The sequence below is a fragment of the Diabrotica undecimpunctata genome, chromosome 3 (genome assembly GCF_040954645.1).
Source record: "Diabrotica undecimpunctata isolate CICGRU chromosome 3, icDiaUnde3, whole genome shotgun sequence".
NCBI classification, from domain to species: Eukaryota; Metazoa; Arthropoda; class Insecta; order Coleoptera; family Chrysomelidae; genus Diabrotica; species Diabrotica undecimpunctata.
In genome coordinates this window covers 73,358,210-73,502,388 of record NC_092805.1, presented here as the reverse complement: position 1 = coordinate 73,502,388, position 144,179 = coordinate 73,358,210, and the positions used below count along the sequence as shown (strand labels likewise).

At 32.7% G+C, this 144,179-nt stretch overlaps 3 protein-coding genes across 3 annotated transcripts; 2 read left to right on the top strand and 1 right to left on the bottom strand.

Moving 5' to 3' along the window:
- Nucleotides 1–3,369: 3,369 nt before the first annotated feature.
- LOC140435884 (KRAB-A domain-containing protein 2-like) lies at nt 3,370–4,185 on the top strand. The gene has a single exon (XM_072524597.1). It carries the CDS (start codon nt 3,370–3,372, stop codon nt 4,183–4,185), a length of 816 nt encoding a protein of 271 aa, XP_072380698.1.
- Nucleotides 4,186–6,124: 1,939 nt separating this feature from the next.
- On the top strand, nt 6,125–6,556 carry LOC140435883 (uncharacterized). The gene has a single exon (XM_072524596.1). It carries the CDS (start codon nt 6,125–6,127, stop codon nt 6,554–6,556), a length of 432 nt encoding a protein of 143 aa, XP_072380697.1.
- Nucleotides 6,557–62,389: 55,833 nt separating this feature from the next.
- RfC4 (replication factor C subunit RfC4) lies at nt 62,390–142,333 on the bottom strand. Its single transcript, XM_072526061.1, has 6 exons — nt 141,979–142,333; nt 141,811–141,922; nt 141,371–141,579; nt 118,148–118,343; nt 62,719–63,042; nt 62,390–62,565 (listed from the first exon to the last, which is right to left on the bottom strand). The coding sequence occupies exons 1-6, from the start codon at nt 142,074–142,076 to the stop codon at nt 62,455–62,457; spliced, it is 1,050 nt and encodes a 349-aa protein (XP_072382162.1). The 5' UTR covers nt 142,077–142,333; the 3' UTR covers nt 62,390–62,454.
- Between the last annotated feature and the right edge of the window lie 1,846 nt (nt 142,334–144,179).

Sequence of the window (144,179 nt, the reverse complement as noted above, 5' to 3'; positions counted from 1 at the left end):
TATCAGTTATGAGGAGTGGTATTTGTCAATCTAAGCAGCAATTTGCAGCTTACGACACCTTAAATAAGAGGGCATTTTTTCAAAATCTATATGATATCTCCTTAGGTAATAAACTACTTGTTTTACTAGCGTATGCCTACACAACAGAAGATTTTTGGTATTTCTCAATGGTAAGAATAGCAGATGGAGAACACAGAAGAAAGGTCTCCTTTGGGGTAGCGTAATGGCACCTACACTGTATAAAATGTACACAAACCATTAACCCATACCAGTAAATACTAGGACTTTATGTATTACGATACATCTATTATTGCACAACCAAAAACTTTTGTTGCTGAAGTGGAGAAAAATCTAAATCATGCTTTAAACACAATAAAAATAGACTATAAATCATTTTTAAGCCAAACCCCGGAAAAACTCGGGTGTGCTACTTTAATGTCCCCAACACAGACGTTTTCACAAATATGAACATCCAATAGTGTCATGAAATCCTTATACTCTGGACTTGCTATAAATATCTTGAAGATAGTTTGTATTACACTTAGTCATTCAAAGAACTTTGTTTAAAACTAAAAGCCACACTGAGGACCAGAAGTATTATTCTCCGCAAACTTGTCACCTAAAAATGAGAAGCACATCCTTCCACCCTTAAAACGTAAACGCTTGCATTCTATGCCTCCGCTGCCGAACATACCTTGCCAGTATGAATGACACCAACACATACTTAACTCGTAGGTTTAGCTATAAATTAGTCATTTAAATTCAGCGGATATTAAGACTCACATCCATACATAAGCTCTACAATATCGTAGCTACCAAGACACCTAATATTCGAAGATAAGTAGCTAAGGAAAGAAAAGCAAATCTTTTTGGGATTGTTTTTATACTCATCAGCTTTCAAATCTAATGACGAAAATATAAATTCTATATTTGCTACAGATGGCACTGGTAGAGATATATTCAGATGTGTTTTGTCAAAAGATGGATTTGCAATATTTCAATGTTTACGTTTTTATAACCCTCTGGATAGAGAAGAAAGAAAAAAAGATAGATCCAACAGCAGCCATTAGTAACATATTTAATATATTCATATCAAATTGTCAAAAACTGTATTCCGTAGGCACATTTATTTGTATTGATGAAATGTTGGTCGGCTTTAAGGGAAGGTGTAGGTTTAAAATGTATATGCCTAATAAGCCTGTGAAATATGGCATTAAAATAATGTGCCTGACTGATGCACGAACAAGTTACTTATACAATGCCTATATATATGGAGGCAAGGACACTGACGGAACTGGGTTATCTGGGGAAGAAAAGAAGATGAATAAACCAACTCAATCTGTTCTTCGGCTTGCTAAACCTATTTATGGAACTAACCGTAATATCACAGCTGGTAATTGGTTTAGTTCTATAGAATTAGTAAAGCAGTTAAAAGTAAAGAAGTCAACGTATGTGGGAACCCTCAAGAAAAATAAACGAAAATTCTAGCCACACCGATGTAGGCAAGTAAATTCAACTACTTACGGATTTACGAAAAGTTTATCCCTAATTTCCCATGTGCCAAAAAAATCGAGGGCTGTTTTACTTATCTCTTCGATGCACCATTCAATAGGCACGGATCAGATTACTGGAAAACCAGAAATTATAGCTCATTATAATCGTACGAAAGGAGGTGTCGATACTTTAGATGCCAAGTGTGCCAAATATTCTGTAAAACGTCGTTCTCGCCGATGGCAGCATTACTATTTTTTACCGCATCATTGATATAGCTGCTGTTAATTCGCATGTTGTGTACCAATCACTACAAGAAGATAATATGGAAAGGCTAAACTACACAAAGGAGTTGGAGAAGCAATTAGTGTTACCTCATCTACAAAGAAGACTCGAAAATCCCAGAATCCCGAGAGAATTATTATGTGGTATTGAACGAATACTAGGACAAAAACGCCAAAAGAAGCAGATTTTGAAGAAAGGCTTGAGAAAAAGAAGACGTGTTACTTATGCCCAAGTGCATTAAAGCGAAAGACTTTTTATGTGTGCTTTTCTTGTGGAAAACCAGTGTGCTTACAGTGTACAAAGAAAAATTGCGGACCTTGCGCGCAAAATGACTAGTTATTTTATTGTAATTTTTGGTTATTGTCAGAATTTTGTATTTTAGTTTCTCATTAAATTTAAATCATTAGTCTGTTTCTTTTAACATTATTTTACCATTTGTTACTCACAAGTAATCAATTTTTCTTGTAATTTAGTTTATAAACGATTTTGTAGTAACGTCCACCATTTTTTTAAATATTATGCATGCATTCATAATATTTTTGAAAAAGTAAAGTTTATTTTACTTGTAGCAGTACATTATGCTACAGTAATGTGAAGAATCATTCCGTAGTTGATATAAAAAACAAATACAGTGATATAAGATAAATTCATATTAAAAACAAAGGAGAATAGGCAACGGTATGACATACCGCATATCAGAGTCTACGTCCTGAAACATCCACGTCAGTAGTTAAGGGTTAAATATATATATATATATATATATATATATATATATATATATATATATATATATATATATATATATATATATATATATATATATATATATATATATATATATATATATATATATATATATATATATATATATATATATATATATATAGATGTTACGGTAAATATGATTAAATGGGAATTATTAATAATTATACCGGTTACTACAATCCCGTATTCAAACGTCTAAACGGTGTAAACGGTAAACGTGATAAATGTTGAATACCAATAGGTTCTTAGAAGCTTGCGGGGTGGAGGGAAGTAAGTGTATTAGTCACTGCGACATACCAGTGTTAAAATAAGGAGCGCGTATTACCACAGTGATAATAAATCTGTAGTCGGAAGCGGTTCTGTGTCGTTGTAAAACATTTTTGTTTAGTTGAACTTATTTTACAATGAGTGATTTCGAGTCCATGAAAGCACGATTTAGCGATAAAATTGATACGCTTAAATCTGGAAAAGGAAACAATTATCAGTTATTCACCAGAGATGAGTATTATGCATTTTTAATGAAAGTTAAAACAACCAAAGACAAGACTTCTCACAAAACACCTGAAGAATATCAACGATTATCACGGTATGATATTGTAAAAATTGGTAATGTCGAGAAACTCGTTGTGCCAGTAAAAAACGACAAACGATCCTATTGTTTAATATGTATTTATGGAGGAAAATTTCGATATCATTCACGAGACTCATATTTCAATTGGACATGGGGGCCGCAACAGAATGATGAAAGAACTTAAGACGAAATATAAGAACATCACTGTGGAGTTTGTCAAGGTTTACTTAAATCTTTGTGTATCGTGTCAAAAGAAAATGAGTATTCCAAAAAAAGGACTCGTTGTGAAGAGAATTTTAAGTAGTGCATTTAATTTAAGATGTCAAGTCAATCTTATTGACATGCAGTCACAAGCGGATGGTGACTATAAATTTATTATGGTCTATCAAGACCATCTTACAAAATTTGTCCAGCACAGAGCATTAAAAACCAACCGTGCCGAAGAAGTTGCGTACCATTTGTTGGAAGTGTTTACCATATTTGGAGCTCCACACATTTTACACAGTGATAATGGTCGAAAATTCGCAAATAAGATTATTGAAGAAGTCTGTAGTATGTGGGACGAACTGAAAATTGTCCACGGAAAACCCAGACACAGCCAGTCGCAAGGTTTGGTAGAGAGAGCGAACCAAGATATCGAGAAAACGTTGGCCACATGGCTGGAAACAAACAAAACGAGTCAGTGCTGGGAAGGCATAAAGTTCATCCAATTTATGAAAAACAGAGCTTACTATTCCGTCATTAGCTATAGTTCATACGAAGCACTATTCGGTTGTAAGGCTAAAGTAGGATTAAAATCATCCTTAACAGCTGGTATTTTAACTGAAATTAGAAGCGAAGAAGATTTAGAAGCAATATTAGCAGATGAATCCGATGATGCTGATGATGGAGCAAAGCACCGTGGTAATTTGGATGTTAACAGTACAACCGAGGATTCACAATTAGCGAATGTTGAATATCCCGGTAACGCTATCAGACCAATAGAATATAATGCGTATGCAATAGTTGCTGTCAATGAGGAAGACAATGACAATGGGGAAGACAAGACAATTGATAAGACAAGATGGCACTGAAGTTGAGAAAACTTCAAAAAAATTCAAGAGATTTGAGATCTTGCTAAACAGTCACTTATAAAACAAGCTGACAGAATGTTAAAGCATTCTAATAATAGATTCCCTGTTGCAAAATTAGGTGAAAGTGTTAGAGTGCGAATTCCAGAAGTTGATAGAGCTAAGGCCTATAGCCGAAATATTATGCCATTTTTATTTCTGTTAAAGATGAAAGGCTGTATAAGCTAGGTACCAAGCATGGTATTTTAAACCAACTTTATGCAAGAAACCAATTTATCACCTGCAAGGAAACACTTATTTCAGCCAATGATGTGCCTGTTACTAAAATAAGTCTCAGGGAATGCGCCCGTAAAGATTCGAATTTAGGTGGTCAAGGATTCCGTTACTGCAATTTTAGTGGCCAATGCAACTCAAATCACTGCAAATGTACAAAAGCAAGTGTTCTGTGTAATTCTAAGTGCCACAAGTCCTGCAAAAACAAGTAATTATAGTCTGTTAACTTACAGCTAATGCGTATGTACGAGTTTGTTTTTACTTATTGCTTGTCTAGTTGGGATTTTTAATTGATAAATTATGTTTAAATGTTTATATTTATTACCTAATACGAGTCTGTTTTGATTTAATACATGTCTAGTTGGAATCTTTAATTGATAAATTCTGTTTAAGTGTTAACCTTTATTACCAAATACGATTTTATTTTACTTATTACATGTCTAGTTGGAATTTTTGATTAATAAATTAATGTTTAACTTTATTGCCTGATACGAGTCTGTTTTTACTTATTACATGTTCAGTTAGGTTTTTTGATTAATAAGTTCTGTTTAAGTGTTTAACTTAAATAAGATAAGTTCTGTTTGATTGATAAGTGTTTTAGGCTTGGTTGCACCAACAGATCTTAAGCTTAAGACGTGCCTTAAGCTCGGCTTACGAAACATATGCGTTACACCATTGAGTTTTAGATCAATTTTCAGTTTGTCACAATGGATTGCTACGTGCAATGGCTCGATAAAAATTATGGTACAAAGTAAGTAAGACGGCTCTATCTATAAGCTGATCTGGGCTATGCTGGAGCTCAAGATTTGTTGGTGCAACCAGAAATAAATCTATTACATAAATAGGAGTCTGTTTTTACTTATTTCTAGTTGGGATTTTTGTTTGATGAAATTATGTTTAAATATTTTACATACCTGATACGAGTCTGTTTTTACTTATTACATGTCTAGTTAGGTGTTTTGATTGATAAGTTCTGTTTAAGTGTTTTAATTTTATTACCAAATACTAGACTGTTTTTACTTAAAACATGTCCAGTTAGGTTTTTTGATTGACAAGTTCTGTTTAAGTGATTAAATTTATTACCAAAATACGGATCTGTTTTTACTTAATACATGTCTAAAGACAAATTCACGAGAGGATTTCAGTACAGTGCTTATGAGAAGCGACGTTTCCGCCTAGGCCGCTAGGCACGTTCATAGTCTGCAGGTGTGATACAGGACCGCGTTGTCCCTCCTGTACGATAACATTAAATCATGCAATCGTATTAGAAGTAAATGTAACATTATTTACAACTTCAAAATTTTGTAAGTTACACAAAATTTAATAAAACTATTTTCTTTGAAATCTTTTTTACTAAATTATACAGGGTGTAACAACAGAAGGGAGTCTACTAGGGAAACTGCTACAAAAAAAATTCGTAGATCCGTAGTGGCTACAAATTTAAGTTGTTAATTTATATACCGACAGGATATCTACCAACTTGGATCAATTATTACTATTAAGTCTCAACAATTATTACAAAGAAAGGTGTGTATAGACCAAAGAATAAAATTACGCTAAAAAAAGTATAAAAATTTATGTAGCCTAAACGCTACCTAATGAATAAAGATTGGAAGGAGACCCAATCTCTCTTCCCACATTCTTAGACGCATGTGATTGCGCGATTAAAATGTCTTCGGGAGACCAACGTATCTTACTAACGATTCACATTAAAAATAAACTAAGAGGTAAAGCAGCTCAACTAATAAACTCTAGAAAACCAACTTCATATACGGACATCAAAAATTTATTAAACCTTAATTTCGGAGATAGTAGAGATCTCACTTCTTTAATTCATGACCTACAAAGACTTCGACAATTATCAAATGAATCACCCTTAACCTTTTTCAACAGACTACAAGTTCTAAATGCAAACATGCACGCCTCAATCCAAAAATCAGGCCTAACACAAGACCAAAAGACCGCCCAATGCACGTTAATTGATTCTATGGCTTTGAATACTCTTTTAACTGGACTAGAACCCCGCTTAGGACAAATAAATAGGGCTAGTAACCCTAAAGATCTTATTGAAGCCAGTAACCGTATCCGACGTGAACTTTAGTTATCGTATTTCTAATCACAAAAATCAAATAGATAGCCAAAATCATCCAAAACCTTCCCAACCGATGAGAAGAACCTCATCTAATTTTTCAAAATGCACAAGTTGTGGTCGTATTGGCCATTTAAGCAGCGAATGTCGCTCATCACGTTTTCCTTCTTACCAAAATCAATATAACGGTAGACCACAAAACTACCAAAATAACTAAAACCAATACCCTTCAAATCAATATAATGGTAGACCACAAAATTAACCAAGTAATCAAAACCAATACTCTTCCAATCAACAAAATTTAAACCCACAGAGATCGAATTTCCCTTCTCAAAATCAATCGCAGAATCGCCCCTCTGTTATTCAGAGAAATCCAAATTTCCAAAATTTTCAGCAAAGAGCCCATGTCTTTAATGAATACCCCGATGATCTCGTAGAATCTTATGAAGATTATTATACAAAAGATGATCTTCAAACTGACTTTTTACGATTATACCAATGATACATCTGATTATATCAATGATACACCTGATACAGAAAATTATCAGGATTTTCTTCCGCTACCCAACCAGAACCATCCTCCAGTACATACGAATCTTTCAACCCATATTATGAACGTACAACAACAAATCCAAGCCCTCAATTTGGACAATTTCGATCCAAATGTGAATTTCCCCGAACAGAAATTCCTGTAAGGCTGTAAGCCCCTTTCACACAATGAGCTCTAAAAACTTATATTGTATCAATGACGCTACGAATACTTTTAAACTTCTAATTGACACCGGTGCAGGAATTACAGTTTTCAAAGAGAATACTGCACGAAATTATCATAACCGATCCCCAGAAAATGTTACAATTCAAGGCATAACCGACGAAAAACTCTTAATTACAGAATCTCTCCTTATTCCCTTTACCGATGACAACCCTCACAAAGTTTTCATTTTTAATCTAGATATTGACTTTGACGGCACAATTGGCCTAGATTTCCTAGACCATTACGAATGTGTAATAAACTTTAAAACCAGACAACTTCATACAAACTTTAAAACTCTTACCCTGCATAAAGTTGGACAAGACACACATAAACCCACAGAAAATATTCCGGTGACATTTCCTACAAAAATAGTACCGCCAAATAATTTTCAAACATATCCGAAATCAAACACAAACATTACAGCTCAACAAAATAGCAACTCACTTTACGAAAACACTCATGATCAACAACAACATATCCCAAGACCAGAGAAAAAACGAATAAAAGAAAAAATAAACCAAATTTCGATTGGTAGCCGAACAGAACAAATATTCAAATCAAAATGCAACCTATTCAATACAGACGCAATACTGTCATCCCAAGAAATCGAAAAAGTTCGAATTCCTCACGCATTAGTTCATGTAGACGAAAATGGAGACTTTTAACTTCCCTCATTAATGCTAATGCAATGCCAAAAATAATCGAATTTTCGAATATTTCCATCGAACCTATAGAAAACTTGGAGACGATCTTCACCTACGACGAAAATCACTGCGAACATCCAATTATAGACAGAGAACAAATAATTAAAGAGCAACTGAGAATTGACCACTTAAACTCAGAAGAAAAGGAACAAATTCTAATATGTACGGAATTTTCAGATATATTTTACATAGAAGGTGACAAGCTAACATTCATAAATGAAATTAAGCACGCAATTAAAACGAAAAACGCGAAACCGATATACACGAAATCTTACAGATATCCACAGGTTTATAAAAAAGAAGTAAAGACACAAACCAACAAAATGCTAGAGCAAGGAATAATTCGGCATAGCATATCGCCCTGGTCAAGTCCAGTGTGGGTGGTACCCAAAAAACTTGACGCATCTGGCAAACAGAAATGGAGAGTCGTTATTGACTATCGTAAACTTAATGAAGTTACAATAGAAGACCGTTATCCACTTCCACAAATTTCAGAATTGTTGGACCAACTTGGAAAATGTCAGTACTTTACAACATTAGATTTGGCGTTCGGATTCCACCAAATTGAAATCGATCCAAAAGATATCCAAAAAACAGCATTTTCAGTTGACAACGGACATTACGAATTTGTTCGTATGCTTTTCTTTTATTAAGGAATGCTCCTTTTACATTTCAACGAGTAATGGATAACATCCTCTTAGGAATTCAAAACGAGAGATGTTTTGTATATTTGGACGACATAATCATCTATTGAACCACCATTCACGAGCATATGTCACGACTGACAGAAGTATTTAAAAGATTAAGAAAAGCAAATCTAAAGATACAACCGGATAAATGTGAATTCTTAAGAAAAGAAGTCGCATACTTAGGACACCTCGTAACTGAACACGGAGTAAAAACAAATCCTGCCAAGGTATCATGCATAAAAGGTTTCCCAGAACCCAAGACAACTAAAGAAATAAAATCATTTTTAGGCCTAGTAGGTTACTACCGTAGATGTATCCCGAATTTTGCCAAAATTTCCAAACCACTGACTAAATTACTTCAAAAAGATGTCCCTTTTGTTTTTAATGCCGAATGTAAGGAAGTATTCAAAGATCTCAAAAATATTCTAATGACAGACCCAATTCTCATATATCCAAATTTTGAAGAACCCTTGTTACTCACTACTGACGCTAGTGCTTTCGCAATTGGAGCCGTTTTGTCACAAGGCCCATTAGGAAAAGATCTGCCAATCGCTTATGCCTCACGAACATTATGCAGAGCAGAAACCAAATATTCCACAATAGAGAGAGAATTACTAGCTATAGTATGGGCAGTAAAACATTTCAGACCATATCTTTTCGGTCGCAAGTTTACTCTTATCACTGATCATCGACCTCTTACATGGCTATTTTCAATCAAAGACCCAGGAAGCTGCCTAGCACGCTGGCGTCTAAAACTTGAAGAATATAATTACAAAATAGAGCACCGTCCAGGGAAAATCAACAGAAACGCAGATGCACTCTCAAGAATAAAAATAAACCATTTTAAGGACTGTGCAGATTTTCAATCAAAACTTGCCCTGCACGCATCTAATAGAGATGAATCCGAGACAGAAGAAGACGAAGAAGAAAAAGAGGACACAGAAGAAGGAATAGAAAAGATGTCCGAAGAATTCGAAAAATTTCTCGAATTATATAGAACAAAATCCATTATCGATTACTCCAAATAGAAACGTCAAACGCAGAACTGTTAGATAAATCTCACAAGAATATAGTTACTTTTTTCTGGCAGGATAAACTTGAGGACCTGCACGAAAAAATAATGAGTGATATATTCGAAGAAAATATAGAATACAGTAACCGAAGGATCAATATCGTATCTAGTAAAACCGTGAAAGATCGAAAATATTTCATTATCCCATTACCTTTCGATCCACAAAGAGTAATGTCATACTTATTTCTCATACTTTATGCGAACCAAGAACAATTTAACGAATCAAAGACCTATTGCTTAGAAAATAATCTCGAACTTCCCATTCTAGAAATATTTTCCTATATATTTGCAGACAAAGAACTTAAATTAAAAATCTGCCAAAATGTAATTAAACAGGCAAGTGAAGACGAAACCCCACAAATCCTAGAACATTACCATTGTGGCAAAAATAACTTGCACAGAGGAATAAACGAAACCGTTAGACGTATAGAAGAAAAATATAATTGGAAGAACTTAGCAAAAGATGTCGAAAAATATATAAAAGCCTGTGAAGTTCGCCAAAAGGTTAAAATTTACAGAAAAAATCTAAGTGGACCATTAGTTATAACGGAAACACAGAAAACGCCATTTGAAAGAATCAACATAGACATATTTGAATATCCCACTAGAAACTATGCATTAACCATTAGAGACGAACTAACTAAATTCACTCAAGCATACCCTTTAACCGATAAAAAAGCAGTCACCGTAGCGAGTACACTTCTTCTATTTTTCCAACATTACGGAACACCTTTAAGAATACATTGTGACTGTGTAAAAATTATGTAAAATTAAAAATGTAAAATTAAAGATCTATGCAACCTCTATGATATAAAATTAACATTTTCTAGTGTAAAACATCCACAATAGAATGGATATGTAGAAAGATTCCATGCCACACTATCAGAAATGATCCGAGCAAATAAAGCCGAAAATCCCAATGATCGCCCATTCGTGATCCTCCCTTATGCAGTGATATGTTACAATAATACAAAAAACAAGACACACGGTTTTACGCCGTACGAACTAGTCTTTGGACATACTGCAGGACGACCACCAGAAACTTTATATAATCAAAAAAGCCTAATTAGCAAATATGTTAGAGACCTTAATAACCGTATGGAATACTTTTATAACGTAGCCAGAGAGAAAACAGAAAGAGCAAAAGAAAAAGCTAAAGAAAGATTTGATTAAAATATTTCAACACAACGCCCTGATTTTAAAATCGGCGACAAAGTATACGTAAAAGAATCCCAAATAAAATCAAAACCTGAAAATTTATTTAATGGACCTTTTCAAATTCAAGAAATATTTACAAATTCTGCCATTATTCTAAATCCCCAAACAAATCAAACTTCTAAAGTAAATTTTGACAGGCTAAAATCATACTTTGAATAAATGTCTTCTTTACAGATTCTATAAACTATTTTCAGTCGCCTACTCCCAATTTCACCTCTCTCCCATTAACAATACAGTCGGAATCATCTATCACGAAGAAGGTACCATTCGAATATCTAACGATAAATGGACATTACTTGTTTACAAGGAATTGCTCCCTATAAAAACTGCCATATCCAACAACGACAGAATTTTACAAAACTTGCTAGATAGATTTACTAATGCCGATACACCAAGAACACTTGCATTTCAATCCGAAGTACAAACACACATTAGTTTGATAAGACAAATTTCAAATTCCGTAAATTTAAAATATAGAGAAGTAATTGCCGACACACGAGCCTATAATCCACGCCAAAAACGAGAATTAATCAATGGTGTTGGAACCTTGTGGAAATCTATTAGTGGGAATTTAGATGCATCAGACGGTGAATATTTCAATCAATGTATAAATAGGATCACTACAGATGAAAATCAAATAGAAACACTCCTAAAGAACCAAATTTCTGTTACAACTTCTGTCTTCTTTTCTTCTGTCTTGTCATCTTTTAACACTACTATCCAAAAATTACAAATAGACGAAGAAACTTTTAACAAAGACATAAACGATATCGAAACCACTCTTATAGACATTGCTGACGACATATCATTTTACCGCGTACAATTACAAACCTTAAATCTGTGTGAATCGTTAATGGAAAGCTACATATTATTAGAAAATTATCTCAATGACATTTTAAATGCCATCACTTTTTCTCGGTTGCAAATTTTACACAGTTCAATTATTTCGCCCAATGATTTACTAGATTCATTGAAAACTATCTCACAATCATTACAAAATAATGTATTACCATTGCCCATTTATACATCAAATATAGCCCAGTATATCGATATAATAAAACTTCAAGCATATCAACTCGATTCAAAAATTGTATTCGTTTTAGAAATTCCGCTAGTCGACCCCGAAATCTATACCTTATATCATTTATATTCAATACCAATATTAGATAATCAAACTGGTCTTTTTCATACACTTTCTACAATACATAAGTTTATAGCGCGAGATGATGATTCAATTTCATATGTATTACCTCGAAACACAGAAGAATGCAAATCAATTAGTTCAAACCAAAGAATATGCACAGATATTCTTCCCTATCCAATAGACAGCGATACTATATGTGAAGCCCAGTTATTAAAACCAGTTAGCGTTTTACCAAAAACTTGTCAGATGTCAACGTTTTTAGCACAAGATTACAATGTGCAAGAAATTGACAGAAATTTATAGTTATAACAGTATCCGATCCATTACCAGTTACAATGAAGTGTGAAAGAAAAGACATCAGTACCCAGACAATCAAAGTAAACACAATTTTAAGATTACTACCCGAATGTACAGCTTTTATTGGAAGTACTAGAGTCCACGCCAGAGATCAAATCGATAAATATCCAAATATAACCTACAGAAGTCATCCAGTTAATGTTCCATACAGATGTTGTGACCATTTCGAAAGAAGAAACATACCACACATACACATACCAAATTTAAAACCATTACAACTCAATAAGATCAATTCAGACGATTTAAATATTGCACAACATAAGCTGGACCAATATTCAGAAGAACTCGAGAGAATCATGAACCAACCATTCATCGAAGAACATTTGCCTTGGTTCACTATATTGTCTTTATCATTAATTATCATTCTAGTTTTTGTATACATCTTCTGCAAATGTAGACGCAAAAGATTTCCAAGACTTGCCATGAACTATCCGCAGGATTCACCTCCACCTTCACCACATCGCAGCAGTTCCATTAAACAAAAACTTAAAAGATTAACCTTTAAAAGAAGACCAGACGTACGCCCAGAAAATGAAGAAGTATCAGAAACCCCAATTGAACTTTAAAAGTCGAAACAAGTCATCGACTTTTCACTAATGAGGGGAGCTGTTATATGTGAAAATAGTCACCTTGAACCACTCAAGGGTTACCGACACTTTGGTTTCGCAATATCAGTTCCTATTTCATCATACTTTCAGCAAGCGTTCCCATAGAGATAGCTGACCATGCACGGACATCAAACTCTGACCAAAGCTGGCCTTTCGTGGGAAATGCCGACACCACATTTTATAGGAAGATTATAAATTTAGGACTTTAACATTATTGTTCACTCGTCATTTAAGTTTCTTGCTAGTAACATATTTGTATTATAATTTAATTTGCTTGATTTCATCGTAAAACAAAGTGTAATTTTTTAATTGTAAAATAAATCTTTTTAAAAAGTCAATCAAGAAGTTAGTGATTTAACATATATATATATATATATATATATATATATATATATATATATATATATATATATATATATATATATATATATAAATATATATATATATATATATATATATATATATATATATATATATAAATATATATATATATATATATATATATATATATATATATATATATATATATATATATATATATATATATATATATATATATATATATATATATATATATATATATTTAACGTGATTATTTCGGCCAAAAAACAATTTATAAATATGTTGGAAATATCGGGTATGTGGTCTATAGTAAATAAAAAATCTTTGTTTTTTCTAAAGCTCAATATTTCGCCATTTATTTGATGGCTTCATCGGGAGTAACTGTAAAAAACAAACATTTCAAAACACTGACGTACACTTAGATTTACAATACTTACAGAAATTAAAAGATTATACACATAAATAAAATTGAATACTAAAATAACATTATTGTTGATGAAACTGTACATTTAATAAAATGCATGTTAAAATTTAAAATATCTTTGAGCACGTTCGTTAACAATAAATCAGATGGAACAAGTAAAAATTATTTCAAAATGCAAAAAATAACAATGTAAGAAAACATTAGAGGAATAGTATTTCTTTAATTAATCATTAAGGCTAGTTAGTATGATTAATCATTAAGGTGAGTGTAGTTTTAAATTTTGTTTCATATATTGCAATATATGTTGCTTAATTGCCCTGTGTCTGTTTTATAATTTAAAGTTTGTTTATTTTTGTTAATGTGGTACATCTCCAAAAATAACCTACTTTTGTAATTTTCAGTCTGTGCCAAAATACGAGTATTGTTGTAGTCTAACAGATGACCGGTGTTTTTGTAGTGCTCGACAACTGCGCAAGAATTTTTTCCTAAGCGGCAATCACTTTTATGCTGTGTGATACGTTGTTTTAGCCACTGCGATGTATGGCCAATGTAGCTTTTTTCACATACTAGACACGGTATTTCATATACCACATTACTCCTATATAAGGTTGGTACTGGGTCTTTAATTTTAGAAAAAAGTTGTTTGCTATTTATGGTATTGTATTTAGCTATATTAATATTGGAAACATCTTTAAATATGGATACGACAGACTGGGTTAGACCGTTAATAAAGGGGAGTTTTTTGTATTTGATTGACTCATTGTTAGAATCAAGGACAGGACCATCATAGAAATTACTACTGTAAATGAGTTTTTTTAAAATATGTTTAGGATAGCCATTGTTTAGAAAAATTTTGTATAATATGTCCAGATTTTTTTGTAACAAATTATCATCAACAATGGACATTACCCTGTTTTTTATACCCAATACTGTATTGTATTTTTGACGAGTGGTGTGGTTTGAAAAGTAATTCATATACCTTCCCGATGCTGTTGGCTTTTGGTACCAATCCAATGTCAGAATATTGTCATTTGTTCTTATTACCTTTGTGTCTAAAAATGGTATACTAAGATCTGTCTCGGTTTCAATTGTGAACTGAAGATGTTCATTAAATGAATTAAAAATGTTTAATGTGGTATTGATGTGATAAGATGGAACTGCACATATGATGTCATCGACATATTTATATATAAATGGTAATTCGAAAGGTAATTGTGTGATCACATTGTCTAAGAGATGATCAGTTACAATAGTAGCAAGGATGGGACTAATCGGGGAACCCATAGGTGTTCCAAAAATTTGGGAGTAAAATTTTTCATTGAAACTGAAATAAGTGTTATTAAAAATGAACCTGAGAATTAGTAAAAAATTACCTTTAGACAATGTCGTGTAGTCTTTTATAAGGTTCCAATTTGTTTCTATAATGTCCGTGACCATATTTAATGGAATGTTTGTAAATAAAGAAACTACATCCAAAGATATCAAAACATAATCTTTTGGTAACCGCATTCCCCTAACAGCATCGACAAAGGTAAATGTGTCCTTAGAATTATAATTATTGCGATATTCAAAGGCATCATTTAATATATCAGCAAGGAATTTAGAAATGTTGTACGTAGTGGACTTTAAAGAACTTACAATAGGCCTGAGAGGAACGTCCAATTTATGGATTTTAGGCAAACAATAAAGTTTAGGAAAACATGAGTCATAGATTGTTAATTTTTTTGCAACTTGTTCAGTAAGTTGATGTTGGTTTTTTAATGTTTTTATTAAGTCATTATATTTTTTCTGTATCACTGTAGTAGGGTCTTTGTCCAAACGAATATATGTCGATCTGTCGTTTAACAACGTTAATGTTTTGTCGATATAATCCTGTTTGTTCATAGCTACCGTACATCCACCTTTGTCAGATTGTAAAATATATATGTCTGAATGCAACTTCACATATTTTTGAACATATTTAAACGTTTTGTTTAATGTTGTGGGGGGTTTAGATGCTGAATTGTGTAGATAATTAGTTACTACATTTGTTACTTGTGCCCTAAGTAGATCCTTGGATTCAACTATCACCTCATCGATGATATTTTCTACATCTGCTAAAAAAATATCTAACTTAAAATCTGGGGGTGTACCCTCAACACTAAATTTCGGACCAAGAGAAAGAAAATCAGACACTTCTTTTGGAAAGTCAACGCTCGACAAGTTTTTAAACCATTTGTCATTGTTTAAAAATAAGTGGTTAAAAAATAAGTTATTAGTTAGATGTTCAAAAAAAAAAAGTTTGATCTGATTGAAAAAATCTGGACATATTATACAAAATTTTTCGAAACAACGGCTATCCTAAACATATTTTAAAAAAACTCATTTACAGCAGTAATTTCTATGAAGGTCCTGTCCTTGATTCTAACAATGAGTCAATCAAATACAAAAAACTCCCCTTTATTAACGGTCTAACCCAGTCTGTCGTATCCATATTTAAAGATGTTTCCAATATTAATATAGCTAAATACAATACCATAAATAGCAAACAACTTTTTTCTAAAATTAAAGACCCAGTACCAACCTTATATAGGAGTAATGTGGTATATGAAATACCGTGTCTAGTATGTGAAAAAAGCTACATTGGCCATACATCGCAGTGGCTAAAACAACGTATCACACAGCATAAAAGTGATTGCCGCTTAGGAAAAAATTCTTGCGCAGTTGTCGAGCACTACAAAAACACCGGTCATCTGTTAGACTACAACAATACTCGTATTTTGGCACAGACTGAAAATTACAAAAGTAGGTTATTTTTGGAGATGTACCACATTAACAAAAATAAACAAACTTTAAATTATAAAACAGACACGGGGCAATTAAGCAACATATATTGCAATATATTAAACAAAATTTAAAACTACACTCACCTTAATGATTAATCATACTAACTAGCCTTAATGATTAATTAAAGAAATACTATTCCTCTAATGTTTTCTTACATTGTTATTTTTTGCATTTTGAAATAATGTTTACTTGTTCCATCTGATTTATTGTTAACGAACGTGCTCAAAGATATTTTAAATTTTAACATGCATTTTATTAAATGTACAGTTTCATCAACAATAATGTTATTTTAGTATTCAATTTTATTTATGTGTATAATCTTTTAATTTCTGTAAGTATTGTAAATCTAAGTGTACGTCAGTGTTTTGAAATGTTTGTTTTTTACAGTTACTCCCGATGAAGCCATCAAATAAATGGCGAAATATTGAGCTTTAGAAAAAACAAAGATTTTTTATTTACTATAGACCACATACCCGATATTTCCAACATATTTATAAATTGTTTTTTGGTCGAAATAATCACGTTAAATATATATATATATATATATATATATATATATATATATATATATATATATATATATATATATATATATATATATATATAATATGTTAAATCACTAACTTCTTGATTGACTTTTTAAAAAGATTTATTTTACAATTAAAAAATTACACTTTGTTTTACGATGAAATCAAGCAAATAAAATTATAATACAAATATGTTACTAGCAAGAAACTTAAATGACGATACTTATATCTTATTTATCGATACTTATTATTTAATAAGAAACATATTTTCAAATTTTTCTTATTAAATATTTAAAACATATAAACATATAAATAATAAATTTAAATAAAATAAAAAACAAAGAAATATTTCTTACTTATATTAACTTAAACTATGTAACTTTTAACATAGTCACTAGTTGCATATTCACATATATTTATTAACATATAAAATAATTTTAATATAAAATAGAATACAAGAAATATTTCTTACTTATATTAACTTACACGTATGCAACTTGCATTACTGTTGACCTAGTCTCGTGTTGCATATACAGTTTTGTATTAGCTATTTTTAATTAAATAGTTCAATACAATAATATAATTGATGTGATTCATAGAATCCTTTTTGTTTCATTTGCAGCTCCAAGTTATGAACAACGTTGACGATATATATATATATATATATATATATATATATATATATATATATATATATATATATATATATATATATATATATATATATATATATATATATATATGAGTTTTTGGTTTGACCTCACTTGTTTTGTTTGTTTTTTCTTAGCCGATCAATGGGGGAAATTTGGTGTTATTAACCACCTTTCCTTTTCATTTATTGGTTCCTTACAAACATTAACAAAAATAAACCGCTCTATCATTAGGGTTGGGATTTCACCTTGCTCTTCTGTCATAATTAATGACCTCAAGGTTTTGACTGTCTTTTACGTTGATGGCGTGATTGTCTTAATTGAACTCCATTTTACCGGCAGCATTCAAGAAGCCAGGAGTGGTAATTTCATTATACATTAAATTATTCAATTTCAATATTAATTAATACAATAATGCTACCTAAAGTAAAAATTAAATCATAACTATTGCTATATTGTTGGAAGTGCTTCTTTGATTTTCTTAGTTCTTCATTCTCTTTTTTGGTGTTTTTTTAAATTATACATTTATATAAAAAAACAAAACCACATGTTCTTTTTGCTGTGCTTAGTTTGAACAAATTGTTAACTTATCTAGTTCAATTTATTGTTTATACATCATAATCGTATAATGTCCATTTACTTAAGTGTCTTTACAACTTTGTTATCACTGACTACTACATATCTTTTTAAGGTAACACATGTAACAACTTTTCCATTCTTGTGTGTTTTTTTTATATTGTTCTTTTTAGATGAACTGATGATGCTTTCTGATTAAGAAAGAGAAACGTCTTCAATAAATAGATGAAGTAGCCATCAACTTTATCTTTTTTCTCCACCTTTTGACCGAAAAAAACCCACCACTCTTGTGAGTGATCCTTAATTTATATATATATATATATATATATATATATATATATATATATATATATATATATATATATATATATATATATATATATATATATATTATGTTATTAATTTTTTTACTTGATTAATTGAGCAAATCAAAAACATAACTTAATGGTTCTCAGGGTAAAAAATCTCCTTATATTAACCTATGTTGTGTGGGTCCACTCCGGTTCTTCTCCTGATGTCTTCGTTGGAGAAGAACCGGAGTGACTGACATCATCGAGAAGATAGCCAGACTAAAATGGAGATGGGCAGGACACATAGCCAGAATGACAGATGGGCGATGGACAAAGAGGTTATTGGAATGGAGGCCAAGGGAAGACAAGAGAAGCGTCGGTCGACCACCTACAAGATGGACTGACGATTTAAGAAGACTCAATAAAAACTGGATGAGAGCGGCGCAAGATAGACGGGGTTGGAAACATGAGGAAGAGGCCTATGTTCAGCAGTGGACTTTTGAGGCTGGATGATGTGTGGGTCCAAAGATTTCCTAGTTGTCCGTTATCGTGATAGAGAAAAAAGGATAATAATAAAAATAGTATGTTACAAAAAATTGGTATTCTTTATTTTATTTAAAGAAGAATAAAACAATTATCATATTTTGCCGTTATCTTATCAATCAGCGTAAATGAATACAATAAAATTTACACAAAAAGAATATTTTAGGTCTTCTTAAAGTCAAAACCAATTTAAAGCCAATTTCAATGATTATCGTTAAAACTTTTTATCTTTCTGATTTTTCAATATTTACTTTATTGCAAAAAGAAAACTTTAAAACATTTTACAAATGAAGTCTACTCTTGAGTTAAAATGGTAGCGACAATGATGTCAACAAACTTCATTCACAGTTAAAACATTTTCAATTCTGAACAGAAAATCACAGACCTTCCTTCGTAGATTGTATTTGGACCATACCCAGAATCGTCCACGCTCCACAGCAATGTGATCTGCCACTCTTCGCCTAGGCTTTTTTCTTTTCGTATCTGCGATCCTCCTGCATCGACTGTACGAAACAGCTGACTCAATTCTCCAACAATTTACACTTTAAATATAATTCTCCAAAACACTCAGCTACTTCTCAATGACACAAGGACCTCTTTCTGTCCACTTGGTGCCGCCAAACTATTTCCTACGTATTCCAGAAACTGCCAAATTTAGATCCAAGGATATCTTTTCATCGACTTGTAATCTCCTTCCACAATTCTGCTAACTTCCTTTCACAATGCCGGTATCCAAACTCAAGAACACACCCTCTATCGAGACGCGACCTTTCCTTTTGATGATCAAATGACAACTGCCTTTTCTTTTATACATCGACTATCAATTCTCCCATTCAAAAAAAAACTGTCCAATCAAAAAGCTTTATTTTGTTTGCAATTATTAAGAAAAAACCCTATTACTGTTTCCAGAGAAACTAAAATTTTTGTTTTAAAACTGGCTTTCCCTTTGGTTAAAAATACATAATTCATTCCTATAACAAAAAGGTTAATTACAATATCTTAATCTTAGGTCATATACACACAATGAAAAGATTATAATGAATATGGGCTTTCTAATTCTATATAAAAAAATTTTACCTGCGAGTGTTTAAAAATCAGTTGTTGACAAGTAAAACTTTCTGTTAATATAATCTTATCTTAATCTAATACATAAATTTTGTTTACCAGAATGTCTTGAAAATTTATTTAAATAGTCTATTTATTAATTTTTATTTTTCTCTTTGGCTGATAAAATGAATGAATGAATGAATAAAATAATAATAATGGCGAGAACTGAAATGGCAGACTAATTACCTCGTTATAAGCCGATCTCGTTATATCAGACAACAATAATACTGTGCATACATATGAATATGTAGTTTTCTAAAACATTAACTTCCTATAGTGAAACCATTCGGAGGAATATAAGATGCTAATAAATATTGTTTGAAAGGCGTTTTTGAAACAAAGTTGTTTACTTTTATTGTCAATGAAATACATTAAAACAAAAGAGTTTTTTTTATTGTCAATGATATAGGTTCAAACAAAAAATCTGTACTTGCATTTTTTCCAACTACATAATATATAAAGCCCATTTTCAAGGATAACATAAACAATTGCTTCTGCAATTGGAAGAATTCTCTCATTTTTGACTGCTTTAAATTGTTCAGTATTATTCTATCATATTTTCTAAATATGTGAAACAGTTGTATTTATTGTAAAGAAGTTTATTGCGGGCGGCAGTTATATTTATTGCGGGGCCGTTTAAAAAGGTATTTATTTATAGCCACGTCCGGGCCAAAAACGTAAAAAACACGTTTTTCAATTTTATTTTCTCTCGTTATAACCAAATATATATATATATATATATATATATATATATATATATATATATATATATATATATATATATATATATATATATATATATTGTTATGATGTGTTTTTTGTTTGAATGATGAGCAATGAGTATTTTTAATAATATAATATATAGGGTTTTTATCGCGGTTCTCAAAGAATTAGCTTGTAAGTACTTTTTTAAATTATCTTTATTATAACTATTATGAAACACACATATATATCTAACCTAGCCAATGTAAACTTAAAATAAACTATCTTTAAATTGATATTCTTATAAAACTAATTAAATTCTATAGACAATGTAAAATTTAAACAAACTATCTTCAAAATTGAAATTGTTATGACACTAACTAAATTATATTAACAAAATTTTGTACCTTTCTTTCACTGAATGCCTAAATGAACTGTTTTCCACTATATAGATTCTAATCATCACTGAATGTCTTCGTACTTCGGTTATCCTTGTTTTTGTGAAATTACTTTTTCCAATTATCAGCTTCTACCAATTTAAGATATAGTTTTCTTCACCAGCATTTATACACCACCAAGCAAACCAGCAAACACCATTTATATTTATTCTTCTTTTCAATATGCCAATATCCAATTATTATAAGTTGATTTATACTAATCTCCAATCATAATATAATTTTAATTCCTTCCAATGTCCATCCAATATTCTTCTAATATACTTTTATAATCTTCAATAATTATTTGTGTATAATTATAAATGTGCATTAAATATATGCATAATTTTTAATCTTCATTTAACTCACTATATTAAACAATTTGACTATTTGTAACTGATTCACTGACTCCAATTAACTTTCATATTTCTTACTAAACTTTTCTGACTGACTTCTTGAAAATTCTGAACAATTTACTTCACTAACTAAATGTGTCTACTAACTTTCATAATAAACTGGCCTGACTTCTGACTAAAAACTTCCATTTTGAATCCAAATCACGGGTATTTATATCTTTTTGGATATTCTAGAACCATCTGGTAAGAGATCATGTTCCAATTTGTTCTATTAAATACATGTCTGAATTTTCTGGAACAAACCATTTCGCAAACATGGCCATCTCCGGTGATCCAGAGAATTCCATTCTTTTCTATTAATAATTTTGTTTACATTTAGGCTTTTCAGATCAGAATAAACATTTAAATCATTAAATATATATAAATTAAACATTTTAAACTAACATTATTATTATAACCCCACTTATATTCGTATTATGATTAATTTCTATCTGTCAATTTACTGTATAGTTGGTTGCCTATGCACATGGCTCACTTAAATATATTTACAACATTAAAATACAACTTTTTACACTTATTATATGCTAATTTATTAAAAATGCCCTCACATAAATATATTTTTATTAAATTCTCTAGTATATAACTTCTTAAAATAACCAAATACTTGTTATATCTAAAATTATCTAGTATATAACTTACAAATTAATTTTTTAAACAATACCTTTCTTTCTCCTATATCATATCAATACCCCAAAATAATATTTAAAATAAATAATTTTCTTATTATTTTTTTAAATATTAATTTTCTCATACCTTATTAAATTTAATAAATCAATTTTTTTTTTTTTTTTTAAATGTGTTAAATACATTCCTGTTCGCTGTCTATGTCAAACTGTCATGTCAAATGGAAGCAATTGAAAATGGAGGCTATCAGAAAATAAAATATAACCTTAATTAAAAATATAATCGATATGGTGTTCTGTTTATTTATAGACAAAATCCAGGAATTATTTCCATTCAAAATAACTTTCATCAATATAAATTGGTAAGTTTTTTCACTTTATTATATTAGAAAGACATTTTTATAGCAATTATAGTATCAATTTTGTGTCTAACCCCAAATTATGATTTTTAGGGTACAAATTAATTTCCATATATACAAAATTCAACAAGTATGATGTCAAATTGATTCAAAATAATGAAATCTACCATCTACCATTTAACAAATCAAGTGTATTGAATAAAATGGATATATCAGTAAGTTATTAGTGTTATTATATTTGTGTTAAAGGTATAGAAAATATTATTCAATCTCTTCATGATATTGAAAAATGTCGTTGATATTAAACATGCCTCTTAGTCTGTTCTCTGCATCTATTAACACATAACTATTTAGTCCATTCTGATTTTCAATTATGTATGGACCTTCAAACATTGGTTGAAATTTCTTACAACGATTTTCTTTAACATTACTTTTTCTAAGTGAACGAATTAACACTAGGTCTCCTTTTTGAAATGTGATTGGTTTTTTTATATTTCGATTTTGTCTTCTGATATATTTTTCAGCTTTCCTCCTAATTCGGTTATTCACTTTCTGCATTACTTGTTCTAACATATCCTGATTATATTCACTAATCCACTTTCTGTTTCCTATATGGCCAAACATTAAATATTCTGGTACTTCCTCTGTATTCAAATTATGTGTATTATTTAAAAAATACTCTACTTGTGGTATATGTTGCTGCCAAGTTTCGTGTTGATTTTGGCACAGTATCCTTAAATATTTTATAACTTCTTTAATATATCTTTCTGCAGGATTTGCCTGAGGATGTCTGATACTTGTAAAATGAATGTTGATTCACTTTTTCTCACAAAATGTCCGAAATTTTTGGTTGTTAAAATATGTAGCATTATCTATTATGCAATTTCTAAATGGTCCTATTTCTTCGAAAAATTGATTAATATATAATTTTAATGTTTTAACATTTGTTCTAGAGTAGGGATATAGTTTAATAAATTTTGTATATAAATCAACTATCACTAGTATATGCTTTTTTCCTGTTGGACTGAGAACTAAATTTGAAATAAAATCCATGGAAACTGTATTTAGTTTTTCATATACAACATTAGATTTATATGTGTTCTGGTTTTTGAAATTCTTTTCTTTGTTTAGTTGACATATTGGGCATTGGGTAGTAATTTCTTTTGCTATACTTATGCCATTCTTTGCAAAATAATTGTCCCTAAATAGCATCCATAGCTTTCTTGAACCAATATGCATATAATTGTTATGTAAATTTTTCAATATTTTCTTTGCTAAAGTTCTAGTTATTACATATACTTCTATGCCATTTATTATTTTATAATATACCCCATCTTTCCTAAGGACTTTTTGTTTTTCACTCAAATTGATCTGATCTCTTATAATTTCTTCTTTAGAATATAATCCAGTACTTTCTACTAATTGATTTAATCCAATTTTTATTGTTCGCTGCCCTTTTTGTGGTGTATTTTCTAACCTTGATAAAGCATCTGCCACTATATTGGATTTTCCAGAAATGTATTTGATTTCAAAGCAGTATTCACTAAGTATTAGACTCCACCGATGTATTCTACTGTTTCCATATTTGTTATTTAATATAGACATTAAAGCTTGGTGATCTGTTTCTATTGTAAATTCATTACCCAACAAATAAAATCTTAATTTTGTGACACAGTGTATTATACTTGCTAGTTCTAATTCTGAAACTGAGTAACCCTTTTCATGTGGCTTTGTAATTCTTGAAATGAATTGTATTGGGTATTCGACCCCATCATGTATTTGTAATAATACCCCTGATAATCTCTCTATTGATGCATCTGTTCTTAATATGAATGGCTGTGTGTAGTCAGGATAGTATATTTTCAAATTTGACAGAAAAATGTTTTTAATTTCTTGGAATGCTAGTTCTCTTCTCTGATCCCATCTCCATTTTACACCTTTTCCCAGTAGTTCAAGTAATGGAATTTCTTTTATACTTAGATCTGGTATCATCCTCTTATAATAATTAATTATTCCAATAAATCCTCTTAAAGTTCTTAAATTGTGTGGTGTTTTATATTCCTGAATGACTTGTGTCCGTTCTGGATCCATTTCGATTCCCTTAGTGTTAAGTTTATAACCTAGATATATGACTTCTTTTTGAAAAAATGTACATTTTTCTTGATTTATTTTTAGTCCAACTTTGTCTAATCTATTTATTATAATTTTTAGGTGTTTCTCATGATCTTCAGCCGTTTTAGAAAAAATTAATATATCATCAATGTAGTGAATTACAAAATGTTCATATTGATCCAAAATATCATGAAGACATCTACATAGAGCACTGCAAGATGATTGAAGTCCAAATGGTACTACTTTGAATTGATATACTACTCCATCTATCTGAAATCCTGTATACTGTCTACTTTTTCTTTCTAGAGGTATTAACCAGAAACTATGCTGTAAATCGATTTTAGTGAAAAATGACATTCCTGTAATTCTTCCTAATATTCCATCTATACTCATTGGTGCTTCAAATTGCTTTTCAGTAATCTTGTTAATATTCCTTGCATCCAAACATAACCTGATTTCACCTGATCTTTTTCGTACTACTACTATGGGGTTAATAAAACGTGTGTCTGCCTTCTCAATGATCCCATCTTCTAACATATTATTAATTGTTTTGTTTACTTCTTCTCTGTATTTATATGGTATTGGGTATGATTTTGTTTTAAAATCTTTTTCTTCTTTAACTTTTATACTATGGATATAATTTTGTGCAATTCTATTTTCTTTATTGACAAGTCCCTTGTGTTGCTGCAATATGGAAATGACTATTGATTTATATTCTTCAGGGCAATTTAAAACTTTCATCATATCTTCTTCTTTACAAATAAAATTATTCTTCATTATGTACTCATTATTCCTTGCTTCCAATTTTACGCACTCCACCTCGTAGGCATCCATCTGCTTAAAATTTCCATTCCTTAAATATTCACTACAATAATTATTCTTTACATTCTTTTGGGACATTTCCCTATCATCAAAATACATTTCTTCTTCATAAACATCATTATTTTCTTTTAATAATATCCTATCAACTCTTATTCCTTCTTCTACCTCATCTTTCTGCATAAATTTAATTATTTGCCCTTCCAAAGTTACCATTTTTTCTTCAAAATCTATCTTTACTTTCTTCTTTTCCAATTCATCATTTCCCATTAATATATCAACACATAAATCCTTGACAATAAATCCTTGCATATTAATTTCTTTATTAAGAATATTAATTTTAAAATTGGCTAGTTTATCAATTTCACCCAACTTCTTATTATTTGCACCAACAATTTTAATTTTTGGAATCTTTATTATATCTGATAGTTTTAATGTATTAAAAATAAAATTCTCCGAGACTAAAGTACTTTCTGAACCAGTATCTATCATAATTTTAATCATTTTATTTTTGGCCAAAGCATTTATATAAATTAAATTAATAGATTCAATAATTTTATCTTCATCGAAAGAAATAAATTCAGAAGGTTTTTCATAATAGCAATGGCCTAACTTGTAATTCAGAAAGTTTACTGCACAAAATTTTGATTATTAGAATTGTCAGATTGTATCTGACCACTTGGATCTGATGTCCTATGTCTTTCCCTACTATGACTTCTACTCACATTTTCTTGCCTTGTACTATTTCGTTCCCTGTCTTCGCAGCTCCTATTCCTTTGTACACAATTTACCTGTCTGTTATAGTTAGGTCGCTCTATATTTCTTCGATTATTAAAATCTTGTCTATTATTATTAGTACTGTTATTAAAATGTTGTCTATTATAATTACTGTTATTATTATTAAAATTTTGTAAATTATTACCATATCTATAATTATTATATGATTGTCTATATTGTTGATTATCATTTTTATTATATTGAAAGTTATTATTGTTTTTTCTGTTGTTATTATTACTTGTCATATTGCCTCTTTGTATTCTTTGAATAAAATTAATAAAACTATCTATTGTTTGAATATTTTGTACAGTTACGGTTTGCACAACATCAGCATCAAAATGTCTAGATACATTTAAGACTGTTTCATCCTCTCTAAGTGGTGGTTCTAAATATTTTGCAACTGTTATCAGTTTCAATGCATAATCTACCATATTTGATTTTAAATTTTAATTATACTTTCCAAAATATAGAATTTCTCTAAACTTGGCTTGGTCTAGTTCACCCCAATAATAATTTAAAAATTTATTTTCAAATGTTTGAAAATTATCTAAATCATTCTCAATACTAGCAAACCAAGTTGCTGCATTGTCATTTAATGTCATTCTAATATAATCTTTAATATCATTAATATTATTCACAAATCTTAATTTATGTTTTAAACTATTTATGTATACTCTAGGATGCAAATTTTTTATATTACCAGAGAATTTAATCCCAGTCTCATTTGTTAAATTTAAGTAAGGTCTCCCTATGTCTCTCATTTGTGAAATATCATCTATTCTCTGTTCCACATTTCTTATTTGATTACTATTTATTTGGATATTTTGTTGTATATAGTCTAATTTTTCTTCTGTGTTTCTCCTGTCTTCGTTAATTTTTATTTCTAAGTTACATTTCTGTAACTCTATTTTCTGTTCTATATCTATCTTATTATCTTGAATAATCCTCTTTACTTCTGTCCTCTCATTGTCTATCCTTTTCTTGTAGTCATTCCGTATACTTTTTATTTCATTTGCTACTTTTTTCTCTGCAGTTTCAAGTTTTTTATCCATTTGTTTTTCTATTTGCTTTACAATTTTATTATTATTATCTTCTATTTTCTTTTCTAATTTTCTATAATTCTCTTCCAATTTCTGTTCCATTTTTTTCATGTCCTCTTTGACTTCTTTTGAATTCTCTTCCATTTTTTTCGTATTCTCTTCCATTTTTTTCGTATTCTCTTCCATTGTCTTGTTCATCTGCATCATTAATGACATCAAAGCTGCCATATTGACATTTTCCTCTCTTTCTGGATTCATTTCTGCAGTATCTTGTGGAACTTGAACTAAACTCTCCTCTTGTATAGGTTGTGTTTCTACTTCCACATCTTCTTCATTCTTTTTGCTTCTTGTACCTTTCTTTCCTTGAGACATTTTGAGACTTTACTTGTTCAAATATAATTAAAAATAAAATCTATAATTTTTTCTTTCTACTGATAATTAATTTAATTATATGAGAGCACTTATCTTCCCAAACTAATTCTTTTAAATAGAGAGCCCCACGTTGGGCGCCAAAATTGTTATGATGTGTTTTTTGTTTGAATGATGAGCAATGAGTATTTTTAATAATATAATATATAGGGTTTTTATCGCGGTTCTCAAAGAATTAGCTTGTAAGTACTTTTTTAAATTATCTTTATTATAACTATTATGAAACACACATATATATCTAACCTAGCCAATGTAAACTTAAAATAAACTATCTTTAAATTGATATTCTTATAAAACTAATTAAATTCTATAGACAATGTAAAATTTAAACAAACTATCTTCAAAATTGAAATTGTTATGACACTAACTAAATTATATTAACAAAATTTTGTACCTTTCTTTCACTGAATGCCTAAATGAACTGTTTTCCACTATATAGATTCTAATCATCACTGAATGTCTTCGTACTTCGGTTATCCTTGTTTTTGTGAAATTACTTTTTCCAATTATCAGCTTCTACCAATTTAAGATATAGTTTTCTTCACCAGCATTTATACACCACCAAGCAAACCAGCAAACACCATTTATATTTATTCTTCTTTTCAATATGCCAATATCCAATTATTATAAGTTGATTTATACTAATCTCCAATCATAATATAATTTTAATTCCTTCCAATGTCCATCCAATATTCTTCTAATATACTTTTATAATCTTCAATAATTATTTGTGTATAATTATAAATGTGCATTAAATATATGCATAATTTTTAATCTTCATTTAACTCACTATATTAAACAATTTGACTATTTGTAACTGATTCACTGACTCCAATTAACTTTCATATTTCTTACTAAACTTTTCTGACTGACTTCTTGAAAATTCTGAACAATTTACTTCACTAACTAAATGTGTCTACTAACTTTCATAATAAACTGGCCTGACTTCTGACTAAAAACTTCCATCTTGAATCCAAATCACGGGTATTTATATCTTTTTGGATATTCTAGAACCATCTGGTAAGAGATCATGTTCCAATTTGTTCTATTAAATACATGTCTGAATTTTCTGGAACAAACCATTTCGCAAACATGGCCATCTCCGGTGATCCAGAGAATTCCATTCTTTTCTATTAATAATTTTGTTTACATTTAGGCTTTTCAGATCAGAATAAACATTTAAATCATTAAATATATATAAATTAAACATTTTAAACTAACATTATTATTATAACCCCACTTATATTCGTATTATGATTAATTTCTATCTGTCAATTTACTGTATAGTTGGTTGCCTATGCACATGGCTCACTTAAATATATTTACAACATTAAAATACAACTTTTTACACTTATTATATGCTAATTTATTAAAAATGCCCTCACATAAATATATTTTTATTAAATTCTCTAGTATATAACTTCTTAAAATAACCAAATACTTGTTATATCTAAAATTATCTAGTATATAACTTACAAATTAATTTTTTAAACAATACCTTTCTTTCTCCTATATCATATCAATATATATATATATATATATATATATATATATATATATATATATATTTATTAATTATTTAATTGTCACAGTGTAAACAAAGATAGTTAGTGTCCGCTATTTATAGATCACTGCTGAAAATTGTATTTTTTTTTCAACTCTTAAAATGTGGTTAAATTTAAAGAAAAATTTTCTATAGATAATTAGGCTGTATTAAACTAAATTATAATATTTGTTGTATTGTATCTCCAATATTCTTTCAATAAAAATATAAACTATGCTGCGCTTGTTTAGATTTACACATTTATAATAAAAGTTCCATATCGGCCGTTTTTTATCGTTTACTGGATTATTCTTGTTGAATCATGTTTATTATAAAATAAATTCATGAAAAAATTTCAGAAATATAAATTGCTGAATCATTATTATACATTTTATTTTACTAATCTATAAATAGGACACTGGTACTTTGCGTTATCAAAATGTAAAACATCTTAGTATTCAGTATCATTATTATACATTTTATTTTACTAATCTATAAATAGGACACTGGTACTTTGCGTTATCAAAATGTAAAACATCTTAGTATTCAGTTGATTGTGAATCTGGGCACAAGTCGTTTTTTTTTATTTTCCATTTGTTTATTGCGATTTTCATAAAAAAATTTATATTTCATCATATTTATGAGAAAGTATTCCGCAATACCTTTAAATATTTATTTTAGTCTAAGGAACTTTATGATAATATTATTAATAGTTTTTGTGTTGAAGCTTGTGTGAAATATTTAGCGGTAAACTCACATTCTGCTCTTAAAATCGGGTAATTAGTACTGTAAAAAGGGTATTCATTAAGTTTACAATTAAATATTATATTATGATTTGAGTCTGCGGTAGAGTTGTTATCACATGAACAAAGAGAGTTGATACGCATTACGATTTTAGCTAAATGTGCAGGAAAGTCGTCATGGTTTAACCTTAAACGGCTTAGGGATTATGAGTAGAATCGACTAACGTGGCATGACATTTTACCCAAGTAAAGACCAAGTCATTCCTATTATATTTAAATTGAGCGATTAACTTCTTAATATGGCATAATAATCCATAGTGATGTTTTTTGGTTATTGGTTGTGATATTGACTCAAGAGCGGATAAAGAATCTGATAGTAAAAGTTATATAACCGTGTCTCCAAAGTTCTGCGAAAGTTCGAGCTTTTTCAATGGCATAAAGTTCGGCAGTGAAGATAGATGTAAAGTTTGTTAGGTTAAACGAATTACCATTCTTTATATTAGCTACGTAATAAGCACTACAGTACACTATTACATAATATTACACAGATAATAAATACAAAAATAAATTAAATAAAATTATTATAAACATAAAGATTATCCGATTCCACTTTTGATATCCGATACCAAGCTTTGGGATTTTTGTGGTAAGTAGTGGATACTGTTGTAATTTTAACGTTTATACTCGTATATATACTTTTATACCCTATACCTACTTTTATACAACGGCAAAAATATTTTAACTTAGGATCAAAAGTAGTATTTGATATGTTAGATTGCATTTATGAACCTGCAGGCTACTGGGTATTCTTTAACAATTAATTTACCAGCAACGATTTATTATTTCATTTACAAAAATGTGAATACACAACAACAAAAACCTTGCGGGAAAATAGATTAGCGAAGTGTCCTATATAAGATACAAAAACTCTTGGTAAATGGTGGATCACATGATTTCTAATTTCATGTAAATTGAAAAATATTTTTTGTAAAATGGAACGACATTCAGTGTGTTACTATGGTATCTAATTTTGATAATATAAAACCTCCCGCACCAGCTAGGAAATGGAACCACAACCTCAAAGGAAAACGTTTATTTCTTGACCGCAAGTATATACTACATTTATAGGGGGCATGTATCAACACTACTGGTTTGTTAAAAAATACACAACAACTAAAATTAAAGCTAAGAAGTAATATTGGGCAATATTCACACGACTGATGGATATGGCACTAGTAAATTTATGGTCTCTCTATAAACTAATCAATAAGTCAAATATTACTTTATTACAGTTTTGTCGAGCTGCAGTAGTTCCCTACCTAAAACTGTCTCTTAGTACAAGAAGCCTAGCAGGAAAATCAAGAACATCAACATCTAAAGTTTTTAGAACATAAATATCGATGGCAAAGAATGGAGAAACTTCATGGAGAAACGTAAAGAGCAGAGACGACGTCCTGGAGAAAAGTGTAATGCCAAACCACTAACATATCGTAGAAAATATGTACATACTTGCACTTATGATAACACTAACGTTTAGTGATTTATTTGTAGGATAGGTCGAAATTCAAAAATTAGAATATATTAAACAATTTCATGAAGATTTCCATATGAACAACAATATTACTGAAAATTATGTGTAAATAAAATTTTGAAATTTGAAAAAAAGATTCTTTAGCGTTAACGGGTTTCAAGTCGAATTTTTTTTGAAGTCGGTACATCATCCGTAACTACATTAAAATTATCCTCGTTTTCCAAATATTCGTTTTGAGTCAATTCATCTAAATTCATTTCTAAACTATCTAATACATATATCTAAACTATCTACTACATTCCCAATTTCGCACGTCTCCTCAGTACATTCGGCACATTTTTATGTAAAGCAACGTATTGAGTTAAAATTACTAATAAATCGATGTCCTGGCCAATAATATAAGTATCGACTACAGAATTCCAGATGGCATGTTGAAGTGCAGTACTTACAATTAAAGTGTCAGCATCTTCTTCAGCTATTTTTACTAAAAATTCAGAATTTTCTAAAGCCTTTTTTAACAAAGCAATCAGTTGTTTGTTGTTTAACTCACTTTGCATAAAATCTTTTTTTGAAATACTTATTTTTGTATTGTTGTTAGTTATATCAATACTAATTGCTGTCCCTGTATTCGTTTGTTTTCTGCGAGAACGTTCAATTGATTTTGTTGAACTTGATACATCGTCTGGGTAACCATAGAATACAAAGATACTTTTTTTTACATAATGTTTTTTAGCACTTAATACATATCTTCCAATAATATCTTCTACGCTTTCGAACTTGTTCCATAAAACACGATGTAAAAAACCCTCCGTCAACAACATAGATTTTTCTACCGAAATAGGCTCTTTATGAGCCTATTTCGGCAGAAAAAATTCATTATATAATGCTGACTTGTTAGTTTTTTTAAACCTCCTTCCGTGAAGAGTGAAAGAAAAGACAGTACGAGCTCATAATGTAAAAATTGTTTAAAATCGTTCGGCTCAAAGATATTTAAAGAAATTCGCTGAAAAATCAAGAGTGGATCTATAGCTACTTCTTCGTTTTTGTTATTTTTTACAGTCATCCTGGTCGACTTTATTTTGCTATTTTTTTTTAAGTAAATTTTCCTACAGTTTGGTGACTTTTTTGCTAATTGCAAGCTAATGCCAATCTCCTGCACTTTATAACAATTTATAGATGTATCTCCTACTACACCAGAATAGATTGATCTTATATCTTCAGTTATGGGAAATGGGTTAAATTCCTCGAAAAAATTTGCCATGCCTGACCAAATTCCAAACCAATATTTATCTGATCGCCTTATTGTAAAATATCCTTTCGATTTTAAATTATTGAATACCCTTGGATCTATATTTTGCTTAAGCTTTCGCATATCCTGTAAAAAATATGCATGCTCTTCGCAAATAAATTATGGCCAGACGCATGAAAAAAGGGCTGCATTAATTCAAGACAATGGAGGTTAGGATCCCAGTTTCCGCAACGTTGTGAATTAATAAAGAGGAGCATAATTGTGACCATTCTAAAATATTACACCCTCAGCTTGCTTGTGGACCACGTTCTTCTATATTTGTTACAGTCAATTCAAATTTATCTATGATATTAGACCATGTACTGTCATTCAAACTATCCACGGGAATAATACCTAAATTTTTTCGAGCTTCTTCCAGAACTTTATTCTCGGCATCTGTAAATTCGACATTTTCAAAAATAATATTGGCTAAAGCGAGATATAAAAGAACATGTGCGCGAACTGCTCTTGCGTATGCATGGCCTGTTAGTGCTTTCTCAGCTGAACCTTCGGCATAAATTGTCGAAATAGCTTCTTTTATTCCGCTTCGTTCCATAATAAAACCGATATTTTCTAAATAGGACATAAGGGCATGACACCCGCCTATTACAAGTATTATCGATTTTAAATTGTGTGGGTCATTATCATCTGTAATCGAAGCAAGAATATTTCGCGCTTTCCAATACAAAAGTTGATCAAACGTTACACATACATGTTTTTGATTATGTGTTTTAGCTTTATTTGCAGCTTCGATTAAAACTGTAAATATTGTACTGTAATCGCTTGGAGCAGCATTTACAAACGGTAGCGGAATTATTTTAGAAATTTCGTAAGTATCTTTAAATTCATAGTATTTCTCCATGAATCCAAACCAGCCCGGAGTATTTTTATCTGTTTTTTTTTTTAGTGAAATACCATAACAACTCAGTAGATTTGATTCGTAATTTTTCAAGGGCGTTTTTTCGTATTTCTTCAATTTTTTTTGACGCTTATGATTCAAAATTATTATTTTTTTTACCATTTTATCTAATGCAGTACTTTTATGTATATAACATTGTTTTATAGGAATAAAACTAAATTTATCATTTGCTACATTTAATGAAGTCTTTTTTATTTTTGCTATTTTTTTCTCGGATGTAACTGACTCTCTCCGGGAGTAACACACATTATACCACCCATTGCATGGAATGTATTATGTCCATCAACTGTAGCAGTATTATGGTTTGCGTTGTCGAAAACAAATTGTAAATATGCATCAGGTAAAATATTAAAAACTTCGGTGTCGTGAAGGACAGAATTTTCAAATAGTTCTACATCCTTATACGAAGCACATAAACCAATATTGCTGAGCAGATTAATGAGTTCTTTGATACCATATTTACGATGAATTCAACCTGATAAACCTAACTTAATATTAGACTTGAAGCATTTTGGTCTCGCAGCAGATACAAGTAAATGCGAAAAAGTAAGTACTTAATTGTCTAATTTCATCTCTTTTATTTCATTTAGGTTTTTATGAGTTTTTACAATAATGTCTACAAGTTTCTTCAATGTTTTCGGAACGTTATCAATGTCATCTAAAAAGTTGCTTGGAGATTTATATTCATCCATGTCAAGTTGTTGATGCGTTCTGATATCTTGCAGTATAATATGACCTGCCATTTCCACAATCCTCTCGCGATCTTTTATGTTGTCTTTTTCGCGTGCTGCATACCACGAATCTTCTAAAACTCTTCCTAAAGTATCGCGGTAGCAAATAAAATAATCGCGGGAATTTTCTGCTATATGAACCATAATTTCATCCCCAAAATGATTTTCTAATTGATATACTATACGATCTATCCTAGGTTGTTCAGAATTAACAATATTTGTCTGAGCTTTAAACTTATTAATATCTTTTAAAGAAAATTGCGAAATACTTTCGTTGTCCAAAATATAGTTAATAGCGAATTCCAAAATAGCATTCATATTATCACTCAAATTATTGTCTATCATAACATATAGGTTTAAAATGATAAAATTCATTCTGACACGATTTATGATATACATTATTTTCTAAAAAATATTGATATAAGTTTATTCTCTTCTAAAATTTGTTTAAAATGCTTCAATTTTTGCTGATGGACGAAAAAAGCAAAAATTTTCCGTTTTTTGACCTTAATTTGTTAATAACTAATTAAGTTAAAAAAATTGACTGCAGGAAACATATAGTTTTTTGTTACATAGGTCCATACTACTCAAAACAACTGTCGTTTGCCTGGCCGGACGAGTGTCAAAAACAGGGTACTTAGATTAGATTAGATTATGTGAGGTCGTTAAGGCCATGCGGCCTCACCGCACTTCGACCTATAGAGATCTTTTGTGTATACCTTAATCTAGTTAAACTCTAGAATGCCAATTCTTCTGATGAAGTTGATTAGCTTCCTAGGTGACTTGTTTCCTATGTCAGAGGACGCCAGACTGACCTCTTCTAGAAATTTTAGTCTTTTGCAGAACAGTGCTACGCAGTTGCATAGTATATGTTCTGCCGTTTCTTTTTCATTGTGACAGAAACGACAGTTCTCACTATCTGATTTGCCCATCTTCTTGAGTTGATATCTCAGAGGGCAGTGACCAGTGAGAAGGCCAGTGACCATTTTGATATCTTTTTTACTCATTTCGAGAAGGCGGTTTGTTGCAGTAGGCGACACTTTTATGAGCCTTTTTGCTTGCCTTTGTCCTGGTGTATTAGACCAATATGATCTTAGTTGATTGAGTTCCCAGGTACGGAGTTCCTCTCTGATGAACAGGGTAAACTCCATTCGCTTAGCTCGGGCACATTTTGACAGATTCATTGTCGGAAACCTACAACACAACAATTCCTACTTCTCAGTATTAATAGCTCAAGTATGCTACTATTGCAGACTTCTTTCTTTAAAAAAAAGAAGAATTATTCTAAATAGTGGAAGTGTATACCAAACCCATTAAATTTTGGGTAGTATATATTTAAAAAATATACTTTAGTTGTTATAATTTAACATAACTATTTATTATATGGTGCAGATAAATAAATATTGATTGTCGGTAATTCGCAAAGTTCTATTTTATTTACTATTTAGTTTGTTTACTATTAATATTGGCTATGAGTACCTTTGCTTGGTTGTATAGTAATTTCCAGCCACTTTTAGTCTGTCAAAAAGTAACTAACTTCGCAAAAAAATAATTACTAAATTCACTAGACAGTTCGGACTGGGAATAGCGAACCGAGTTTACTTACTTTTTTTACTTATTTCCCTATTTGCCTATTTAAACAATTTTTCCACTCGCGTAACTGTCAAAAAATTTGAAGTATTCCCGTGTCAGTTGCGTACAATTGTCCAATATAGTTAATTAAAATAATGGTAGCATTGTTGAGAAGATTTCGCTGGACGCAAATATTGATGCACCTCCACTAGCTCTGAAGCAGTTCGTCCTAATGAAGTGGTATCCTTCAAAGGATTTAAGATGAGGAATATTAGTTGTATTAAAATTAGTCTCTTGGAGACAAAGAAAATCTGGATGGTAAATTGATATAAGATATTGAATGTGTTCAAGGCGCGGATAGTATCCGTCGCAGTTCCATTGTAAAATAGTGAATTTAAAATCTTATTTAGTTAGTAGAAAGAATATACCTTGTATTAATAACGTAATTTTAGAAAAAATCCATATCATTGCAGTTAGAGTCACATGAATTATTGGACGTAAGGCTGGTATGTTCGTCAGCTTCTATAGGATTTAATGTGCGTTTTAGCTTTTTTGTTATTCTTGTTATGCGATTTTTAAGTGATCTATTGGATACAGTTTGGTATATTTGTGTAAGATCTTCGAGGAGAGAATGAATGTTCGTGGTGAAATTATGAGCTTCTTTGAGAGGATCACTACTCCCAAAGGAATTTTCTAGGAAGGCAATTATTTGTAATGCTGATAACGAAATTTTTTCTGGATTAGCACAAATTAATTTTTCAATACTTGAATGGGCAGATGGATTAATTTTACCAATTTCTTTGTCATCAGTTTTTGTTTTCTTTTTAGGAGCTGATTTAGGAGTTGCGAAGGTTGTCGTGTTTGGTGTGTTATTAGAGTTTAAGTTTGGTGGGCTAGCGGTAACCAGTAAAGAAGGTGATTCAAGACTTGTGTCAGTGGAATGAGTTCTTTTTATGCCAGAGTTAGAAGGGACAGATAATGGTGTTATAGACTGTTCATTTGGGTTTGTTATGTCTGTTGCAGTTTCGCAACTGTTAATAAACATTTATTAAATATTAAGACTTTATGGTAGTTTTGATTCTCCCCGTATATCAAGATTTCATGTATAAGGGTGCATCTGGGTTAAAAACTACATGCTACGAGACGGGCAATCTGCAAAATGACACAGATGTGTATTTGAGATAAGCGATGCATCTACACAATCAGAGTCGAGTTTTATCTCTCAAACCACACACATGTGTGTGCGTTTGGGTTAAGAGTACCTTACGACACTTAGCATCGGTCCTTTGACCGAGGAAGTCGTTTTGATGCAGAAAAGTTACATTAGGAATTGTGTGGTTCCTGTTATTCGTCGGTGAAGACATATTTTTTGCGGTGGCCGGAGTGCCATCTTCTCATTGGGTAAGGAACAATACCATAATTTTGTTGCTGCATGGGCTAAGTACGTTTATTTGGTGCCCAATTATTACATATTGTGTCGCGATTTTGAACTTTTGAACTTTATTCAGAACATTAAACGTTGTCAATTGGACATTTTGCTTTTGTTTTGTGTAGTATTTACTCTATTCTTATTTTTTGTGATATGTCATTCCCGATTATAATTTGAATTGAGTTTAAATATTTGTATTTGAATATATAATTTGAGTTGAGTTTGATATAATTCTAATTCATATATGATATGTTTGATTGCATTTTGTGTAACTGTATTAACAAGGTTTATTCATTTTATTACGAATTAAGTATATTATAATATGTGCGTATATTTTTCACTCTTTCACGTTTAATATCAATTTTTTTATATGACATATATATTCATATTTTTATTTCTTTTTTGTATAATATTATTTCTATCTATGGTTTGTTTATGGTTCTCTTTTTGTGTGTCGTTACGTATTGATTAATATTTAAGTTTGTACTACATATATTCTTCTTCTTTTAAGTAATATATTCTTCCTTATTTATAGTTGTATATTGGGTTATGTGTATTTATGTTTAATTTCACTTCTTTTTAAAAATAGAATTTTATACAGTCCACTGGTTTTCATTTCTTTTCTTTATTTGAATATACATACCCAATCCGAAAGGGGGAAACCAGCGAGTTCTAGATTGAACAGAATATCTTCTCTCCCCCTTCAGGATGACCAAAATTGTTATATTGAGGTCATCGTATGTGCAGAACGCAACATAATGGTCCTTCGAGCCGGATTTTCTTCTTCTTTTTCTGTTTCTTTGTTTGTTTAGGGTTCTCTGATAGTAGATACCTTTTTTCAATGTTTTTTTTTTCATGTGTAGTTGCGGTTTCCTTATGGTAGGAGCCTTGTCGGTTATGATAACTAGTTAATATGTCGTTGTTTACGGTTTCCTTATGGTAGGGACCTTATCAATTATGATAACCATTTTATTTGTCTTGCTCACGGGTTCCTTATGGTAAGAGCCTAGTTGGTTGTGATAACTATTTGTTGGGGTATTTCTTTTATCTGAAAAGATACCCAGTCGTCTGCCGAAAGACGATACCTAGTCTGCCGAAAGACTATTTCTTTATCGAGGTTCTCTTATGGTAGAGATCTTATTGCGGTTATCACAACCATAGGGTATTTCTTTTAGCTGGAAAAGATACCCAGTCGTCTGCCGAAAGACGATACCTAGTCTGCCGAAAGACTATTTTGTTGTCGAGGTTCTCTTATGCTAGAGACCTTATTGCGGTTATCACAACCATATTATAGTCGGGTTTTCTTTTATCTGAAAAGTTGCCCAGTCTGCCGAAAGACATTTTACTTTTTACGTTGTACAAGGTTTATTTACTGTATACCTTTTTGCGGATATCATAACTATATAGTCGGGTATTTCTTTTATGTAAAAAGATACCTAATCGTCTGCCGAAAGACGATATCTAGTCTGTCGTAAGACTATTTCTTCTTTACATTCTTTGTTCCAGGTGCTCTTCTGACAGAGACCTTCTTTTCGTGGTTGTTATAACCATTTATTGTATATATAATTCTTTTCTACTAAAAGATACCTAGTCTGCCGAAAGACTATTTCTTTTTTTTACATTGCTTTTTCGAGGTTCTCTTCTAGCAGAGGCCTTTTTTGCGGTTGTTATACCCATTTTACATTACGGTATATCTTTTATACTAAAAGATATCCAGTTGTCTGCAAAAAGACGATTTTGTACTTTACATTAATTAATTTTCAAGGTGCTCTTTTTACAGAGACCTTTTTAAGGTTTTTATAACCATCTTACATTGAGACTTCTTTTATACTATAAGATAACTAGTCTGTCGAAAGACTATTTTTTTTTATATACTTTATTTAAAGGTGCTCTTATGACAGAGACCTTTTTCGGGTTTCTATACCCATTTCTTGCTGATTTTTTCATAGTGCTTTTAGTGGAGTATTTCTTTGTCTAAGCATATACTCAGTCTGCCGAAAGACATTCTTACTTTTACTTTTTCAGGGTTTTCTTATGCTAGAGACCTTTTTGCGGTTAGTATAACCATTTACATTGGGGTATTTATTTTGTGAAAAAAGATACCCAGTCTGTAGAGACATTTCTTCTTTTGTGTTCGTTAGTGTTTGTGAGGTTGGAAAAAGTATTTTTGGTTATTGCAACCATTTTTTTTTGTTTAATTTTTCCTGATTGTGGGGACATTAGTAACAGATTGTAATCATTTTATGTTGGGATATATCTTTTCCTTGATAAGATACCTGGTCTGTGGAGACTGTTCTTTTTTTATTTTGTTTGTGGTTGTCTTATTGTAGAAACCTGTTTCGACTAATACAAGTATCTCTTTGGTTTGTTTCTGTAAAAAATCCAGGGATTTACAATTACTCTTACTCATTCACAATCTTTTTCTTGTTTGTCTTGTGAGTTTTAAATATAAGCTGCTCCATTTTTGTCTAAACAATGGACACTTTCAAATTCAAGAGACGGTCTGCAAAGAATGCAATTATTCGTCACTGTAATTGGATTGCAGAAAATGTTTCATTGGTCGATATTGATTATCTTTTGAAAGTTCGTCGTGAGTATTTACAGGTTGAGTATGATAAATATGAATGCGCACAGGATGCAATCGAGAATTTATTGGTAGATTCCGCTGAAGATAGCGAGGATCGAAACATTGTAGATGATTTGTTTTGTAAGGCAATGGGACTTATAATATGGGAGCCCGTCCTCTCACCCTTTACGTATTATAAAGTAGGTAGTGCATCCCAATGTTCTTCTAGGTTACATGTGGGGGAAAGACCTCCCATACTTATTTCAGATTTATGCCATCTACTCAATGTAGTTAAATCTTCTCAAAATCATATGTCAAAAGACTCATCTTTTTCAAAACCTCAACCTTCTTTCGAGACATCCACGTCTCAAATACCTCGTGTGATGGCGCCTAGTTCGTCAGGTCAGCTATCATCGACTTTAGATCATGTAGATACTGTCCCTAAGGCGTTACCTACTGGCCTTAGCAGTATTGCATATTTCCTTCCACCTGTTGCAGTGGTAAATGATAGTGAGTCCTATAAGACTCGTGACGCTCATACAAACGCGAGTTCTTCTACGGGGCTATCCTTTAATGATTTACATCTCTCTGGGCCTCAGGCCCATTCTAATATTCAATCCTTGCCCAAGGATTTTTCTTTGCATGATTTTCATGATGGGGTGTCTGATGATGACGCTGCCGATACAGCTTCGCGGGGAGCTAACCCCGATACACTAGCTCGATCGAAATCTTGGCATTGTGAGCCAAAATTCTTATCGTCTCGAGACAGAGACAAAATTAAAGAATCTAATAACTTAGATACTGAGACCATAATTGGGTCAAAAGTTCCTAGAGTGGTACTACACCCATCTCTAGATTTAACATTCGGAGTACATATGTTTAAAACGTACTCCTATCTTTCTCGTTTACGCCGAGTAAAGTCATTTGTGTTTTGTTTCATCAGAAACGTTCGTAAAAAGCAAGCTGAATTGCTTATTGTTCAAGACTTAAAAAGTCTCTCGTTTCCTCGTATATTTGAATCGTTGCCATCCGGTATTGCCAATCCGGATAATCAGTTGGATATTCCGAATTTATTTCCAGAGGAAATTATTCAGCGTGCGAAAGTTAGCGGTGTATTGAGGAATACTACCATTCCTTATGCTCAAAAGCATCATTTTCTTCTTTCTTCGAACAATCTAGTTGTTTTAAAGATGTTCGAAACACACGTATGGTTGGGACAAGTAAGGCCCCAAGGTACGTCCAATTGTAGAGATCATTTCGGACTTAGTTGTTGCACATTTTATAATGTTGAGAGTCCCATCCATGCTTGCGTAGCTTTATTTGTTCATGTATTTGCGCCACGTTATATTAAAATAACGGTTTTAACGTTTGGAGAGTTAAGACATTTTCGATTGACATTGTACGAATTCTTTAAGGTACAAAGAATTCTTAGGAGTCGCACCATTTTTGTTTTTTGTTCGTTTCAAAATTGCCTTATTATGTATAAAAAGCCTTGTTTATTGAATAGTATAATGTTCGTATTTTATCTATTCTTTATTTCTTTATTTATCGTAATTTTGATTTAATATAATTGACTAAGTCTACTCCTAGCTTAGAATTAGTCGCCGCTTTTTTATCTTTTTTATCGAGATGGAGCTGAGTCTCAACCTGAGATATAATTTGCTTATTGCTTTTCAAATTATCATAATTATTTTATGGATAAAGCTTATGGAAGAATATAGTTTCTTCAATTTACATTTTCGTCGTGATTATATCTGTCCAGGTAGATTGCTAATATCTAGGGACAGTGTTACAATTCATGCGTTATTTTCTTTTGTCTTTGCTGCTTATTCGTTTCGAATATTGTAGTGGCCATTCGGGCTACAATTATTCTGTTTATTGTCCTTAACTTGGATGTAGTTGCGGAGAACCATTTCCTTGGGTTTGTTAACCAGGATATTTGTCTTCTCCCATTTCCTTGCTTTTCGAGAACTATTAGAAGGTTATTTGTAGTATTTATATTGAGTGCCGTCTCTCATAGGTGTCCGAGACATCCTGATTGGTGCCTTCTAACGATATACATCACTTTTCTTTCTTTCCTCGTTCTTTTTCATACGGTCCCGTTGGTTAACTGGTCCGTCCATGATATCCTGAGGATTCGCTTGAGTAGTCACATCTCGATGGCGTCAAGTTCATGTATTGTATCCTAGGATAATAGAGGAATGCACTTCCTATAAGAGAGGAAATCCGTTTTACGTATAGTGCTGAGAATTGTATAATTGTAGTGATGTATATTTAGTATGTAGTTATGTATTTGTAACCTATTATCGTTTGTTGTATAAGTTTATTGTTGTATGTATAAGTTATTGTTCTTTGTGCTCTTTTGTAAATGTATAGCTTTGTAGGATTGTAAGTGTGGCGTTCGTTTCGTAACCGAAGAAGTGTTTACGGTTTCCTAATTTGTACAGTGCGTCGGGAGTACAAAGTACAGTTATGTTTTATTGGCACGTATGCCAACGCGGGGAGACTGTTGCAGTTTCGCAACTGTTAATAAACATTTATTAAATATTAAGACTTTATGGTAGTTTTGATTCTCCCCGTATATCAAGATTTCATGTATAAGGGTGCATCTGGGTTAAAAACTACATGCTACGAGACGGGCAATCTGCAAAATGACACAGATGTGTATTTGAGATAAGCGATGCATCTACACAATCAGAGTCGAGTTTTATCTCTCAAACCACACACATGTGTGTGCGTTTGGGTTAAGAGTACCTTACGACACTTAGCATCGGTCCTTTGACCGAGGAAGTCGTTTTGATGCAGAAAAGTTACATTAGGAATTGTGTGGTTCCTGTTATTCGTCGGTGAAGACATATTTTTTGCGGTGGCCGGAGTGCCATCTTCTCATTGGGTAAGGAACAATACGATAATTTTGTTGCTGCATGGGCTAAGTACGTTTATTTGGTGCCCAATTATTACATATTGTGTCGCGATTTTGAACTTTTGAACTTTATTCAGAACATTAAACGTTGTCAATTGGACATTTTGCTTTTGTTTTGTGTAGTATTTACTCTATTCTTATTTTTTGTGATATGTCATTCCCGATTATAATTTGAATTGAGTTTAAATATTTGTATTTGAATATATAATTTGAGTTGAGTTTGATATAATTCTAATTCATATATGATATGTTTGATTGCATTTTGTGTAACTGTATTAACAAGGTTTATTCATTTTATTACGAATTAAGTATATTATAATATGTGCGTATATTTTTCACTCTTTCACGTTTAATATCAATTTTTTTATATGACATATATATTCATATTTTTATTTCTTTTTTGTATAATATTATTTCTATCTATGGTTTGTTTATGGTTCTCTTTTTGTGTGTCGTTACGTATTGATTAATATTTAAGTTTGTACTACATATATTCTTCTTCTTTTAAGTAATATATTCTTCCTTATTTATAGTTGTATATTGGGTTATGTGTATTTATGTTTAATTTCACTTCTTTTTAAAAATAGAATTTTATACAGTCCACTGGTTTTCATTTCTTTGCTTTATTTGAATATACATACCCAATCCGAAAGGGGGAAACCAGCGAGTTCTAGATTGAACAGAATATCTTCTCTCCCCCTTCAGGATGACCAAAATTGTTATATTGAGGTCATCGTATGTGCAGAACGCAACAATGTCAGTAGGTAGGTTATTTGAATAGATTTCTTTTTTTGAGGAGGGTAAAAGAGGAGATATACTAGAAGGAGGATCAATTGGCATTTGGCTAGAAGTTGTATTTGGAGAGGGATTGCTAGATATTTCTTGAGGGTTAGGGCAGGAGTCTGCAGTGTGTCCAGATTGCTTACATAAAAAGCATTCTAGTTTGTCCGAAGTAATAAAGATCCTATAATTTGTATTTTCATATGAAATTACAATTGAAGTATTTAACTCAAAGTATTCTTTATCTGGTATCACAAAGACTGAGCGTCGAAAACTAAAGATGTGAGCATATTCGTCTTCCGGTGAACTACAACGGATAAGCGAGATAGAGGAAGCAAGTTGTAATCCAATTTCATTTTTAAGTGCTTGCTCTATGAGTGCATTCGGGATCGAAGGGCACACGTTAGAAAGTAGTAGCCTCTTTGCAGGTGTGATAAGTCTGCGAATAGATATTATTTGATTTCTAACAGAAATAGTCGGATTATTTTTTAGAAGATTATCTACTACGGTTACGGAAGAAAGATAGATGCATATACGCTGGTTAGAAATACGTGAAGCAAAGGTTATTTCTTTAGGGGTAACGATTTCGCCGATTGCCTTTATGTAATCAAAAAGCACTACATCTGGGATAGCGTTCATAACAATGGCTTGAGTTCTACTGGGACATGATGTTGCTGTTATAGATTTTTTATATTTTGGATACCAAAATATTAAGTATGGCCAGAAACGACTGGCCTAATTTTATTTGTCGAAAGTATTTAAGTGATATCGACTTACCAATATTTATTTGATAAACAATCACATTAAACTAACAAGTTTTTATTAAAAATACTATTAGTAGAAGCCTGTTGTTCACTCGTTGGCTTCTTCAAAAAAAAAAAGTGATTTAAAAGCATTATAAGCAACGATATTCTCCTTGAAAATATGCCAAATTCTACAGGATGTTTAATAACCACGTGGTAAAGCAAACAAAATTTTAAATAAAAATTTCTCGATATTTTTTCATATTTAGATTTCTGTCATAATCCCTTTTTATTACAATATGGGGTGCTATGCTACTATATACAGGGTATATAATGAGTTATGACCATTTTTATTTCGAAATCGCTATGAAATAAATACACTGTATATTATGAAAACGTACTAAATTACCAACCAATGTCACACTAAAAACTCACCCTGTACATACAGGTAAGCAGTTTCCCATACAGGTAAGCAGTCATTAGTATCTATTGTAAAGTCAGTTATTTTTGAATGATTACATACTTTTACTCATTATTATTTCAGATCACGAAATTCACCAAAGTCCAGTAGAACGTTGAGGTTGTTTGAATTGTGTCAGTCTACCGACACTGCATCTGCACCGAATAAGCCATATTCACCAGATATAATTAACACCGAACGAGCAAAAGAAACAATTCTCCTAATGTGCATAAATATAACTTTACCGGAGCAATATCAACATGTGCAAACCAGTGGCGGCTGGTGTGGTAAAATTTTGGGTAGGCCAAGCCAGCAAATTACATAAAGCTATGTGTATTCAGAGAGGGAGGTGTCACGGGGTCATGACCCCCCCCTTAAAAATATTTGGAAGCCCACTTATCCTATTGGTGGTAAGACTACAAGTGACCTTGCATCAGAGAAAAGTAATCACCGTCAAGATCCATGACCTCCCCAAAAAAAATTCTGTAGCCGCCAGTGTGTGTAATACATTTTTTTTGTGTGAGAGTGGGAATCTTTTTTTTTTTCGAATTTTACGATTTTTTTTTTTAATTTATTTGGGCAACCGTGCACTTGTTTGCAATTGTGTTGTTTGTTTAAAAATATGTTACAATTATAGATTATGTTACATATTTTTTTATCATAATTTAAAAGATAATTTATATTACAATTCGATAATTACGTTAGAAGTGACAACGATGGTCGACGTAGGCCCGATCGTCTGGTGCCTAAACAGCAAGCATAAAAACGACAATATAAATTGTTGTCCGGCAAGCTGCTTAACTTCAAACGCTTATTGTACGGGGATCTTATGTGAACTCGGTCGGCCAGTTCCGATCGGGCCTATTAATGATATTTAAAATGCGTGAATACGATTCGATGTTTTCTGTGGGAATATAATAACATAGTTGTTTTAACGGACGCAATGTATTGAGTGATTTAGTACATTTAAAAGTTATTTACATGCATTAACATAATTTTTGAATATGTGTTTAAAGCTATTAAAATTATTGGGTAGGCCCGGCCTATCCTGCCTACCCCCACAAGCCGCCACTGGTGCAAACATAGAGCGACCATGTGCAAGACTACCAAAGAGAATTGAAATACTATTATAAAATAATGCCTCAATCAACTATGGGAGCTTATCGTCTATGCTTCGCCTAGCTTAGTCTCTCAATTGTGAATCCGTCTTGTCTTCAACTATGAATTAAACAATAAAAATTCAGTTGCTTTACAATGCACAAATTTAAAATTGATACTGTAGCGAGATTAAATAAAACGAGCGGTTCGAATTTATATAAATATATTTATTTATAAGTTTACAGTTCGGTAACATCTTATCAACTAAACTCCACTCCTAGAAGGTATTCGCTTATATATAAAAGTCACTATGTACTAGAACATTCTGGAGTAGCCCACCTCTAATTCGCCTATTTGACGGGTTGATCTCTCTTGCGCTCGATACATCGCCGGAAACTTTTAGTCGCTTTCGAGATGCAACCGTTACACGGGCCACACCGAATGCATGTTCGTACCAATACTTATGGCTTCATGAGGTTGACAGGGTAAATTGTTGATGGCTCATGATGGTGGTTTGATGGATTGTCACTAAATGAGCAGATTTCAAGTTAATGAAACGTGTTGTAGTTCTAAGCAGAATTCATTGATATAAATTTTATCTCCGTAGACATCGTTCCGGCTTACTACACTAGTAGCAATAAATTATTCCATAAACTAGAATATAACACAGGGTGTATTAGCGAGACATCAAAGCGGGTTAACTTCCTTGCCAATTATTTTACAAAATCACAATTAAACAAATAGCAGATGGCAAGGATAAAGTGAAATAGAATTATTATTAAAATTAATTAAGTTTTGTAAGATTCATACATGCATAAAATCGAAAACGTAGCTTTGAAAGAAGTGAGGTTATGAATATTGAAAATACTATCAGAATTATAAAATGTAGGTTACAATAAAAGTATTCACCCCAAGAGATTTCAGCAGACCATAAAATGAACCTTATAATAATTTTTACCTTCTTTTATAAATTTTAACTACATACAAAAAAAGAATATCCCACCACGTTAGAAAAGCTGATTGACTGAAATAAGTGGGAGACAAAAGTTGTGACTACAATGAAGTATAGCACAGATGCCATTGAACATAATATAGAACATATGTCTATTATGGAATTAGCTCTTCTGTGAACATAGAACAGAATATTTAGTCTACCGGACAGAAAGAGAGAGGGCATCAACTATTTTTGAAGAAAAAATAGTAAAAAAGAAACTGAAGGTTAAGGAATTAATAAATTAATAAAGAAATTAAAATAAAATAATTATTTAAATATCAATTAATAAGGATGTGATGTTTATAATGTTACACACTCCTACCACCCATCAGAAAAATTTCGAACACAACTGAGAAATTTTTCTCAAAGAAAACAAGAACACAATGTTCTACCTAGGAATAAGTATATACAGTAGTAATCCGTAGGAACAAATCAAAAATAAATACTTATAATAAAGCAATCAAGTTAATGAATATAATAACAAAATGTTGATCATAAAAAATTTAGAGTATTACTCAGGAAAATTGAATACTTTCCAACGAATTTTAGTATCCGTCAGACTAAAATTTCTTATATTTTAAAAAACATATAACAAAATAATTTTCAGATGTTATTTTGCGGAAAATAAAAAAAAATTACCCAATGAATTGTAATATTCATCACACTGAAATTATTAATTTACTATTAATAAATTACTACAGAGAATATCTCTGGAAAAATAAAAAATTACTCAATGAATTTTAGTATTCATTAAACTGAAATTAAATAAGGCAGGGGAGAGGTGGGATGGTTGATCCCTGTTTTAGTGTTTAAAGATTATTTCAGGCCATAATATTTATTTTCTTAATTTCATTAAACAGGTTCATAATGTGGTTAATTCCCTCCACTGGGTGTTCACATAGAATCTCTTACTTGTAGAACAAATAAGGTAGATCAGTTCTTGTAAAACACTAGTGCAGTTCAAGAACCCCTGTCCATAAGGGATACTTGATCCCCGTGAGAGGGCTACTTGATCCCTGAGATAAAGTATCCCACTTATGATGCATAGCATAAGTAATTATTGCCAATTATGAAAGGTAATTAAACAATGAAACAAATTAAACTACCTACTTTATTAAATAAAAACATAAAATACAAAAATAACTTGAGCCAAAAATGAACAATTATTTAGAAAACATTAGCATCAAATCTATGGTTAAATTTTATAATGTCAGCAGTCCTGGTCGTTCTGCTGACGGACGGCTGCGGCAGCTTTTGTACGTCTATCCGGTCCACTTCGCTGACGTCCTCTACTGTTGAAAAAGTTTTCTTCTAGTCCCTTCCGCCTTAAGAATTTAACTTCCAATGTCTTTTCTTTCAGGCACAAAACTTTTCCAACATAAAACTTCATTGTTTTTTTAGTACAAAACTTGACTAAAACGTAGTCGTCTGGCTCAGGATCCACGTCATCAATAAGCTCATCATCTAAAAGGAAATCAGAACCACCGCTGCTATCTGGAAGGCTAGGAAGATCATCCTCCTTTTCATCAGTCGAATCGAAAAGTTCAGTGTTTCTAAGTGTTGGAAGCTTTTCTGCTCTTTTTTTTTTACTGATTGCGGCTTTCTTAATAACAAGTTCTTTAACTTCCGCTTTTTCAGGGGTATCAATTAGGATGCGAGAGCGCCCCCGTTTTCTACCTCGAGAAGATTGGGCGCGAGGTGCTGCGTTGGGATAGGGCATAATGTCTTGTGGAGAAAAATGTTTCACAGACATTATGTCCGATGTTGGAGTGCAAGGTTTTAGGGCCCCAGACAACGTTGGTTCTATAGAAATTGATGTACTAGCACTAGGCGTTGGCTGTATTGGATCCAGAACTGATTCCTGAATCAAAGTTGGGTCTGGACAGTCCGTGACAGCGCTGGTTATAAATTCGTCGTCAGTAAATATGTTTGGATTTATCGGCCATATTCCAGATACTTTGAACCCACTTATTATATTTGAAGGAGCCATGACTCGAAGGAACGCATCTCCAAGCAGTTCTGCAATGTCGTAAATGGTAATAGTTTTCCCGGAAAATTTGAGCATAAAAGTAGAAGTTGCTTGGGAGTGGTAAGTCTTTAGTGGACCAAAAACCGCGCGGCTGCAACTTATGAGAGGTGTGCGGCGGAATTGTAAGAAATACAATGCCGTTGTCTCTCGCATAATTTACAGCCTCCAATGAGCAGTGGCTCTCATGGTTTTATATAACAAATAAATGATTCCGATCTAGGCTTGGCTGAGCGAAACGAACAAAGTGTTCCAAAAACTTCAGAAAAATAGAGCAAGCCATCCATCCACTGGGATATCTTGTTGCATTGCTGCCAGAAGGTGCATGGCTTAGAAACCTGTCCTGCCAGTTTTTTCTGGGAAATATCATGTAAGTAGGCATGCGAGAATTGATGCCAGCACACACCGTAACCAGTTCGCTTCGTTCTGCAGATGTAATTTTGCCCACCTGCTTCGAGCTTTTCACAGCAATTATTTTAGCAGGTTTGTATACTGTAGTGAGGTTCGTTTCGTCAATATTCCATATACGTTCAGGAGGAAACTGGTACCGTGTATAAACATTTGTTAATTGATTAAAGAATGTACCAACCGTGTGACGATTAAAAGCTGAGCTTCGATCCAAGCTTGTGACTTCTGGTATCCTTAATGACAGCGTAGGGTTTCTATCAAGAAAACCTCGGTACTAGCCGCGGCCAGCGTGCTTTGTTTTATCCCAGGCAGGGAGATATGATATCCTGTTTTCTGCAGCATAGGAGTATGCCAATTTGCGCAATTGCACCACGGTAAGACCGTAATACATCATGGACATATCTTTCGAAAACATATCAAGTTCTTTTTCCTGTTCAAGTGAAAAAACCTTGCTCACCTTGTAGCCTGGGAGAGATATCATGTTTTTTCTGCACAACCTCTTCAATGTCATGACACTTATTCTAAACTGTTTAGTGGATGCTTTATAGCTTCCTCCATTTTTTACAGCATTTACAGCCGGTTTAACATTTTCTGCATCAGGTGGAACTCTTTTCGTGGCTCCTATTTTAGTTGAGTACTTACGTGGCATCGGAAAAAATAAACATGAATAAAATTAATTACATTAAACACGAGATTAAAAGAAACACAAAGTGGGATACTTGATCCTGGGATCAAGTATCCCCCATTTAATAGGATCAACTATCCCTGCAATGTCATTTTTCTAACAAGTGCAAGTTTTAGGTTAAAACAGTTACAATTTAAATACCAATGTTTTAGAATTTAGTGGATCAAAGTACAAATGTTTCAACTATTTGGGCAGTATAATTATAAACTAAACGAATTAAAGTTGTTATAACTTATCTCGCACGCGTAAAATAATCTTTCAATGTCACAAAATAGAAAAATCTTGATTAAAATGTGAAGCGTGTTCTGAAGTAGCAGCCATTTGTCAAAACAAAGTAAACAGTATGGCCTCTACCCAAGTGGGTCAACAGAACAGTAATAGGATATCATTGGGCGACAAATTTAAATGGGGATCAAGTATCCCACCTCTTACCTACTGTTATAAAGTAACCAGTAAAATGGTGTAGCTTAAAAGTAAAATTTAATAATTGAAGGGCTTAGAATAAAAGGGATCCAAGTGTAATTTTTTTAATATCGAGTTAAATACAGATTTGAATACCTAAAGTATAGTTTTATTAATTTTAAAATGAATCTAAGTGATTTTATACATAGACTGCCATCTAAGGGGCTTTGAAAAAAGTTTGATACATAAAAATATAGAAACCTTTAGTTTAAAATGGATCCAAGCACCGTTTCAGATCCCTTATATTCCAGCTTCCAACTTGAATTCAGTCAGTATACTACTACCAAAGAATATACACGCATACTATATTCTTTGCTACTACTTATAGAAAGTAACGTATATTATCACCTTCGATATTTATGGCTTACATTGTGTATAAAACATAGAAATAGTTTTAAAAAAATAATTTAAAATGCATTATAGCAGAAAAGTCGGCCAAATTCCCAAAATATATGTCATTATTCAAGGAATTCAAATTTGAACACAAGATACTTGGCTTCGGATTTGAATTTAAACAAAATATACTAGTTATATGTTCAACAATGTAAGGAACTACATGAGATCCAGCAGAAATCTCAGTTTTGATCTCCAGCAAACCCTTCCCACTCCCTTAATAACTACTTCCAAAGCGTTTTATTTGCGACAGCTTTGGACGTTTAATTTTTGTGTTCACAATGTAACTACAGAAAGATCAGAAATGCACATCTGGGATGAATCCATTTCAAGCAGGGGATCTCAAGAAATTGGTTAGTGCCTCATTCATTTAAAAAAAAAATACTCTCTAAAGGTGTTACCAAGATCATCGCATATAGCGATTGCTGCGGTGGGCAGAACAAATATAAAAACGTTGTAAAGCTGTTTATGTTCTTGTTAAATCTACTCATATTCAAGAGATTCACCACAAGTTTTTGGAACCAGCCCATACATTTATGGAGTGCGATAGTAATTTTGATAAAATGGAAAAAGTGAAGCGTAAGAATCCACAGGTATTTATTCCAAAGCACTGGGCACAGCTAATTCAATCAGCTTGCAAAAAATTTAATGTAAACTGAATGAATCAAGAAAACATTTTTGTTTTCTTTTAAGGAACCATTAAATGAAGAGTTTTTATTTTTTACATGTATATGTATACAAAACAGAGCTGAACGTCCTACTGTTACCATGGAAATGGGACAATATTCAAAAACTTCTTACTTTTGTTCCACCGGCTTAGCACGAGTTCTACAACAACCTTCCCAATGAACACAAGAAAAAATCAAAAACTAATACCGTTAACGTATTCAGACGTGTCTGAAGTGAAGTGTCTGAAGAAGCATTTCAAGGAAATACTAAAACTTTGGAGTCGGCATCGCAGCAAACTCAGTTTGACGAAGACATGAAAGATATAACAGTGCTGGACTCTGATTATAAGTGAAACTTGCTTAGTGTCCAGATATTTTTTTTATTTTAGCGTTTCATATTATAATTAAATAAATTACCCAATAAAGTTCAAACAATCATTTATCAAAATTCACCTTTTTCCTGCAAAGATTCTACGGATACATTTTAATCCAGATAATAATTGGTTGACCGTTCAGAATAAGAAGGGTCCAAGTGCTTTATTTCAAAATAAAGATGAATTGGTTGTTTTTTTTTAATTTGTGTAGGTATAATAATTTTCTGATCCTATAATAATATAATACTATGTACGATAGTAGCTAATGTACAAGGAATTTTAATTATTCAAACAACTTTAACCTTAAATATCTCAAAACTAGCAAAATTGCACTTGGATCCCTTTTATTCTAAGCCCCTCAATTATAATATATACAGTTTTTGAGGGAAACGCTCAGGGGAATATAAATGCATATTACCCAATGAATTTTAGTATTCATCAGACTAAAAGTGAGGGGAGAAAATTAATTTAAATTAATCTGGTATCTGCAGACTTTGGACCCTACCAAAGGATCAATTAAAACCATGTTGGTATGAACGCAGTAGCCCATAGTCCATGGTTAAACCACGACAGCGCTCCTCGGAGACGACAGCCCTATGTGCCATGAACCCCCCGACGCCATACCTTGGAGACAACCCACCATTTAAGGAAGATCCAGTGGTACGAATGTACATCTGCATCAAAGCTCAGGTCCACAATAACAAAAAAATAATAATAAAAAATAATGATATATTCAGATATACATTGTTGAAGAATTCTGTCTTCAGAAATTCTTCATCGGAAGTACAACGACTTCTTTTGCAAGATAGCATAATATACATATATAAGATAGTATGAAGTCTAGTTAATAATTAAAGTCAAATCGGGTAAGTATATAAAAATAAAGGCAAATAAGCAAAGTCAGGTAAATATATAATAGAGAGATCATATGTTACAGAAATGAATAGCTAATTGACGCTGCTAATGAATAAATCTCAAAAAATAAATTAGTACTCGGGATGACTGAGTACCTAAAGTAAGATAACAATATCAAAATTATAATATTAGTAAAAGCATGTAGACATTGATATGCAAATGTAATTATTGATAAACAACTCAAAAATACATATAAACTTTACTTGATACGTCAAATAAGACAAAGTTCTACACAAAAGTGATATAGTAACTGCATAAAACAAGTCCTAGAAGAGTAAGTTAATAGTTAATAATGAAAATAAGATAATGATACATACGAAATGTTATTCTTACTAACTATAAACCAGGGATCTTCTGCACAAAATAATTAAGCACTGCATATATATATATATATATATATATATATATATATATATATATATATATATAGTTTACAAAAGATAGAAGAAAACAAGTGAAAGTAGGTATACTACAATAAAACTTCAAAGCGCCATAATTCTAGACCAGATTTCTAAAAGTAGATATGCAGAGAATTATTTTAACTCCAAAAGAAATAAGAAAAAAAAATCGGTTGCCTGTAAAGTCGGTTTTACGGGCGAAGATTTTACGTGACAACGTCTTTTTCTCGGTAGAATATTTATTGATATGAATATTATTAAATTGCACAATAGGAACAAGGAATTGAATGAAAATAAGAATTGCATTACCGATTTATTAGGTATTTTATATATTATTTATATTTTATATATTATATTTTTATATATTATTTTATATATTATTTATTTTATATTATATTATTGATCTTATTATTTTCTACAAAATTTATTTGAAAATTTTTTCGATATATCAATTAGTTGCGGAGATATCGATCATTGAAGTTATTGTTTGCTACCAGTATTTTATATATTTATTTTTTTCAGTTATAAAAAATTACTATTTCCAATTGTGTCTACCAAGTATGGTCACATGTATTTGCCTACATATTAAATAATAATAAGTACAGATAATGTTATGTGACGTTCACTTCTGATTATATATATTTTAATATTTTTAATTTTAAAGAATCAATTTGAAAATCAAAACACTTATTCAGATCGAAGGTTCAAATTTTTGCTAAATAAATTTGAAATTAATTAAAATTTGTAAATGTAAAAGGTAAAGTTGAAAATTAAAACATTTACTAAAATTGGAACTTGAAATTCTTGCTAAACACAGTTAAATTCTAACTCCGCGCGTGGTGATTGGTCGGTTTAGTTCGTTTGTTTGGTCGCCCTGTTTTGACAGGTTAGAAGTTATAATTTGTTATTTTAAATGTTTGACTAGCAATACGCGCTGTTTCTTCTCAATCGACTGAATTACGATTGATTGCAGAGTGATTTAAACTAATAATTTACTTAACACTATCAACATTTGTCAATAGTATGACATAACCTATAAACTCAGTTTCTCAACTTTTGTGTCAATCTAACAATTAATCAATCAATCATAGTTTACGATAATGAAATATTAGTGTACAATTATTTACCTTTATTGTTGTAGTTGTTGTAAATGACGAATCTAAGCACTCCATTTCACTACAGACACAGCTGACGATACTTTCAACGATTTTCAACTTTAGCGATTCAACGCGCCTAATTCTCTAATGCCGCGCGCAGCGGACCGATCATGTTTGAGTGGGAGAGAGACGCAAGGCATTCGCCGGTCCGGCGGGCCTCTCTCTCGTTCGGCGACTCACTGTAACAGACGTGAGCGGGCGTTACACTTTTTCTTAAATGACTCCGAGCCACAACCTAATTTAAGACGTTGTCACGTCAAAACACGTTATCCACAAAATTTATATATACCTACGGTATATTAATTGTCTCTAAAAGACCAAAAAGGAACACAGATTCATATAATCTGGCCCAAAATCTCCTTAGGATATATGTATCCTAGGAAAACTAAAACACCATGTATGTATGCAACAAAACATGTTGTCATACATAAAGTACTGGATGAGGCTTTTAATTGTATCAAAAACAATTACCCAAAGTAAAATAATAGAAATATATAAACAGTAGGATATTGTCAAATAAATAAGATTAATATGTTAATCATAATTAGACAAATATCAAAATATAAAGTAATAAAAGATAATGCTTTACCATATTATACAAAATTATTGAGACTTATCATCACTAGAATCAGTAACATCTAACTTAATATCTTGCACATGAAAATACCAAGGTCTTTACCATCTAGATCCTTAAGATTATATACCAAAGGAGATAAAACTTTATGAACAATACACGGAATAAATTTGGGAGCTAATTTAGCAGAAAAATCATCCACAGCTTTTGAAAGGATGTTATTTTTCCTCCAGACTATCTACATGAAATTTTACATTACGTCTAAACTCTAATTTCACTATTTGGGAGAGTAATTCATCGTTTGAAGGCGTAGAAGTGGGGAAAGACGTATGAAAATCCAGTGGCGCACACTCACTTTTATAGACGTATGAAAATCCAGTGGCGTACACTCACTTTTATTTGAACGTTAATTATATTATATTGTTTAAATATTATTGTTCAAAATAGGCCACAATATATTTATCTGCAGGTTTTTACTGAAGTTTCCATCTCTATATCCAAAGACCGTTTTCAAAGATATAAATTATAGTTATATTTATTTTATTTGTTTATTATTATATATTTATATAATCTTATATTATTTATTTTCTTTTTTTTCTTAACTTTAAAAACGGTCTCTGGAATAGAGATCGAAACGTCAGTAAAATAAACATGTAAATAGATGTATTGTGGCTTATTTCCAACATTCTCCCTAAAAATATGGAATGCCACAAGCAAAAAGCAACAGAAAAATAAATATTGCTATCATTTGTATATTTGAAAACGATCTCCTTATATAGAGATCGAAACGTCAGTAAATTAAACATTTCAATTAAATATATTGTTACTTATTCCCAACATTATTTCTAAATATACAGAACGGCAAGCAAAAAGCCATAGAAAAATAAATATTACTATCACTTGTATATTTGAAAACGATCTCTTTATATAGAGATCGAAACATCAGTAAATTAAACCTATAAATAAATATTTTGTGGCTTATTCCATACAGTCTCCTAAAAATACAGAATGCCACAAACAAAAAGCTATAAAAAACAAGTAATATAAATGCTTCGCGTTTACGTTTGACATTTAAACCTTGCCAAACTTTTCCAACTGTATGACCTTCGTTAATCAAGGTTTCATCCAAATAATATATTTTGCGTCCAGTGCTGCGAATTTTTCGTATTTCTTCTAAATATTTTCTTCTCCACAGAATAATTTCATTTTTTTCTAATAGCATACTTTTTCTGTTGCGTTTTACATATCGAAAGTTCATTTCGCGCATGGTCCTGATTAAGACTCTACGAGATGTCTTGGGTAGTCATCGTTTTCGAGCTCTTGAGAATTTTTTTTCAGTGTTGGAATTTCACTCCGAAAATAAAATGAATGAATTTTTCGACGTATAATATTCCTTGTCTCGTCATCCAAAACAATGCTTTTCCTACCTCTAGTTTTACCTTTTTCTTGCTTTTTATTTTCCGATGTATTTTTAAGTACACGATAAATACAGCTAACGGATACTTTTGTTAAACTGCTACAAATATCGACCGCTTGGCTAACATTTAATGCCATTTTTCTGCCGACAATTCCTTCATAAACGTTTCGTATCATTACCTTCTCTTCGGACGTTAACATTTTCCGTCTCTTTTGGAATCAACATCAGAGTTTTGCTGTCTTCTCTTGGAACAACTTATCACATAAAATATACTTACAAAATGCAGCACATGCACTACCCATAGAAACGCCAATGTAAATCAACCATCGTTAATGTCTGGATCGACATTTCTTTGGCGAAAAAATAATAAAAACTAGTTTTACAACTGTCTGGGTCCGAACTTTTGTAAAACGGAGTTTCCTCGTTAATTCCAAAGTTGCCAAACGATTGAAAAATAATGTTTTAAAATATCGATTTTTATTTTATAAATTTAAATATGTAACGAAACGGAACATATAAATAAAATTTATTTCATTACAATTTTGTGCTTGATTTTTACTATTGAAAAAATCATGTTTTTTTGTATTTTTATGACGGTAATAATCGCTGCGTGGAAGAATACAGGTTTTGGATGACCATAATTACTACTTGTGAACAAGAATTGGCTACACTGTACGACAACTTCTGGTCAAGTCTACTATAGAGAAGCACAAATAAATATACTACTTTATATATTCTGTAATTTCTTATGAGGAAACGCAAATTGCAATTGAGAAAACAGGCAGTTTTCGAGGGCCGCTGTGTACATTTAAATTTGAGGATATTCGGCGTTTAAACTATGAAATCACTCTTCTAAATTGAGGATTTCTACTATACGTAAATTGTAGCGTTTAGTGTTGGTATTGTAAGAGTGACGTATTCTCTTCTGAACTTCATTAAATATAGGAGAAATATTCTCTAAAGGTTTGTTATCAAACAATTTTTTTAATATTAACAATATTATTAGATGTTTCTTTACTAGCACCAAAGAATGAACCATCAACAGGAACATTTCTAGCAAACGTTAAAAATGAAGGAGAAAATTGTGTCACTTCATGTTTAGCTAGACGAATAGATTGGACTAGAGGAAGAAGAAGAAAACCCGGAAGACGAAAGCTGCGAGGTAAGCCGAGCAGACGAGAGGGAGGATGATCCACCAACGATCCTGGAAGTTAAAGACGCTGTAAACAAACTAGCCAGAAACAAATCACCCGGAATAGATAATCTCCCAGCGGAATTATATAAAGAAGGTGGCCACGATATCATAATAGCGCTACAGCAGCTTATAAAAGAAATATGGATACAAAAGTCCCTTCCCAATGATTGGAATACTTTGCACCATACACAAAAAGGGAGATATCTTTGAATGCTCTAACCATCGAGGAATTACGCTCCTAAATGCAGCGTATAAAATATTCTCCAATATACTATGCCATCGTATGGCACCATATGCAGAGCGAATAATAGGACAATACCAGGCTGGTTTCAGAGGTGGTAAATCAACAATTCATCAGATTTCAACCCTAAGACAAATTCTAGAGAAAACACTGGAATACGGTGTAGACACGCACCACATATTTATAGACTACAAGGCAGCCTACGACTCCGTAAATAGAAGATAATTGTTTAGAGCAATGATAGACCTAGGAGTACCAAATCAGTTGGTAAGTTTAACCAAACTAACCCTTGAAAAAGTTGAATGCAGAGTACGAATCCAGGGGGAACTCTCTGAACCTTTTAAAACAAATAACGGGCTACGTCAGGGAGACCCACTCTCCTGTATACTATTCAATCTAGCTCTGGAAAAAGTAATACGTACGTCACAAATCACAACTACCGGTTCAATATATAACTTCTTCTTCTTCAAGTGCCATCTTCGTTCCGAAGGTTGGCGATCATCAGGGCTATACGTATTTTCGAAACTGCTGACCGAAACAATTCGTTGCTGCTACAGCAATATATAACAAATCTGTGCAAATCTTAGCATATGCTGATGATATCAATATTGTTGGGAGAACGGAAAACGCAGCACGAGAGGCGTACGTAGCATTAAAGGAAGCGGCTACAAAAATGGGTTTAATAATAAACACCAATAAAACAAAATACATGAAAATAGGTACGCAACCACAAACACTACGGCCACTTGTTATAGAAAATGACGTCATCGAAGCAGTTAACGAATTTGTATACCTGGGAACGCTCGTCAATACTGAAAATGACACTACCGCAGAGATAAACCGCAGAATTTGCACGGCTAATAGATGCTATTTTGGGCTTAATCTCCTTTTTAAATATACAGTTATATCAAGAAATACAAAAGTAAAACTCTACAAAACAATAATACGCCCAGTCCTAACATATGGTTCAGAAACCTGGACTTTAACAAAAAGCAATGAAAACATGTTAGGATGTTTCGAAAGAAAAATACTAAGGCGCATCTATGGAGCGGTAAATGAAAATGGTGTCTGGAGAAGACGATACAACTTCGAACTCTATAGGATATACCAGGAACCAGATATCGTAAAACACATAAAGATAGGACGTCTGAGGTGGGTAGGCCATGTAATGCGGATGGAGCAAACCGACCCAGCTAGAAAAACGCTCCTTGATAGACCTATTGGTCAAAGAAGGAGAGGAAGACCCAGAACAAGATTCCTAGATAACATCGATGAAGACATAAGAAATATGGAAATACGTGCTTGGCGGAGGAAGGCGATGGATAGGGACGACTGGAGAAAAATTCTTGGGGAGACTAGGACCCACACAGGGTTGTAAAGCCAAAATTATGATAGATTGGACTATTTTAAAAATCTCCCTGTCCCAATCTTTATGATTGTCCCGAATAAAAGACCTAATTGCAGTAACAATCGTCTTATCAACTCGTTCAGTAGGAGATTGATCTGAGGGAAGTACTTAGTATTGTACCAAATTTTTTGGACCTTGTATTTTTTCATCAAAGTTTTAAAATCTTTGGAAACAAATTGTTTTTCATAATCAACTGCAAAGATCTGTGGTACACCGAAAATTAGAAATTCTTGATTTTCAATCAACTTGACAATAGCTTTAGAAGTAGCATTAGCCGAAAAATGTACAAACATGAACTTTGTAAACCATTCAACAGCAACTAAAAGATAACAATTTCCATTTTTAGATCTAGGATATGGACCAAGTAAATCAGCAGATAGAAACTGAAAAGGAAAATTAATATCACGATATTATCCCATAAGACCAGCTGGAGGTAAGTTATTAGGCTTGCAAGAAGCACAAACTTTACATTTATGAACGTAGTTCACAACAAAAGATCTCATTTTAGGCCAGTAATAAAATTCCGAAATCCTAGAAAGGGTTTTAAAGACACCTAAATGAGCAGCTGTAGGATCATCATGATACATTTGCAAAATTTCCTTCCTATGTGGAGAAGAAACAAAAATTTTCCATTCTGGCAGGATATGTTGGGATTATCTGTAACTTTTGCTATTATATTCCTGTTGTGTATTTAGGCCAGTAAAACACAGATTTACACTAAAAGACAATTATTTATTATAGACTTGAACATAAGGCATCTTTTTGATATGGATGTCTCATGACATAAGTAAGACATACAACATACACAACATTTCTCCCCCTTTACAATAAGGTATACATTATTCACTTATAAGTCTAACCTGGATGCTGGTTTGGACACTCTACCAAAACGAGTTGTAATCCCTGACGTGAAAGCAACACAGCATCTTTAACAGGATAGTTATCGCTTACGGTTAACTCTACTGGTACCTTCACGACCTCTGTGAGTTTTGCTTTATCCAGACCAGAATGAGATATAACTTTATCATTTAAATCAGAAACAGGAGGAATCTGTACTGTGGGAGAAGCTATATTTACGAGAAGCACTTTCTGTTGATGAAATATAAGGTGCTTCTGCACAAGGAATCTGCATGAACATGACTAATTTTAACCCTATTTGTACCAAATAAGTGCAATGACTCAAAACTTTAATGATTTTTCCTTTTATCCACAGTTTAGTAGAAGTCTTCTTAACAAAGACTAGTTGGTTCATTTTAAACAATTTTGTCCGATTTGGAGCTAATGAGTCAAACCTGGTTTTAGTTATATTGTACTGAGATGGCTTCAGAAAGTCATAACGTGTCCTTGGTCTTTGCTTTAATAATGCTTGGGCTGGTGATACACCTGTGACGGTAGATGGGGTATTTCTGTATGTGAACAAAATAGTAGTAAGTTTATTTAGTATAATGATCTTATTTATTCCCTGATTATCTAAAAATAGTGCTTTCTTTAAACCCTTTTTTACAGTTTGTACCCCTCTTTCAGCCATTCCGTTACTCTGTGGGTGGTACGGAGATGATTTAATCGGTTTTATACCATTTACTTGACAAAATGATATATATAAAATGACAAAAAGCCCACTGACTAGAACAAACAACAAGAAAGAAAAGAGAACAAAAGAAGTAAGTAGTCCATATCTTGTACAAGAATACAACCATCATATGGTCGGTGTTGATTTGTTGGATAGCAACATGAGACAGAATAAAATTATTCTAAGGAGTAAAAATGGCATTTTAGAATATTTTACCATCTACTAGATCTAAACCGCTGCTAACAGTTCTTCACAAGAATTCAGCTGAACATAGAACTGGCGCGAAGCCTAAAGTCACACACGTTCAGTTTAGAACACAACTGGCAGAAGCATTATGCAGGACAGGAGAGCGATTCACCCTTGCAAGACTGCTTCACTGCTGAAGACCTTCAGCAAGTGAAACGGAGGAGGAGCTACAAATAAAGAAGAGAAAAGGCCCAGCACAGGTTATGCCAGTAAAGGATGTTCGAATGGATGGAATTCACCATTGGTCTGTATGGTCCGAAAAACAAATAAGGTGCAAATTTCCACAATGCAATGGCTATACACATATGTTGTGCGAAAAGTGTGGTGTAGCACTTTGCTTCAATAAAACGAAAAAATGTTTTAAAAATTTTCATTTTTCCTAAATATTGTTTTAAGTATATCCTTATTTGCATAATATTCATGAACAACACTTATATTTTTCCAAAATAGTTCAGAATCTTTTTTATTATTTTTTCCCGTAAAAATAACGAAAATCCAGTCTGCAATCTTTTTTGTAACGAAAAATAAAAAATCATGCAGTGGAGGGTTAAGCTGATTCTAATTCATACCGAATAGTCCACCTAATGTCTCAACTTTCGGTGGTTCGAGCACAGAGGTACCACCTGCTTTGGTGGCAAAGAACTAAACAATTAAATAGTTTTCTGTTCTCTGGGCTGTCAAAATGTGAAAATAAAAGTAGCTTAAGCCTGCTATTGCTCTGATGAAATAAAAACCATATATTATGGCATTGGAGCACAAATTAGACACACTTTTCACGTTTTATTTCTTCTATTTTGTGTTTATTACTATTTTACACTTTTGCCCATCCAATAAGAAAACTTCAAACACAATATGAAAATATTTATTAAAAAATGTTTAATAACTATTGGGTGAAAAAGTGGTTGAAATGGCTACATCCTGGTGTCCCCTTTAGCGGCTTTACATAACCTTGCCAATAATCCAGACATTTGCATTAGTGAACATAGACCATCCACTATTCTTTGATGAGTCAGGCCAATTTCCTACAAAATATATTTATTATAAAAGTTACTTATGTATTTAGAGTCTGTACAGTGCTTGATAATAATTTACTGTAATTTTATTTATAAAATTAGTTTTAATAAAGCATCAGTTAAATTTTAATAAAGTACAGAAAAGAAATAATAATTTCTCACCTTTATAAATTCTAATTTTAACCCCTCTTCCATATCCATATTTTTGCAGACCTTGAAGATATTCTTTATTATATCCTCTGCTGCATAACCCAAATTCCATAAATGCTCTGTTACTTTATAGGCCTTTCTGATGTCACCTTTTGAACAATTTTTCAACATGTCTTTTATCAACATAGGGTGAGGCTCATCACATACTTTAAACACTGACTGAGAATTTACTTCACCAAAACCATTGTGAGTGGATTGCAAATTGTTTAAGGCCTGTCTCATGTCACCTTGAGCTGTAAAAACTATAGCTTCAAGACCATCTTCAGTATATTTTACCTAAGACAAAAAACTGTATTATAAGAACCTCCTCCGAAACAGTACTAAAACAAAATAATAAAATACCAATAAGAAAAAACTTCAGAGCAATACCTGAACAACTTATAAATCTGGAAAAGTGCATTCATCTTTATTTAAATTTGTTGCTATGTATTGACATGAATGTCATAATGTTATAAATGGACCCAGTTCTGCAGAAAGCGACCAACTCACATTATAGCAAAAATTGAGCTAATGTCATTTTTCGACTGCTTTCAACCCATTCTTCATTTTGCAGAAGACGACCAATTGCTGTCCTAGCATTTTATAGGAGAAAACGATCATCAATGTTTATGTTTATTTTATATTCACGAATTATTTATTTACAGAAAACATTCAAACCACATGGTCCACAAGTAACATGTTCTTATATCTATTAACTTATTGCAGAACGCCTCCAACCCACATGGTCGCCTGTCGCTATTCGTTTACCTTTTGACCAAGTGGTTTGGATGCATTCTGCAAAACAGAAATCTACCAGCTAACCTCAAAATCTAGTGAATAATCATTTCCTCTCGCCTACTACTTAATCGCATTTTTGTTGAAATAAGGGATATTTGTTTATATTTGTTCTTTTAAAGTATTTGTTGCAAATTGTCTCCTTTCTACAACACAAGAAGCGGGCCAGACAATGGAACTGGCTAAGGACGAGTAGTTGGACTTGGATTAAATAATTTTTTCGTTGAGATTTGTGTGTTAGGTGGTGAGAGTAGATAATCTTTCTTTTAGAGGCGATAATCACTAAAATAGATAGGGGTACCAAATTATGTTGAGTCGTATTATTAGAGCGTACCAAATTATGTTGTGAGTTTAAGTCCTTCTTGAGCAAAATTCGTAGACGTTTCATTCATCACATGAAAATCTAGAATTGTATTAGCCATAAGGCCATAAATGAGCGATAAAATGTATTTTACTTAGAGAGAAAAATATTTTTAAAATAAATTCTAATTCCGGTTGTGTATTGTAGAGACGAATAGGTGCATAAAAAAGGACGAAATGTATATGTTATTTTTGAGATTTGTTGATAGGTTGGTTTTATATGGCTCAGTAGGAAACCAGTTAAAAAGTGAAATGATATATTCAAGTTCAGAGCGTAGAGGTCATAGACTATGACTAGTTTTTCGAGACATATTTGTTAATTTGTTATAAAGGGCTTGTGTCGAGTTTTAGCGACGGGAACTGGTTTACTAAAATGAAACGACGTGATCATCGAGTATGAGGTAGATAGCGAGAATAAGAATTTGATTTTGTAAAGTGGGCGTTTTGAGTTTGAATAAATAGCGAACTGTTTTCTTTGGAGTGGATATTTCTTGGAACTTAACCTCCTATTATCCATCCAAAGAGAGTATTAAAGGGACTAGAGAAATTGTGGCCTAATTTTATAAGACCTGGTTGAAGAAGTTCATAATAATAGCTCCTATTAAGATTTCGATGTTTGATTTTTGATAAAAATATTTGTCAGCTTGATCGAGATTTTTGGGTATATTAAGTACATCGGGATTGATGTCGAATTGTGGGAGCGGAGAAATTATCCTTGGAACGACTGCACAATTAAAATTAAAGTTACATTTGTAACCGGGTGTACAGAGTATAGTCTTCACTTTTGATTGCGAAGTAAAAATGTCTTGAGAAATTACATGAATCCGTAAAATATTGCGAGAAATTTCAGTGTTTAATTTACCAGAGAGATTTTGGGTTATGAAGGAAGTTTGACATACGGCATCGAGTACAGCTTTAGTTAAAATGGGATTTCCTGCTTTGTCCATTAAAATGACTTGGACAGTGGCTAAAATAATGAGCGTGTGGTTCGTTTGTAGCGTTTAGGGAGACGTTAGAGTGGCTGTCGTCATCTTCCAGAGAGTTATTTGGAAAGGATGGTCGGGCATTATTTGCCTGAGGTAAATCATTAGCGTTTGGACTGTTTTTATGCTGGTATGAAGGATCGGGAGAATTTGCTCTTTGAGATTGAGCGTTTCCATTATTAGAGGAGCAATGAGAATTGTAACGTTTAATTCTGTTACTATTTTGTTGAGAGGGCTGTTTAAAATGATTAGAGTTAGCAGTGCGATAATTATTTGGATGAGAAGTGTAAGTAGCTCGAGATTGATTCGTGTTCTCTGCATAAGAATTTTGATGCAGGAGAGTGTGATGCTTTCTTGAGCATATCGAACAGCTGCGAGAGGGGCAATCAGCATGGTTGTGTTTTGTACCCAAACAATTGGAACACATGTGATTTGATCTCACAAAATCGAATTTTTCAGCGTGAGAGAGCAGAAAATTGTCTGCACGAATAAATTTTATGAGCCGATTCATTGCAGTAGTTGCATTTACGGAGAAAATTTTGATCAAATGCAAAGTATTTCAATTTTTTTATTTTTAGCCCTATTTTGATGATTTTTTTAGCACACTGTGTATAAATTTATAAATTTGAATTTGGTATAGTCAGTTTTTTGATAAAATTTTATATTTGATTGATTGTACTGGGTTAATTAAAACGTGGTATTATTATCCTAACTTGAAACATCCTGTATAATAATTCCGTTTGCGAATTTTGGTAAAATCTTATTTTTCGGTTGCAACCATGTCTTCTAAGCATTGCGTTTTTGTTTCATGCCAAAATATGCCTTGGTTAATTTTTTAGAGCAAAATTAATTTGCCACCCACAATTTAGGACTTTTTTAATTATGATTATCTTTGAGTTATTTTTGTAATACGACCAGGTGGCTTCGGTGACTGTTATCATTATGTCATATTGACACTTATAGTTTGTTTACCTATGATCGATCATGGTTCTTAGTGTCGAAGATTGTGCGAAAGCCTTTGTTCTGGTTGAAGATGGGCGAAATTATGAATATGTGGCTAGAGTACTACACAGGCATCGCTCTACCATCCAAAGGGTAGTGGAACGTTTTATACGAGCTGGAACAAACAAGCATAAAGCAGGAAGTGGCAGGAAGCGCAATTCTACCACTTTAGATGATCGTTTTATAAGAGTCAACGCTTTGCGAGATCGTCATTTAACAGCGGCGCAAACAAGAAATCAACTTTAAGAGGTTCGAGGCAATAATTTAAGTGTACAGTTCGTCGAAGATTACATGAATTTGGTTTGCAAAGTTGCAGACCAGCAACTGGGCCCCAAGTATTTCCACGGCACAGAGTGGTTAGACTACAATATTTAGAGGAAGTTGGTATTAATAAAATGAACTGGCCAGCGTTTTCGCCAATTGGTAGAATTATTAGAGGTCGCGAAGTCGCACCGACCTGCGCTTGGCTCTAGAAGAGGAATGGCAAAACATCCAGTAAGATTATATTCGCAACCTTATAGACAGCATGAGCCGACGTGTACAGGCAGTTATAGAGGCTAGGGGAGGCAATACAAAGTATTAATTTATTTTTTAGTAGTTTTTCTTTGTTATTTGCGTACTTAGGTTAAGTTTCATTTAACTTGTTTTTTTTTTAATGTTTTCTTATTGTTATCATTGTTCATTAAAACCAAGATCATGTCATTGCTTTTAATCATTATATAAATACAGTGCTTCTGGGATGTCGATATATGACATTCCTTAGATATCAGTCACCAAAGCCCCCATCGTCGTATTACGAATTAATACAAAAGATAATGGTAATAATAGGAAAAGTCGTAAATTGTGGGTGGCAAAGTCATTTCGCTTTTAAAAATGAACCAATCCATATTTTCACATGAAACAAAAAACTTAATACTTAGAAGACATGGTTGCAACCGAAAAACAAGGTTTTACGAAAATCCGCTGACGGAATTATTCCACAGGATGTTTCAAAGTTAGGAAAAAAACCACCTTTCGATTAACCCGGTATAAGTCAAATACAAAATTTTATTAAAAAACTCACTATACTAAATTAATACAAAATTTTATTAAAAAACTCATTATACTAAATTAAAATTTATTTCTACCCAGTGTGCTAAAAAAATCATCAAAATAGGACTAAAAATAAAAAAACTGAAATACTTTGAATTTGACCAAATTTTCTCCGTTGCGTTTTTGTCTGCATCTGAGTGTATATAATTGCGAGATTGGGCGATAGCAGACATTCGAGTCGAGAGAGAGGAGGTATTAAATTTAAATTTTGATTTGTCCCTTTTTGATTTAGGGATATTTGTCAAGTCTGCGAGAATGTTGCAGCGTTAGTTTAAGATTTCAAATAATTCAACTATTGAGGGAGTACAATTTCGATCTCTTCTTTCTCCGTAGTGTCGTTTGGTCGAAAAACCGAGTTTTCGAATTATTAAATTTATTAGGAGATAATCCCAAGATTTTACTGGAACTTGTAAAATGTTTAAGGAGTTAATGTGTCTTTTTAATTCATTTAGGGTGTGATAATTGCTTCTTGATAGTATTGTGAGATCTAGTATAGAATTAATATGCGAATTGATTATTGCGAGATTATTGTCATATTTCTTTTCGAGCATGTCAATTGCGAGGTGAAAGTTTTCACGTCGTGTACATTATTTATATGAAAAGGGAATATCACTGGATTTAGTAAAAACCATTGAGAATATATATATATATATATATATATATATATATATATATATATATATATATATATATATATATATATATATATATATATATATATATATATGTTCGGATAAATTTCCGTCAGATGAATGAAAATTACTTAGTTCTCGGGAAGAACCGCGTTGAGAATTTATTACTCGACGTTTCGGCACCCATTTTGGAGCCATTATCAAGAGTGATACGGTTCGGTTCGAGGTCTCAATCTGCCTACTCCCCTCACCCGAGACGTACCAGTATCGTGTTCTGTATTGCAAGAACTGTCTCTCGGCACTGAGGTCTCAATCTGCCTACTCCTCAGTGTCGAGTGACAACCGGTCTTACCCTGTGTGGCTGCTTTTATACTCGCTGTATGCGCGGGAACGGTATGCGCTGACGTGGCCTGAGCGGTGTGGGCGGGAGGTCGCTGAAGCAGGGTCGCCATGTTGCCGGCAATCGTTTCGCGTCATCGCGCGTGTTCAAGCTGTTAGGCCATTTTTCGATTTCGATAGCTTCACGAATGATTCTCGATTTTAAGGAGCGGATGGGGGCGATAGTTTTTGCTTTTTCGAAATCTATTATCGCTTATTGTTAGACAAAGATATATAAGTTTATTTGCATTATGTTTATTTTAATTTTGTCCAAAGCTTATTAAGAATATATGACAAGATGTTTATATGCTGTTTCATAATTTAGTAGTCTAGAGTTGGTGAATTTGATGTAGCTTACAATTCCAATGAAATTTGATTTGACTAGGACATATTACCCAATTCAACACCAAATCCCAGTCAGCTTTCATTCGTCGTGGTAGTTAGACGTGCGTAAGAAAGAAGCTTGTTTTTAAAACCGGTGTTTATAAATTAGCTATATAAATAAATATTTCGTGAACTTTAAAAGTAAATTAATTACACCAAATAAAAAAGCGAAATTCGGAAAGACATTAAAAACTTATGAGTGCAGTTAGCGGAGGCGATGCCTCCGATAACAATGTTTTAGAAACCCAAATGGATACAGAACATGCATCATCTTCAAACGAGGAGCTGTTAGGATTTCAAAATCTGGTTCCGGTTATACAGATAAGTACCACAAAACTTGTAAATAATAAACCCATTATCGATAATGACTTTGCTAATGTACACACTTCAATAACAAATACCATAAACAAAGAAGTAGGAACAAAAAGGGAGGAATTTCTTTACCGACAAAACGACTTGGGACCTCATTACGTGTATTTGGAAAATAATTCACCCGATTTTAAAGGCAGGTTAAACGCTTTAAGGATAGGTGACATTATTATCACAAATTTTAAAGAAATTGATGAAAAAATTGTGAGCATTGACGCAGTAGGGAGAAATAAAATACGTATAAAATTTAAAGATTATAAATCGGCCAACTATATCATATCTAAAAAAAATGAAGCAATATTTACAAAAAATAATTTAGACATATACATTCCTAAGTTTCTTGTAGTTAGACAGGGCGTAATAAGAGATATTTCCACAGAATTTTCAGTAGAGTATGTTAAAGACAGAATCAAAATGTACGATTTACACTGTAAATTTGAAGTCATTCAAGTCAAAAGATTAAATAGGAGGCAAGTAGATGAAAAAGGTACCCAATATATTCCAACAAAAACATGTGTAGTTAGTTTTAGGTCACAGGTACTACCAAAATATGTAACAATCAACAAGGTACTAAAGGAAGTCGAGCCATATAAACAGAAGGTGCTATTATGCTTTAATTGTCTAAGATTTGGACATACAGGGGGACAATGTAAGAGCAGAGCTAGGTGCAAAAAATGTCAGGAATCACACAACACAAAAGAGTGTAAAACGACCGATATAACTCCAAAATGTTTTAGTTGTTCGGGGAATCATTTTACTACAAATTTGAGCGCGTGTCAGGAATTTCAACGTCAAAAACTTGTAAAAGACGCTATGTCTTCCAGTAATATTAGTTATCAAGACGCCAACAGACAGTTTCCCAGGAACTCCTATGCAAAAGCAACAACCATTAATACGGAACAAACTACAAACATTTCCTGCCTCAAAACTTTCCCTCCATTAAATCCCAATAATTATACACCCACCCAGCTCCCATCAAATTCAATTAACCAAATGTCAACAAATAACATATTTTACAATAATTCAAATAATACAAATTCTAGAACATTTAAAAGACAGAGACCAAATAGTCCAGATCCAACATTAATTTTGCATAATGAAATTATAGCTTCCCCTAGATCTCAATTACCTAAGGGAGGAATATAAGACAGTATTAACTATAAAGGAAATATTAATAATAATTCAGTTGCATCTCCTTCAGACCTAAGCATGATAAATTCAATATTAGAATTAGTTATAGAAATTGTCACAAAAGTTTTAGTAACAAAAAGTATAAATATAAATAAGGAAGAACTCGAAAACTTAGTCAAATTAACTATAAATGGAAACACGTCATCACATTCTCAGACCTCAACCATTCAATAAATATTCTTCAATGGAACTGCCGTTCAGCAGTTTCTAATAAAACTAACCTAGAATATCTACTAGATAGGGGCAACTACTCCGTTGCACTTCTATCGGAAACATGGTTTAAAGCAGGAAAATATTATAATTTTAAAGGCCTCAACAATATTCGCTGTGACCGGGACGACGGGTACGGCGGCTCAGCCATTTTATTAAAATCAGACTTAATATACCAAGAAGTCTCAATTCCAACTACAATAAACTTTGAGCATACTTGTATCTCGGTTAATTTTCCATTTATACAAAAAAAAATTTACTTCGTTTCAGTATACTTTAAACCGAGAACTAGAATATCATTACAACAGTGGATCAACTTTTTGGAACAAATTCCAAAACCATTCATAATTGGGGGCGACTTTAACGCACATAGTTTGGCTTGGAATGATGGATATGACGATATCTATGGCAAGACTCTTTTGGAAGCTATCGAACAATGCAACCTAGTAATTTTGAACGACGGATCACCTACATTAGCAAACAATAAGAAGTCAGCTGTAGACTTGACCCTCTGTACACAGGATCTGACGCACCTAATTACGTGGTCTACTTTAGAAGAACCTTATGGCTCTAACCACTTACCAATACACATACAATTTGGAAGGAATAGCCCGCTTGCGCAAATTAAACAGACAAAACATAACATATGGAGACTCAAGGCTGCTAATTGGGATGTATACACCGCTACACTTGAAGCTACAGAACCAAAATCATCACTAATGGGCATTATCGACAATATTAACAAAGCTGCCAACAAAGCAATTCCCTTACAAAAATCAAACACACAAAATAGAAATCATTGTTCGAAGGACTGGTGGAATGAAACCTGTAACATAGCTGCTAAAGCAAGAAAACAAGCTTACTTAACCTACACACATGCTCCAAATCTTAATAATCTAACAGAATATAAAAGACTTGATGCAGTAGCTAAAAAAACTTTCAAAGAAACTAAGAAAAAAAGCTGGATTAATTATTGCCAAAATCTAAATCAAAATACACCAATTAAAGAAGTGTGGAACAAAGTAAACCGATATAAAAACCGAAAACAAGTAAATAAACCCCCAATAAACCCCAAAGAAGACTGGATAAATGAATTCCACACAAAAATCTCACCCCCATGGGTTGAAAACAACATTACTCAAGAAATAGCTACTGTAAATAGAAACACTTCTTTTCTACAATCACTATTTCAATTATGGGAACTCGAACAATGCATTAAATCAACAAATAATAAATCTCCCGGGGCGGATAACATTTCTTACAATATGTTGTATAAAATGCCCTTAGGCCATAAGAAAGCCCTGTTAGAATTGTTCAATTCGATTTGGATAAAAAAGATTCCTTTTCCACCAATGTGGAAAGAATACATCGTAGTACCTATCAAAAAACCTGGAAAACAGAACGGAAATGCAGATTCATATAGACCCATAGCTTTATCATCGTGTATATTTAAAACCATGGAAAGAATGATAAAGAACAGGCTTGAATATTGGCTAGAAAATGAAAAAATATTACCTGACTCACAATATGCTTTTAGAATGGGAAGATCTTCCTTAGAACCCCTAACGATACTAGTAAATGACATCTATCTAGGATTCACACACAAATACAACACTTTGGCTACATTTTTGGATATCACCTCAGCATATGATAATGTTCAAATAAATATACTAGAAGAGAAACTTATCAATATTGGTCTACCAACCTCCTTTGCCAACTTCATAAAATCAGCTTACTCTAGTCGATCAGTTTCCTTAAAGATAAATAAAGAAGTTTCGGAATCAAGAATATGTAGATCTGGATTACCACAAGGTAGTATCTTGAGCCCAATCCTCTACAGCCTGTACACAATGGACATAGAAAATGTTATATCACGTAAGTCCAAAATTATTCAATACGCCGATGATGTTGTTATTTACACCAGTAACAAATCAGAGGACAAATGTATAGAAAATATCAACACTGAATTTATAGAAATCCAAAAATGCCTAGACAACATGGGACTTTCCATATCCGAGTCCAAAACCAATATATGTATTTTCTCTAGAAATAGAAACAACTATCAAAGACCATTAACAATAGGAAAATATAAACTCCGTATTAGCAACTCTGTAAAATATCTTGGCCTACATCTAGATAGAAAACTATTATGGAAGGACTGTATCCACCAAATCATCAAAAAAACAAGTAATTCTATAAATATTTTAAGAGCGTTTTGTAGGGCAAAGTGGGGAGCAGATCCAAATACGGCTTTACTTTTCTACAAAACAATGGTACGATCAATAATGGATTATGGAAGTCAACTCTATGGAACAGCAGCAGATACACATCTAAATAAAATCAGATACAACAAAATAAATGCTTAAGAGTTTGCCTGGGATATCTTAAGTCAACACCCATAAATATTATGCAAGCTGAAGCTGTGGAACCTCCTCTTAAACTAAGAAGACAACTATTGAGCAGAAAATTTGTGATAAAAACCATTTCCAAAAAAACTTCTTACCTCAATAGTATACAATCACTAACAGTTCAAGTTTTGACCCATAGATACTGGCACTTCAAGAAAACCCCCCTCATAGTAGAAACTTTCTCAGAAATACTTGACATTACAGATATACTTTATTCCAACCAACTCCCCCCGGTTCTAATTTACTCGCCAGAACAAATTTTTTCACGGGAAATTAGAACCTACTATTTTGAAAGTCAAGAAGTAGCAAGTTTCAATCAATCAAAGTTTAACGAAACAAAAAACAAATACTGGCCAAACTATGATTCTATATTCACTGATGGATCAAAGTCAAAAGAATATACCAGCTGTGCCTTTTACCATGTGGAAGAAAATACTGACAAAAAATTTATTCTGCCAAAGGAAGCTTCCATATACACTGCAGAATTAACAGCAATTGTGCAAGCTATGAAATACATACTCGGCTCTAACCACGACAAATTCATAATATGTACGGACAGCAAAAGTGCAGTAGATAAACTTAAAAAAGTAAACATAAATAGATCAGTTAACCATATTGAAGCAAATATCCTGTATTTACATAATGAGATACACATCAAGAATAAAGTCGTCATATATCTATGGGTAAAGGGACACGCGGGTATAACAGGTAATGAAATAGTAGATACCTTAGCAAAAACAGCCCCAACATCAGGAGAAGAACTAAATCTTAAACTACCCCCGTCCGACCTATTCTTAAACCAAAGAAACAAAATAAATGAGATGTGGCAAAACCTACACAACGCTTCAACAACCGGAACAAACTTTTGTAAACACCAACAAAGAATTCCCAGAAAACCATGGTTTCACAAAATACCAAACAGAAACTTTGTTGCCACAATAAATCGAGTACGTGCTAATCATGCACTAACACCTTATTATAAGCACAAAATGAAAATTACAGACGATCCACTGTGTAGTTGTGGTAAAATGGGTACATTAGTACATGTTTTACTTGAATGTCCAATAAATAATGTAAACATTAATCAACTATACAAAAACTTAATTCACTACAAGATAAACCTTCCAATAGACCTAAATTGTATTATTTTTTCAGGAAATAATGATATCCTTTATGTACTTCATCAACACATCATAAACTGTAAACTAAAACTGTAAAATTACTAACCAATTTTGTATACAATTCTGCGAAAGAAACTAATCGTAAAGCACACAAAGAGGGCTGAAACCTCCGAGGGGATGAACCGGGTTGACGCCCTAGCGCGGAAAAAAAAAATTAAAAAAAAAAATATAAAAAAAATAAAAAAAAAAATATAAAAAAAATAAAAAAAAAAAATATATATATATATATATAAACACCTTACACATTTTATATATTACTAACAAAACAAATGAATACATCATGCTCAGGTCTGATACTATGAAACATTTTACACAAATTAATGATTCAATTTAACATAGTCTGGCTAATTGGTTCTCGCCAAAGCCATAAATTCCACGAAAAAAAAAAAAAAAAAAAAAAAAAAAAAACACCAAATCCATCCACTTCCAAAGATACCCCCACTGGTAAAAGAAAAGCATCATGTTTAGAAGGTAAGTCAATGCAACACAATGAGTGTACTTTGTAAAGATATGGCATAACATAAACAAGCTACAATATATTTATTTGCGTATTTATTCACTGACGTTTTGATCTCTATAGACAGAAACATACATACATAAGAAGGTATATTTATTTTGAGAAGAAATGTAGAAAATTAAAAGTGTGTAGGGTACCAACTTACCAAGCTTACTTCATGCCTATGACTTACCTATTTATAAAAGTCACATTTTTTTGTAATATTTTTTAATGTCAAAAATATATTGTTTTATTATTAGAGTCTAAATCTATTATTTTTTTTTAGAAACTCCACGAAAGAAGAAATTTAGAAGACAAATCCAAATACTTTCTGCTAAGAATATATTTAAAACTAAACTAGTGCGGAGATTACAAAAAAGGGTTTGGGCTCAGCGGAAAAGAATTTTTAAGTAGAGTAGTATCGTAAAAGAGCTATAAAAAAAATGTATTTAATGAAGACCAAGTCCATACAATTATGGAACAATTTGGACCAAATGAACAATTAATTAATCGTTTGTTTAATAAAACTACAAAACAAACAGTATCTAGGGAATATTCTCCTGAAATTAAAAAGTTTGCTCTTACTTTACATTTTTATTCTGCCGCTGCATATCAATACCTAAGGAAACGGTTTTTAAATTGTTTACCACATGTAAAAACTTTATCAAAATGGTATAGTTCACTGAATGCTGAACCAGGATTTACTACAGAGGTTTTGAATTTGTTAAAATGTAAAGTCCACTCTTACTTAACATTCACGATTAACAAGCTAAGATCTGTTCCGAAGGAAATCAATTTTGCATCTTCCAAAATAACATATTTTTCTTTGTTTGAGTCTCATCTTCGATATGGCCTTCCTTTTTGGGGTTCTAGTACAGTTGGCCAATCTGATGTTATTTTTAAATTACAAAAAGAGCAATACGGTATCTTTTTGGCCTCAGTAGAAAAACACATTGCAGAGGCTACTTAAAAACTCACGGGATTTTAACTCTTCCCTCTTTATATATTCCAGAAACTGTTTGCTTAATTTGTAAACAACTACATGTTTTTCCAGCAAGACCTAACTTCCTTCTACTCCACCAGAAATTCAAACTTTGATGTGTATTTACCGATCCCGTCCACTGAGTTAGTAAATAAATCTATATTATATTCGGCAAAAAAAATTATACAACCATCTCCCTTTACAACTTGAATCTACAACTTCTTTCCTTAAGTGCCATATATTGACAAAAGCATATCTATCAGTGGAAGAGTTTCTTAACGACTAACTAAGGAATTACAGTATGTTTAGGTACAAGCAACTAAAGTATTTTTATATATATTTGGGTATCACATGCAGCAACTGAAACTTATTCATAAACTAGTTCGTAAGGTTTTATTATGCAATTTGCTTTTTAGTTAAATTTTGAAAATTGATTGTATATTTTATTATCTTTTATTTTGTGATATTGATGATTTATGTAATTTTAGTAATTTTTAATTGTTATTGATATTTTTTTTAACTGTTTGCAAGCTTTGCCAATAAATTTGTACAATTTTCAGTGGCAATAAAGCTTATTTCTATTATATTCTAAAATAAATCGTTTGCACAATAAACTTTGTTTTATTTATAACACTCTATTTATAATCTCTTATTTTTTTCTCTATAATACCATTCTTCCTATTAGAGTATTATGTGTCATTTCGTTTCTAGACTAGTGATGTAATATGCTGACTGGCTAGGTTGGTGCATCTTTTGTCTTGATTATGCTCCAGCTAATATTTGTACAAGTTTTCTCCATTCTTTTATATTTCTTTTTGACAATTTTTTCACTAATTTCAAATTATTTATGGATCTGTTATTAGATGTTACCTTCAACACTCCAATGGCTGGGTTTATAATCACGAAAAAGAAGCAGAGTTAAAAAATTTAAATTTCATTTGATTTTAAGGTGTTTTACAATCGCAATTTTTTATCAAGATCATTTTTTACTAAAATTAACAATAATTGTCGTCTAAGTCACATTCTGAAAAATATTTTATAGCTACTGTTATGACCTTATAAAAAACATCAAATATTTTCCTAATTAAAACAATCATTATATTAAAATTTTCAAACTTTGTACTATTAGATAAATTCGACCCCCTAAATAAATACATATAATGTAAAATAAATAAATAGATAAAATATAAAATATTATATAATATAAAATACCAACCAACCTTGCACAATAAATGGGCACATTTTAGAACAGGTCAATAGATTTAAGTACCTGGGATGTTGGTTCGATAGCAGCCTAAATCCTGATCTAGAAATAAGATCGAGAATAGAACAGGCCAGAAAATCTTTCGAAAAAATAAAAAAACTGCTTTGTGATTCTCGAATAAAACTCGAAATTCGACTAGGTTTATCAAAATGCTACGTCTGGTCGACTCTTCTATATGCAGTTGAAACGTGGACCCTTAAAACATCAACCGTAAATAAATTGGAGGCCTTTGAAATGTGGATCTACCGGAGAATACTCAAAATTTCATGGACATCGCATACCTCAAACGAAGAAGTGCTGCATAGAATAGGCAAGGAAAGAGAACTTTTTAACACAGTAAAAGTTAGAAAAACATCATACCTAGGCCACATACTGAGAAATAATAAGTACCAATATGCCCAACTTATCATCATCATCATTGGTGCTACAGCCCTATAAAAGAGCCTCGACCTTCCCAAGTCTATTACGCCAGTCAGTTATATCCATTGCCAACTGTTACCAGTTTGCTGCGCCTATTTGTCTACCATCCTCATCTACACCATCCCTCCATCTGAGTTTTGGTCTACCCCTATTTCTACTTCCCACAGGTTGTGACATAAGGATTCTTCTAGGAGGGTTGTTCTGCTGTGATCTTGCCAGATGTCCTGCCCATCTTAGTCTTCCTATTTTTATAAAGGATACTACGTCTTTACCACGAAATATATGTTTATATCTGTGATATATCTCGTAGTTGTACCTCCTTCTCCAAACACCATTTTCACAGATGCCACCAAATATTCTTCTCAGGATCCTTCGTTCAAATATAAGCAGGAGATTTTCATCTGCCTTGGAAATGGTCCATGTCTCCGACCCATATGTCAACACTGGTTGTATAAGGGTTTTGTATATGGTTATTTTTGTTTTTTGGCTTAAGTTTCAGCTTCTCATATGTCTACTCAGTCCAAAATAGCATTTGTTTGCTAGGATTATTCTTCGCTTGATTTCTTCCGTCATGACGTTCTCCTTGGTGATCAGGGAGCCTAAGTATGTGAATTTGTCCACCACTTCAAAGGTAGAATTATCAACCGTGAATTGGTGGCCGATGTTTCTGGCTCTATTATTGGGTGTTGATGCCACTATCTTAGTTTTATTTTCATTTACTTGCTGGCCCATATTTTTTGAGGCGTTTGACAAGGTGGTATACATTTCTTCTAGCTTGCGTGTTGTGCGGGCAACTAGATCAACATCATCTGCATATGCCAAAATTTGGGATGATTTATTAAAAATGTTTCCTCTGCTGTGTATTTGGGCATCCCTGACCGCCTTTTCCAAAGCTATGTTGAAAAGGAGACACGCCAGCGCATCTCCCTGTCGCAGCCCAACATGCGTTTCAAATGCCTGTGATTTTTCGCCCTGTATTTCGACTTTGCAAACAACTTTACGCATTGTAGCCTTAACCAATCTTATCAGTTTATCGGGGATGTGGAATTCATCCATGGCTTCATACAATTTATTTCTTAGGACACTATCATAGGCCGATTTAAAATCTACGAAAAGATGGTATGTGTCGATATTGAATTCATTGGTTTTTTCCAGTATTTGCCTTAGCACAAAGATCTGGTCTGTTGTTGATCGACCAGGCCTAAAACCACTTTGATATTCGCCAAGAAGCTTCTCTGAATATTCACTCAGGCGACCATATAAAATACTCGAAAATATTTTGTATGCTGTATTAAGGAGGGTTATTCCCCTATAGTTTCTACATTCTAATTCATCGCCCTTTTTGTGTAGCGGGCAAACGATCCCAATACACCATTCTTCTGGGATTTGTTCCTCATTCCAGGCTCTCAGTATGATTTTATATATATGATTAGTCAGAGTAGCACCTCCACATTTAATAAGTTCCGCGGGTATACCATCACTTCCTGGAGATTTATTATTTTTTAATTGTTTTATTGCATCCCGTACTTCCTGAATTGATGGAGGCTCCAATGGTGTATTGTTCTTTGCTCCTGGGGGTGATTGATTTGGATCTCCTACTTCGATAGCAAGCAGTTCTTTATAGTGTTCCACCCACCTTTTCAATACTTCTTCTTTTGTATTGAGTATATGCCCCTCCTTATCCTTACATAGTCCGATCCTTGGTTTAAATTCTTTTCTTGCTTTATTTAGATTTTTATAGAATTTTCTTGTTTGATTTCCCTTTTTTAATGCCTCAAGTTCTTCCAATATTCTATTTTCATAAGTTCGCTTTTTTCTTCGATGGATGTACTTCTCTTCTCTTCTGAGATCTTTATATTTTTGTTCTTTTTCTCGGGTTCTTCTTTGCTGCATCAGTTTATATGCATTGTTCTTTCTTCTTGTAATGTCCTCGCACTCAGCATCGAACCACTCATTGCGTGGTGGTGGTCTTTGCGGCCCTAGAATGTTATTTGCTGCGTCTTTAATGTAATTTTTACACGTTTCTCATTGTTCACTAATTGTTAGATTCTCTTTAGTTATGTATTTAGTTTCGATATAGTTTTGAAACCTTTCTACCGTTTGTGGGTTTTTGAGGAGTTCAATATTAAGGCGCCTTGTTTGGGTACTTCTCTCCTTCGCATTTGAGATTCTAGCCCGAATTCTTGTGCCAACTAGAAAATGATCTGAATCAATATTGGCGCCTCGATAGGTGCGGACATCCATAAGGTTGGAGAAGTGTCTAGCATCTATGATCACATGATCAATTTGGTTGTTCGTCAATCCATCAGGCGAGGTCCAAGTCCCCATATGTATTTTTTTGTGTAGAAAACATGTGCTTCCTACGATCATGTTCTTTGAGGCTGCGAAGGTGACTGCTCGGTGTCCATTCGAATTAGTATTATTATGGAGACTATATTTACCAATGTGCGGTAGATATATTTCTTCCCTTGCGATTTTTGCGTTCAGATCACCGATTACTATTTTAATGTCATTTCTGGGACAATTGTCATATGTTCTTTCTAATTCATCATAGAAATTGTCTTTTTCTTCGTCTTGCTTGTCCTCTGTTGGGGCATGTACATTAATAAGGCTAATATTAAAAAACTTGCCCCTGATCCTTAAGCGGCTCATTCGCGGATTTATCGGCTTAAAATCTATAACCAAGTGCTTGACTTTATTATTGACTATAAAGGCTGTCCCAAATTCATGTCTGGTTGTATGGCAACTATAGTATATATCGTAGTTTGCTTTTTGGATTATGCCATGGCCTGTCCATCGTACTTCTTGTATTGCAGTAATATCAGCATTATATTGTGCTAATATGTCACACAGTTTGCGGATGTTTCCAGGTTCGTTAAGTGTGCGAACGTTCCAGGTAAATATATTAAGATCATTATTTCCATTTTTCAGGTCCTTATTTCGTTGCATAGGTCGTCGTCGAGATTTCCGTCCGGCATTTTTGACTTTCGATTTCGTAACTATAGGGTTTTACCGGGTTGGGTAGTTAACACAACGCCAAACCCCCTTTTCGGAGGGCCATTTCACCCACTCTCATCAGTTCCCGACCCAACTTTCCACCCGGGTTGGATACCAGATCTCCAGCTGGGTTGCTCAGTTAACGGAGACACCAGCGTGAAGGTGAGAGTTGGATTTGAGTAGAAGAGGCTAGTTGGAGTAAACTGGAATCAACTCCATGTATTCGTATTCTACCCCTTTATCCCCCATGCCCAACTTATAGTGAAAGGAAAAATCGAGGGAAAGAGAGGCCTAGGAAGGAAAAGACTATCGTGGCTCAGAAACATCCGACAATGGACAGGGCTAAATTTTGAACAGCTAATAAGAACAGCTGAAGATAGAGAAGAGTCTAAAATTGTAGTAGCCAACCTCCATTGAGAAGAGGGCACTTTAAGAAGAAGAAATATAAAATATTATGTAATATAAAATAAATATATAACAATATAACAAGCGAGTCTTCTACAGCTGGCGCCGCTTCTCGCATCCTAATTTCCAGCGTTTTCTGTCGAAGCAATCTTCAGTTGTTAAATCTCTGGCGGTCATTGCATCGTCGACATCGTCTCTCCAGGATCGTCTTGGTCTACCTCGTTTTCTTCTAGTTGGCGGAGTCCATTCTTCTATTTTTTTGGCCATCTATTTTCAGGAATTCTCTGAAGGTCTCCATACCAGTTAAGTCTTTTGGCTTCGATTGTGTCTATTATGTCTAGATCGATTTCCATTTCTCTCCTAATATCTTCGTTTCTCACCCTATCAAGTCTAGTGAGCTGGCAACATCGTCTCCAGTAGTTCATTTCCATGGCCTTAATTTTTTATTTGTTTCTTTGGTTTAATTCCCAGAGTTCGGCGCCGTACAGCCCAATACTTTCTATTATTGTTTTATAGATTCTTCTTTTATTTTCTTTTGTTATTTTTTTATTCCATAATAGTCCGTGTAGCTGTCTGGTGGCTGATCTTGCTTGGCCAATCCTGGAGTGTATTTCTTCGCTACTTCCTGCTTTTGATGTTATTTGGACTCCCAAGTATACTTTCAATCTACTCATTGGAGCATGCCCATTTGGATATATGAGCGATTTGTGTGCGTCGAAGTAAAATCATATTATATCGCGCTTTGAATGAAATGCGACCAATAAGAACATAAGGTTATTCTGCATCATTTCAAGGAAATATAATTATTAAAGATCTAAAACTTATTTTACCCGAAATAAATTAAGTATTATAATAATATTCAATATAAAATAAAGAAATAAGGATTCCCGAATAGTTACTGTTACAAAAAATTAACTCAGACCCCAATACGGAGGAATGGATACCCAACCACCAATTTGGCTTTCGAAAAAAACACTCGATAATACAGCAGGTTTATAGAATAGTACACACCATAAATTCTACACTGGAAAGCAAAATATTTACCCATCACGTACCTGAAACTGTTAAAATCCTATCTGAGTGGGAGAGAATTCCGAACAAGAGTGAATGAAAGTAATTCCAATAATTTTCCTATAAAATCTGGTGTTCCACGAGCAGCGTTTTTGGAACAATATTATATGTGCTATACACAGCAGATCTACCCTCCACTAATGAAACCATCACTGGCACGTTTGCAGATGATGCTATCATCCTTGCAGCCGACGAAAATCCAATTATAGCATCTAACATTCTACAGGTACAACTGAATGAAATCGAGACATGGTCTTACAAGCGGAGAATTAAAATGAATGAAACAAAATCAGTCCAAGTGACTTTTACCTTGAGAAGAGACCCGTGTCTCCCAGTTTCACTTAACAATATCCAACTTCCCCAATCCTCTAGCACTAAATACCTAGGAATACATCTTGACTCAAAACTCACCTGGAAAGAACATATTCTTATGAAGCGGAAACAAATTGACCTAAGAATGAAAGATCTAAACTGGTTAGTAGGCAGGAAATCGAAACTGAGCCTTGAAAACAAAATCCTTGTATACAAAACCGTCATAAAACCTATCTGGACGTATGGAATCCAACTCTGGGGATGTGCGAGCAAGTCAAACACAGCCATAATTCAAAGATGCCAATCAAAAATACTCCGAACAATAGCTGATGCACCTTGGTATGTGTCAAACCCATCGAGCAAAAAGACAAAAGAGGAAATCTAATTGTTATGAAAAGGAGACCAAAAAAGTGGCCTCTGATGGCGGACATATCCGGAAATGCGAATGCGCCCAATTTAAATTTCATGACACTTCACAATAATCATACAGTGGTGTCGGGGTTCTAATTTATCTATTTATTTATTTTACAGCTGAAGACGAGAGTGATGTAGGCTACATGCTTAGAAAACTGGAAGATGAGTATACCAAATGGGGCCTCACAATTAATATACAAAAAACTGAGTACTTAGTTGTAGGAGAAAAACCAGAAAGCCTACAAATCGAAACGGGAACTATAAAACCAAAAGACAATTTTAAATACTTGGGAGTCCAAATAACATCAAAAGCAGGAAGTAGAGAAGCAGGAAATTAATTTGAGTCGTGATTAATACTTGGGAGTCCAAATAACATCAAAAGCAGGAAGTATAGAAGCAGGAAATTAATTTGAGTCTTCTTACAAACTCTCTCTGATGACGGGTAGACCCAGAAACACGTGTTAGGGAGTGGTAGGAGACTTAAATTATAAATCGAAACGTAACCGTCTTCGTATATTTATCGTCCTTACTCGACGCAATGAGTACAAGAATGATGGTAATTTATATGGGTAAATTGTTGATGCATAGTGGAATATAAATATTCCCAGCATCGCTCTGAATGGCTTGATTAAGCTTGGGTATACAATTTACTTTTAATTGCTATCGATACATTTAACTTCATATATATATATATATATATATATATATATATATATATATATATATATATATATATATATATATATATATATATTGTTATGATGTGTTGTTTGTTTGAATGATGAGCAATGAGTATTTTTAATAATATAATATATAGGGTTTTTATCGCGGTTCTCAAAGAATTAGTTTGTAAGTACTTTTTTAAATTATCTTTATTATAACTATTACGAAACACACATATATATCTAACCTAGCCAATGTAAATTTAAAATAAACTATCTTTAAATTGATGTTCTTATAAAACTAATTAAATTCTATAGACAATGTTAAATTTAAACAAACTATCTTCAAAATTGAAATTGTTATAACACTAACTAAATTATATTAACAAAATTTTGTACCTTTCTTTCACTGAATGCCTAAATGAACTGTTTTCCACTATATATATTCTAATCACTACTGAATGTCTTCGTACTTCGGTTATCCTTGTTTTTGTGAAATTTCTTTTTCCAATTATCAGCTTCTACCAATTTAAGATATATTTTTCTTCACCAGCATTTATACACCACCAAGCAAACCAGCAAACACCATTTATATTTATTCTTCTTTTCAATATACCAATATCCAATTATTATAAGTTGATTTATACTAATCTCCAATCATAATATAATTTTAATTCCTTCCAATGTCCATCCAATATTCTTCTAATATACTTTTATAATCTTCAATAATTATTTGTGTATAATTATAAATGTGCATTAAATATATGCATAATTTTTAATCTTCATTTAACTCACTATATTAAACAATTGGACTATTTGTAAGTGATTCACTGACTCCAACTAACTTTCATATTTCTTACTAAATTTTTCTGACTGACTTCTTGAAAATTCTGAACAATTTACTTCACTAACTAAATGTGTCTACTAACTTTCATAATAAACTGGCCTGACTTCTGACTAAAAACTGCCATCTTGAATCCAAATCACGGTATTTATATCTTTTTGGATATTCTAGAACCATCTGGTAAGAGATCATGTTCCAATTTGTTCTATTAAATACATGTCTGAATTTTCTGGAACAAACCATTTCGCAAACATGGCCATCTCCGGTGATCCAGAGAATTCCATTCTTTTCTATTAATAATTTTGTTGACATTTAGGCTTTTCAGATCAGAATAAACATTTAAATCATTAAATATATATAAATTAAACATTTTAAACTAACATTATTATTATAACCCCACTTATATTCGTATTATGATTAATTTCTATCTGTCAATTTACTGTATAGTTGGTTGCCTATGCACATGGCTCACTTAAATATATTTACAACATTAAAATACAACTTTTTACACTTATTATATGCTAATTTATTAAAAATGCCCTCACATAAATATATTTTTATAAAATTCTCTAGTATATAACTTATTTAAAACAACCAAATATCTAATATTATGTAGTATATAACTTATAAATTATTTTCTATAAACCCTAATCGTATCAATATATATATATATATATATATATATATATATATATATATATATATATATATATATATATATATATATATATATATATATATATATTCATATTTGTATATATATATATATATATATATATATATATATATATATATATATATATATATATATATACGAATACTCTTATTAATTGTCATATATCTCTTGAAACAACCAACGACATGCAATTAAGAAAATTTTGGGAGCTTGAGGAGATTTCCAAATCATTACCTTTGTCCCCTGAAGATAAAAAATGTGAAGAAATATATAAGTCTTTAACTGTCAGAGATTCTACAGGTCGATTTTTTGTCCCGTTACCGTTTCGTCAAGAAAAACCTAAATTTCTTGATACTTATTCTCACGCCTATCGATGTTTTTCGATGCTTGAAAATCGGTTTAGAAAAATTCCGGATTTACGCACAAAATATTGTGATTTTATGCAAGATTATTTAGATAAGGGTTACATGTCTCTCATTCCTACAGAGCATAACCATTCTCTTTCGACCTATTATATAGCCCATCATGCTATATTTAAGGAACAAATTTCCGAATCCGAGATTGTATCTAAAATAAGGGTAGTCTTTGATGCAAGTTGGCGTGACATAAACGGTGTATCTCTAATTACACCTTACTTGTAGGTCCAAAGCTTCAGAAAGACATTGCTAGTCTTTTACTTAGATTTCAATTTTATGCTTATGTCTTTGTTTGCGACATTAAGCAAATGTACAGGCAAATTAATGTGATTTCCGACTATTGGAATTATCAACGTATTTTATGGCGTTTATCCCTTTCTGAACCTCTTCAGGAGTATCATTTACGCACTGTGACATATGGTATATCTGCTTCACCATATTTGGCACTACGTAGCTTGTATGAACTCGCAGCTTCAGAAGAACATAATTTTCCTCGTGTAGCTAAAGCAGTAAGAACTCAATTTTATATGGACGATGGTTTACTGGGGCCTAATGATATAAACTCAGCTTTGACTCTTCAATCTTAATTAATCGCAGTTATGAAAAGAGGAGGTTTAGAACTTGGAAAATGGGCTAGAAATCACTAGTTTCACCCTGTCTTCTGCTTGCAAAACGTCTGCTACAAAGATTGTGGGAGCTCAAGGTCCCTTGGGATGAAATATTATCCGACGAGATTACCGAAATTTGGACAAAATTTAAAACTGAGTTACCAAATCTCGCTGATATTAAAATTGCTCGTTATTTGGGCTGGAAAGATATATCTTGCATCGAGTTACATGGTTTTTGTGATGCCTCTCAAGTAGGTTATGCGTGTTGTTTACTTTCGAATAGAAGAAACCACGGGTAATATCAAAACCTTTTTGGTTAGGGCTAAGTGCAAGGTTGCTCCATTAAAGACTCAGTCTATTGCTCGTTTGGAGCTTCTGGCAGCAGTTCTTCCGGCTAACTTAATTAATTTTGTTCAAAAGAGTTATGAGGGCTTAATAATGTTTGACGCTGTATACGCATGGTCAGATTCGATGATAACTTTGGCTTGGTTGTCTTCATCACCAAGTCGATGGAAAACTTTTATAGCTAACAGGGTGAGTCACATTCAAGAAACTGTCCCTAGTACTAGTTGGCATCATATGGTGTCTTCACAGAATCCTGCCGATTATGCAAGTCGTGGTCAAAGTCCGCTTCAGCTTTTAAATACTTCTATGTGGTGGTCAGGCTCGCCTTTTCTTTTTCTGCCTAGAACCACTTGGCCTTGTCAACCTACAACTGAACCTTATTCTGATTTATCAATGGAGGTCCAAAAAGAGGAAAAACAAGTTGTTCTTACAATTACAGTCACTAATGACAATTTTCTATTGAATTTACTCCACCGATGGTCTTCTTTGCCTAAAATTCAAAGAATTTTAGCTTATGTGTTAAGGTTTATAAACAACTCTAGGTCTAAACAAAGACTCAACGAAAACAGAATCCTTACTCCACAAGAAATAAATTCTTCACTTATACCGATTATTCGATATGTTCAGCTAGATGTTTTTGCTGATATTTTCCTTAAGATTGATCAAAATCAGTTACTGCCAAAACCTTTTCGTAAATTAGCACCATTTGTGGATCCAGATAATTTACTTAGAGTTGGGGGTCGCCTTAAAAGATCTTCTTTTAGTTATGATATTAAACATCCTATTCTTTTACCGAAAAACCACAGACTTACAGAATTGATAATAGAATCAGTTCACAACTCACATTTTCATCCTGGTTTAAAAACCTTGCAATACTTGTTACTTCAACAATAATGGATCTTATCCCCTAAAACAGCAATTTATAAATGCTTGTCAAAATGTGTTACAAGTTTTCGTTCTAAACCCAAGTCCTATAATCCGTATATGGCCGATTTACCCCCGTTCCGCGTTTCTCAGTTAAGCGCATTCTCATCAGTTTGCATTGATTTCGCTGGTCCATTTTCGCTTTTGATGAGCAAACATAGAGGAGCGAAAACCTTTAAAGGTTATGTCTGTTTATTCGTTTGTACCGCTACTAAGGCTATTCATCTGGAGGTCACATCTGATCTTAGTTCAGAGTCCTTCTTAGCAGCTTTTAGGCGCTTCATTGCTCGAAGGGGCAGGTGCAATCATATTGTTAGTGATCAGAGTACTAATTTTAAGGGTGCTAATAAAGAATTGATAGAACTTGCTCAAAATACCGCACAAAAATTAGTAATTTCTTGAAATTTTAAAGCTCCCGCTTCTCTTCATTTGAATGGATTGGCCGAGGCTGGCTTCAAGTCATTTAAATCATATTTTTACCGAGTTATAGGAAATCAAATCCTAACATTTGAAGAATTCTATACAGTTTTAACACAAATCGAGGCTATCCTTAATTCTCGTCCCTTGTGTCCCATTAGCACAGATCCGAATGATCTGCAGCCACTTACGTCTGGACATTTTTTGGTTTTCGAGTCGTTAAATAATCCGATTCCTGAACCCAATTCAGATCATTTTAAGCCTTAACAAATTAAGTCGTTGGCAGCTAGTGCAACGTATCCAAAGCGATTTCTGGAAACGTTAGTCTTTAGAGTATATTAACACTCTTCAACAAAGACACAAGTGGACAAAACAGTCTCCTCCGGTTTCTAAAGAGGATCTGGTAATTATTAAGAATGATCAGCAAGCTCCTTTGCAATGGGAACTTGGTCGCATAGTTAACGTCTTCCCGGGAAAGGATGATGTAATTCGCGTTGTCGAAGTCAAAACTTCTCGCGGCACGATGAAAAGACCGGTGATTAAGATTTGTCCTCTTCCCGGCAATTAGGGTAACCAACTTTTTTTTAAATTAGGTTTAAGTTTTGTTTTGTTTTATTTTTTTTTCTTTTTCTTTTACTTTGAAAACATTCGTTTTGGCGGGGTGAATGTTCGGAAATCCTTATTTCTTTATTTTATATTGAATATTATTATAATACTTAATTTATTTCGGGTAGAATAAGTTTTAGATCTTTAATAATTATATTTCCTTGAAATATGCAGAATAACCTTATGTGCTTATTGGTAGCATTTCATTCAAAGCGCAATATAATATGATTTTACTTCGACGCACACAAATCGCTCATATATCCAAATGGGCATGCTCGAATGAGTAGATTTTAACCGACAAGGTACGACTTCGCTTCCAACCTTCAACGAAAAAGGTTAAGAATTCGGAAAGTTATGTATCGGGCGGTACCGTCTTGCGTCCAACAAAAATTTCATGGAAGGAATCCATTAAAGGGATTGAGCAGTGATGAATTGAGTAGTCACCTTTGGGTCTGCATATATCCTAATTTAGCACCAAATCCTAAAGAACACCAATTTAAGGTAAGCGATTTTGTGCATAACTTGTAGAACCATATTATTTGAAATTCAATTTTAAATTTACCAATTCGTTTTCATACTTCCTACAATTAGTATTCAGTAACCTTTCAAGTATTTTGGATACGACTGGCAGTAGGCTTATTGGCCTATATGATGAAACCTCGTTTGGATTATTTCCTGCTTTTGGGATTAGTATTATTTCAGCGGTTTTAAAGAGCTTTGGCCAGTAGTTTAATCGTAGAATAGCATTGAAGATGAGAGTAATCAGTATGATTCCTTTATCTGGTAGTTCCTTCATCATCTTGGGTGTTATTTTGTCCAGCCCAGGAGCTTTTCTAATGTTTAAATATTGGATTTCTTGTTGAACTTCATTTTTGGTTAGTGGTCTGATTACTGATATGTTCTCTGGAATGTTATTTATGTCCATTTCAATATCTGGAGAGTCGTTGTTGGGAGTAAATACTTGAGCTAGATGCTCGGCAAATAGCGTTGTTTTTTCTTCATCATTTCGGGCCCACTGTAGTGTTGGTCCCTGTTCGTTTCTAATTGGAGGTACCGGAGTCTTGGGTTTTTTGGAGTTTTTGATCGGTTTCCATATTGAGTTATCGTACCGGTTTAGATTTGTTATGTAGTTTGTAAATAACAGTTCTTGTGCCTCTTTAAGTTTGGATTTTAGTTGATTGCTTAACCTGTTTAATGTAGTCTTGTCTGCTGGGGCATGGGTTTGGTGCCATTTGGTCCTAGCTTTCCTTTTTTGAGCTACCAACTTTTAAATTTCAGCTGGGATGTATTGTTTGCAGGTGTAACATTTTGTACAGCCTCTATAAGAGTGTTGTTTAAAGCCGTTAATGTTTCGTCTATCTCTCTTGTTGTTTTGAGGCTTACTTGTAGACTAATATCTTCTAATTTACTGCGGTATTTTTCCCAGTTAGTTCTCCCCGTGTGTAGCCGTTTTGTAGACTATAAAGCTTCTGATGGTTGCTATAATTGGGGAGTGGTCAGATGAGAGATCATAGTTCGACATGACCTCCATGTAACCAAGAGAGATGTCCTGAGTGATAAATAGATCCAGCAGATCAGGTGTTTTATTTGGATCCGTTGGCCAGTATGTAGGAGAGCCTGTTGACAAAGGGTGGTAGTTGTTATCATGTATTAAGCTTAATAGTTCTCTGCCTTTAGTTGTTGTGAGACGGGATCCAAATAATAACTGTTTGCTGTTGAAGTCTCCCCTGCAATAAATTTATGTCCTAGAGTTTCGAAGAAATTTTTGAAGTCTTCTTTCTTTAAGTTGTATCGGGGTGGACAGTAGACTGCTGCGACTGTTAGTTCGTAAGACCTCATACTGACTTTGATAACTGTAGCTTGCAAGCAATTTTCAGCATACTTTGGTAGTTCTGCATGTTTAATAGTATTTTTTATCAGAATAGTTGATCCAGCGTGGGCTGTATTGTCTGTGTGGTTTGAGAAATATGTTGTGTAGTGAGATATCTTAAAGTAAGTTTGACTTGTGAAACGGCTTTCACTTATTAACAGAATGCCAATTTCGTTGTGTAGTAGAAATAACTCAAGCTCATTTTTGTGCTTTGGAAGTCCATTGGCATTCCACTATGCTATTTTAATGAAGCTATTGAATTTTAGATATAAGCATTGTCAGCATGTTTAGGACCATGCTGTTTTTGGTAGTAATTGTTGGAACATGTTTTTGAATTCCTCTAAGAATTTGTTCATCATGTCTAATGTTTAATGTTTGATTGTTGTTCAGTACCATTTCTTACTGCATTAGCCTTGTAGATTGTAGGTCTAGTTGTTGCATTGTTAGCGTTTTGTTGAATATTCATACGATTGTTGGCATTGTTGGTCTGGAGTAAGTTATGATAGAATTGGCATCCTTTGTAGTTGGCAGGATGGGCACCATTACATAAAGCACACCTAGCAGGGGTATCTTTACTTTTTTTGCAGGTTGACGTATTGTGTTCTCCACCATATTTGACGCACACAAATGGTCTATTGCAGTATGATCTTGAGTGGCCATATTGCTGACATCTCATGCATTGGGTGATCCCTTTTGTTATTTTTGGAGGTTCCACTTGTATAGCTCTATTTTGAAGATTTGTCAGTTTGTAAATGTCTTTGTTGTTTTCTGCTGGTTCAAAGTCGACTATGTATTTTATTATTTTCCTATATGTGTCTGGTGTGTCGCAACTTATCTTTACCGTGTTGTCTGCTAAGGATTTTGTGATGTATTGTGTGCTTTCTGCTATTAGATCTATTTGTTTTATCATTTCATTGTATTTAATTACTCCGTAGACGTATATTGGAGGTGGTTTTAATGTTTTATTTGCGTTTTCGTTAGTTTTAGTGGATTCTTCTTCCTCTTGGTCTGGGAATGTTAGAGAACTATATTTGTTATTTGTTACTGTCTCTGTTGGTCTATTGGTAACATCTACTTTTCTTCTTTTCAAGGATTTTTGTGTTGACTATTTGTCAAGGATTTTCTTTATTTTGCTCGCTCTCATAGTAGTTTTCAGAGAGAGTAGTTTTCAATGATGAGAGAATAGTTGATAAAATGAGAGCCATTTATTGTATTCACCATTAAAATTTGGAACAGAGATGGGCGGCAGTTTTACATTAGAGTCGTTGCTGTTTTCGGGATGAGATAATATTGGATGCGGGGATTGAGCTTTAGCCAACTGATCTAATTTATCGTCTATTCGTGACATAGCAGAAAAATATTTATACTCAACTTCAATCTCTATTCTCGGTGTATAAATCGACGTCATCGCCGGATTCTATTTGGTCACAAATGTCGTTATAATTTTTGAAAGCACTGATTAAATGAGTTTTTCTGTGAGATAATTCGAAAGCATTGGTTTGAGTATCGAGAAACTTGTTTAACCACTTTAGAATCCTTGTGATTGCCGATTTCCGTATGCCACGGTTTCTTTTTAATGTATCCATATTATTTTCTTGTTGTGAGTAAAAATTATATAAAGAGATAAATCTAAATTTAGCATATGTCTAGAGAGAGAAATTACTTGTTCTATGACAATCATTTTTGAGAGTCTTTGCAAAGACATTTATTGAGTTATAATATATATATATATATATATATATATATATATATATATATATATATATATATATATATATATATTGTTATGGATTAGAAACAGATCAATAGATAGTTTGTAATTAAAATTAAATTTAGAGTATAGGAGTTTGTTGGGAAAGATAATTGCCCACAAAAAGTTATTTATTAACATTCATCGTATTGCTTATTGAAAATAAATAATAATTTGCGTGCATATTTATGTTGTTTTAATGTTAGTTCCGTTTCCTGTTCTATCCCGATTATGAGCAACTAGGAGATACTGAACCCACTAGAAGAGATATATAAAGTAAACTGATTAAAGTAAAATTAAAAAGGCACCCTGAGAATTTTTAATAGTAATTGAATTGTATGACTCTGCATAAATTAGTGAATTAATTAATTAAATAATTGGATTAATTAAATTAGTGTTAATTAATAATAAAACATCATAAAGCAGATCACAACAACATGGCGAGCCAACGTGGGGCTTAAAAGTATCTCTAGTTGTGAATTTGAAGGATCAGAAAAGGAAAACAGGTGATTGAGAGAATTTATTTGCCGTCGGAAAGAATTTGATATATTTATTTGAAAATTTATGAAATATTATTTGAGTTATTTTATCTAGGTACAATTTTACGTTTATTCTATTTTTGATTGATTTAATTTTTTGATGAATTTAAAATTTATGTGATAAATTGATAATATTTGGGGAAAGAAAAATTTGTGTATATACAGCAGACCGGGTATTTTCGAATTTTATATCAGCCGGGGATAAATAATCTAACGAACATGTCGACCACAAGGAGTCAAAGCAAAATGCAAGAAAGAAAGGAGGATAACAGATTAGAAGAAACAATTGTTGAAGAAGGATCGGATAATGAAGGAAATGCTACAATAATAGAGGAAAGAAAAGAAACAGGGATGCTGGAAAAATTATTAGCAATGATGCAAATACAGACACAACAAATACAAGAATCATCACTAAAAATGGATGAAACAAAACAAACAATAGAACTAAATAACAGGAATATAGAGCAGCGTCTGGAAAACTATGAACAGGAAATTAAAGGATGTGTTGAGGGGATAAAGAAAGAACTGATACAACAGATAGAAGAAATAACCCTAAAGAATGCAAAACAAGAGACAGAGATTAAAGATATCCAAGATACAATGAAGGAGATACGAAATTTCCAGAAAAAGGAAATAGAACAGTTGGAAGAAAAATTTGAAATGGCGCTACAAGAAGACAAGAAAGAAATAGAAAAACAAATTGAGGATATCAGAAAACAACGAGAGATGGGAGACAGGAGAGAAGTACTCATCCAAAGTCCGGGTGACATAAAAATACAGTTTGGCGGGGACGTAAAAAAATTACACCCAGTAATTTTCATCAACAATTTAAAAAAGAAAGTACGACATATCGGTAATTTCGAAACAGCAAAGGAAACGATAAGGAACCATCTTAAAGATAAGGCAAGTTTATGGTTTGATAGCAAAGAAGAAGAATTGCAAAATTGGCAAACATTTGAACAAAAATTTCTGGGGGAAAATACAACAGATAGAGATAAACAAGGAATTACAAAATGGGAGATACCAGGATAGTATAGGTATATCAGAAAAAACATATGCCCTACAACTATACAACAATGCAAGACACTTACATTACAACTATTCGTCCGAACAGCTAGTGGAACTAATAGCCAGACATTTTGAAGATACCTTAGAAGATCACATAACTCTACAAAACTACAAAGATATTGACAGTTTATGTCAATTCTTACAAATACGAGAAGCAAAATTAAGAGAAAGAAAAATGAGGAGAACGCAAGAAAATTATAGACAACGAGAAAATCAAGACTATAGAGATAGAGGACAAAACTTTAGGAGAGAGTACACAAGAAGAGAATTTGTCTCGAGGAGGGAAAACGAAAGTAGAGACAACGGAAGAGTAAACTATGAACAAAGAAATCGGCAATGGAACGAAAACAGATATCGAGAGAACCAGAATAGAAACAACACTCGCACATATCAGGAAAACCGAAATAATAATAGAACGAATGAACCGGAAAATCGCGGAAACCGATACGGGTCCGAGAGAACAAGAGAAAATAGAAGAGCGGTCAACAACACAAGAAACAAACAGGAATTTTTTGTCACCCGAAGGAATTTATTAAATTGGCAGAAAATAAGGACAAAATAAGTGGAGCAAATCTGAAATTGGTAGATGGTTTTATCAACGAGACACCGATTAAAATTATGATTGATACTGTATCGGAAATTACACTGATCAACAGAAAACTAATAGAGGAAGTTAATTTAACGAATTTGATTTACAAAATTCCCAAGGTAAATTTAGTGGGCGCAAATAAACGGACTTTGGCAACGATAAATGAAGGAATACGAATAAAAGTACGATTGGATAAGAAATTTTATGCATTACAATGTGTTGTGATGCCAAACATGTCGCATGATATGATCGTAGGAGTGGATGAATTGGCAGAAAAACATGTGGTGATAGATTTCAAAAATAACACGATGAAAATCACAGAGGAAAAAGAAGAAGAACAGGACAGTAAGGAAATGGAAAAGGAAAATGAGAAACGAAAAAATGATTTAGACAAAGAACAAACGGTGGAAATGAATTTGGCAATGAAGCAAGGACAGAGAAGAAAGAGGAGATTTTCAAAAGAAAGTGAAAAGTGGGTTTCCTCAAAAGAAGAGATGAGCCCAGAAGAAGAAAAAGAAGAAAGATTAACAAAAGAAGACGAAAAAGGTACAATTGAAACAGTGGTATTTGAAGAAGTATGCGAAATGGAGGAGGCAGAATACAAAATAAATATGTGTAAACAAATTGAGGAAAAAGAAAGAAAATTGATATGTGGAGAAGAAAAGGGAAAGGAACTATACGTGATAACACAGACATTGGCAGAAAGGATCATACAGAAAATACACGAGGATAATGGACATATCGGCAGCAGGAAGGTTTGGCTGGTTTTTCGCGAAAACTATATATGCCGAAAAGATTACCGGATTGCAAAAGAAGTTACCCAAAGATGTGAAACATGTCAAAAATATAAAAGCAGAAATTTCCGGAATGAAAATGTGGCTAAAAATATTGTATCCCACCAAAAATTAGACATTGTAGCAATAGATATGTTAAGTGATCTAATAATGACCACGCAGAGGAACAAACATATTTTGGTGATGGTAGATATTTTTTCGAAATATGTAAAGCTATACACATGCCGTACGACAAAGGGGGAAGAAATTATGAGAAAGATAGACAATTTTATAGCCACCGTAGGAACACCAAGGAAAATTCTTTTAGACAATGCTACATATTTCCGGAGTGACCGATTCAAGAGACAGTTGCAAGACAGGGGAATAAGGACAAATTTTGTCAGTATCCGACATCCTAAAAGTAATCCGTCAGAACGTTTTATACAAGAGACGACAAAATTCCTCCGCATTGCTGCCATTGGACAACATCGACGATGGGATAGGAAAGTGGCAGAAATCGAAAACTACTTGAACACCACTCCAAGTACGGTGACAAAAGAAACGCCGGAATATGTCATGAAGGGAATTATGCCAGTACAGCCATGGGAAGAACCGGGGCAGAGAGAGTATCAAATAGTATTGGAAACTGTTCGAAGGAGGCTGCAGCGCAGTAATGAAAAATATCTCCAAAGGCAAATTCAGAATAGAAAACGAAGACCAGTGACTTTCCAGAAGGGAGAAAAGGTGCTTGTAAGGGCGTTACGAGTATCAAATCTCACGGGAGACGTGTGTGCAAAGCTAATGCCTATTTTCGAGGGTCCATACATCATACAAAATGAAAATGGAATACACAGCTATGTTCTTAGACATGTAGAATCAGAAAAGATACGAGGAGTTTACAATATCCAGGGTGTGTACAAATACCATGAATAAAAATAAGAGTATAAATTTTAAGATGGAGTAATAAAAATTTAGGATAGGATAAAATGACTACAAAAGAAAAATATTGTGTTGAGAGAAAATAATATTTTTTTTTTGGTTACACTTAAAAAAAAAAAAAGAAAATTTGTATCTCAAAACAAGGCGGGGATTTGTTATGGATTAGTGTATCGATCAGAAATAGAATAAAGAGTTTTTTATTATTTTAATATACCGCGGGCATATAAGTTAAAATACAACCCTGTACTTATTTGTAATAGACCATAAGAGAAAACATTGTTCCGTGAAAGACTGAGTGAATAGTGAAAGGACAATGGGACCCGTATAATTATAGATTTAAGGAATAAACTTTGTAATTGTATTTTGCGTTGGGCATTTTTCGAAAGTAAATAAGAATTAGATTTAGATATGAGATAACAAGAATTTGGAAACTTATTTCTGTTGAAAAAGGGAAAATTGTTAATGGTTTCTGAAAAGTAATTTGAGTGAAAGTAGTTTATTTGTTTTAAATATCATGTTGGAAATTTTCTAAATCGAAAATAAGTGGGAAAGATGAATGCTTATGATTGGTTAAAAAGGAATGGTGGGAATGAAAGAGTTGAGAAGGTTGTCTGGGGAGATTGAAAGAATTATTATGTTACCGGCAGACCAGAAGAGAAGACGTGTTTTCGTGTAGTCAATCTGAGTACCAGTGTTTTCGTTTGTTAGTGAAAAAGGTGGAAGCTGAGAGCAGATCAAAATTGAGAAGATTAATACCTCTTTTGAGTCTGCATAGTCCACCAGATATAATTGAGAAAGAAAGGAGAATTTGTGAATAAAGAATACCGGTCAAAAGAAGCTTGGGCTTGTGTTTTCGGAGGAGTAGTTTGCTGGTATGCGGTTTGGATCGATGCTGAGAACGGGAAAGATTTGATGGTAGCCGGACATAATCAATCAAGAAGGAACTGTGGTTTTGATCGAGAGGAGACATCATTGGTGTAAAAAATTAAAGGTCAGTCAAATAATTTGAATGAAAGAAAATTTTAAGATATTCTAAAAATAAAATCAAATATAAGCATACGAACTAAGATTCTAAGTTTCAAAGAGTTATTTTTTTTTTTGTGAATAAATTATATTTTTATATGGTCAATTTTTTTTAGTAGATATTATTATAAAACAGATCAGTAGATAGTTTGTAATTAAAATTAAATTTAGAGTATAGGAGTTTGTTGGGAAAGATAATTGCCCACAAAAAGTTATTTATTAACATTCATCGTATTGCTTATTGAAAATAAATAATAATTTGTGTGCATATTTATGTTGTTTTAATGTTAGTTCCGTTTCCTGTTCTATCCCGATTATGAGCAACTAGAAGATACTGAACCCACTAGAAGAGATATATAAAGTAAACTGATTAAAGTAAAATTAAAAAGGCACCCTGAGAATTTTTAATAGTAATTGAATTGTATGACTCTGCATAAATTAGTGAATTAATTAATTAAATAATTGGATTAATTAAATTAGTGTTAATTAATAATAAAACATCATAAAGCAGATCACAACAATATATATATATATATATATATATATATATATATATATATATATATATATATATATATATATATATATAAAGAGATAAAAATTATTGGTTCCGTGACGGTAATTCTTTAAGAGTTTTTGCAAAAATATTTATTGTGTAAGATATATATAAAGACATAAAAAATTACTTGTTCTATGACAATCATTCTTGAGAGTCTTTGCAACGATGTTTATTGATGAAAAAAGAAATCATGGTTGAATGTATGAAATATGTGATAACGGGAGCAAATGTTTACATATATAAATAAAGAATAATTTTTTTTTTATTATGACACAATCTTTAGCAATCAAAACACAAATAAAGTTCTATAACCTAATTTGCTGGCTGTGGAGCAAGGGGCTCCTGTTGGCGTGGTGAGGTTTTCTCCAGTGACAAGACCACTTTAACCGGTTTTCAGGTCAGCTGGCCAGTTCCTTTTGAGTCTCCTATTGGCTTGGTGTTCTAGCAGAGGTTGGAGTAAGGGGTTACTATGCGATTCCAGTGCTTCATGGTGCTTCGTGCTGTATTTAGTGATTACATCCTGTACGAACAGGATTTTTAGGTCTTCATGAAGTGTTAGGTTTGACACATACCAAGGTGCATCAGCTATCGTTCGGAGTATTTTGATTGGCATCTTTGAATTATGGCTGTGTTTGACTTGCTCGCACATCCCCAGAGTTGGATTCCATACGTCCAGATAGGTTTTATGACGGTTTTGTATACAAGGATTTTGTTTTCAAGGCTCAGTTTCGATTTCCTGCCTACTAACCAGTTTAGATCTTTCATTCTTAAATCAATTTGTTTCCGCTTCTTAAGAATATGTTCTTTCCAGGTGAGTTTTGAGTCAAGATGTATTCCTAGGTATTTAGTGCTAGTGGATTGGGGAAGTTGGATATTGTTAGAAACTGGGGGACACTTGTTCGGAATTCTCTCTCACTCAGATAGGATTTTAACAGTTTCAGGTACGTGATGGGTAAATATTTCTTGATTTTGAAAATCATGTCTGTGTGCCAAACATTATCAAAGGCTTGACTAACATCTAGAAAAGCAGCTGTGCAGTAGTGTTTGCTTTCCATTGCAGAATTTATGGTGTGTACTATTCTATGAACCTGCTGTATTGTCGAGTGTTTTTTTCGAAAGCCAAATTGGTGGTTGGGTATCCATTCCTCCGTATTGATCACTCCGATCGGAGTGCATCGGCCAGCTTCGATGACGTCGGCCACTCCGATCGTAGTGAATGGTATCTCTTGACAGTACACTTTATTATTGCATTGGCGTTGGTTTATAGCCGCATTCCAGTCCCAGGCGTCCGAGATAAGACTTTGTTTTTACACGTGCATTTGTTGGCTTCGCAGTTTCGTTTGTGGTTCGGTGATAATTTGAGGTTAAAAATGAACAGTAAAGCTGGACCTTCTGATGTTAATAATAAAAGACTTAATATTTACAAAAGAACCATTAACAAAAAACAAAAGTTAGGTGAAGAAGAATTATGGTATTTGGAAAATGACGACAGTAGTAATGAATTTAATCCGAATAAGGATGACGGTGAGTTCAGTTCAAGCTCCGAGACTGACGAGGAAAATAGCAATATTTCTAATAATATTACTAATCAAGAAGTACCAAGTTCTAATATTAAACAATGGAGTAATACGGGTAAGCTAAAGCAACTTGTGTTTAAGGAAACTCAAAATTTACTGGTGCCAGTACCAGGAGATGGTACACCACTCGATTTTTTTCAAATGATCTTTGACGACACATTCCTGCAAGCTGTGGTAGATAATACAAATTCTTATGCAGTTGAGGTATTTTTACGCCCAGAAACATCTGCCGAATCTCGAATTACAGCTTGGAAACAGTTGTGGATGAATTAAAAATATTTTTGGGTCTGTTGCTCCACCCGGGAACAATTCATTTGAGTCGTCTAAACGACTACTGGAAAACTGACTTTTTATTTGACATACCAGTTTTTTAGTACAAAGAGTTACTAATGTTGAGGTACTTCGTCGCATGTGTAAACAAAAATAATTACTAAGAATAATCAAATAGAGGAAAATGCAATACTTGGATCATGTGTTGAGTGGCGAAAGATATGAATTACTTCAAGTTATACTGGAAGGAAAAGTACAGGGCAAAAGATCAGTAGGAAGACGCCAGAACTCGTGGCTGAAAGACCTGAGGAGATGGTTCGACCGCTCATCCACAGAGATCTTTCGCGCAGCAGTTTCCAAAACTACAATTGCCATTTGGATCGCCAACCTTCGAAAGGAGACGGCGCAATGAGAAGAGAAGACCAGTTTTAAGAAAACATATGGCACGAAATAGATTCCTTCTAATATTAAGGTGTTTGCATTTTACGACTCCAGAAACACCTGCAACTGATCGTCTTGGAAAGATAAGATCTGTAGTAGATTTTTTCAATAAAAAAATGAATGAGATTTATTACCCAGGAAGAGAGCTACCGTTGAATGAAGCTATGGTGCTGTGGAGGGGCCGTCTACAATTTAAGCACTATATTTAAAACGAGCGCCATAAGTATGGCATTAAATTATACATGCTTACAGAACCAAATGGCCTAATTTTGAAATTTTTATTTACGAGGGATCTTCAAATGTATTGTTACGAACATGCTTTCGGCATGGACCATGTAACGGTTGCATCTCGAAAAAGGCATCAAGAACATTCACGATGTATCGAGTGCGAGAGAGAACAACACGTCACGTAGGCGAATTAGAGGTGGGAAGAAGATTCGAGGATAATACTTTTTGGTATATATATATATATATATATATATATATATATATATATATATATATATATATATCTAACGATGTTATGAGTGAGTTTAATTGTTAAGATAATATCGAACTGTAAACTTATAAATTTATATAAATTCGAACCGCTCGTTTTATTTAAAAACGCTACAGTTGGTGTCCGGTGTGAGATTTAGAAATAAATTCAGCAGTGACTTTTGAAAAGGACTTGTTGAACTTTTGAAAAGTATTGTTCGTCGGGAACATCAGCGTAGTTCGGTAGTGATCTTTGTAAGAAAGAACATTTAAAAAAAGTACGTGTGTGCCTGACCAAAGATGCTGCTAGTACAACTTTCAGTAAAATAGTTGCGTGAGCAACTAGAAGAACGCGATAAAGACTGCAGCGGGTCTAAGAAGATCCTCCAAGAACGACTAAAGAATGTTCTTAACAAGAATAGAGATAGCCCAGAGACATTCCATTTTCAATCAGCAGAAGAAGCAGTTTTAATGAAGATCGAAGAGAGTTCCAGAAAAAATTATAAGGAAATTTGAAAACGTCTCTCAAATTATTGAAGAAACTTCTAAAAAAATGATGATAAATTAGAGAACGTTTCCAAAAGATTCGATGAAACACTCGAAAAGGTTTCTAGAAGATTCGACGAAGTATGTAATCAAAACAATGAGAAATTTGAAGAAGTCTCAAGAACATTCGATAAGATACAGAAAAACGTAAACGACAAGATAGAAAACGTGTAGAAGAGAAGATCAAACAATTAGGACCATGACAACTAACACAAAAGTGCTACCACCAGTTAATACAATAGCCTTAGATCCGGTAGTGAAAGAAGAATCACCTAGAGACGAAACGACACATATGAGATTCAAATTGCCACCATTTGATGGAGAGTCTTCTTGGTCCATATACCTTAGACAATTTGAAGCAATTGCGACCGCCAATCATTGGACAGAACAAGAAAAAGCTGTTTCCTTGACTGCTGCTTTATGAGGTGATGCTACAGATATCCTAAGATCGATTCCTAAGGGTCAAGAAAAATGTTACCAGACCTTGTTCACTCGACTAGACAAACGTTACGGAGATGCCCATCTACAACAAGTCTAGAAGAAAAGAAAGTGAATTACAGAAAGCTTCAGAAAGAGCTCGCTATTGCTTTGGAACATGAAACAGCTAGTCAAACTTCACGGAGCCATCGAGTAAGAACCGTCGAAGAAGGCGACGAACCAAACGATGAACGTCTGGAAGAAATGGTACGAAAAGTAGTTCGTAACACGATGCCAAAGAGACGAGAGATCAGATGGAATTGTGGTGACGTAGGTCACATTCGCCGTAAATGCAAGAAAATTATACAACAGTCAGAAAACTAGAATGGGTCGACACCAAGGGGCAACTGCCGACCTCGAGAAATACAGCCCCCATAGTAACTGTGAACATTACGTCCTTCGGTTGAATTCATAGCTTGTACATCGAGGGTCGTATCAATAATAAATGTAGATCGTTTTTGGTAGATACAGGTGCAACAAAAACTATTGCACGGCCAGAAGTATTACGAGGCCATCTTAAATTATCGCCTGCAACAGTAAAGCTTATAACAGCAACTGGTGAGATAATTAATACATATGGCGAGGCTAATATGTCAGTATCCATTGGCCAGACCACAGTGAAACATAGAGTATTAATTGCAGAGATCTCCGACGAGTTCATATTGGGGATGGATTTACTAAGGAGAGTTGGGGCTGTATTGAATGTCAAAGATGGAGTTCTCTAGATCAGTGGTGAAGAGTTGCCGTTCCATGAAGACAAAGAAGATGTTATCAGCTTAATAACTACTTGTGACGTAACGATACCCGGTAATAGTGAGAAAATTTTGATGACCAGACCTGATGGTTACTGCCGAGAGGGAAGTTTAAGGATGGTCGAAGATGTGAATAATGCCGAGTTCCTAACGGCAAAAGCTTTGGTGACAATTCGAGATGTCGTTCCTGTAAGAGTTATGAATTTAAAGGGAACTGCTATTAAGTTAAGTAAAAGAACTTTGATCGGACAGTGTGTTCCCGTGGCTTCGATTTGTTCCATGAATACTAATGTGAAGTCTATGCTGATAGAATTTCAAGATGTTTTTGCCATTGATAAGAAGGATAATGGTAAAACAAGCATAGTAAAGCATAAAATTAATACCGGAGACGCTCAGCCGATCAGACAACCTAGACGACTTCCATTTGCGAAAAGAGATAAAGCCGAAGAAATCATCAAAGATATGAACAAACAAGGGGTAATTGAACCATCAAACAGTCCATGGACATCACCAGTAGTGCTAGTAAAGAAGAAAGATGGTTCAACACGTTTTTGTATTGACTACCGACAGCTCAATGCGATAACTAAAAAAGATAGTTATCCTTTGCCCAGAATAGACGATACTTTGGATACACTTTCGGTTCTCGTTGGTTCTCCACACTCGATAGAAAAAAGGGTACATATTGGCAAGTAGACATGGAGCCAGCTGATCGTGAAAAAACCGCATTCTCGATAGGATCAGGGCTTTGACAGTTCACAGTTATGTCCTTTAGTTTATGTAATGCCCCGGCCACATTTGAAAGATAGATTAATGGAGGCAGTTTTAAGAGGTCTAACATGGAAAACATGCCTGGTTTATTTGGATGATGTAATTGTAGTTGGAAGATCCTTCGATGAACATGCCAATAATCTGACAGAAGTCTTTCAACGATTGCAGGCAGCGAATTTAAAGTGGAGTCCGAAGAAATGTCACTTGTTTCGACGAGAAGAAGTACTTGGGACATATTGTAGCAAGTAATGGTGTAACAGCTGATCCTGAAAAACTTGCAGCAATTAAGGATTGGCCAGTACCAAGAGATAAACACGAAATTAGAAGTTTTCTTGGCCTATGTACATACTACCGACGTTTTGTCAAAGGATTTGCCAACATCTCCAAGCCATTAACAAAGTCGACAGAAGAAGGCAAAGAATATACATGGAGTGAAGAGTGTCAAAGAGCTTTTGAACACTTACAAATGGCTCTGATCAGCGCACCGATTTTAAGCTACCCTAGACAGGCAGGAAAATTTGTGTTGTGACACCGATGCAAGCAACAGTGCAATAGGAGCTGTTCTTTCCCAAATCCAAGATGGGCAGGAGAAAGTCATCGCTTACTTTAGCAAAGTCTTGTCGAAACCAGAAAGAATCTATTGCGTTACCAGGAGAGAATTGCTAGGCGTAGTGAAGGCTTGCGAGCATTTCCATAAATACGTGTATGGCAGTACATCTGTGATCACGCTGCTCTACAATGGCTCCTACAAATTTCGTAATCCGGAGGGCCAGATGGTAAGATGGTTAGAACGATTACAAGAATATGATTACGGTCATTAATGATCAATGGCAGCCACAACAGCTACAAGACGCTCAAGCAGATGATCCATGTATAAAAAGAGTATTGGATTGGATGCGTCGAAGTGAAAGGCCTTCTTAGCAAGACATTAGTGCATGTAGTCCTGAAGTCAAGTGTTACTGGAGCCAATGGAATTGCTTAGTGCTAAAAGATGATCTTCTTTATAGAACCTTTGAGAACGATGATGGTACAGAATCTAAGCTTCAGTTGACTGTACCTAAAAGTAAAGTGTCAGAAGTATTGCGTCAGTTACATGACGGTGCATTAGGTGGACACTTTGGTATTACGAAGACTCTGCAAAAGGTTCGAGAACGGTTCTATTGGGTGAACTATAAAGATGATGTAAGAAGATGGTGCCCGAAATGTGAACTGTGTGCAACCAGTAATGGCCCAGTTGGTAAAAAAAGGGCACCCATGAAACAGTACAATGTTGGTAGTCCTATGGAAAGAGTAGCAATTGACATTGCAGGTCCACTTCCAGAGACGAATGATGGAAATAAATATATCCTGGTAGCTATGGATTATTTTACGAAATGGACTGAGGCCTACGCGATACCAAATCAAGAAGCTGCTACCGTTGCAGAGGTACTTGTTAAAGAATTCTTCAACCGATTTGGTGTTCCTTTGGAGATCCACTCCGACCAAGGGCGAAACTTCGAGTCAACCCTTTTTCAAAACGTTTGTAAATTGATTGGTGTCAATAAGACCAGAATGACACCTCTGCATCCTCAATCAGATGGAATGGTCGAGAGGATGAACCGAACGATGGGTAAACACCTGTCCAAAGTTGTATCAGAACATCAAAGAGATTGGGACCAGCACATTCATTTATGCCTAATGGCCTACTGCTCGGCCGTGAATGAAACTGTACAGGCCAGACTCCAACCGGCCTGATGTTAAATCGTGAAGTTCGTTTGCCCTGCGACCTTCCGAAGAACATGTTGCAAGCGAAGATTATGTCGACCGCATGAAGTTAAGAATGAACAACATTCATGAACTTGCCCGACAACACATCCAGTTAACCAGTGACAGAATGAAAGATCAATACGATTCTCGATGCAAGAATGAAAGCTATGAAGTAGGTGATCTTGTTTGGCTTTATAATCCACAACGTCGTCGTGGCTTGTCTCCTAAACTACAAAGACAATGGGAGGGTCCGTATGAAATTAAAAAGAGAATAAATGACGTAATATACCGAATTAAGAAGTTGCCGAAAGGTAAACCAAAAGTAGTTCACATAAATCGCCTTGCAACTTATGCTGGATCAAATGAAACAGAAGAAGCCCGCACCCTTCAACATGAGATCAAAGATGACCGGCGACCAAGCTTTAATGAGTTTATGTCAAATTACACAGAGAGAAAGAGTGCTTGATTCGGCGTGACGTCAGAAGTTCAGCAGGATCTTTTTAGTGTTCCGCATAACGTCTCTCTAGCCCACTGTGTTGCCCAAGATCTTAAGATGACTAAAGGAATCTCATCTGTATTTTATAAGAAGTTCGGTGGTTTAGACGAGTTAAAAAATCAACAGCCTAAAGTCGGAAGAGTACTGAGATTAGAAGATGGCACTCGATCTTTGCTGTATATGGTGACCAGGAAGTCGTATACAGACAGGGCAAGCTACGAGGATATATGGCGTGCTCTAACTCATTTGAAGAAAATCGTTACAATTATGACATCAAGAATTTGGCCTTACCCAAGATAGACCATGCACTAGATAATCTGGATTGGAAGATTGTCAGAAGCATGCTTGAAGTGATCTTCCGAGAAACCGGCCTAATAATATGTATTGCATTAATCCGAAGAGATCGTGTCCTTCAAAGACAGTGGACTGTTATTTTTTTCTGAGGGGTTCATGCAGAGCTGGAGAGTCCTGTAGATTCCGCCATCCTGGGCCTACATATAGAGTTGCTGATCGGGACGCTCATATTTAAGAGGGGAGCAATGTTACGAACATGCTTTCGGCATGGCCCATGTAACAGTTGCATCTCGAAAAAGGCATCAAGAACACTCGCGATGTATCGAGTGCGAGAGAGAACAACACGTCACGTAGGCGAATTAGAGGTGGCACTACCCCAGAAGATTCGAGAATAATACTTTTTGGTATATACATGTACCGATGTTATGAGTAAGTTTATTTGGTAAGATACTATTGAACTGTAAACTTATAAATAAATATATTTATATAAATTCGAACCGCTCGTTTTATTTAAAAACGCTACAGTATATAGTGGAATCTGACACACAGAAAAAATAGTGTTACATTTACTTGAAGAGAAACTTGGTAAGGGACATGCCGTATATCTAGATAATTTTTATAATAGTGTTGAGTTGGCGTCTAAGTTACTACAGAAAAATACATACTGTACTGGAACTCTAAGAATAGATAGAAAAGTCAATCCAAAAGAGCATTTTCTGATGGAGTACATGTTGGAAAATGGCGTGACAAACGTAATGTGGCATACATTAGTAAAGAGTTTGGCAGTGAAATGGGTGTTTTTAGAAACAAACGAGGACAGGAATCAGAAAAACCCGAGTCTATAATTGGGTACAATGCGTTTATGTCCGGAATAGACAGGCAAGACCAAATGATGGCTTATTATCCATGTGATTGTAAAACCATCCGTTGGTACAAAAAAATATTTGTACATGTGCTGCAAATGAGCCTTGTAAATGCACATTTCTTATTCAATAAGTATTCTCAGTCCGATAATTTACGTTTGTACGATTTTCGGTTACACATAATTAGGAGTTTTCCAGTCGGGCGCGATATTGTATATTTACCTACAGTTTCTTCTCATACAGCGAAATTGCTCATACTATTAGCAAAATAGAAGAAACGACAAAGGAGACAAAGGGAACTAAATAATCTAAAAGGATGAAAAGAAAAGAATACAAAACATGCAGATTGAGGAAAATCCGGAAGCAAACAGTCCATGAATGTAAAATATGTCCTGGAAAACCTAGTTTTTGTCTCCAATGTTTTTATGAATATCACAGAACTGTATAAAAATTTATATTAAATTTGTTTTTGAAATGCACCATGTATTTTGTTGTTTTTAACACAATATACATGTACACTCCGATCGGAGTATTCGGTACCTAATAAAGATTTTCATACGCCACTCCGACCACCCCGATCGGAGTGAGTTTTTTTCTTCCGTTTTGTACAAAAAATCAACTCTTAAATCTTTTATGACCTACTTTTTATTTTATATTTTTCAAAACAAATTGTAAATGTAGCAAATAAAATGTTTGGCGTCAGCCGTGATCTTCCAATATAGATCGGCAGTCAACCTGTTAATCGCCTTTTTGTTGAAATAAGGGATATTTGTTCTTTTAAAGTATTTGTTGTAAATTGTCTCCTTTCTACAACACAAGAAGCGGTCCAGACGTTGGAAATGGCTAAGTTGTTGGACTTGGACTAAATAATCCTTCGTCAAAAAACAATTTCTACGTCGAACTGGTAATAATAATGCTTTGTTGTATTTGATGGCACTTTATTTTACGTTGCACTCTAGTTTACAAAGATTGTAGTTTACAAAAGTATTTAATATACACAAACTCGTTATTTTTCTGCTATGCGTGCGAAGGTAAGGTTTACGTAGAGCGCGTGTGAGCTAACCTACTTGGGGATCGAGAAGTCTGAGAGAAGAATTGGTGCATAACTAATGGCACGATGGCCGCGAACGAAGAGTGAGATGTGAACTGTTTGACACGAGGGCCGAGCAAAGAAGTCTTGATGTGAACTATTTGGCACTAGGGCCGAGCACGAAGTCTGAGAGTGAGAAACGAGAGAGAAGTCTTGAATGTGAATATTGTTTGCTACGAGGGCCCAGCACAAAAGTCTGTGAATGTTGACCCAGTTCTAGGTAGATAAAAAACTTGTTTCTTGTAACGAATTAGCGAGGCGGTTGAAGGAGCAAAAAGCATTTATGACTAGTGGTGGTCGGAAAAATGATAAGTTTTTTATATTAAAAGGGGAGATTTGGCGCTAATATATAATCACAGTGTGTCGAATATTAGAATAAGCAACCTGTTTCAGCGAGAGTCGGACGAGACCAAAAACTCGTTTTATTGTAATAGAAATATATCGACAATAGGAGAATATATCTTTGTTTTCTTAATCATGATTGTAACAGAATAATGAGGAATTATTGGAAATATGTTAAGACTTTAACAGTATTACTAACGAGTAAGGAAGTGTTAAGACTCCCAAACAAGTTAAGAAATCGTGGTGCTAAAATATTGGAATTAGTCAAGAAGCAACAAGGTAAGTAATTAATTTCTGACGACTCAAAATTTACTGTAGTTCAAACAAAAATAATATTGGGTATTACACGATGTATTGGACTTTATTATTCTAAATACATCAATTTTGTTACAAAGTTTCCATTTGCAATGATTTCTGTTTTGCTTTAAATGACAGAAAAAAAGATAATGCTTATTTTAAAATAATTGGGTGTTTCTATATTCGACCGACAACATTCTATCACAGAGAGCTCTCGCTAATTAATGAATTTTGATATGGGAACACGAACGCTTAAAGTGCTTAGTTTCTGAGATACAGGATGTTAAAAATTTGAAATCAAAATAAAAAATTTGCCATAAATTAAAAATACCTTCAAATTTGGTGGCCAATCTGCTTTTTCTTTCCAAAGTCTTTCTAAAGTCCTTAATATTTTGACATACAATTTTTAAAACGTTTATCCGGTGGCGCGCTATCTAGTTAGTTGACAAGTTTTATCCCCCCCATTTTTTACGCCGCTGGAGGAAACATTTTTTTACTTATTTTAAATTCTCTGTTTAGTTTTAGTTATAAAAATAATAACCTTTTATATAGCTGAACTGAACAATGTTGTTGTGGACATTTGCTTCTAAACAAAAGTTGTCATTTTATTTTGTATATATATATATATATATATATATATATATATTTATATATATCATATATATATGATAATATATATATATATATATATATATATATATATATATATATATATATATATATATATATATATATATATATATATATATATATATTTATTTACGGTAACAATTGACTTCCCACATGTAAAATTGTAGGTTCAATTGGCTTCCGCTGGTCAATTGGCATCCGGTATTCGGATGCCAATTGACCTCTTCAAAATAATATCAGAAACGCATAGTGGATGATATTATAAGGCTCTTTACGCGATATGAACCCGGAATCCAATTGGACCGTTTTTTGATTCGTAAATAAATCGTAGTTCGAGGCAAAAAATAAGCAGCGCCACCATCGATTTGTGTATATTGAGTTAAAGCGATATTCATGTCGTTACAGCTTAGCGGTTCAATTGGCATCTACAGGATGTGATACGATTTTGGAAGCCAGTTAGTCACTTAGATTGTCTTAGATTCCAGGTTTATAAAGGTTCGAGTAACATCTGGTCGATTCGCGTTTGAGTTTAATTCTTAGAATGGATATTTTTTGTTTAGTTTTTGGATTTACAATATATTATTGGTTTTATCTTACTTTCTTGTTATCTGCAGTCTTTTATTCTTTTTGAAAGGTTTTATAACCTTATTTCTCAGCGCCATGTGTATAATTTTTTGAAGCACATTGCTAAAACGTTGTGTATTAAAAAGCATTTAATGTTAGGGGTTGTAAATGCATTAAAAATGTTGTGAATTTTGAAAATGTGGTTTGGCGCTGTGTTAATAAGATTCTTTCGTTAAGATGCTTAGTTTTTATCTTTTTCTGGTTATGCTTTGTCTTTTTTTCTGTGAAAATATTAACTAATATTATAAATGTGAGTGTAAGGTGTTTGTCGGCTTGTTTTTTTTTCGCATTCCCTGTTTAACTTTTTAACCGATCATATTGATTATTTTTGCAATTTTGACAGGGACACAAATAAGCACAGATGATACATTTTATTAAAAAAAGTTGTATTTTCAAGGGATACTTCTCGGCAGAAGACGCCATCACAATCGAATCGAGGATAAAAGCTAGTATTTTATATGTAAATGAGAATGCAATCCACTCTTAACTGATCAACGTTTAATATGTCATCACAGGTGTTCCGTGTGCAATGCTGCCAGGTCACCCATATACAGCTTGGAACAACAAGAGCCATTTGCTGATCGGTTTAGGTCACCGAAACCCAACCAATTATGATTGGATCAACAGAAACAACTACTCCCCGTGGGCTAATACCCCTACCGGCATTGAATTATACTATTGATCCAATGGTCGCAGAACAACACAACCCATCAAGTGTGAAACGCCAAACAGCTGTTTCGGTCCGCCAGACCTTATCAGTGACGCTTGGCTTCTCCATTGGAAAGTTGTCCGTTCTGCTTAAGGGGACAAGGTCCTCTGAATCTCAAATGTAAATGAGAATGCAATCCACTCTTAACTGGTCAACATTTAATATGTCATCACAGGTGTTCCGTGTGCAATGCTGCCAGGTCATCCATGTACAGCTTGGAACAACAAGAGCCATTTGCTGATCGGTTTAGGCCGCCGAAACCCAATTAATTATGTTTAGATCAACAGAAACAACTACTCCGAGGGCTAATACCCCTACCGGCATTGAATTATACTATTGATCCAATGGTCGCAGCACAACACAACCCATCAAGTGTGAAACGCCAAACAGTTGTTGCGGTCCGCCAGACCTCATCAGTGACGCTTGGCTTCTCCATTGGAAAGTTGTCCGTTCTGCTTAAGGGGACAAGGTCCTCTGCATCTCAAATGTAAATGAGAATGCAATCCATTCTTAACTGATCAACATTTAATATGTCATCACCGGTGTTCCGTGTGCAATGCTGCCAGGTCACCCATGTACAACTTGGAACAACAAGAGCCCTTTGCTGATCGGTTTAGGTCACCGAAACCCAACCAATTATGTTTGGATCAACAAAAACCACTACTCCGAGGGGTAATACACCTACTGGCATTGAATTATACTATTGATCCAATGGTCGCAGATCAACACAACCCATCAAGTGTGAAACGCCAAACAGCAGTTTCGGTCCGCCAGACCTCATCAGTGACGCTTGGCTTCTCCATTGGAAAGTTGTCCGTTCTGCTTAAGGGGACAAGGTCCTCTGAATCTCAAATGTAAATGAGAATGCAATCCACTCTTAACTGATCACATAGGTGACCTAGCAGCATTGCACACGGAACACCTGTGATGACATATTAAATGTTGATCAGTTAAGAGTGGATTGCATTCTCATTTACATTTGAGATTCAGAGGACCTTGTCCCCTTAAGCAGAACGGACAACTTTCCAATGGAGAAGCCAAGCGTCACAGATAAGGTCTGGCGGACCGAAACAGCTGTTTGGTGTTTCACACTTGATGGGTTGTGTTTTTCTGCGACCATTGGATCAATAGTATAATTCAATGCCGGTAGGGGTATTAGCCCACGGAGTAGTTGTTTCTGTTGATCCAATCATAATTGGTTGGGTTTCGGTGACCTAAACCGATCAGCAAATGGCTCTTGTTGTTCCAAGCTGTACATGGGTGACCTGGCAGCATTGCACACGGAACACCTGTGATGACATATTAAATGTTGATCAGTTAAGAGTGGATTGCATTCTCATTTACATTTGAGATTCAGAGGACCTTGTCCCCTTAAGCAGAACGAACACTTTTCAATGGAGAAGCCAAGCGTCACTGATCAGGTCTGGCGGACCGAAACAGCTGTTTGGCGTTTCACACTTGATGGGTTGTGTTGTTCTGCGACTATAGGATCAATAGTATAATTTAATGCCGGTAGGGGTATTAGCCCTCTGAGTAGTTGTTTCTGTTGATCTAAATATAATTAATTGGGTTTCGGTGACCTAAACCGATCAGCAAATGGCTCTTGTTGTTCCAAGCTGTACATGGGTGACCTGGCGGCATTGCACACGGAACACCTGTGATGACATATTAAATGTTGATCAGTTAAGTGTGGATTGCATTCTCATTTACATTTGAGATTCAGAGGACCTTTTACCCTTAAGCAGAACGAACAACTTTCCAATGGAGAAGCCAAGCGTCACTGATGAGGTCTGGCGGACCGAAACAGCTGTTTGGCGTTTCACACTTGATGGGTTGTGTTGTTCTGCGACTATAGGATCAATAGTATAATTCAATGCCGGTAGGGGTATTAGCCCTCGGAGTAGTTGTTTCTGTTGATCCAAACATAACTAGTATTTTATAGTATAGCAAAGTAATACATTTTCGGGTAGATCAGATATGTAGGATTTAGTGCTCGCTCTTCTACCTATATTTTATTAAAGTGTCTTATTCTGGATCATTTTTTGTCTTTAACTGGGATATTATTACTCTCCTGCCTTCTACTATTCTTTGCTTTTCTCACCACTCCTGCTGATATCTCTATATTTGTGTTTCGTTTATTTATCCGTTCATAGTTTGTTATTAATTTTGCCTCACACATGTTTGCGTCTTAATAATTTTAATAATATAGAAATCTTATTACCTGAATAAAGGAATCATGTTTTGTTCAAATAAATTTAATAAATTAAAACCATTTCTACATACCATTTTGAAGATAATCATAACAACTTGAAAACACTACAACAAATGAAATGGAATAAGCAGTTGTTCCACATCTCTAACGTAAGGATATGAAGAAAAATTGATTCTTAATATCGTGTGTATTTTTCACCAGCGCGAATTAGTGCTTGAAATCTACGTGGCATGCTGCGTATAAGCCTGTCGATATCTTGTTGAGGTACCTATATTTTCCCATTCTTCGATTAGAGTTTCTTTTAGTTGTTGAAGGATTTGAGGTGGATGTGGGCGCCTCGGGACACATCTATCTAACATATCCCAAAGATGTTCAATTAGTATAAGCGAATAAATGCAATACACTCTTAACTGCTCAACACATCAAGGTGTTATAGCAGGTGTTCCGCGTGCAATGCTGCCATGTTCACTATTGGAGTCACTGGAGTAGTTGTTGCTATTGATCCAAAAAGTGAAGCTTTGCTTGGGTTTTCGGTAACCTTAACCGACAGCAAATGACTCTTGTTTTCCACGCTGTACATGTGAACATGGCAGCATTGCACGCGGAACACCTGCTATAACACCTTGATATGTTGAGCAGTTAAGAGTGTATTGCAATTTTTCGCTTATATTTTATAGTCAGAGGACACAGTCCCCAAAGCAGAACGGACAACTTTCCAATGGTGAACCCAAACGTCACTAATGATAGTCTGGGTGGACCGAAACAGCTGTCTAGTGTTTCACACTTGGTGAGTTGTGTTGTTCTGCAACCATTTGGATCAATAGTGTAATTCAATACCGGGAGAGGCATTAGCCATCGGAGTAGTTGTTGCTATTGATCCAAAAAGTTAAGCTATGTTCAATCAGATTTAGATCGAGACTCAGGGGTGGCCAATCCATGGTTTGAATCCCGTGCTGCTGAAGGAAGTTCTTGGGTTTGATTTCCTTTTACGACCCTGTCCAATGCGTCTTTTATATCGACCGGTTTCTACATATCGATTCCAAGCATGATGGATGACGGAAGAACTGACGATAAAATTCCTTGCCACCTGTCGAATACTGGTACCATTTTCATTAGTAATAACAAGAACGATTTCTTGCTTATTTGTATATCATTCTGTCATCTCTCATTTTGAAAAACTAGTGTGAAACTTAACAATTTATGATGAAATGTAAAATTTCTAGAATAAAACAACTGAAAACTTTTGTTTTCTGTACTTCCACAAAATTTATTTAGTAATTGTCACTACAGCTGTTTCGGCAACTTGCCTTTCTTAAGTGATGGTTAACCTACTGTGCGTTCAGGTTATATAGTTTCACTGAACAGGTTGAGGAGGGGGGGAGTTGTTAGTCTCAAGTTCGTCATTCAGAATTGGTGTCTTTTAATTTTCATAGATTCTAATAAAGATAGCTTAAGGCTTTTATTTTGGACGTGAAGAATTTGAAATTGGTCGTTAAAAGAATGATTATGATCTAGAAGGTGAAGTGCATATGTGGATTCTGTTTTCCTATTATTGAAAGCCCTTTTATGTTCTGTTATACGTTTGTTGAAGGCTCTACCTGTTTGACCGATGTAAGCTTTTGGACAGTCTCCACAGGTGAGTTTATAAACCCCAGTGTGTAAGTGCATGTTTTTCGTTTGGCTCTTGTTGTTCTTAATATATTTAAATGCTGGTGTTATTCTTTTCTTTTGATCTGTCTGGCTATTTTAGTTAATATATTACCTGTATATGACGTGATCGAGCAATATATTGTATTGGGCTTTTTCTCTTGTGGTGGGAAGATTGATTTAAGGGCTTTCTTGAGTAGTTTTTGCTGTAACATTTTGTTTATTATGTATTCGTTGTATCCAATATTTATTGCTATAAGTTTAATGATATTCAATTCTACTTCGAAGTTATTATTTGACATTGGGATTTCTGTCAATCTGTGGAACATACTATAGTAGGCTGCTAATTTATGTTGTGCAGGATGGGATGAAGTACTGTGTATGGTTGTGTCAGTATGTATAGGTTTATGAAATACAGAGAACTCGTGTTTGTTTTCAATTCTTATAATTTTTAAGTCTAGAAAATTTATTGACTGGTTTTGTTTTATTTCTCTTGTAAATTTAATATTACTATGGATTGAATTAACGTATGATAAGATTTGGCCAAATTCATGACACATAAAATAATGCAATGTCAAAACATGTAGCATGTTATTAATTATTCATACTTTATAGTACATTCTTAACTTTTGTTAAAGGTCCTAAATTACTCCTAAAACTTTGTTTACGTTGAAAGCTATGTATCGCCATTTTAAAAAGAGAGACCAAGAAATTTTGTAAATTATATGTTTGCAACTGTGTTTCTTACAAAAACCTTTTGTATGTATATAACTTCTGTATTATTCACTTCTAATGAAGTTAAGAGATAAAATACTGATTCTGAATTTTGTTTAAAAGAAGTGTACCTTTAAACATTTGATTTTCAACTTCTTCAAAGTTACAGTAATTTCAACATCTTTTCAATTCTTGAGTACTTCAATTCCCAAGAGATTTCAGTAATTTTATTTTATTTTTTTCTACGTAGGGCAAACACAACCATGAGATATAATCGAGACTCCATATATTTCAAACTAGGTTGATTTTGATAAAATTGGTTTTTGTTAGGTACAGATAATAATTACCTATGTAGTGCCTTCATAACAGGTAATTCTTATTTTTATGTTACAGCCTTAAAATAAAACATACATTATGTCGAATAAATTTTGATATATTATTTATTAACAAACGGTTAAAGAAAAACAAATATGTGTTAAAATACGACTCTTTTTTAATTATTGCTTTTCATAGTATATGGACATAATATTTTATCTCTTTTTAATGTAAAAGAATCTGGTTCGTTTTGATTGTGCATCTATTATTATATAATACCACATCAAACCAGATTCAGTGACGTACGAGAAGTATGGGCAGAGGAAAGAAAAATACACACAGTTGTAAGAAGTCAGATACCAAAAAATAAAGGAGAAAGTTATGTGCACTTTGCGTTCGGCAATAATGTGCCTGTTGTCTTAAACATCTTCACTTGCAAAAATATTCACAGTGAGTGTTATCAAATGGTCGTATACTCTTATAAGTACTTTTGTTTGCTTTCTAAGTATTTTTCATGGACTTTGAATTTGCTAAAATATTGGAAAGTGTCATCGAAAATGCAAATCGAAGAGAAATACGAACAAGAACGAGAAAATACAGCCCATATAGCCCATAATGCGACGTAACAGCCCAAGACATGAAGTTACAATCATTGTAACATTTAATTTTAACATTTAATCCTACTATACCAGAATTTCTTTAGTAATACCAAATAATTCATTACAACAGAGCTCTTTTACTCAGGGAATAATCAGACTAGAAGTTGTTAAAAGACGATAAAACATTTTTAAATTACTGAGCTTAAAAAATGTAAAATAAAAGTATTTAGCAAATTAAATCAAATTTGAAGCTGTCATAATTTTAAAAGAAAAATATTCAATCTCGAAAAAAGCAATAACTACCTGCCTACAATTTAAAGATAAAGAGTAATATACTCTAACAAGTTAAATTTTTAAACATCCGTTTCGACAACAAAATATTACAATGACTGAACAGATGAATTGACTCAGGTAGAATTCCACCGAAACCTTTAGGTATTATTGTCGACTTGAGTCATAAACCAATGGATGCTAAAGGTCCAAAGCCAATCGATGCCAAAGAAACCGCAACAGCGATTGATGCCAATTGGTACCGCAACAGAATTCGCTGTATATTGTGGCCCGTGAATATTCACGGATGCCAAATGGGAATACTTTTCGTCCAGAAGTCAATTGGTACTACAAAGAAATATATATATATATATATATATATATATATATATATATATATATATATATATATATATATATATATATATCATTTAGATGAAGATACCGTAATATATCCTCAAATCGACGTCTTTGCATTGCTTCTGCAACTATAGCTACCTTGCAGTCAGGTTCATTTTGCCAATACATCCGCTTACTCGGCAGTTGGTGGTAACCAGATAATAAGATTATTCCCAAGAAGACAGAAATTTCATCATAACTTACATTTAAACTATGCACTCCCTTTTGTCCGGCATAAAGATTAGTTTTTGTAATGATATGTTCAATTAGAGTATCAGTAAAAAAGCATTTGAAAGCTTGAAGTGGAGAATTTACTGAGTTTTTCAAAAATTCCATAGTCGATGGTCCAGAGGGTATAGTAACGGCAGGTAAATTCCAACTGTTTTCTTTATTTTGAGACCAAACACTGTTTGAAGGTGCAATTACTTTTCGTTTTTTATTTCCAATAGGTTTTGAAGTACCTGGCTGTGACAAATCAATATTTTTCTCATCCAAACAGATATTTACTGTACTGTTTGAATGATTCTCAACAATTTCCTCATCCAACTTAACAATCGCTTCTGATCTGAGGATTCTACCTGGTAAATGATTTGGATTTCCTTCAGTTTCGTCATCTGATAAATCTGAATCTTCGTCTGTATCAGCTTTAGCAGATTCTATAGGAGGAACTATTCCTACAGACCTGATTCTTCTAAAAAAACTCAATCCATCCGTAATTTTCTTCAAAAGCTTTCATAATTTCATCTACGCTAAACGTATTATCTTCAGACCTAAAAGAAAAAAATTAATCATTCTAGTGCTCAGTGGCAACTAAAGTTGCCACGTGAATTTAGGGTACCATAATTATGTACTAATTCAATGAACAGTTAATTTTCTGAGATCAGTATATATAATAAACCTTTGGTTTAAAATGAATTGAGTATAAACACAAAATATTATAAATTAACTAAAAAATACTTACATTTTTTAGGACTAAGTTTGGTTGCTGCAAAACTCTAATATTGAAATAAATACTAACGAGTACCTAACAAGTTTACAAGCAAATTTGTAGGTTATAAATACATGTGGACCCGTTAAAAATTATATACCACTTAAAAATAGGTCACACACAATACACAAAAGATTTTACAGGTGTTGAAAGTCACTGGCAACTAAAGTTGCCACTGAGCGCTAATGGGTTAATCAAGGCGGTAAGAATAAAATGCCTGATCATAAGTTGGAAGAAGTAATCAATCAGATTAATAGGATCCCAAAATATATTTCCCACTATTCACAGACGACAACTGACGCAAAATTTTTAGCTACACATGTGACACTTGCCAAAATGTACGAAATGTATTCCAAAGAATGTAATAAACCTGTATGTATCACCAACTACAAACAAATCTTTTATTCCAACTTTAATTTAAGAACTAAGACGCTAAAAAAAGATACATGCAACATATGCGACAGTTTAAAAATGGAAATTAATAATGAATCAAACAAAGAGAAGAAACAGGAACTAACTGAAAAACACAAACGACATATTGATGAGGCTGAAACTGCACAAAACTCGAGAAGAGATTTTAAAATGACAAAAGAATTGAATGACTATGAACGCCTCACTTTTGATTTGGAGAAAACTCTACCACTTCCAAGGATTCCAACTAACATCATTTTCTATAAGAGACAACTTTGGGTCTACAATGTTGGGGTGCATAGTGGATCTGAAAATCGTGGATACTGTTATGTATGGGCTAAAGGAGTAGCTGGTCGAGGAGCGCAGGAAGTGGGATTATGCTTAATAAGCCACACCCAAAAATATTTGTCATCTGACGTAAAATATTTGATGTTGTGGAGCGATTCGTGTGGGGACAAAACAAATCAAAATTACTTTTATATTAAATTATATTTTGCATTCATCCCATCATCTTTAAGATATTACTATAAATTTTTTATGTTCTGGTCATAGTTTTTTTGGCAAATGACTCGGATTTCAGTGACATTGAATTGGCTTTAAAACACCAGCACCAAATGTATTTGCCTTTAGATTACCTAAATGTCATGAAAGGGTGCAGAAAGAAAAATCCACTTGTAGTCACTGAACTGACTTCGAAAGACCTTTTTGGTACATCATCCATAGAAAGCAATATAACCAAGAGAAAAGTATCTGTTGATGGTGAAAAAATTAACTGGCTAAGATCTATTAAGTTAACAAAAAATGAACCTTTTTCATTATTCATTCGGCAGAACACTTCTGATAGTCCCATTAATGAGGTTAATATAAAAAAAATTACGAGAGGGCGAAAACTTCAAAGTCAATGTGATTTATTTTTAAATTTGGTCGAACTGTGGCCTCAAGGAAAACCAATAGAAGAACCGAAGCTTGCAAATTTGCGAGAAATGTACCATCTCTTACTAGCAGGTGGTTTAAGTTTTTATCAAAAATTAACCGGGAATGCAGGCATAGAAGATGTTGATTGTTTAAATATGAATAATTTAGATTTCTGTATTGAAGAAATTTAAATTTTTAATATTGTTATTACCATGTAATATGTACATTATATCAATAATCACTTGCCCTTTTTTGTAGTTGAGTCGAAATAATGTTAATAAATACATTTGAATAACCTGAATTTTTTACTTTGCAGGAAGCATCCAACCCCCAAAAAATCAACACAGTATTAAAAAAAAAAAATAAATTTTTGAAAATTATGTTTCTTGCGGTCTATTTCAACACAGCCTGCGGTGTAAAGTTTATGAAATATTAATGTTTTAAACAAACACAATTTATTGTTCATACTGCTGAACTGGGTCTAAATGTACACAAAAATCTAAAAAATAGATACAGCACAAGAAAACAAAATTCAATAAGAATTATATACACTACAAAGCATAATTTTTGAATTCTTACATTTTCTTTTTCACATATCTGCAAAGTTCTTGCCAAAATTTGTACATCAGAAAGCCTAGAATACCTAAGAATGGCACAACGAGACTGTATAGCTTCAATCACTTTCTCACTATAATTGCAAGCCAGAGCAAATCTGGTTGTGTTGGTGTACAATTCCATTGTTCTCCTCAGAGCTTGTTGTGCACCATCTGTCATACTAAAAAATAAAAACACAATTGATAAGATGTAGTTTAGATGCAGTGTCAGAGAAGTAGTAGTATTATTATGAAGTTTAGTATTAAACTTCATTTTTGAAACATTTTTTATTTTTTAGTTTAATAGGTAAAAACAATCTCCTACACTTCCTTTAAATTCATGACAATCCTAACCGTTTGTTCATTCACTTGATTTCCTAACCTTCCCATTGAAAACACTATTGGGTGACTATACAAAAAGGATTGAACAGGAACACACGCTTCACGCTAAGGTGCCCTTCATAGCGACTTTTTTTTACACAAACAATACAAGCAACGGTTAAAGGTAAATTACATAAAAGGAAAGACAATGGGAAATGCAACAACTAAAGTCCTACCATTTCGGATTCACACAACACTGAAAAAGACAGTTTAAATTTTCCGTTTAGTACGTTTGAAAAATTCCCATAAAATTGATCTAATAGTTGAATTTCGACTACCTAAATAGAGTATAGAAGCAACGTTCTGCGGCAGTATGATTTTTTGTTGGGAGATGGCTTGATAAAAATTTAATTGCTTCTTGATGATACCGACATTGAAACATCCAGTGGTTAAGGTCGTCATAATTGCCATTACATTCACATATATCAGTTTCGGAAAGTTTTATTTTATATAGGTAAGCATTTACTGTAGCATGTCCAAAAAGGCATCTAACGTACATAGTATAAATTTTCCGAGGGATGGGGCTTCTGTCATTTGGGGGAGTAGGTAGAAGAGTTGGATATATACTGCAATATGTATTTTTGCTACTGTTAGTAAAGAATTGCCACTCAATTTCCCAATTAAGTCTAACATGTTTCTTCCTAGCTGAAACTATATCCCATTTGGGCAACTCGTTGTACTCTATACTCACTAAAGTAGCGTCTTTATCCAAAAGTCTTTAGTCTACTTTTTCATTACCTGGAATATTAGAGTGACCTTTAACCCACACAAAGTTAACAATTCTGTTTAAAGAAGTTAAGATCCTTAGCTTTTCAAGCGCATCTACAATTAGTCTGTTAGTATATATGTGTTTGGAGAAGTGCCTTAATGCGAGGAGGACAGACTGTGAGTCAGAAAAAATTATATATAGTTCGAAATATAATGTGCTATTAATTATCCAATCCAACGCCTTGATAATGGCTACCAATTCAGCTGTGAATATTGAGCAATCTGATTTTAATTTGTACTGAAAATAATCTTGAATATTGTCTATGTAAATGGCACAGCCAACACCAGCCGGCGATTTTGAGCCATCGGTATAAATTTTACAAGAATGGTTACAGTTTTCCAGCTTGTTCTGTACTACTAAATCTTCGTAAACAATTGAAATAGATGAAGGAATTACTACAGCAGGTTTATATTCATATAGTATGTCATAATTGGAGCCAAATAATGGAATACCTTCTCCATTGAACGAATATTGTGATAAATTGGGAAAAGCAACAGCTAAAGTTGGAGAGTTTTTATTTGCCCACCATTTGTTTGTTAGATTTTCAACAGAGAGACAAGCTGTTTTGATTATTAAACTGGCATTTAAGAATAAATTTTTCTGCCAAAAATAGACGTCTTAAATGTAAAGGTGGCTCGTTACATTCTGCCAAAAGGGGTGGTGTGGGAGTAGATTTGAGAGCTCCTAGGACTAACCTTAAAGCTTTGTATTGTATTCGATCCAATTTAATCAAACGAGATTTTGTCGCTGATCCATAGAAAAAGCTTCCATAGTTCAAAATTGATCTGGTATATGCTCTGTAAAATAATAAGTTTATTTTCGTGTCTGCTCGCCAATCGTATAAATTAACGGCCTTAAGGATATTAAGGCTTTTTTCACATTTGGTAATGCAATTATTAATATGCTCGTTCCAGGTTAATTTTGAATCCAAGGTAACACCTAGGTATGTAAAACTGTTATATACAGGAATTTCCAGCTGGGAGAATTTTAACGTACTAACTTTTGGTAACCTGGGTCTCGAAAAAAATACTACACCTGACTTCTTAGGTGAGATGTCAAGCCCATGACTATCAAAATACTTTTTGCAATAAGACATATTTACTTCAAGGGCATTAACACATTGTTGAAAAGTTTTTTTCTCAACATAGAAACAGAAGTCATCAGCATATTGTAAAATGTTACACTGCATTCCCATAGTAATTTAATGAATACAAGTTAAATAATAAGGGACTAAGAACTGAGCCCTGAGGTAACTCTTTGTTAACTATCCTTGGATCAATCAGTGAATTATTTAAACGAATATGGACTTGTCTATTTATAAATAGATTGACTAGGACATAAGCACATTTACTAGGCACTCCTAATTTAACAAGTTGATCAAGCAGGTCGAGAATAACGTTATCATATGCACCAGAAATGTCCACAAATAAAGCAGCTGTGTATTGGTTTTTAGAATAAGTTAACTGGATATCGGTTGCTAAGTGTGAAATGCAATCCATAGTTCCTTTCCCTCTATGAAACCCAAGCTGACCATCTGGGTAAAGGTTGTTACTTTCCATCCACCATTCTAATCGATTTTTCATGATTCGTTCAAATGTTTTCAATATACATGACATAAGAGATATTGGTCTTAGGACATTAGGATCATTAGCTTTTGGGATATGTATTACAAGACACTGCTTCAAAGAATCACAGTTATCACCTTTAATTAGAATATTGTTAAAAATCTCACGGAGAAATTGAAGTGCTATTGTAGGCAAGTTATATATCATAAGATAATTTTATTAATACCATCCATCCCAGGGGAGGATCTCTTAGAATACTTGATATTAGCAGTTAGTTCATTGATACTAATAGGAGATGAAAAAAATGTGATTTAAATGTATCTTCAGTGGGATATATTGGAGAAGGAACATAGCAAGGAGCTATTTTATGAAACAAATTTTCAACGATGTTTTCGTCGTGCACATACAGGTTTTTATTTATTTTTTTAATTTTCTTAATTCTATCTCATATTTCAGTGGGATGAGTTTATCTGTTTAGAGTGAGACATAAGTTGGCCCAACTATTTCTACATTTTTGTTTAAAGGTTCGTTTACATTTAGAATTAATTTTTTGATATTCAACAAAGTTTGCCAGACACATATTTTGTTTGTACCTTTTGCATGCAATTTTTCTCTTATTCGATATCTCACGGCACTCCTCGTCCTACCATTTAGGTGATTTGAATGATATATTTGAGGATGGTCCTAGAATTTTGCAAGCTTTGTTCGCAGCATTCGTAATGTGTTCCATTAAAAATATACACATACCGTTGGTATCGATGCAGTTTGGTGGCGTGGAAAATGATTTCTCTATTTCAGCTGTATATAAGGTCAAATTTGCTTCATTCATAGACCATCTATATAATGGGGACGTGATTGCATCATTGTGATAATAGTTATTAAGCGTAATACTGATTGGGTAATGATCTGATCCATATGTATCCTGACTAATGGAACCAACCAAGTGTAGGACATACCTTAGATGAAGCAATTGTGAGATCTACTGCAGATTTAGCCTGGTCAGGAGTGGAAATCCTTGTGGCATATCCATCGTTTATAACAATCAAGTTTGGAAAATGATCTAAAGCATCCACCAAAACTCTGCCATCATGTGAGCATGTAGGTGAGCCCCACATGCTGTGATGGGCATTAAAGTCGCCTCCTATTATGCAATCATGTTTTATTTAACTAAATAAATTTATGTAGTCTTAAGATTTCGCTCTAACATCGGAGGTTTTGTATAGAGATACTATTGCCAGTTTTTTGTTACCAAGAATTATATTGATTCCACAAACTTCAATTTTTGGATTAAAATTATGATTAAATTGAATGACTTCGTATATAATTTTATGTGAAATGAAAATTGCTACTCCACCATAACCTTTATCTCTATTAACCGCAATGATGTTAAAGTTATTAAACTTTATGTTTAAATGTTATCTTACTTATGTTACTGATAACATTAAACTAATGTTATCAGTAGGCTTATACCATGTTTCAGAAATTATTGCAATATCAAACTTTTCCTGCATTAAAATTTGGTAAAAAGAATTTTTGTTAGTTTTAAGAGATCTAGCGTTCCACTGAATAATCTTAAGATTTTGTTTAAAGGACATCTTTGAGTTTTTTTTTGTTTTGTTAGGTTTTAAATATATTATCAACAATGTTTTTAATTTTATTTTCAAACTCTATATCTTCAAAATTTAAACTACTATTTGATAATGGATTCTGTGAAAATTGGTGAAAAAAACTTTTTTTTTTCCGTGGAATTTATGGCTTTGGCGAGAACCAATTAGCCAGACTATGTTAGATTGAATCATTCATTTGTGTAAAATGTTTCATAGTATCAGACCTGAGCATGATGTATTCATTTGTTTTGTTAGTAATATATAAAATGTGTAAGGTGTTTATATATATATATATATATATATATATATATATATATATATATATATATATATATATATATATATATATATATATATATATATATGTATATACATATATATATATATATATATATATATATATATATATATATATATATATATATATATACATATATATATATATATATATATATATACATATATATATATATATATATATGTATATATATATATGTATATATATATATATGTATATATATATATATATATATACATATATATATATATATATATATATACATATATATATATATATATATATATATATACATATATATATATATATATATATATATATATATATATATATATACAGGGTGTCCCAGACTAATTTACCCACGATATATCTCTTAAACGAATAGAGATTTTCGAATGGGACAAAAAGTGATCTATTCTACTTGTAATACACTTTAATATGGCGTAGAAAAAATCATCCCCTAAATATTCATCCCTTAGTTACAACCACTAACTTTAATTTTTTTAATAGCACCCTGTATATTTTTTTATAGTTTTGGATGTGGTCTTCTATCGTCTATTCAACAGATTTATTAAAAGTAAAATTGGTTTGTAAATAATCAAGAAATCAATTTATTTTTTATTTTTGTTAATTGAGTGTCCTAGACTAAAATTTATCCAGGCTTTATTTATTATTAACAAAATAGAGATTTTTTAAAGGGACAAAACTGGTCTATTCCATTTGTAATACACTTTAATATGGCGAAGAAAACATCCCCTAAATATTCATCTCTTAGTTACAACCCCTAACTTAAATTTTTTAATGGTACCCTGTACATTTTTTATAGTTTTAGATGTGGTCTTCTATCGCCTATTCAATCGATTTTTTTAAAAATAAAATGGGTTATATTTTTTAGTTTTGTTAAATGAATCAAGATAGCCTTAAAAAATAGAATAGAAAAGAAATATTATGCTTTATTATTCCTGAAAATTTTACTATTTTAACTACGTAGTATAACTTCTTACGTGCGTACGAAGTACACACTCTTTTTATTTAAACATTATTTTTAATTTTTCAAAATTTGGTCTTTGTAGGAGCATACGTTATCTTCCAGTGTGCAAAAATTAACAAAAAAATCTCTTATAATAAAGTCACAATATTTGAAAAACTTTTGCGGTTATTTTACGTCTTGGATATTATCCTTAATTCTGGTTGCCATGATTTGATCTGTTAAATCAACAATTATTATTTTTGACGTTTGGTATTAGACCAGTAATAATTATATTTGTTGTAATTGTGTATTTATAACATTTCGATATGCCTTATTTATTTTCGCCTGACGAGTACGTTGATATCCTTTTGATTTATGGAGAATTTCCCGACAGTTATATCAAGAAAGGTTTCCAAATCGAAACATTCCAAGCGAAAAAACCTTTAAGAATTTGGAACGCTTACTTAGACAGGGACATTTTCCTAATAATAAAAGAGGTACAATTGAACGCACAGTAAGATGTAACCAAAACCTTATTAATGTACTAGCATATGTTAATTTTAATCCCAAGGTGTCTGTTAGAACCCTCGCCAGTGAATGTGGCATTCCAAAAAGTTGTGTGCATAGAATTCTCAAAGATTTTAAGTACCATCCTTTTAAAGTGCACCTAGTTCAAGGATTACAGCCTGGTGATGACCAAACACGTCTTGAATTTATTGCAAAAATGATGTTAAAAATCAGTGATGATCCACTTTTTTTTATCAAAAATATTGTGGAGTGATGAGGCTAGATTTCACAATAATGGTGTTGTCAACCGTCACAATTCCAATTATTGGTCTCCCGTGAACCCACATTGGATGATGGAAACAAGATTTCAGCATATTTGGGGTATAAATGTGTGGTACGGTTTATTTAATGGCCGTGTTATAGGTCCTTACTTTTTTAACGGCACTCTAACAGGTGTTCGATATTTAGACTTGTTAGAAAACATTCTACCCGATTTGCTAGAAGATATTCCTCTTCATGAGCGTCAAGAAATGTGGTGGCAACAAGACGGAGCTACTCCACATAATGCGAGAATCGTTAGCGACCACCTACAAAACCGTTTTGATAACCACTGGATAGCAAACAACTCTCCAGAAATTATGTGGGCCGCACGTTCATATGATTTGTCACGTCTTGACTTTTTCTTTTGGGGAGCGATAAAAGATATTGTTTATCAATCAAAACCGCAAAATTTAGAGGAATTAAGAGAAAAAATAAGACAAGCATATCGCCAAATTACTCCCGAAATGATTCGAGCCACATGTACTGGAATGGACACGAATCTTCTGGAACGATTCGAAATGTGTGTTGCAGCAGGTGGATTACAATTCGAACGTTTAATGTAAATAATATTAGTTAGTTGGTGTTTTGATTTATTTTTTCATGTAATTTTTATTGCATTTATTTTTATTGTTCATTTAAGTTTTATTGTTTCTAAGGTTGTATTTTATTTGTACGAGTAGTATGTTCAATTTGCAATTTATTTAAAGTTTGCAATAAATTGTTTTTGTTTTACTTTCATTCTTTTATTTTGTAATATTGACGATTTATCTAATTTCAGTGATAATAAAGCATATTTCTTTTCTATTCTATTTTTTAAGGCTATCTTGATTAATTTAACAAAAATAAAAAATAAACTGATATTTTCTCGATACCTTACAAACCCATTTTATTAAAAAAACATCGGTTCAATAGACGATAGAAGACCACATCCAAAACTATAAAAAAATGTACAGGGTGCTATTAAAAAATTTAAGTTAGGGGGTGTAACTAGGGGATGATTTTTTCTTCGCTATATTAAAGTGTGTTACAAATGGAATAGAGCAGTTTTTGTCCCTTTAAAAAATCTCTATTTTGTTAATAAATATAGCCTGGATAAATTAGTCTGGGACACTTAATTAACAAAAATAAAGAATAAATTAATTTCTTGATTATTTACAAACCGATTTTATTTTTAATAAATCTGTTGAATAGACGATAGGAGATCACATCCAAAACTATAAAAAAATATACAGGGTGCTATTAAAAAAATTAAAGTTAAGGGTTGTAACTAAGGGATAAATATTTAGGGGATGATTTTTTTCTATGCCATATTAAAGTGTATTACAAGTAGAATAGATCACTTTTTGTTCCATTCGAAAATCTCTATTCGTTTAAGAGATATAGCGTGGGTAAATTAGTCTGGGACACCCTGTATATATATATATATTTTTTTTTCCGCGCTAGGGCGTCAACCCGGTTCATCCCCTCGGAAGTTTCAGCCCTCTTTGTGTGCTTTACGTTTAGTTTCTTTCACAGAATTGCATACAAAATTGGTTAGTAATTATACAGTTTTAGTTTACAGTTTATGATGTGTTGATGAAGTACATAAAGGATATCAATATTTCCTGAAAAAATAATACAATTTAGGTCTATTGGAAGGTTTATCTTGTAGTGAATTAAGTTTTTACATAGTTTATTAATGTTTACATTATTTATTGGACATTCAAGTAAAACATGTACTAATGTATCCATTTTACCACAACTACACAGTGGATCGTCTGTAATGTTCATTTTGTGCTTATAATAAGGTGTTAGTGCATGATTAGCACGTACTCGATTTATTGTGGCGACAAAGTTTCTGTTTGCTATTTTGTGAAACCATGGTTTTCTGGGAATTCTTTGCTGGTGTTTACAAAAGTTTGTTCCGGTTGTTGAAGCGTTGTGTAGGTTTTGCCACATCTCATTTATTTTGTTTCTTTGGTTTAAGAATAGGTCGGACGGGGGTAGTTTAAGATTTAGTTCTTCTCCTGATGTTGGGGCTGTTTTTGCTAAGGTATCTACTATTTCATTACCTGTTATACCTGCGTGTCCCTTTACCCATAGATATATGACGACTTTATTCTTGATGTGGATCTCATTATGTAAATACAGGATATTTGCTTCAATATGATTAACTCATCTATTTATGTTTACTTTTTTAAGTTTATCTACTGCACTTTTGCTGTCCGTACATATTATGAATTTGTCGTGGTTAGAGCCGAGTATGTATTTCATAGCTTGCACAATTGCTGTTAATTCTGCAGTGTATATGGAAGCTTCCTTTGGTAGAATAAATTTTTTGTCAGTATTTTCTTCCACATGGTAAAAGGCACAGCTGGTATATTCTTTTGACTTTAATCCATCAGTGAATATAGAATCATAGTTTGGCCAGTATTTGTTTTTTGTTTCGTTAAACTTTGTTTGATTGAAACTTGCTACTTCTTGACTTTCAAAATAGTAGGTTCTAATTTCACGTGAAAAAATTAGTTCTGGCGAGTAAATTAGAACCGGGGGGAGTTGGTTGGAATAAAGTATATCTGTAATGTCAAGTATTTCTGAGAAAGTTTCTACTATGAGGGGGGTTTTCTTGAAGTGCCAGTATCTATGAGTCAAAACTTGAACTGTTAGTGATTGTATACTATTGAGGTAAGAAGTTTTTTTGGAAATGGTTTTTATCACAAATTTTCTGCTCAATAGTTGTCTTCTTAGTTTAAGGGGAGGTTCCACAGCTTCAGCTTGCATAATATTTATGGGTGTTGACTTAAGATATCCCAGGCAAACTCTTAAGCATTTATTTTGTTGTATCTCGATTTTATTTAGATGTGTATCTGCTGCTGTTCCATAGAGTTGACTTCCATAATCCATTATTGATCGTACCATTGTTTTGTAGAAAAGTAAAGCCGTATTTGGATCTGCTCCCCACTTTGCCCTACAAAACGCTCTTAAAATATTTATAGAATTACTTGTTTTTTTGATGATTTGGTGGATACAGTCCTTCCATAATAGTTTTCTATCTAGATGTAGGCCAAGATATTTTACAGAGTTGCTAATACGGAGTTTATATTTTCCTATTGTTAATGGTCTTTGGTAGTTGTTTCTATTTCTAGAGAAAATACATATATTGGTTTTGGACTCGGATATGGAAAGTCCCATGTTGTCTAGGCATTTTTGGATTTCTATAAATTCAGTGTTGATATTTTCTATACATTTGTCCTCTGATTTGTTACTGGTGTAAATAACAACATCATCGGCGTATTGAATAATTTTGGACTTTCGTGATATAACATTTTCTATGTCCATTGTGTACAGGCTGTAGAGGATTGGTCTCAAGATACTACCTTGTGGTAATCCAGATCTACATATTCTTGATTCCGAAACTTCTTTATTTATCTTTAAGGAAACTGATCGACTAGAGTAAGCTGATTTTATGAAGTTGGCAAAGGAGGTTGGTAGATCAATATTGATAAGTTTCTCTTCTAGTATATTTATTTGAACATTATCATATGCTGAAGTGATATCCAAAAATGTAGCCAAAGTGTTGTATTTTTGTGTGAATCCTAGATAGATGTCATTTACTAGTATCGTTAGGGGTTCTAAGGAAGATCTTCCCTTTCTAAAAGCATATTGTGAGTCAGGTAATATTATTATTATTATTCAAGCCTGTTCTTTATCATTCTTTCCATGGTTTTAAATATACACGATGATAAAGCTATGGGTCTATATGAATCTGCATTTCCGTTCTGTTTTCCAGGTTTTTTGATAGGTACTACGATGTATTCTTTCCACATTGGTGGAAAAGGAATCTTTTTTATCCAAATCGAATTGAACAATTCTAACAGGGCTTTCTTATGGCCTAAGGGCATTTTATGCAACATATTGTATGAAATGTTATCCGCCCCAGGAGATTTATTATTTGTTGATTTAATGCATTGTTCGAGTTCCCATAATTGAAATAGTGATTGTAGAAAAGAAGTGTTTCTATTTACGGTAGCTATTTGTTGAGTAATGTTGTTTTCAACCCATGGGGGCGAGATTTTTGTGTGGAATTCATTTATCCAGTCTTCTTTGGGGTTTATTGGGGGTTTATTTACTTGTTTTCGGTTTTTATATCGGTTTACTTTGTTCCACACTTCTTTAATTGGTGTATTTTGATTTAGATTTTGGCAATAATTAATCCAGCTTTTTTTCTTAGTTTCTTTGAAAGTTTTTTTAGCTACTGCATCAAGTCTTTTATATTCTGTTATATTATTAAGATTTGTAGCATGTGTGTAGGTTAAGTAAGCTTGTTTTCTTGCTTTAGCAGCTATGTTACAGGTTTCATTCCACCAGTCCTTCGAACAATGATTCCTATTTTGTGTGTTTGATTTTTGTAAGGGAATTGCTTTGTTGGCAGCTTTGTTAATATTGTCGATAATGCCCATTAGTGATGATTTTGGTTCTGTAGCTTCAAGTGCAGCGGTGTATACATCCCAATTAGCAGCCTTGAGTCTCCATATGTTATGTTTTGTCTGTTTAATTTGCGCAAGCGGGCTATTCCTTCCAAATTGTATGTGTATTGGTAAGTGGTTAGAGCCATAAGGTTCTTCTAAAGTAGACCACGTAATTAGGTGCGTCAGATCCGGTGTACAGAGGGTCAAGTCTACAGCTGACTTCTTATTGTTTGCTAATGTAGGTGATCCGTCGTTCAAAATTACTAGGTTGCATTGTTCGATAGCTTCCAAAAGAGTCTTGCCATAGGTATCGTCATATCCATCATTCCAAGCCAAACTATGTGCGTTAAAGTCGCCCCCAATTATGAATGGTTTTGGAATTTGTTCCAAAAAGTTGATCCACTGTTGTAATGATATTCTAGTTCTCGGTTTACAGTATACTGAAACGAAGTAAATTTTTTTATGTATAAATGGAAAATTAACCGAGATACAAGTATGCTCAAAGTTTATTGTAGTTGGAATTGAGACTTCTTGGTATATTAAGTCTGATTTTAATAAAATGGCTGAGCCGCCGTACCCGTCGTCCCGGTCACAGCGAATATTGTTGAGGCCTTTAAAATTATAATATTTTCCTGCTTTAAACCATGTTTCCGATAGAAGTGCAACGGAGTAGTTGCCCCTATCTAGTAGATATTCTAGGTTAGTTTTATTAGAAACTGCTGAACGGCAGTTCCATTGAAGAATATTTATTGAATGGTTGAGGTCTGAGAATGTGATGACGTGTTTCCATTTATAGTTAATTTGACTAAGTTTTCGAGTTCTTCCTTATTTATATTTATACTTTTTGTTACTAAAACTTTTGTGACAATTTCTATAACTAATTCTAATATTGAATTTATCATGCTCAGGTCTGAAGGAGATGCAACTGAATTATTATTAATATTTCCTTTATAGTTAATACTGTCTAATATTCCTCCCTTCGGTAATTGAGATCTAGGGAAAGCTATAATTTCATTATGCAAAATTAATGTTGGATCTGGACTATTTGGTCTCTGTCTTTTAAATGTTCTAGAATTTGTATTATTTGAATTATTGTAAAATATGTTATTTGTTGACATTTGGTTAATTGAATTTGATGGGAGCTGGGTGGGTGTATAATTATTGGGATTTAATGGAGGGAAAGTTTTGAGGCAGGAAATGTTTGTAGTTTGTTCCGTATTAATGGTTGTTGCTTTTGCATAGGAGTTCCTGGGAAACTGTCTGTTGGCGTCTTGATAACTAATATTACTGGAAGACATAGCGTCTTTTACAAGTTTTTGACGTTGAAATTCCCGACACGCGCTCAAATTTGTAGTAAAATGATTCCCCGAACAACTAAAACATTTTGGAGTTATATCGGTCGTTTTACACTCTTTTGAGTTGTGTGATTCCTGACATTTTTCGCACCTAGCCCTGCTCTTACATTGTCCCCCTGTATGTCCAAATCTTAGACAATTAAAGCATAATAGCACCTTTGTTTATATGGCTCGACTTCCTTTAGTACCTTGTTGATTGTTACATATTTTGGTAGTACCTGTGACCTAAAACTAACTACACATGTTTTTGTTGGAATATATTGGGTACCTTTTTCATCTACTTGCCTCCTATTTAATCTTTTGACTTGAATGACTTCAAATTTACAGTGTAAATCGTACATTTTGATTCTGTCTTTAACATACTCTACTGAAAATTCTGTGGAAATATCTCTTATTACGCCCTGTCTAACTACAAGAAACTTAGGAATGTATATGTCTAAATTATTTTTTGTAAATATTGCTTCATTTTTTTTAGATATGATATAGTTGGCCGATTTATAATCTTTAAATTTTATACGTATTTTATTTCTCCCTACTGCGTCAATGCTCACAATTTTTTCATCAATTTCTTTAAAATTTGTGATAATAATGTCACCTATCCTTAAAGCGTTTAACCTGCCTTTAAAATCGGGTGAATTATTTTCCAAATACACGTAATGAGGTCCCAAGTCGTTTTGTCGGTAAAGAAATTCTTCCCTTTTTGTTCCTACTTCTTTGTTTATGGTATTTGTTATTGAAGTGTGTACATTAGCAAAGTCATTATCTATAATGGGTTTATTATTAACAAGTTTTGTGGTACTTATCTGTATAACCGGAACCAGATTTTGAAATCCTAACAGCTCCTCGTTTGAAGATGATGCATGTTCTGTATCCATTTGGGTTTCTAAAACATTGTTATCGGAGGCATCGCCTCCGCTAACTGCACTCATAAGTTTTTAATGTCTTTCCGAATTTCGCTTTTTTATTTGGTGTAATTAATTTACTTTTAAAGTTCACGAAATATTTATTTATATAGCTAATTTATAAACACCGGTTTTAAAAACAAGCTTCTTTCTTACGCACGTCTAACTACCACGACGAATGAAAGCTGACTGAAAAAAAAAAAAAAACTTGTTAACATGGTAATTAATTGATGTTTAAGTGTTGAAAAATCATTCTGCGATTCTTTTCCAAACTGGAAGATCGGTCCTGCACAAAAGCTAGTATTATATTCTCGTCTAATGGGTGGGAAATTGGGAGAAGAATCACTAGTTTTTCTTTTTTTTTTTTTGGCAAGGGTTTAGGAGAAGATGGTTGATCATGTGTTGACCTAAAGTTCGATTTAGAAGAAGTATTATGGACTGGATGTTGTGCTGTAGAAGTTTTTAAAGCGGGAAATTCTATAGCTGAATCAATTAATGGAGCAAATTTATTTTTTTTGTATGAGGCTAGAATAGGCCGGATTGTTAATAACTTTTTCAGCTTCTTTGAAGATATATTCAAATTAGACATAGCTTCTTTGATTCTAGTTTGCTTTTAAATTCTGGACACTCCTTATAAGTAGAATTATGACTATTATTTTTGCAATAAACACAAAAAATATTGCATGCTTGGCACACAGATCCATTTTCTGACCCACAATTTCTACACCTTTTCTTTCCCCTACAATGTGAGCCGGAATGGCCGTATGGGAGACAACGAAAACATTGCATAACTGGATTAATATATAAGTTTCTACAGGGCATCTAACTTTATTAATATAAATAAATTGAGGAATAAGTTTTCCTTCAAATGTAACAATGATCATTTGACGAGGAACATGTTCCATATTGTTATCTTTTTGGTTAACTCTAGTCATGCGTTTTACTTTTTTAATAGGTACACTAGAATTAATCATTTGTAGGAGGGCCCCCTCGCTGTAGGAAGTATCGACTGACTGAACTAACCCATGGCCCGGAATATATGCAAGTAAATTATTATTTCAAAGAATGGATCTTTAACTAATTTATTGGCAATACTGCCCAAATTTAGTTCGATTTTTATATGATTGCGACCAAACCGTACTAATTTCAATAATATTTTTATCATACTCTTTTACATTTATTAACTTTTCACCCAATTTCATTGGATGTAATCTCCAATACTTAATTCTAAATGTTCAACAAAAACATGAAACGGTCCCAAATCGTTAGGTTTAAATCTATTTGTTAATTGATTTAATAAACGTTGTTTATCATAATATGAGTTTTTGTCAGATTCCAAGTTTTTGTCGAGTGTATCGGTACCAGATAATTCATTTAATTGATTATTGTGTGTATGTGATTGTGCATTATTGGCTTCGGAGTCTCTGTCCATTCGCCATCTTACCTTTATGGGATTATTTTGTATTTTTTATTCGGAAGCTCTAAAGGAGTGACCCTTGCTTTCTTCTCGTTTGCTATACAATCATAGTCCTGCTCTAATTTTACAAAGAAATATTTCCTATATATCTAATTTTACAATTATACCTTAGATTTTTATTTCTCTTATAACATATTCAGCTTGTTTTGAATTATTTCCTTTTGTTGTGTTTTTTTTAATTTTTTTTTTTATTTTTTTTTATTTTTTTCTTTTTTTATATATACATATATATATACACACATATATTATTTATTTGTTTTTTTTTCCTATCTTTTTATCTTATATAATTTGGGATATTAGACTAGGATACAATTTGACGCTCAGGGGTCGATCAGAGCATTTAGACGAGACAGGTGGACCTCGGATAGACTTAGGGCTTTGCACGAAGGGAAAAAAACATAGGCTATAAACTTAATCTAATACATAAAATATGTTTATACAAAATTGATAAATATTATAATCTTCTGAACTTAATAATTGGGTTAGGTTATATGGTTTGGTGATTTTGGGTATTTTGGTTATTTCTTCACTTAATACTTTTACTTCATTACTTATTTTAGAACAGCCTAATATCATGTGCTCTGTTGTACCTTCTTCTCCGCATGTACAATTAGGAGAATCACTTAATTTTATTTTATATTTATACTGCGGAGTTAAAACATGGTTGAACCTTAATCTGCACAATACAGAGAAAAACCGCTTACTTCCCGACAGTCTTGAGAACCAAGATTGGCTAGGAGGCTCGGTAACTATGTTTTTATAAAATTTTCCTTTGGACTGCTTCTATACATTTCTCTCCATTCTGTTAGTAATATGGGCTTTACGTGGCAAGCAATTTCATTGTGAGGACATTTATACTTTAAATATTCTCCTGTTCTACTTCCTATTTTAGCTTCTTCGTCTACTTCTTCATTTTCTTTTATTCCACAATGCCCTTTAATCCAAACAAGTGATACATTAATCTTTTGAGATTGTAGTTCATGAAGTTTAGTAATTATTTTGGTAAAAATATAATTACTATTGACCTGGTGGATATTTTTTATTTTGATAACAGCACTTTTACTATCTGAACAAATTGCAAATGATTCTTCTGTAACTTTCATATTACTTATATATAGAAGAGCTTCTAATATGGCGATTAATTCTGCCGTATATATTGTTAGTTTTTCATTTAATTTATAAGATTTTTTAATGTTATTATGTGAATCAAATATAGCGCAACCTACTTTATTGTTACTCTTTGATGCATCGGTGAATATATAGCGACATCTGGGAAGATACTTTTCTAAATCTTGCTTAAATATGTATTGTCTAATTCTTGGGTGAAATTTTGAATAATCTTGGAGAAAAACACAGTTAATTGGATGAATGTTGTAAATATTTATACTATATAGTGGATCTATATCTGAAGAGTGTATTTCTTCTATTACGTTATGTATTACATAATATGACTCTGTAATAGTTAAACTTTTTTTCGATTTCCAATAACTGTGGGTAAGATCCGATGTCAACAGTATATTAATTTTTTGGACTAAGTCGCTTTTTTTGGAGCTTAATTTAGCTATAAAATTGGAAGCTAAAATCTTTCGGCGATATTTTAGTGGAGTTTCCGCTACTTCTGCAAATAAACAATCAATTGGTGTACTTTTTAAAGCCCCTAGACATAGTCTTAGACACTTATTTACTACGTGGTCTATTTTTTCTAGTTGACTTTTTGAAGCTTGGTCGTAGAAGAAACAACCATAATCCAGTATTGACCTAATGTAGGATTTGTACAGAAGGATTGCTACATTTGGATCTGATCCCCATTTTGTTCCACATACTGACCGTAAGATGTTAATTCCTTTTTCTGTTTTCTTGATTAGATAATCTATGTGATTTTTCCATCTAGATGCATTCCTTAATTGATTATTATTTTTATTGTTTATACATGAACTCATGTTAATATCTTCATGTACAATAATATTCTCAACAAGAACATTGACTCGATTATCTTGATTAAAATTACCATTCGGCGGCCCCTTGCCGCTGGTGGATGGATTGTTTTCCCCTGACATTGGTCGGTCCGGGGCAGAAATATTCAAAAAATCAAAATTTACTTACAGTAGTTTTCCTTTTAAACACAAACTTAATATATATATATATATATATATATATATATATATATATATATATATATATATATATATATATATATATATATATATATATATATATATATATATATATATATATATATATATATATATATATATATATATATATATATATATATATATATATATATATATATATATATATATATATATATATATATATATATATATATATATATATATATATATATATATATATATATATATATATATATATATATATATATATATATATATATATATATATATATATATATATATATATATATATATATATATATATATATATATATATATATATATATATATATATATATATATATATATATATATATATATATATATATATATATATATATATATATATATATATATATATATATATATATATATATATATATATATATATATATATATATATATATATATATATATATATATATATATATATATATATATATATATATATATATATATATATATATATATATATATATATATATATATATATATTATATATATATATATATATATATATATATATATATATATATATATATATATATATATATATATATATATATATATATATATATATATATATATATATATATATATATATATATATATATATATATATATATATATATATATATATATATATATATATATATATATATATATATATATATATATATATATATATATATATATATATATATATATATATATATATATATATATATATATATATATATATATATATATATATATATATATATATATATATATATATATATATATATATATATATATATGTTCTTTCTTCATTTTTGTTTTCCTTTATGTACTGAGATCTTCTCTGGCTCGATATGTGATTTTTCTCCATTCCATCTTGTTATTCATTTTTCTTTTCCAATTTCTTCCATATCTTTTTCTACCTCTTGATTGCATCTATTTTTTGGCCTTCCTTCTCTCTTTTTTAAAGCTATAGTGTAGTTTAGTACCCTTTTTGGAGTCCTCGTGTTACGCATCCTTTTTAGGTGACCTCGCCATCTTAGTCTCTGTGCCTTTATGACTCCTATTATGTTAGGTTGATTATATAATTTCTTTAACTCATCATTTGATCTTCTTACCCATAAACCGTCCCTTATTATTCCTCCATATATCTTCCTCAGGATTTTCCTTTCCCATATCTCCAGTAACTTTTGTTCATTTTTTGTCATTGTCCATGTCTCACTGCAGTATGTTACTATTGGTTGTATAGTTGTTTTGTATAACTGTATTTTTGCCTTTGTTGATAAAAACTTGCTTTTCAACATTCCACTAAGAGCATGTAACTTCCATTGCCTGCCATTATTCTAGCTTGTATTTCTTCTTTAATATTAGGTTTACGTGATATTATTGCATCAAGGTATGTAAATCTTTCTACCATTTCGAATTCATATGATGCTCTTTCTTCTACTTCTACTTTAAACTTTTGTCCATCCCTGAACTGATCATCTGTCCACTGCATACATTTTGTTTGAGTTTCATTTATGTAAAGTTCCATTTTCTTTGCTGCTTTTACTATTCTCTGTACTATCTCCTGTAGCTCTTTTTTCCTCTTGCCAGCAACACTACATCATCCGTAAATGCCAAAACTTGGTGTCTTTTATGATATAGGAGTCCTTCTCTATTGATTTTCGCTTCTCTCATTATTTTTTCTAGGCATAAATTGAAGAGTAATGATGACAAAAGGTCGCCCTGCTTTAATCCTTCGTTTACTATAAATTTGTCCGATGCATGATTGTTTACCTTTGACTCTGTTTTCTGTATTCTCTAAAGTAAGATGTATCATGTTACACAACTTTCTGCTAACTCCAGTTCCTCAAGGGGTCTCTTTTAATTCCTTCCTCTTTATTCTATCGTATGCTTGCTGGAAGTCGATGAATAGCGCTATCGTTGGTAAGTTGTGTTCATAGCTTTCTGCTTGTAATTCTCTGATTATGAACACACTTGGTCCGTTGTGCTTCTCCCTCGTCTAAATCCGCACTGATATTAGCCTATTATATTTTCAACTTCTTTTCTAGCTTATCTTTTATGGATTTTGATAGGATTTTATATACGGTATTAGTAACGCTACTCCTCTGTAATTACTGCATTCTGTTTAGTCTCCTTTTTTCTGTAATGGGCAAATAATGGCCTTCCTTCCAATCTTCTGGTATTCGTTCTTTTATCTATATCTCCTTTAAGATCTTGTATATCCAATTATTTAGCAGTTTTCCACCATATTTCATCATCTCTGCTGTTATGTTATCGCTTTCCAGGGGATTTGTTGTTTTTCAGATTTTTTATGATTTCCTCGATTTATTCTTTGCTGGGTGAATTATCTTCTATGTCTTCTAAGTGTTCGATTCTTGCTTCTGCTTCCATACATTCTCTTTGGTTTGACTTATTATTGTAATTTAGTAATTCATTAAAATACTCTTTCCATCTTTAGAACTATTTCTGCTTCCCCGCTTATATTATTTCCTGCTTTGTTTTTAACGAATATGGGATTTTGTTGCAAACCTTTTTTTTTTCATTTCTAGCAGCTTGATATAGGTTTTTGGTTTTTTTATTTCTGTAATTCTCTTCTATTTCTTTTAGCTTATTTTCTGTGTTTTCTCTTCTTTTCTCTCAGCACCCTCTTTACTTTTTGTCTTTGCTCCATATATCTATTCTTTGTCTCTGTTGTTTCTTTCGTGATCATTTGCATCCTTAATGATTTTCTTAGTTCTATTTCTTTTTGGCACTCTATGTCGAACCAATCTTTCCTCTTTTTATTCTCTTGTTTATTACATTCTTTTGCTGCTTTGTTCATTATTTGCTTATGTTTTCCCATTTGTTCTCAGTTTGCTCTTCTATTTGTATCTTTTTTAGTTCTCTTTCCATTGTTTCCTCGTATATTTCTTGCTCTTTCTTTGTTGATAATCGAATTGGGTTATGCATACATTTTTTGACGTGACAACGTCTTAAATTAGGTGGCTCGGAGTCACTCATGAAAAAGTGTCCCGCCCGCTCACGTCTGTTACGATGAGTCACCGAACGAGAGAGAGCACTCAAACATGATCGGTCCGCTGCGCGCGCAGCACTAGAGAATTAGGCGCGTTGAATCGGTGCGTGTTTGTGTCTCTGTCTTTCTCGAGCGTTTTAGTAAACAAAATATATTTCTATAGTTCAAATTTGTGCAATTCTTATTTTCATTCAATTCCTTGTTCCTATTGTGCAATTTAATAATATTCATATCAATAAATATTCTACCGAGAAAAAGACGTTGTCACGTAAAATCTTCGCCCGTAAAACCGACTTTACAGGCAACCGATTTTTTTCTTTTATTTTGTTTTTGTTTTCTGGTATTAGTTGCTTAATTTTGATGCCCACCATGTAATGATCTGAGTCAACGTCTGGTCCTCTGGATGTACTTATCTTCTTTATACATTGCTGTTCTTCTTTTTCGATGAGCACGTGGTCTATTTTGTTTTTAGTCTTTCTATCTGGGGATATCCATGTTTCTTTGTGTATTTCTTTTCTTTCGAAATATGTGCTCATTATGATCATATTTTTTTTCTCTTGCGAAATCTATCAGGAATTGTCTGTACTCATTAGTTTCATTGTGTTTACTATATTTTCCTATTGTCGGTCTAAATACTTCTTCCTTCCCTATTTTGGCATTTGCTTCGCCTAAAATAATTTTCATATCAAATCTGGGTATATTTTCGATTTTTATGTTTAATTCACTGTAGAAACATTCTTTGACATCATTATCTTTTTCTTCTGAAGGCGCGTGAATATTTATGAGGGTAAGTTTTTGGTATTTTCTCTTGAACCTGATACTACATATGCGGTCTGAAACTGGTTTAAACTCTACTATTGCTTCTTTTAGCTCTTTTCTTATCATAAGACCTGTGCCTAACGTTCGATTCTTTCCGCCGCTGTTAAAAAACACTGTATCTTCTATTTCTAATATATCATTTCCCAGCTGTTTCGTCTCCTGTAAAGCTACTATGTCAAAATGGAACTTTTCGATTTCTCTCGCTAAATGTTTAAATTTGCCTTCTCCATAGGTGCCTCTTACATTCCATGTTCCTAAAAGTAAGTGTTCTTTTCGTAATGTTTTGTTGTGTTTTGGTCAGGTTTTCATTTTTTTGTCATTCCACTTCAACTTTTTGTCATTCCACTTCAATTCGCTGTTATTTACCCATATTTTTTTTACTTCAATCTTGACTTCATTTCCTTTATTTCTTTCTTCTTGAGCAATGTTTCTAACTGTTTTCTGTATTTCTCGTTCTTTTATGGTTGCATCTTTGTTAATATATATTTTGTACTCTTTAATTTCTTTTAACTTGTGCTTTTTTTTCATTATTTTTCTTTTTTCTTCTTGGTTTTCTAATTCAATTAGGCATGTTGTGAGCCTAACCTAACTTGTGAGCATTCCTTATTTTAACCTCTACCCCTATATGTTGTTTGATGAAATTATTGATTGTTCCTTTTAACCCTGCTTGCTCATATGTGTCTATCCTTAGGCTGTTCATAACTATATTATTTATTCGTCAGTGTTTTTCCATAACTTCCATGTTTTTTGTTATTTCTCTAAGTTCCTCCTTGATCTCTATATTTTCTTGTTTTAGTTCTAAATTTTCTTTTCTCAGCTCTCTGTTTTCCATTATGAGCTTTTCTATTGTTTCCTTGCTTTCTTTTTATTTCCTTAATGTAATTGGTGAGGTGGCTCATCATTATTAGTAATTGATCAATTTTTGTTTCCTGATTTTTTTTCTCTAGAGTTTTTGTTGGTGTTCTCGAGAACTTCTTGCTCTTTCTGAAAATGTTATCTTCTTCCTCTCTGTCTTTATATCGGTCATTCCTTTTTGACCCTCCTTCTGAAAGTGTATCATCACTGTCTAAATTGTTCATATATTTTTCCATTTCCCGGCGCCAAACAATATCTTCCACCTCAACAGTTCAGAGAAGACAGCTTTTACAGTATTTATTTTTATGTTTATTTACCGTTGTTATTTTTCTGTGTCTACCCCAAAAGTCTATTCACAACGGCAACGTCGCAATTTCAAAGGTCAGAGTTTCGTTTCTATGCTTTGATGTTAATTAGGCTTATCAATTATAGCGATCTTACTTTTTATATGGCCTTGGTGTTTTCGGATGTTACTTCACAGATTTTAAAGTTTTTTTCTTAGCACTCTCCTTAACTGAATGTCTTATATTGTTCACTGGATATTTTCAATAATTTATTTCCAGTTACAACTCTCAGAAATTGAGTTTATTGCAGATGACAAATAAAATATTTGTTTACGTTTTGGTTACTGTGTTGCCAGTACAAACTTAATATACTTATAACTAATAATGAGAACCAAATAACCTACAAACACCGATGTCACTTCATATAGTGTATGGTATCACGTCTTTACTAGTCAACAGTCGGAGTACGAATGATTTTTGAAACTTAATCCCTATAAAGGATCAGCAATTTCAACATACACAAAGAAAAGAAAAAATCTCACAAAAGCTCATATTGATAACAAATATAAGGAATGTGATAACAGCCTGATATTTTCCCTTAAGAGATGGGAAATCTTAAATGCAGTACACACAATTGCAATGACATTTTATAACAGGACAAAACCTCTATAAATATTTTGAAGAAGTTGTCACAAAATAGTTTTGAGGACATAAACAGAGATCTCCAGAATTTGAAAGCAAACTTACAATTAAAAAGAAACAGCTATAATCTATTTGAAAATTATCACTAACAGTTTTTATAACAAAACTCATTGGCATTTTATGTTCCATTGTATTTTAAGTTTGTTGGGGTGGTCATATAATTTTTATAAATTCTTATATAAAACTGAGACGAGAAAGTATCATTAGTTATAATTTTTCTGCTTTGAACACTCATGTATAAAGACCTTCTATAATAAAAACTGTGCTATCATGTGTTTTCAAATCAAATTATGATAGAGATTTGAATTTTATGTTGTATTCAAAGTTTGTCTTTTAATAAAGTTGTTAATTGAGACTAGCTGAATGATAACTGTCAAAGCAAAAAATTTGATCAAAGGTTTTTTTTAATTGTTGTACAAAACTGAGAGAAGAAAGTATTGACATTTATAATTTTGCTACTTTGAACAGTCCTATATAAAGACTGTTGTAATCTTCTGACATAACAACTATTCTAAATATCATGCATTTCCAAATTGAGTACAAATGAGTAAAGCGCTACAAACACTGAGAAGAGCAGGACAAGATAGACACAATATATTTAGTAGATTGAAAAATAATACACAAGAAGCTCAAGCAAATGTGACTTTTAATTTTAAGAAGAAATAAGTGTCAAAATAAAATTGAAGGACAATTAATACATTTCACTAATCTTACTAATAAATAATAACCTCAATGTTAATTAAATAAAATATCTACCTATCTACTTCGTCCAGTATTATGATTTTGTGCCTGCCAGGGGGCAATGTTACTTTTTGTTGTGCAAATCTTTTAACTTTATCTCTTACTATATCAATACCTCTATCATTAGATGCATTAAGTTCCAATACAGCATCTTTAAAAGCAGGTCCTAATAGAATTCTTGCCAAGCATAAAATGGTGGTGGTTTTTCCCACTCCAGGTGGACCCTGAAAATATAAGTACAAACAATTGTGATTCAGCTTGTTTAAAACTATAATCCATTTGGAGACTAGCAAGAAGATATACACTTATGCTAACCATTATGGGATTGCTTTATTATGAAACACTCTTTGATAAGTTCCTCTAATATGCAAACAACTTGTCAGGGAAGCTATTAGTTACGTTATTATGAAGAGCAAGAGGGCGAAGATTGTTGCTTTTCTGGTGATAATACTTACTGCAATAATTATATTTGGTAAATTTCCTTGCTTGGAAAATACTGAAAGTCGTGTAATGGTATCTTCATTCCCTACTATTTCTTGAAATGTTTGTGGTCTATACTTTTCAATCCTAGAAAAAATGTTTTAATGTAAGTATCCCCATGTATATAAAAAAAAGTGGTCTACCAAGGTAAATTGCAGTGTTTTTTAACAGGCTGTTTTTCTTCTTTCTTGGAACTTGAAGGTCCCGGCATCGGTTCATCGTCTACTTCAAGAGATGCCATTTTTTAATAAATAATGCCCAAACAAGGTACTTTTTTAAAATATATTTTGTTGTGTATTTAGTTTGATTTTGAGGTTAACATTTTCATTCCCTCCACAATTTCTTCTATTTTCAGTTAAACCACAGAACACAGAATACTCCAACTTGGGTTATGGTTGGCGTATTCTGTGGCTGAACTGTTGAACATTAAGCTGAAATCCTACATGGTAAAAGGCTGTAGGCCGTTTTTAGAATAAATAAATTAACAAACAGAGAGTTTTTGTGCAAGTAAACACGTATAAGTACGTAACCATTACGTAACGTATATTTTTGACTTTGACATATAGCATTTTTCATATAAAACTGCTTGCACGTCATTCAAGATTTACGACGTCAGAACCTCACAGTGTTGCCAGAATATCAGAATAGTTAGTAAGTGAGGAATTTTTCAAATGTCAACTATTTGTCAAACTATTATATTAACAGTAAATATACAGTCCATCTAATTTACAAACCGTCGCACGTCATTATCTACGTCAGAAAGCGAAGTTGACATAGTTGCCAAAGTATAAAAAAATCCTGAATCCATTTTAAATCAAATAGGTCACATAATTATTATTATACTCTTTACAACGACTATTTAAATTCTTACGTGACATTTTTGAAATAAAACACACTAATTTTGTTCTAAAATAGGTAAAAATATAAAACAAGATTTATATATAAAAAGATTTATACAGTCCATCTAATGGATTCAGGATATTTTTATACTTTGGCAACTATGTCAACTTTGATCTCTGTCAATGATGATGACGTGCAACGGTTTGTAAATTAGATGGACTGTATATATATATATATATATATATATATATATATATATATATATATATATATATATATATATATATATATATATTTAATAAAATTTAAAGTAATAAAGTACAAAAAGTGTCAACACCGCAACTGTCAAATTATGCCAAAATTTCACCTTCGTTCGATTACAGTTAGTGTGTTCCGACTAAATGTTCTTCATAAAAACGCTTTATAATGCATTTATACAAATTAAATGAAACATATTGTTGTCTATTTCTTTAAGTTAACATTAATAGAAATCATTAAATATTAGTTCTACGCGTATATAATAAAATATGTCTAGTGGCTGTAATACCAGTGTACTCGGCAAAGTGATTCTAAAAAAGAACACACCCACCCCTAAATATTTCGTGTTGGTATGTTCCATGACGCCGATGATGTGCAACGGTTTGTTAATTAGATGGACTGTACTTAGTTTTAAGACTACTGCAATACACTAAAATACATAAGAAAACATTTTAATACAAAATTATATATTCTAAATTTTAAACTTAGCTCTTTTAGGGCTTTAATAGTAAAAACGCCGCGCCCTAATTTTTTGTTCAAAATAATCTATCTTATATGAAAGCTTATCAGCTTTCTACAGACTATTGATTTGTTTTGGCATAACACAATCACAATACACAACAATAATTAGTTTTTAAAGCTATTAATCTAAATTCAATATTATTTATAAATACAATTTATTAATATATATTATATTATGATCAAATTGTGCAAGAAATGAAAACATAAACAAAATCCTTACTCTAAAAAAGCGGCAACACTTTATACACTTTTGCCACACGCTGGACTGTCAATAAAATTTGAGGTATTCCTGTATCAGTTGCGTACAATTGTCTAATCTATTTAATTAAAATTATTATTTTGTGGAATATTAGACTAAAAGATATATTTCATAAAATTTATATTATTAATAATAACAAATGTTTTTGGTTATTTAATCAATATAATTCTAAAATTTCCAATATAATGATTGTATTTTTCTGATTTATTACACCATGTTGACGCCTATGAAAGATCGAGCAGTTCCGTATGGGTTTCGTATTATTAGCTGTGTTAGGAAAATTTGAACTCTAAGGTTGACGTTCTGGAAATTTTAAATATAAGTGACGTCACTTTATATAAATTGTGACGTGCAAGCATTTTTATATGAAAAATGCTATATAAGCATGCGCATTAATGGTTGAACCATCGAGCAAAAAGACAGAAGAGGGAATGTAAAGGTAGTGGGCAAGGTAGTGGGGGCAAA

Bases quoted from the DNA above. Each gene is read 5' to 3' on its own strand.
- LOC140435884 (XM_072524597.1), top strand. From the start codon at position 3,370: ATGAGTATTCCAAAAAAAGGACTCGTTGTGAAGAGAATTTTAAGTAGT.
- LOC140435883 (XM_072524596.1), top strand. From the start codon at position 6,125: ATGTCTTCGGGAGACCAACGTATCTTACTAACGATTCACATTAAAAAT.
- RfC4 (XM_072526061.1), bottom strand. From the start codon at position 142,076: ATGGCATCTCTTGAAGTAGACGATGAACCGATGCCGGGACCTTCAAGT. The intron at 141,580-141,810 runs GTAAGTATTATC...TTATATTTTCAG, and splicing joins TACCAAATATAATTATTGCA to GGTCCACCTGGAGTGGGAAA. The intron at 118,344-141,370 runs GTAGATATTTTA...TTTATTTTTTAG, and splicing joins ATACTGGACGAAGTAGATAG to TATGACAGATGGTGCACAAC.